Here is a 144,179-nt window from a genome sequence, read left to right as displayed (position 1 = left end):
ATCCAAGACATTTGTTAACTTTTAAGTTTCTTTACGTCTCTGTTATCTTGCACATTATCTGAAACTACTTTTCTTTACTGTTTCTTCATTTCGTGGGTTACGCTTTCAATTAAGCGTTTGTTCGGCCCTTCCAGATTAATATTTAGATATGCCTAAATATTAACTTGTGGGTTGGGACACTGTAAAATGAGCTTTACTGTATGATGCTGTGTGATGTCATGTATTTTCTATTGGTTGAATTTTGGTGCAGGGGCGTGCATTTTAAATGTACCTTTTTGTGTATAAATAGGGATGTCTCGCCTTAGTAAAATTGAGCAGTTTCTTGAGTTGTACACCGTGTTGTATTACTGGGATTTCTGCTACTGGCTGCAGCTAATAAATTTGATCTCTGACGCCACCTAGAAGTATTCAGTGTCTCTGTATACCAAGGCAAGGGAACCCAGAGGACTTTGGGCGTGTCCTTGGCGCCGCTGGGTACTTGAAATCCCAGTTCTTCATGGGGAGTCCTGAGAGCGAAAGTCAGAGTAAACCTATCCAGGTTCAATTATACGCCCCTCTCTTCCTGGTTTGCGGCCTCAAAACTGGAGATGGGGGGACTGGGAATTCAAGTTCTCCCTCCAGGATATAAGACCTAAAAGAAAGGAGGTCACTGTATAGTTTAGGAAATTCCTGGAAGCAGAAGATAATAACTTAAAATCATCACATATGGTGTGGGTAGATACCTTCCAAGGGGAGGACTTACCATCAATCTGGTGCGACCCTTTGAAATTGCTATATTCAGACGTTAAGCCGGCAAATCTAAAGAGTAATCATTTTTTTACAATAAATAGATTGTACTGGACACCTCTAATAATTGCCAAGTTCATCCCATCACCAACCCCAATGTGTAGAAGGTGTTTTTTTAAAAAAAAGCTAATGATGAACTTATTTCCTTTTCATGTCCCAGGATAAAAGTGTTCTGGGGAGTCTATCCTAAAAGACATTTTTGGGGCAACAATAACCATGAACTCAGTGTTAGTTGTTCTTGGGAGTAGATAACGTCTCACGCAGTGTATTGCGCAGGCACAAGTGTAATCTCTTGTTTTATCTGATACTCATAGCATGAAGGGAAATCTGTAAACGGTGGGTCGATCCATCTCCCATGAAGTTTGCAGAATGGATCAAAGCAGCCGCCTGGGTTTGGCGCGTGGACTTTGAATGTAAAACAAGAAGTATATCCGAGATATGGGCAGACTTTTCCAGATAGAGTGGAACTTAGAGCAACATCCTAGATAAAACAATGAGTACCTATGATTACACAGAGGCACCATCCTAGGTAAAGGCCCTGCTCGGGAGGTTGAGAGCAGCGGAGCCAAGAGCAAATGACACGGACCACGAAGCACACAGATAGATCGGTTGGAGGTTTGCAAACGCTACGGTGATAAGAGGACAAAAAAAACAACAGTCATCATTCCTACAGGAAACCTATACACCTAAAAGATTATGTGTAACAGGCTAACACCAAGTTATTGTTAGACCTTCTTGCATTCTTAAGTTCTTTTGAGATTGTATATAGTGATTTAGTCTAGGGAGCGTGCAAAGTATTGTGCATTACAGGATTCGAAAAGTTGTGATTCACTATGTTTACTCATCATTGGGTTTTATCTTACCATTGTTGCTATAGTTCATTCAGGTTTTTTCTGTATGTAATAATTTGTTCATTTATTTGCTTTCTTTCCCATTGTTTTAATACAGTTTTGTGTTAATTTTGTGTGCAGTTATTATTCCTGTGAATTCTGTTAGAAAGGGAGATGTGTTGTGACTTACTACAGTGTAGTGCCATGGCACTCAAGGGTTACATGTGATGTCATGAGTCTACTGTGGTAACAATAGAACTTTATTCAGAGTTGTGAGCGGATGGTTGAATGGGGAAGAGCTGAGCCAGGCTGTGCTTTACGTTGGTGGAATAAAAAAAGCTTCAAGTTGTCTGCTGTCTCCAGAGTGCTTCCTAGCACACTCCATGACACACAATTCCACTCCACATAATTCCAGTGCACTCACTACCAAATAATTACTATCCACATAATTCCAATGCACCCCATGCCACATAATTCCAATACACAAATCCACTCGACACCACACAATTCTACAGCACACAATTCCACAACTTACAATTCCGATCCATACCACATAATTCCACTCCACACCACATACACCCACTCTACTCCAATCCATTACACCTAGATAAAAGACATTGTCATTTACAGCGCCAGTAGCTCTAACTTTTGCAAAAGTGAAACCTATTGGCTTTGCCAAAGCTTTTTGGTTTTGTTGTTTGTACAGTCGTCCTTTCGCCCCGCTTTGAACACAACATTGTAAACAGAACCCAGTTAAAACATCAGTTTGACGCCTCTTAGTGCCACCTAGTGGTCACTAGAGAAAACGCAGCAGAAATGTGGAAGACACAATATCGACAGCTACTAAGGACATCCGTTTAAACAACCACTGTCCATGCCATTCGGTCGTGCTTGTACGTAAAAAGTAAGAACGATTGTCTTAGGCAAATTCCTCAGTCAATCAAGGGTCTGAAAATTAAATCAAAGCTAATAGAAGAGTGTTAAAAATGAACCAATGGTATATAGGCTGCTTTTACAGTTTGATGCTACCAGAAATGTTTCTGCTAAGTTATTTTATAGTACATAGAGGAACAGGTAATAATAGGTAATAGGTAATAATAGGCTTTTTTTTATCTCTTTTTTTATCGAGCTTGAAGCACTAGAGAAACTCCCCTTACCTAAGAACATCTCGGCTCGTAATTGGAATCGGGTGGATCTCAACTCTCTTGGTGCTTCTCTCGCTTTCTCCCCCCCTGATCTCCCTAACCTTTCCCTTGATCTTCAAGTTGACGCCGTGAATCACTGGCTGTCCTCTTCCTGCGACCTGGTTGCCCCTTAGGAAAGTCAAGGCTTGCCGCCCCCATGATGCCCAAAAGTGGTTTACGGACGAGTTGAAAACTCTTAAACTGGATCTTAGGCGCTCCGAACACCACTGGAGGCGCAACTACTGCCCTCTCTTGCGAGCCAAATACAAGTCTCTTCTAGCTAATTACAAGAAGGCTATCCTCTTAGATAAAACTACTTATTTTTCTGAGAAAATCACCTCATCCGCCAATAAGCCCAAAGAGATTTTCTCCATAGTTCGCAACTTAGTTGCTTCTGACAGGGCCAACCCTAACCTCATCCCTTCCCACGCTTTTTGTTTGTCCCTGAATTATTTTTTTTTAGAGAAGATTGCGAAGATCAAATCTAACATCCCTTTAGCTTCTTCGCCACCCCTTCCCTTGTTCTCCCTCCGCCTTCTTTTTCCCTTGATCAGTTCCCCCCTATTTCCTTGGATTCCTTCTTTGCTTTACTCCAGAAAGTGAAGTCAGGCTCCCCGGCTGACTGCGTTCCAGCCCACATTCTGAGAGAACTTTTCACTCACTGTCCTGATCCTCCCCTTTCCCTCCTTAATGCCTCTATCTCCTCTGGCTTGGTCCCGAAATCCTTTAAATCGGCCATAGTTTTCCCCATTTTAAAAAACCCGGCTTAGACCCCTCCCTTCCCTCCAATTTTAGACCCATTTCCCTTCTCCCATACCTTGGGAAGATCTTAGAGAGCTATATTACATCTTGCCTCTCCACTTTTATTGAGGACAACCATCTGCTGGCCTCCCACCAAGCGGGATTCCGCCCGGCCCACTCGACTGAGTCAGTGGTCCTATCCGTTCTAGACGAGTTAAAGACCAAGGCTGACTCCAACCTTCCCCAAGCCTTAGTGCTCCTTGATTCGTCCGCTGCGTTCGACACGGTCGACCACTCCATCCTCCTCGACCATGTCCGCGCAGCGGGCGTTCGGGCACTGCCCTCTCTTGGCTCGCCTCATTTCTTAAAGAACGGACTCAGGCGGTCCATTTCTCTGGTTTTGCTGCCCCCACCCGCTTGGTTCCTTGTGGGGTCCCCCAAGGTTCCTCCCTGTCCCCTCTTCTTTCTAACCTTTACATCCACCCCCTCATTCTCTCTCTTCTTGACATGGGGGTCTCCGTGTATAATTACGCGGATGACCTTCAGTTAGTGTTTGATCTTTCCTCTCCTTTGGACTCCTTACCCAAATTCCACTCTACCTTAGCTTTCATTTCTGAGATTGATCTTTCCTCTCCTTTGGACTCCTTACCCAAATTCCACTCTACCCTAGCTTTCATTTATGAGTGGGCCTCTGCAAAGACCTTGGGCATTAAAGTCAGCCGGGACCTCTCCATGCATGCCCAGATTAGCTCAGTTGTCTTCTCTTGCTTCCTTTCCCTCCGGATTATTCGGAAAGTGTCCAGTTTTTTCTCTTCTGACGCTCTTAAACTTATTATTTTGGCTATGATTCTTTCTCGTCTTGACTACGGGAATAGCCTCTACGTGGGCATTCCGGCCTTCGAACTACGCCGTCTACAGGCTATTCAAAATCAGGCCGCCCGTCTCATCCTTCACCTTCCTTAGTCCTTTCACATCACTCCTGTTCTGAAGTCCCTTCACTGGCTTCCCATTCGCCAGAGATCCCTTTTCAAGATGGGCTGCTTAGCCTTCATGGCTTGTGCTCGCACTGCCCCGGCTTTCATTAATTCCCTCATTTGTCCCTATACCCCCAACCGTGCCCTCCAATCAAGCGCTTCTCAATGTTCCGTGCTTTCGCAGATCCAAAACTGGAAGCACCAGATTCTCTGTATTAGCTCCTCGCTTCTGGAACAGCCTCCCACTGTCCATTAGATCTATTCCAGCTTACCTTCAATTCCGCAAGGCCCTGAAGACTTTCCTGTTCTCCCAAGCTTACTCCTGCTGATCTTCTTTCAGTAGAATCTCATCCATCTCAGCTTTCATCCAGCTTATCCCTCTACTATAGCGCCAGGAAGCCGCTTGGTCACAGTGCGCTTTATCAAGAATTTTTAACTTCAACTTCTTTCCTTCTAATCAAGCAAATTTCTGGTGCAGCGGAAGTTCCACTTTTCAATATTTAAGTAGGACTAGTTTGCCCATTAGCCTACCAACAGCAGCGGTCAACAGCTTTATTTATATTATTTGTTATTTCATTTTTATTTCTTGTGTTTTGTGATATTTATAAGCAGAAACACGTATTGGTGATGGGTGGGTGAGAAAAGCTGTAGTTAACAGGAGGATACATGAACAAGTAAAATCTATTGACGCAAACACAGAATTTGGGAACTGACCCTCAGGGAATGTGAAACTTGAAACTCCTAGGGCCATATTTATGGCCAAGTCACACAGTGCAGTGCAGCAAGTCACCTTGCTGCACTGTGTGAGAGGGAAAGGGCAGTAATGTACCATATTTAAGTCATTGCTGGGCATTCCTGCCTTTTTCCCCATGCTGGTGCCCTTTTGGTTGCCTAGCGCCGATGCAGGCACCCTTGCACCGTGATGCAAGGGTGCCTGCGTTGTAAGGATTGTTTTATGCAAGATGGGGCACCTTCCTAAAAAATCCCCTGAGATTTCTCCTCTTTCTCTGTGTGCTGCAGGATGCAGCGCATACATAGAAAGAGGAAAAACTAGGAGAAATAAACAAATGTCTCCTTGTTGCGCCTCAGCTGGGGAAGCGCAGGTTTTTGGCACATTCCCAGGTCTACCACTTCTGGTGAATCTGGGAATGCATCAAAATCCATGGATTTTGCATGGGAACACCCATGCAACCCCCATGGTAAGCCCACCCTTCCACAGAGAAATTCAACACAGCGATTTGCGCTGCATTGCATTATTTCAGATTTATGAAAGCACTCAGGGCCAAGCAAGGTGGTATCATAAATCTCGTTTTTACTTTGCGTCACTCTTGCACCACATTGCACGGTTCAAGAGCGATGCAAAGGGTCTTGTAAATATCCCCTCTAGGTTTACACTTTTGGACTAGTCAGCAGATGGTGAGAATGGTCAATGCTTAGAGGGTTCAGAAAAAAAATCAAACAGTTTCATTCCAAGAAGGCAAGAACGAATAATGTGACTGTGCAGCAGTGATTAATTTGTGATGGTGTTTTCCCGTGATCGGCACTGACACTTATTTTTAAGTACCAGCACTTATTTATGAGAGTATACCACATGGTGGTGTTCTCAACCATTTTTTTTTACACAGCATGAGTGTTTAGCAATTCAATGTATTCCAAAATAATAAAACTCATACTTGCAGGCCATTCCTACAGCCTGAGGTGCCCTGCAATAGCAAAACTGACACATTTGTTTAACTGTAATAGTAGGTAATGCTAGCACTGCCATTATGTAGCAGTGGTAGCAGCTGTGGGTGGTGCTGGTTTTAGTGGAATACCTTGGACATTGGCACTTATATTTTTACAAATAAATCATTGCTGTGCAGATAACTCTCTTATCACACTCTCCAAAAACAGTTGTATTTCTTAGGGGTTATTGTAACATAAATAAGCTTGTAAATAATAGATCTGTGACACAAAGAAAGGTATTCGAAAAAAAGCATGTCCTTGGAGCCCTATAAACAAAATTGGAGCTCGTTGACACATATAACAATCTAGTTATGTTTACGGCTAATTCTCACTGTCAGAGAGAAAACATATGGCCACCACAGCAGGAGTTACAGTTCTTAGTAGTAATGTGGTAGATATTCCATGAAGGAGAAAGCATATTTACAAAGAGCACACAACTGGTTAGTTCATAAGAAGCCACTATAAGGGTTGGTAAGATAGGTGAAGTGCTACTTTAAGGATATTTGTGTGTTAGAGCGGGATGCAGCTAGCACTTGGTTTCCTTGGTGTATGTTTCAGAGGTAAGTATTCTGTAATTTATATTTAAGTTGAAAGTAAACCCCCACACCCCCCTTTTCCTTCTTTGGCTAAACTGTGCATTGAGGAAAGGGATGATACTCAGTACAGTTTGCTAAAGGCAGATAGCTTTCAAAGTAAAACATAAAAACAAAAATGATGTCAAGGATGGGTTCAGAGTAAGATGGGAAGCTTGACCTGAAATGCACAGCTCTATAATTTTTTTACAATTTTTAAAACCGATAGGGGTGTTGATTGTCTGAGTGAACTAGTCAAACACAAGGTTGTTGTATAATTTAGTTGAGATGTGGAAACGTGTAATATTTTACTTAGCATAAGCTACAGCTAGTTTGACTGTGGTGTCCATTTCGTTTCCTTCGTAATTCTTTCGTACTCTGCTGTTTGCCTTTTCACACTGCTTGTGTCATCTATTTTAGTTGACCTCCTGACATGGCTAAGCAATGTAAGTGCTGGGGGTTTGTAGCTGCCGGTACACCTGGTCTTAGATGTTATCTGTTGACTGTTTACTGCTGACATAAGCATTACTGCTCCCCCGCCCTATTTGCTGACCAGGTGGTTATCCATCTGCCCTTGTTTGCTGATAGCTATTTGTAAACGTGTTCCTTCCATTTCTCTCCACATGCTTACATTGCAGAAAAAGAGTATATAAAGACGATGGTCTCTGAGTTCAGGGTACTACCTCCTGCAGCACTTGAAAGTGTTGTGTGGATGTGGTCCCACTCATGAGTGATTAATAAACTTGATTTATTTTATTTCAGCTCCAGTGCCGATCTTTATTTTGTTGGTCTTTGGACCCATGAACGAGAGGGTGACCTTGCACCAGTGTGCTCACTTTTGGGTACATTTACACAGTTGGCGCCTGACAAGTGGGGCCCCATATGAGACGTGGTCGTCCGAAGGAGTGGTCTCTATGGAGGTTCGAAATCTTACTGAGGATACGCACTGCATGAGGAGACCCTTGTCTTTGCAGGCCTATGTGACTTTTCGGGTTTTCCTGATTTGACCCTCCAGGTGATAGTCAGTCTCGACGGGGCTTTCTTTGGCGTATTTAGCTGTGACCATTAGGTCGACCAGAGATCGGCAGGTAGCAGTTGGAGATTTCTGTTTGGTAAGGACGCTGAAGCGGCACTCTTGATTTGTTTGGTTTGGTTTTTTGGTTTGGAATTCATTCTTTCCAAAGACGGAAAGCAGGTAATGTGGAGATTTTTCTCCTTTTGGAATATTTGTTTAGAGTAGTAACATTTTGCATATACTTGTAAAAACATGCCTGTTCTCAGCACACTCTGTAAGTGGTGTTGCTGCTCTTGTGGTACCAAAAATGTTTTAGAGCAAAGTCAGCCAGCTCCTCGGCAAGGAACCGCAAATAGAGAGATGTATATCAAATACGGCATTTCTCCCATAATGTATGGTTCATTGTGGAACAAATACACAAAAAAAGAGTCTGATTTACATTGGCCATTGAATGGGTCAAGGTTCAATATGTAGAGCAGTGTTTATTAAAAAGAAAAAGCAGACGGGATATGTTTGATTGTATATGTATGTGGGATAAAGAAGTGGGGGGAGAGCGAAGAGAGAGGAAACTATAGCAGCGAAAGAGCAGCGAAAAACAAAATATCAAAAAGCGGTGGAAATAAAAGACAAAGAAATGAAGGAAAGAATAGAAAAGGAAGATAAAGAACATCGATTAGAGGTAAATGGCCAGTACCCTAGTAGAAGCCCTATTTATCCGATACTTAAAAAGCCTCATGATGAATCTATTTTATTAGATTGACCCCCACCCCGTATACATTTCCCTCTCCAAGTGCCCCTGAGGATGAGGCTTCTGACGAGGAGCATTCTTCTTCAGAGGATAAAGACAAGCAAGGTGGGAGACCGGACTCGCTCTACTTTGACTAAAGCAGAAAAAGAAATATTAAAAACTGCTGCTAAAGAGGAAGTCCGTCGGACTACTCAGCGATGATGCTCATAAATATGGTTCAACTTTGGAAAGATATAGACCAGTTATATTTTTAGAAAAATTCTTTTGGGAGATAATATATGGTTGGCAGCATATTTCTGACGAAACAGAACCAGCTGATCTGAACGTTGATTATAAGCAGTTAGTAGATGGGACTTACCTTTTTTCAGATAAACCTGATACGATTAGACGAATAATTAAATTACGAGTTAAAACATTGCGTTTACGAAAGGACCAAGAATTAGCTAGAAAGGGTAAAATTGTAGAAACTGAAAAGTCTCAGACAGAGAAAGCAGATGTTTTGGTGGATGCGAACAAACCCAGTAGTAATGAAATTACTATGAAACCAATGTGTGAAGCTGCACCCCTGTATGTTCCTCCAAAAGGTGCAGGAACAAGTGATGATAAAACTTTGGTTGATGCAAAAGGATATTTTATATAGAATTGGGCTTACACTCCTTGGAGTAGAGCAGATGTTATGGCTCTTGAAGCTGGTTTGCCCAATCCCCGGAACAATCCCACCACCTTCTATGAGGAGGTGGAAGGAGCCATCAGCTCCTGCACTATGACCATGCCAGATATTGATATGTTCTTTGGGCTTATTCTACCCCCTGATATGTGGAGAATAATATGTAAAATAGATGACAATGTGTCATTTGGTGATACCTGGGAACATCTAGAAGATATAGATGCGGAAAGGGAGCCTGCGCAGAAACCTCAGAAGGAGATATTAGATCTTCCTAAAACTATTGTGACAAAGTTGAAGACTCTCATACCCCCTAAGAAAATAGACTGGACTACGTTAGCGTTCTGTAAACAGAAAAAGGATAAGTTAGTTTCTGATTTCTTTCCAAGATTTGAGGAGACATTCCATGATTTTAGCGGCCAGTCATTGACCGATGATATGGGTAAGCATTTGTTTGTCAACAAATTTGTCACTAATATGGAAAGCTAGTCGCTTAAAGGCTAGTGAGAGTTCTTGGATCACATCTTCCCCAGTTTCCCTTTTGTCCATGGCCCAATATTATGAGCGACAGGAAGCAAAAGGCAGGGAGGATAAGAAGGTTAAAGAATTAAAGACAAAAGTTATGTTGGCCCAAGTATATGGTCCACCATTTAGGGGAGGTGGAAGAGGTGGACATGTACTGTATACATCTCGAGTGCCCCCTCTTCCTCGGACAAATGTGTCCCCTGATCAGTGTGCTTATTGTAAAGAGACTGGGCATTGGCGTTCTGACTGCCCCCTTTTGCGATGTCAGCAGTACCAGCAGGGAAAGGGTAGTATGAGAGGATGCACAGGGAATTCAGGAAACAGGGGAGGTACAGGAGCTCGTCCCAGGTTTAAGGCATTTGAACAAGGACCAAAATACTCCAATACATTTGATAGACAAAATCAATATCAAGTGTCTGATTATTCTGCTGATGCACTTGCAGATTCTGATTACGTATACGGATGCCTAGGATGGGGTAAGGGACTGGTTGGGGTGCCAGTAGATCAAATGGGTCCTTATGTTGATACAAATGTCTTGGGATCTACTGATCGGTTTCTGGTTGACACAGGGGCTACTCGTAGTTCTCTGTCTAAAAGATTGGTTCCTACGGCTCCCCTATCCGGCACAATGATAACATCGATAGGATTCGATGGAACACCTACACCTAGCCCGCTATCACAGCCACTTGAATTCTGACTTGACAAATTCACTGCAGCACGCGGGACAACATTGTGGGTATCGATATGCTTAAATATTTTTGTGCTACAATACGTTGTTCTCCGGAAGGTGTGTGTGTTATTTCGAATGACAACTATCCATGGTTGAGAGGTCCTGTCTTATTAATGATGTTGCCGCTCTGGCGTCCCTACCTTGTACTCTGTGGGCCACATCAGATACTGACGTGGGTCAAATGGTTATTCCAGCTCTGCATATTCAAGTAAGGGAAGGTGTCACACTGCCTCATTTGCCACAACACAAAATATCCAGAGAAGGTGAAGAAGCATTAGCACACATTGTTCAGGGTCTGATCACAGTGGGGGTAGTGGAAGAAGTCCCTTATAATATTTGCAATAGCCCTATCCTTCCAAAAAAAGACACTGATACTAACATTTACAGATTCATTATTGATTTGCGAGAGGTTAATAAAATTGTAGTGCCCCAATATCCGGTAGTTTCTGATATCACAGCCCTTCTCACTTTGGTCACTCCCTCTGCCACTACATTTTCATTGATCGACTTAAAGAACACATTTTCCTCAATACCCATTCACCCAGACAGCTGTTATCTTTTCAGATTTACGTTGAAAAATAGATCATTTTGGTTCTGTAGAGCTCCACACGGCTATACAGAGAGTCCTAGAATTTACAGTCAAGCATTAAAAAGACTACTTGATTCCTTTCCTGTACCAAAACGGGTGGTCCTTATCCAATATGTTGATGACATCTTGTTAGCTGCAGATACCCCTGAGCAGTGTGAAGATGTCAGGATTTAGGCATTCCGGTAAGCGCTGACTACAATAGCGCAATACCCGGAAGTCTGTACTGCAAACAACTACCTTTCCCAGCATGCTCGGGGACGCACGTTGTACGTGCGCCGGGAGACACGCAGAGGGAAACAAAAGTCAATCTGGAAATGGCAGCGGTGCCGATAATTCCTTTGGAGAACTCTGGTCGGTACTCAGCAGCATCGGAGGTGGCGGTAAGAGTATGGTGTTCTACTTCGTTCGCCGCAGCCAGGGCGACTGACGCTGGAATCTGGGGACCACGGTTCGATCCCCGGCTCCGGCGGCAGGGTAGCCCAGCACCATGTGACTCTGGGCAATAGCTCGCTTAATCTTCCCGACGGGCCCCAGCGCCTAGAGACCCTTACGGGTGATTGTGCGCTTTACAAATGTGGACTTGACTTTACTTAGTTTCCGCATTCTGGTTCATGGGGGGATACGCAGTATTCCCATAGTCGTCAGGTGTACTTTCTGCCGTTCTGCGGGATGTACACCTTTTTGTGATCTTGTTGCAGGGACAAGCTGTTCCATTTCTGAGAACTCTCTCGGCTGAGCGAGTTCACTCTTTCCATTGGAGGAGACTGGCAAGCTGCCGTCTCATTGCGGGGGAGTCTATAGTGGAGCACTTGAGTTCCCCGTTGGATGAGACATTGGATCCTAGTCTCTTGCGGGGAACTTCTTACTTTGTATTGTACTTCACGGTGAATTCTGGGCTCGGATCTTTTCACTGTATTACCACTGAGTACCGATCATCTTGGCCATCCTGGTTGTTGAGGCCAAGAACAGTACTTACTCTGGGGACATAATGGAATCCTGTGACATTGTCCAGATGCAGGCTCTGTTAAGAAACATTAACCTAGTCTGCTGCTGATTTATGATTTTCTCTCGATTACCCTCTATATATATCCTACCACAGGAGAGAGGTGGAATTAGGGTGCCATGTCAGTGGGGAACGACAAACTACAGATAGCACACAGATTTTCTGGGTACATAGAAGAGCAAAAGTAAATGCATAAATGTTATGTTCAAATTTGTTTTATATAGCGCTCAGCTACTCCGAGGAGTGTCCCGGCGCTAGAAAAAAACCCAAAGCGGTACAGAGCAGAGGAGCCAGACAGAGAAGAAACTACTGGACAAATAGCCAAGATTTGAGGTTCTTCCTAAATGCCAGAAGGTCGAGATTAGTCCTCAAAGACAGAGGCAGGGCATTCCACAGCAGTGGCGCCAAGCGTTGGAAAGAACGGCCGCCACACCGGGCCCGCCTAATAGTTGGAACAGTGGCCAGGGCGAGAGAGGCTGACCTGAGTGCCCTCGAAGGCTGATAGAACTCCAAGCGTTTACTGATGTACTGGGCGCCAGTACCGTGAAGTGCCTTGAAAGCCAGAGTAAGCGCTTTAAAGATGATGTGCTTTCTGATAGGCAGCCAGTGCAAAGTTTTTAAAAGATCACTCGCACTCGATCTCCTATGGAGGCCAAAGATGGCCCGCGCTGCCGAGTTTTGAACAATTTGGAGACGCGTTAGGAGGAAGTCCGGGAGGCCAAACTAAAGCACGTTGGCATAATCCAACCGGGACCCAATCAGTGCCTGCACTGTGATTCTTCTGTGATCCAGAGACAGAAGGGGCAGGAATTTCCTGAGCATTTTCAGGAGGCCAAAGCATTTACCCACTAGGCCGAGCACCTGTGGTTTCAATGACAGATACGCATCAACCTGCACTCCCAGATTCTTGACTACTACTGAGGCTGCAGAAGGGGAAAAATGGCCTCCTGCCACCAGGACTTCCAATTCGGGTCCGAAGGACACCCAAAGAAAAGCACCTCCGACTTATCGGAGTTGCACTAAAGGCTGTTCCGCTGAAACCATTGGAATACATCCTCGAGACACCCGCGGATGCAATCCCCATCGAAGTCCGAGTTTCTGTCACATGCGAAGAGAAGCTGTGTGTCGTCAGCATATGACACGACCCGGCCTCCACGTGACTCCGCCAGTGCCGCCAGAGGGGCCATATAGATGTTAAAAAGAGTCGGGCTCAAAATCGAGCCCTGGGGAACTCCGACCTCCAGTGACGGCACCGCGGCAGAGAAAGGTGGAACCTAAATGTGCTAGGGATAGAATCTGCATTTCATGTGTGTTTCTTTGTTCCCCATTACAGTTTGTAATTCGAAGACAAAAGTATTTTCCTTTACAGGTAGGAAGTAGAGTAGTTAGAACTCCATTCAGGGGGAAACTTGGGGAACAGGACAGTGGTATATACAACGGATACTTATAGTGTGTTCCTTTGTGTCTTTTGTTGTCTCCCACAGATCTCCCTCCCTGCTGTTCCCATCCTTTTTTTCTCTCGCTTGACTATCCCAACAGTCTGTGTATCCATACTTTCAGACTTTGGGGCTGTTGAGAGGTGGACCCCTTATAGCATCAGCACAATCCCGAAGATTCTGGAAGGAGGAGCCTGACAGAAGAAGGAACACTGTCATTGTTATCATTTCTTGCATAACATAATCACAAAGTCTCTATAAAGAAATTGCAATATTGTAGACAGCAGGTTACCTATTTAGGTCACCTCCTGTCTACGGAGGGACATGCACTCACACCAGATCGCATCATATTACATTGAAAAGATGTTTGACATTAAACCCTGCTACACTACTACCATTACCAGCTACTCAGCCTCAGTCACAAGAATTACATGATTGTATATGTTAAAAAGGGCGCAAAGGTCAGCTCGATTTACCCCTTTTCAAGGTTTGCCTGGCGATAGCCGCCTCTCATACCATCAATATTACCAAACAAAGAGGCAGGCGCTGAAGACTGGAAGGCAAGAAACAGGAGTTTATTCCGATGGAGCAGAACACGTCAAATCAGACAACAGGGTATCTTCTCGAGGTGCTCTAAGCGCATCTCTGAGGCCTGGCCTCTTATACACAGGTTTATGGCTTTATTACATACATTGCATCCATAATGTTTCTTTGAAGGCCAGAAAAGACATCCTCGGAATCCCCGGTCCAGGCCCGTTCCCACACACATCTACAGTAGAGTTCCCACCTCGATCTCAGCATGTGGTGGTTATCGCGCAGCTGGACATTCCGCTGGGAACAGGAAAGTGGGCGATCGGTCGGATCTGGAGGTGTGAGGGTATTGATTAACCCCCGCTCCTTTGATGTGGGGTGAGTTCCTACTGTAGGGGCAATAAACTGCAGCTGCAAGGCTAGGTGGTGGCCTGGAAACGGTTCGGACAATGGACGAGGAGGGAGAGGTTATCAAAAGGCCCGCTCGCGTGAGAGAGATGAAAGGAGTGTGAGGGTACCGCACGGGATATGGCTCTGAGGCAGGGTCGCGCTGGAGGTGCGTTTATGGCCCAGGCAGGAGAGATCGGGGGCTATCAGAGCGCGGGGGGGTGCTTGCGAGGCCGGAGAGGGAGGGGGAGAGACGCGCTGGCTATCAGCAGTGGGCAAGGAAGCCATGGCATTCAGAATGGCTGCTGCTTACGCGCACGTATAGATCTGAAAAGGACAAGATGGCGCCGATAATGTTTATGCCACGCTCTAGATTTTAACAGTCCTCCCTTTTCAACATATCTAGCCAGCTTGTCAATTTATGTCTATCCCCATTATGTTACGTATTTCGATATCATACAAAGCTTTCATGCGCTCAGCTTCGAAGTTCGGAGTCTTAGAGCAAATACAGTTAGCAAATAGTGAACACAGAGGTGGCAAGCATTGAATACCCAGACAGAGTCCACATATTACGACGATTGGTATCAGTATGATCATGAACAACCTCCATCCCCAGTCCTTTACAGCACTCCAGAACCAACTCCCAAGCGACCATCCTTCTTGTTCCTGATGAACTTCTGAGGAGAGTCTGTGGAGGTGTTCAATGGCCTTGTAGACTGAGGGTGAATTGTCTGGTATGTAGGTACAACAGCTGGACCCGATGATACGACATGCTCCTCCACGGTCCGCCAGAACCACATCCAGAACAAGGCGGTTTTGAAGAGCCACCAGACGGACCGCCTGAAGCTCGGCTGTATTGTTTGTGAGGATACCAGCTGTAATGTTCATCGTTGTCTCGACTGCCTGGGATAAATGTCAAATGGCACGACTGTTCGCCATCGGACCCCAAAGTGGAACAAGTCCTTTCATTGCATCCAAGAATTGTGCTCCAGTGGAGTCGGCCTGCTCAATGTCCTTTGCTCGTCTCTGTCGGTGATGGTTTGCCGGAGCCACATAGGTTGGAGGAAGGATGAAGGCAATGTAGCAGGTACCTCCCCAACCCTTTGGGAGCCAGGTGTAGGCTTTTGTACCACAGACGAAGTACATGTTTGGAGAGGTGACAAAAGAGGGTGGGTCGGTTGAGTCCAAAGTTCTGGTGATGCGGCAAGTGCTGTGGCCCACCATTTGTGTCCCATGGCCTGTGATGCATACAAGGCCCGAGACATTGACGACAGATAGGGCCACAGTCAGGGTGGCAGCTGTTCGTTTCCGGAGGTAGGAGAAGGTGGGTCTGGCTGGATTGTTGAATATTTGCATCTCCACCATTTCTTTGGCGGGGATGTCCATGTGAACAGAAGCATTGGAGGATAGAGGGCAAAAGGGAGCAGCAGTTCTTCCGGTTTTGTTCAACCAGACTCCATGATAAAAGTGTGACATAGTTTCGCTGGAAGTGGCATTGTCTCTGTAGCTCTCTTGCAAGAGGATCAGCCAAGCAAGGCAGGAGCCATGAACAGAGAAAGGTGAAGGGATGAAGGGGATGGAATGTCCGGTGGCATGTGGTATCAACCCACAGATCCAGCAATTCGTGGCATTGGCAGCAAGGCTGTGTTGGTGCAGCAACTGTACGAAGGAGTTGTTCCAGAACTCCTTACGCCTTTCTTGAATTTGAGGTGAAAGAGAGACCAGGTAGTGTTCTTTCATGGTGGTAGGCCGTGCAGTCGTTAGAAATGTCTTATGAGCCGGTGCGTTCTCTTCCACGATCCAGAAGGTAGTCATGAGGAGGAGGCAAAAGAGAAGAGCGATAAGAAGAGCAATAGTCTTTGAGCTGTGCAACCTGTCAGTTTTCAGGTTTCTGTAGTGGGTCTTCGGATGTCCCGTTGCTTCCATCATCTTCGTATCGGGCGCTTCCATCATCTTCAAGGTGCTCGGTAGTGGGCAGAACCACAAACTTCGTTGGGCTTCTCTCCTGGCAGCCTTAGTAGTGTTAGGCCACCGGTCTGAGAATTGTAACTTAGTCAGTGGTCTGCTTAGCCGAAGCTCCCTTCTTTCGTCGCAGGTTATACCCTTCTCTGGATGGCACAGTGGGATCAGGGAATTTCGCCAATTTGAGTGTCTCTGTTTCAGGGTAGCAGCTCAGGGATGGTCGGTCTTTGTTCAGGAGCTCTTCTTGGGTGGTCACGTCTTCGGTCGACGTCAGGGTCGGAGAGATTTTCTTGCAATGATGTGCATGCAGCCAATTTCGCTTCCCCTCCACTCGAAGAGCTGTTCGGGTGGTGATCAAGACTTGCCAGGGGCCCGTCCAGCGGGGTTCCAGACTCTTCTCCCGCTGGAAGTTCCGAATTAGGACGAAATCTCCAGGCTGGATGGTATGTCCGGGGCCCCTGGAAGCATCGGGGATGGCCTGCAGCACCTGATGATGAATAACAGACAGTGTTTTAGTTAGGTTATACAGATAGTCAGACATTAGGACGTCCGGGACGTCGTGAATAGATGTCGGTTTGGGTGCAGACCAGATACTCATGGGCCGGCCGAAAACGACCTCGTAAGGGGTCAAGTGGTGTTTGGTGGGGGTGGAACGCATTGACAGCAATGCCAGGGGAAGAGCGTCTGGCCATTTTAGTCCTGTGGTGGCCACTATTTTTGCCAGTTTTAGTTTCAATGTGGCATTGTGCCGCTCGACCAGACCAGCAGATTGGGGGTGAAAAACTGCGTGGAATTTCTGTCGTACCCCCAGTCCTTTCAGGATAAGCTGGATAACCTCGGCTATGAAATGGGGGCCATTGTCACTCCATAAAATACGGCAAAGGCCGTAGCGAGGGAAGAACTCTTTCAGTAGTACTTTTGCAGTGGCAATGGCAGTGTTGTCACGCGTCGGGTAGGCTTCCACCCATTTGCTAAAAGCGCATACAACAACAAGTACATACTTCAGTCCTTGACATCTCTCTAACTGAATATAGTCCATCTGTAGGACTTCAAATGGATGGTTGGGGACCCCAAACCCTCCCCGGGGTACGACAGTTCCTTTCCCAGGGTTGTGTTGCAGGCAGACTAGACATTGCTGGACTAATCGTTTGGCTGAGTCTGCAATTCTATCGTTATGCCAAACTCGGGAGACAAGTTCGGTCATAGGGGCAGATCCTATGTGTGCAGGGGAATGAGCCATAGTCAGTATGGGGATCAGATACGAGTTGGGTAGCAACCATTTGTTCGTGTCTTTTGTCCGCCAGCAGCCTTCATCGTCTTTTAATCCCACCCGTGCCCATTCAGTCAATTCGTGTGGTGAGCTGGCCATTTGGATGTCCCTAATAAGTTCCCTAGCGTCCGTCCATTTTTCTGCCTGTGACCTAGTCACGGTCATGTGAGTCGTCGTCCTATTCTCAGCTGTGGTTCGGCAGTGATGTCGGCCAGTGCATTTCCCTGTCCAATGATGTCTGTCACCTTTTTGTGTGCTTGGCATTTGATTATGGCAAGTCGTTTGGGGAGGAGAACCGCTTCAGTCAGAGCGGAGACTAGATCTCCGTGCAGGATGGGTGTGCCATGAGATGTCAGAAATCCTCTCTCCTTCCATAAGAGCCCAAAATGATGAACCACCCCGAAGGCATACTGGCTGTCCGTGTAAATGTTTGCGGTCGTCCCCTTTGCTAGGATACATGCTCGTGTGAGGGCAATCAGTTCTGCTGCCTGTGCAGATTTCTGTGTGATGCGGGCGGTCTCAACTACGGTTCGGGCTGTGGTAACTGCATACGCAGCTGAGGTGGTGCCATCGGTGAGTTTGATGCAAGAGCCATCCACCCATAGCTCTCCGTCAGGATCTGGGAAAGCTGTGTCTCGAAGGTCCACTCTACTCCTAGTCTGTTCGTCCGTGAGGGTCACACAGTCATGTATAGGGGGCACATCGGGATCATTCTCAGGCAGAGGCAACAAGGTGGCTGGGTTCAGTGTGGTGCATCGTTTCAACGTGATGTGAGGTGCGAGCAGTGTCAGTTCGTACCTAGTCAGTCGTGCGCTGGTCAGGTGTTGTGTCTTTGTCTGGTTTAGGAGGGTGTCAACAGCATGAGGCACTAGTACCGTGAGGGAATTCGAGAGTACGATCCCCTCACTTTGTCGGATAGAGACAGCAGCAGCAGCTACTGCTCGAAGGCAGGCAGGCAAAGCTCTTGCTACAGGGTCAAGAGTGGCGGAGAAATAGGCACATGGTCGTTGTTTGGGGCCGATGGTTTGAGTCAGGACAGACAAAGCGCATCCCTCCCTTTCGTGAGTGTAGAGAGAGAAGGGTTTTGTATAATCAGGGGTTCCTAGGACTGGTGCTGAACAAAGGGCGTCTCGTAGTTCCTTGAAGGCGGATTGGCATTCAGGGGTCCAAGGGAGCGGGAAGGGGACATCTTTAGCCAGTAGGGAAAGTAGTGGTTTCACAATGAGGCTGAAATTTGGCAACCATTGTCGACAGAAGGAGGTGAGGCCTACCAAAGAGCGGACTTGCTTCGGGGTTTTAGGGATAGGGGTCTCTAGAATAGCCTGAATTCGATCGGGTATGAGTTTTCTCCCATCTTTGGACAAGAGGTGGCCTAGGTAAGTGACTTGAGGTTGGCAGAATTGCAACTTCTTCTTGGAGACCTTGTGGCCATTTTCCGCGAGGAAGTGCAGGAGTTGGATGGTGGCTGTGACTGCAAGTGGAGTGGTGTCGGCCGCCAAAAGGATATCATCGACGTACTGTATCAACACCACTCCATCCGGTAACTGGACTGCATCCAGCTGTCTCTTGAGGGCCTGGCTGTAGATGCTTGGACTTTCAGTGTAGCCCTGGGGTTCGCTGCAAAATCTATATGAGCGGGATTTTAAAGTGAAGTCGAAAAGGTAGCGGCTGTCTGAGTGGATGGAGAAGAATGCGTTCTTGAGATCGATTACCGTGAAGGTGGTGACAGTGGAAGGAATCAGGGTCAGAATGGTGGTGATGTCCGAGACTACAGGGTACTGAGGTACAACTACTTTGTTGACTTCTCGTAGGTCGATGATGAAGCGGTACGCTTTCTCATCTCCCTCACCCTGCTTCTTCACAATGGGTAGGATAGGGCTGTTGCAAACATTGCTAACTACTTCTTCTACCACTCCTGCGTCTACCAGGGACTGGATGATTTTTACCAATACCTTCTCGCCTTCGGCCGATATCCGATACTGTGGGAGTTTTGGGAGCACTGCGTCCTGTCGAACAGTTATGTGTACAGGGTCTATCATCATGCGTCCTACGTCCGAGTCAGTCTTTGCCCATAGGTACAGAGGTAGGGTGTCTAGTAAGGACAAGTCAGCGTCAGTGATGGAAAACATGCGTTGTGTGCGACAAGATCTGAGCAGCGTTGGGTTGTCGTACAGAATGACTCGAACTCCGTCTTGTGAACACCTAATAGTGGCTCGAAAATGTTTCAACAAGTCAAGTCCCATAATGGCGTCGGGGGTGTTGGAGGAGAGCAAAAACGTCATGTCAGTGGTGTTATTGTCCAAGTTAAAAGAGATCGGTGTGGACAAGGGATTAGTGGAGGGCGTTCCATCAAAACCTATTGATGTCACATGTGAACCAGACAAGGGTGACCTGGGAATCAATCGTTTAGACAACGCACTACGTGTTGCACCAGTATCTACCAGAAATGGAGACTTCGTACCTAGGACCTTTACCGGTGACATAAGGACCTTGCTGGTCAACATAGAGCTCGACTGGATCCCTTCCTTGCCCTTGGCAGTCCTATGCAAAGTCGTGGGCATTGTCGCAGTCAGACTGTTGGCACTGATTCTGTTGGGGACGGTCAAACGTGTTCGGTCTGCTAGGTCTGTCGTTGTTGGTGTCGTTTGTGTGCCCTCGTCCCTGTCCTCTATTTCTCGGCCCGCCCGCTACGTCTCTCGTGTCTTTATTTCTGAGTGCTTCTTGCAGAACTGGACATTGAGACTTCCAGTGGCCAAATCCTTTGCAAAATGCACACTGGTTCTCATCGAGGTCTGTTCGTGGAACGCCGGGTGCGGGTGTGCGGTCTCTAGGGGGTGGATTTCTAGGAGCATTCGACTGGTAGTTTCCTCTATACTGTTCCCTTCCTATAGTCACCCCTTGCAACTGAGCAATCATCACCCTCTCTTTCAAGTCCTTTTTCTTTTTCTCAGTCGATCGATCGTTCTCGTTCTTTTGTCGCTCATAGTATTGAGCCATCTGAAGGATAGCTGCGGGCTTGGAGGCCGCCCAACTTCTCTCGCTAGTCTGTAGTTTCTGCGAGACTTCTGGTGTCAGGCCTTTCACATAGTTCTGGACAAACAAGTGATGTCCGGTTGCAGTGGTCATGTCCTGGCCGCTGTAATCGGAGAACACCGTTTCAAACCGGGAGAAGTATTCTGATACGTCTTCCTGGGGTTTCTGGCGACAGGCCGTTACTATCGACCAGTCCACCTTCCTTTCTGGGACTAGGGTTTTTAATTTCTGCACAATCTTATCTGGTAGGTCTAGAATGGCTTTCAAAGGTTTCTGTCCCGGCTCTCGCTGTTTGTCTACATCACCGAGTTGTATCCAGGTTTGTCCGAACAGCTCAAGGTGGTCGACTTTCCGGATTTGCTTCCACACATCAGCTGGCAGACATAGCTCGAAAAACAAATCGATATCCGCTAGGGTCATAATCGTTGAACCTAAAGCGGTGGCTAATTCTGTATAGAAGGCCGTGGGGTTCGATCAGGCAAGGACTTTCGGAAAGTCAGGATGTCTTGCCGATCCCATGGTTGGTAAACCCAGTTGTAAACTACCCTCCCTCTCGCATCTTGGTGGTTAATATCGTCGCGTGTTCCCTGTCCTCGTGGGGGAACCCAATAGGGAGCGGCCTCCTTTATGGGCATCATCGTGTCAATTTTTTCTACTCAGGCTTCAGTCGCTGCAGGAGTCGTGGTGTTAGTCTCTGGTTTCTGTTCCGTGAGGTGGCGGAAAACTTCAAGCGTACGCGTGAAGAGGTTCGTCACATCACACTCGCCTCCATCTCCGACATCAACTTTCCTATACAGAGTCGTTAGGTTTTCAGGGCCTTTTCCTTGGTATCGGTCTTCATAGGCATTAAGGGTATGGTAACAAAGGCGTACGACAAAGTGTCGTTTGTGGCTATTGGCATATGTATTGTACATATCCGTTACATAATCCTCACTTTCCTTTCGCACCACCAGTGTCTTTACAATCTTATCGATCCCAGCTCGTTCATCCTTACTTAATCTATTCGACCTAGCAGGGTCTTTCCTCCCAGCTTCGGGATCATCTGAAGTCGCTGCTCGCGCTGCGCTGAGTACGAGGGGTTCGGTCGGCGCAGAGGCCATGAGGACCGAGGCTCCGGCACTACTCTCGCCTGTCGTCGGGGGTTGCGGGTGCTGCGCTAAGGGTTGGGAAGGGGCATATGGAGGGGGCATGTAGATGATCGGGGGACCTAGTAGTAAATCATCGTTCGTTCGCTGTTTCAAAGGTAGCTCGGGGTAAAGTGTAGAGGGTGTCCTGACGGGACACTGGCCCGATGATTCGGAATCTTGTTTTAGCTTGGTTTCCTCTCTTTCTTTTATTTCTTCCTTCAATTTGTTAGCGGCTAGGTGCGCTGCTTTGCGTAATTCCTTTTCTAACCTGACCTCATTTCTCTTTTTCTGCTGTTCTGTTTCTTTGCGCCACATGCCGAAGCTATCGAGCATAGTGGGTGTTGTCTTATTGTTATAAAGGGCTGTTCCCAGCGCGTTTATTTTATCGTTATCAAAGGATCCTATCAGTGGCCACTGACTTTCCCGATCCTTTCTCGTGTATTTATGCCACAGCTTACTATAAGCCACGGTGACTAGTCCATATTTAGTAAACATGTCCTTATTAGGGGTGCCCTCCAGTGGAGCCGGATGGTTCACCTCTAATAAGCGGTCCGGGCTGAACCAACTACCAACAAACGGGGCAAAGATAGGCATGACGGGTTACAATGGGGACAAAAGTCTGCACTACCTATCCTTCACTATTCACAAAGACTAAACAGAGTATTGTGACTCTGTGCTTATTTGTAAATAGAGAATAACCCAAAGAGAACCAATTCTGAACGATCAATGTTCGGATAAACAATCAATCAAATGAGGGATAAAAATAGGCACGACGGATTACAACGGGGGCAAAAGCCTGCGCTACCTATCCTTCACTATCTGCAAAGATTAAACAGAGTATTGCGACTCTGTGCTTGTTTGCAAATAGAGAATGATCCAAAGAGAACCAATTCCAAAGCAGTAAATACTTGGATAACAATCAATCAAATGGAGAGGGAAGCAGGCACGACGGATTACAACGGGGGTAAAGGCCTGCGTTACCTACCCTTCACTATCTGCAAAGAGAGAATACTCCTATTCTTCCCTGTTTGCAGACAGAGAATCTCTCAGAAACAATCAAATGAGTAATACTAGTATTTTCAAACAATCAAACAATCAATTCGCAATTCGTCGTGTTACACGACCTTACCCGGACCGCATGGACGGTTTCTCGTCTTCCGCTTCCAGCGCCTGATCGTCCTCTATTCTCCGTAATTGCTGTGGCACTCCTGATGGTTCCCAGTCAGGACCGTAGATCACTCGAGAGAGGTCTGCTCGGAACCGGTGAAGTTCGGATGATCGGCTGCCAGACGAGGGTCTATCGGGCAGGAGCTCTTCCCGATCGTTGCAGTCGTTCACACTGTCGTCGGGACCTCTCCCACTGGATCCACGTGTCGCTGATGGGCCCCACGTTTGGGACGCCAATTGTTAAAAAGGGCGCAAAGGTCAGCTCGATTTACCCCTTTCTTTTCAAGGTTTGCCCGGCGATAGCCGCCTCTCATACCATCAATATTACCAAACAAAGAGGCAGGCGCTGGAGACTGGAAGGCAAGAAACAGGAGTTTATTCCGACGGAGCAGAACACGTCAAATCAGACAACAGGGTATCTTCTCGAGGTGCTCTAACCGCATCTCTGAGGCCTGGCCTCTTATACACAGGTTTATGGCTTTATTACATTCATTGCATCCATTATGTTTCTTTGAAGGCCAGAAAAGACATCCTCGGAATCCCCGGTCCAGGCCCGTTCCCACACACATCTACAGTAGAGTTTCCACCTCGATCTCAGCATGTGGTGGTTATCGCGCAGCTGGACATTCCGCTGGGAACGGGAAAGTGGGCGATTGGTCGGATCTGGAGGTGTGAGGGTATTGATTAACCCCCGCTCCTTTGATGTGGGGTGAGTTCCTACTGTAGGGGCAATAAACTGCAGCTGCAAGGCTAGGTGGTGGCGTGGGAACGGTTCGGACAAGGAGGGAGAGGTTATCAAAAGGCCCGCTCGCGTGAGAGATGAAAGGAGTGTGAGGGTACCACACGGGATATGGCTCTGAGGCAGGGTCGCGCTGGAGGTGCGTTTATGGCCCAGGCAGGAGAGATCGGGGGCTATCAGAGCGCGGGGGGGGTGCTTGCGAGGCCGGAGAGGGAGGGGGAGAGACACGCTGGCTATCAGCAGTGGGCAAGGAAAGCCATGGCATTCAGAATGGCTGCTGCTTACGCACACGTATAGATCTGAAAAGGACAAGATGGCGCCGATAATGTTTATGCCACGCTCTAGATTTTAACATATATTCCTCCGAAAGAGCAAATAAAGGGTTGTGTTGACCTACAAGATACACCTCTCTCTAATGTTGATGGGTAGTTAGGGTTTGATGGCTCATGTCTGAAACTACCTGATGGCACTAAATCTGCTGCCTATGCTATTACGAAACTTCAGACAGTAGTTGAGACAGCTCACATCCCACAGAAGTCGGCCCAAGCGGCCGAGCTGATTGACTGACGAGAGCACGTGAGCTTAGTTTAGACTTACTTGTCAATATTCTTACTGACAGCCAGTACGCATTCGGGGTGGCACACAACTTTGGTAGTTTGTGGAAAGAAAGGGGCTTCTTCACCTCGCATGGGACACAGATAGTGCATGGATAATTAGTGCATAATCTTTTTACTGCCCTAATCTATCCTAAGAAAGTGGCAATTGTTAAGTGTAGTGCACACAAGAAAGTGACTGATAAAATAGGAGCAGGTAACGCCTTTGCGGATCACACAGCCCGTGAGACCGCAATGCAGTGAAGTACCACATCTATGTATGTGGTGAAGTCACAAGCTGAACGTTGGCATGATGCAAGGCAGGAAGTGTTGGACTTGCAACATTCTGCCTCTGCTAATGAACTAGATCAATGGCCTAAGGAGGGAACGCTGGGTGATGAGGGCTGTTGGAGGAATAAAGATATAACCAAATGGAAGTTACCCACAACATACATATACCCCTTGATTCACATGGCACATGGGCCAGCACATGATGGTGTATCCTCAATGGCAAAACAAGTTATGCAAGTTTGGGTCATTCTGATATTGCAGGCACTGCAAAAGATAGTCCAGTCTTGTCTGGTCTTTCTCCAGTATAATCCTGGAAAGGGAACGCAAACTCCAACAGGAGGTGTGTGACACCAACTGCACCTTTTGAGGTCCTGCAAATGAATTACATTCAGATTGAGCGCTGTAATAATCTAAAATATGTCCTAGTAGTGGTCTGTGCTTTCAGTAAATGGGTGGAGGTGTATGCAACAAAGGATAATACAGCTCTCATGACAGCAAAAGTTCTCCTACAGGAGTTCTTTCCTCGATTTGGCATTTGTCGGGTTCTATGGAGCGACAACGGACCTCATTGCATTGGGCAAGTTGTAGAATATGTCATGAAAGGGTTGGGGATTAAGCAGAAATTTCATGCTGCTTTTCGCCCACAGTCAACAGGCCTAGTAGAGCGTTATAACTCCACCCTGAAATTGAAATTGGCTAAAATACAGGCCCCTAGCCTTGCTTTCTATTAGATCGATAGCACATACACGATCTGGCCTTATGCCACATGAGATCGTCTGAGGGAGACCCATGAATATTTGGGGTAGTAGTAGGCTTTCTGCCCCCCTGGGGGCAGATGGGGGCATTAGCCCCCAATCTGCACCCGGGGGGGGGGGGGCAAAACACCCACTAGTCGCCAGGGATTTTTTGGGGGCAAATTTAAATTAGGGTGAGAGCTGCCCAAAACAGGCATGCCCGTGCCCCCACCCCACAAAAATTTCAGCCTTCCTGCCCCCCTGGGGGCAGATGGGGCAGTAGCCCCCAATCAACCTACCCCAGGGCAAAAAGCCCACTAGAAGCCAGGGATTTTTTGAGGCAAATGTTAATTAGGGTGGGGGCATTGGCATGCCCGTATTGGGCAGCCCCACCCTAATTAAAATTTGCCCAAACAACTCCCTAGTGCCTTGTGGACTTTATGCCCCCCCCCCCCCCATCCCCGGGGGCAGCTGGGTGCATCAGCCCTCAATCTGCTCCACCGGGTGGGCAAAAAGCCCACTAGTCGCCAGGGATTATTTTTGGGCAAATTTTAATTTGGGTGGGGGCTGCCTAAAACGGGCATGCCCATGTCCCCACCCCCTCCCTGCAAAAATTACAGCCTTCCTGCCCCCCCTGGGGGGAAGATGGAGCAGTAGACCATAATCTGCCCCCCTGGGGGGGCAAATAGCCCACTAGACGCCAGGGATTTTTTGGGGAAAATTTTAATTAGGGTGGTGGCTGTCCAAAACATGCATGTCAATGCCCCCACCCGCAACAATTACAGGCTTTCTGCCCCCCCCCTGGGGGGAAGATGGGGGCCGTCGCTCCTAATCTGCCCCCCCAGGATGCCAACAATTAAGCTGGCTTTTTTAATGCTTGACGGTGGGGGCTGCCCAGAATGGGCATACCAATGCCCACCCTCCAAAAACTAGCCACAGTGTTTGGGCCTATCGGGGCAACCCCCCCCCCACCCCAGCCCCCCCTCCCCGATATCCCCCCTAGGGCAGCAGAAAGCAGACTAGGCACAAAGTTGTTTTTAGCAATATCCCTACCTGCGGATTTTGGCCTCTAGCGCACCTGGCACATAGGGAAACCTAGCATTTTTTTTAAACTAGACACCCAGGGGAATCCAGGATGGGGAGACTTGACTGGCTCCCACCAGGTTCTTTTACCCACAATCCCTTGCAAACCTAAAGATTTGTTTAAAAAACAATAACCTTTCATTTCTGAGGTGGAAAGTCCTGGAATCTGCATGGATACACAAAATTCCACCCACCCCGCGTTCTCCAAAGTCTTCCGAGAAAAATGGTACCTCCCTTGCGTGGGTAGGCCTAGTGCCCGCGACAGGAACTGGCCCAACGACACACCACCTTTTCACAGTGAAAACTGACCCTTTTCTTGCAAAGTGCCTAGCTGTAGACTTTGAACTCTAGCTCTGCCGGCACCTAGGGAAACCTAGCAAACCTATACATTTTTTAAAACTAGACTCCCAGGGGAATCCAGGAAGGGATAATTTGACTGGCTCTCACGAGGTTCTGTTATCCAGAATCCCTTGCAAAACTAAAAATGTGTCAAAAAACAAATGTTCCTCCCATTTCTGTGGTGGAAAGTTCTGGAATCTGTGTGGAGCCACAAAATTCCACCCACCCCGCTTTCCCCAAAGTCTTCCAAGAAAAATGGTACCTCACTTGCTTAGCCTAGTGCCCGCAACAGGCAAGGGCCCAAAACCTATTGAGGCTACATCAAAATTACCTATCACAAAACGACCTGGTTTTGCAAGGGGGGGTCCCATGAGTTTTTGGCCCTGGGTTCGGCGGCCATCTAGGGAAACCTACCAAACCCACACATTTCTGAAACCTATACACCCAGGGGAGTCCAGTGAGGTATGGTTTGCGTGGATCCCCTAACGTTTACCTACCCACATTCCCATGCAAACCTCAAATTTAGCTGAAAAATGTACTTTGTTCTCAAAATTCTGTGTGAGAAAGTTCTAGAATCTATGTGAATCCAAAAATTTCCTCACACCCACCGTTCCCCCAGGTCTCCCGATAAAAATGATACCTCACCCGCGTGGGTGGGTTAAGTACCCACGACAGGCAAGGGCCCAAAACCCATTGAGGCAACATCAAAATTACCTATCACAAAACAACCTGGTTTTGCAAGGGGGGTCCCATGAGTTTTTGACCCCGGGCTCGGCGGCCATCTAGGGAACCCTACCAAAACCGCACATTTCTGAAAACTAGAAACCTGGGGGAGTCCAGCAAGGTATGGCTTGCGTGGGTCCCCTAATGTTTTCCTACCCAGAATGCCCTGCAAACCTCAAATTTAGCTGAAAAATTACTTTTCTCTCAAATTTCTCTGTAGGAAAGTTCTGGAATCTACGTCAATCCACAAATTTCCTCCCACCCAGCATTCCCCAAGGTCTTTGCAAGGGGGTCACATTGATATTTCGCATTTTTCCCCCAAAAATCTAAAATTTGCTGTATTTTGGCTAATTTCTGGGTTCCCTCCAGCAGAACCCACAAAGCCTGGGTACTTTTAGAATCCACATGATGTTGAAAAAAAGGACGCAAATTTGGCATGGATACCTTATGTGGTCAAAATGTTAATGGGGCCTAAGCGCGAACTACCCCAAATAGCCAAAAAAAGGCTTAGCACGGGGGGGGGGGGGTTACTTAAGACATCTATAACTGGTGAATATCTGTGGTTTTTAGATTTTAAAATATGTTGTTACTAAACATTCCACCTTAAGTAACTATAACTCGTGCCCGAAGGAAACTATAACTCACACCCTCACCATGCACTAACAATTACCCCATATATTACATCACTCATGACATCTATAATCATTTGTCGTTATAACTTCAAAATTTGTAATTAAAAATTGTTGGAGGGAAACAGTGCACTCGGTGAGTGGAGGCCAGATATCTTCAGTACAAATACTGCTTGGGGTCAGGACTACATGGAGTCCAATGCACAGCCTCAGGAATCACCAAAAAGCATATGCACTTGCAAATGTACGGGGTGCACAGGTGTTCGGGTTGCATTGCCCCCCCGAGGGTTACTGGTCTCAGAATCACAGAGGTCAGATCTACCTCATGGACCTTCAGGAACCCACCTCCTGTGTTGCTGGAATCTTCGGAGTCTGCAGGAGCTCTGGAGAAGCAAACCGATCAGATGCGCTTAGGTGCCTACTGCTGCAGGAGAGTAACTCCTTTACTCCAAGGAAGAATCTTCAGTCATGCAATCGTAGTGCAGGCAGTTAAAGAACTTGGTTTCTTCTTAGCAGAATCTTGTCCAGGTAAAATCTAAAGTCCTGTAGCCAGGTAACACACTTTATACCCATGGGAAGCGGTTGGACGGATTCTGTGGACCCTCCTAGGGGAGGGGCAGGACAGAGAGTTGGCTACACCCATGTCCTTTATCCAGTTTTGCACCAGAGCAGGAGCCAATGACTCCCAGAACCGGTTTGAGCTGGACTTTGCACAGGGAGACCAAATGTGCCCCCTGTGCAGACATTCTGGCACTCTTAGTGTGCACCCACCCAGCCCCAGTACACTAAATCCTGTCTGGGAGGTGGTCACACCTCACTGTGACAGGATGCCTATTGTCATGCCTTCCTCTGATCGAGCTTGGCTCAGCAGCAGGAGAGCAGAATCGGGTCTGTGGCTGGCAGCATCTATTTTGTGCTGCCCAGGTTGGGAAAGCTGGTACCGGGTAGACCAGTGACCCACAGTAGTTGTTCTAGAAGGGTGGAATCATATCTCCCTTACCAGTTACTGCTGTGAAGGTATAATTCCAAGGGGGTTGACACCAAACAAGACCGGTTTCTAAGCAGCCTTTTGAAAGTTAACATTTACCGCGAGGTTATAATGCACTTAAACATATATGTCTGGCTGCATCACAGACAACCCCGGAGAATGGTCTCCAAAGGCTGCAGAGGGGCTCTTCTCATGCAGGGGCACCCTCTCATGTAAAACCCAGCACCCTGCCTTCAGGATTGATCAGGCCTGCCATAGGGGTGACTGTTTTTTAAGTGTAGTGATTTAGATAGATATAGTGAACCTATATCTTAAATAAGTGTTGCAAGCACCAGCTTACACAGTCAGCTGTAGCAGGCCTGTCGTGTCATTTTGAATGGCCTCTCAGAGGTGGCATAATACATGCTGCAGCCCTTGGGAGGCCTCTGGAGTACCTTTGCCCTGGGTACATGGTGTACCATATACTAAGGACTGATCAGGGTACCCCAATATCCAATCTGAAGTGTACCTATAGTACATATACAACAATTTAAGGGAGAAAACAGATAGACTGGGGTCTTGGATAGCAGGATCCCAGTCAGACTAGGTCATAAACAGTAATACATCAGCAAAACAAAGAAGCAGGGGTAACCATAAGAAGCAGATCCTACTTTCCTACACCGGATGTTGCTCCTATGTTCAGTAATGAGTCTTTATTGTTCTGGTGGATATGCCAATTTAGAGGCCACATGGGCAAGTGACCATGTATATGCAATTGGCAGTGTTGCAGTTGATGTGTTCTCTTAACTGCCATTTAAATGTTTCAGAGAATAGTATTACCTTGGTTGGCTCAGTGAGGGGACAGATAATGCAAGATCCACAGGGGTAGTGTACTGTAACAGGAGGTAGCTCCCTAAGGGGTCTCTGAAGCTTTACGTTCTGGGCCCTCGGCCTAGTATGTATCAGCATGTCCTTGAGGTTGCTGGTACATTTAAATGCAAACCTCGGAGTAGGCAAGGTAAGTATTCTAGTACTCCGGATACCCCAATCTTTTCTGATAATGCTCCTAATCCTGTTGGGAGTCTAGGGTGTATGTAGTAACGCAAGTGAGAGCCTCAACTGGATCTTTATGTTTTGTTTCTAGTAAGGCCTCACAATTGTGGTTTCTGGCCCTCTTCATTAAAAGTGCAATGTTACGTTTCGGTATTCTCTTATCCTGAGATTGTCTGTGAGAATGGCTGCCTCCGATTTATAGTCCTCCACGGAACTGCAGTGTCTAATGATTCGGAGAAATTGCCCGAAAGGTAGATTTTCTTTAAGGGCTCTCGGCTGAGGACTACTGAACCAGAGAAGTATGTTACTATTGATAGGTTTTCTATACAAAGTTCTTAATAGTGGTGACACAATTTGTTTGTTTACTCCATGGTTACAAGCTTTGCATTTCTGGTACATCCAGAATCCCGGGTTACCTTTCAGCCAAATGTCTACTTCTTGCACGTCTGAACTGTTTACTACCAATTCTGGGCACATCGACTTAGCCTGTCTGAATGCAAGTAGAGGTTTATTTGTAGCCTTACATCCAATTACTGAGTCGCTCCTGATTAGAAGCCAATGTTTGGTTAAAATGTGTCTCAATTTCTGATAGGTGTTATATCGGTTATCATTCGAGGCTTGTTACTGAGCCCCATTGTTTTCTTCTCCTTTGTTTCACTTTCAGCAAATAATAGAGACTCTCTAGGCACTTTCTCTGCTTTATCTTGTGCTTGCTGAAAATTTGTTGGTTATAGCCTCTTCCTATGAACTTATTTTGTAATTCTATCTTTTTGCGCTTCACATCAAGTGCTCTCCTAACTACAATCTCTCTTCTTCCAGAGATGTTTCGCATATGGAATGCTCTGCTTTAATTTTGCTGGATGGAAACGTTTTGAGTGCAAAATGTTATTCCCTGCTGTGTTTTTTTTTTTTATACATCTTGGTGTAAACCTTGTTATCTTTTACGAACACCACCAAGTCTAGGAAGCAAATTTCTGTTTGACTAATGTTTGAAGTAAAGTTTAGGTTTAGGAAATTATCTTTTAACTTCATGGCAAAAGTCTGAGCAGATTCTGGGGTACCTTTCCACAGAACAAACAAATCATCAATAAACCATGGCCATAGACCCGATTTTCACTCCATTCTTTTGAGAAATTCTTTCTGTGCACCTGCTCTTCTCACTATGTCATATGTAGATTGGCATAACTTGGGACAAATCAGGTGCCCCTGATTAGTTTGTACATGTCCTTCCCATACAAAGAAAAGTTATTATCAAGGCACCATTTTACGAATTCTAGAAGCATGATTGTATGTTGATGTAGCTTAATCGGTCTAGATCCTAAAAAATATGACATGGCTTTAAGGCCATCCTCATGTGCAATGCTTGTGTAGAGGGATGTCGCATCTATATATATATTCTCTTGTTTACTCAGAGTGAGCTGTTCCACCAATCAAGTTTAATTGATTACATTCCAGACAATACTGGCAAAATATAACGCATTTAGTTGAAAATGCCTTCATCCAATCAGTGTGCCCCACCACCTCACAAACCTACATACCATCCGAACATCATAGAGAAGTAAAACACATACTCAGCGCAGTAGGACCATTACTTCCACCAAAATACATTAAATGCCTAGCACACAAATTTAAATAGAAACATGCAGAACGGGCAATTTACAAGCCATAATTGATCAAAAATCACTCTATATTAAACAAAGAAAAAAATCCAACATGCCAATGTAGGTGTCAGAATATATATTATTTCAGTTAATTTTGTAGATAGTTTACCCACTAAGGCTTTGGGTTTTCCCTAGAAAACCGGAATGCAAAACATTAAGTATTAGAGCTCATGCGGTTATTGATTTCTGAAATGTGAAAATACACAGATGGGATAATTTTTGCAGATTGTTATAGGTGGTCTAGTTGCTTATTTGCATTAAACTGTGAGCAATTCAGTCAATTGATGAACAGCTGTTACATGGTTATAATTTTCTTTGTAATTTTTCATTGGATAATAGCGTTTATGTACACTTGGGCTTTAATCCATGTGAGAACACTATTGTGCATGATATTTACAGGAATACAAAACAACTCAGTCCTTTTTGTGGAATCAGGATTATGATTGTGATATATGCAAAGCGTGTGCCTTATAATTTTGCAGGTTACGTCGGACGTTGCCTCATTGACTGTATTTAAAATGAGAATTTGTCAGAACACAACGACTTGTCAAACACGGCGATAGTGTGAATTTTAATAACTCATACACATTATATGAAGGACATTGAAGTAGCAATAGAAATATATAAGAAATGGCAGGATCCCAAACGGATCCAAACTGGTGGCATTATCTCTTTACTTTAGTAATTGTGCATATCCATGAGACTGCATGAAGCACTATCACATGTAATGGCCGGATAACAATAGACTGATGTGGGAATTCTAGAAATATGTACCACTAACTGGGACAATTTTTCGTTCTTTGCAGGTTATATGTTAATGTATTTGTAGCAATCTGATGTGCATTGATTTGCTAAAGCCATTTCTGTAAGACGGACACCTATGTCAAGTTGACAATATTACTATTACACCATTTCTTTTGATTTCGTTGTACATTGGTCCTTCCTCTATGTTTTTTTAAATGTACATACATGTATCTTTATTGCACTGCCTCATTGTGATCAAGACCGTTGTATGGTGGTCGTGGAGTAGTTTTCTCAGTAAACTCACCGGCAAAGCAGCCTGTAAGCGCATGTCCCCTCTGGAAGGTAGGCGAGTGGGAGAGTGTGTATGTACACTGTATGCACCTCCCATAATGATCTTTTGCTACTCTATAGGCATTGATATTTTAGAACCACAATATTTTTTCATCAAGTTTTTTGACATCCAATCACTTTCAAACCTAACCCCAAAGGAAACCATCAGGGGCGGCTCCTTCGCTATGGTGGCGGAGAATCACCACCCTGCTGAAATGCAGCAGACGGAAGAAAAATAAAAGGACAATAAAACTATTTTATTGTCCTTTTATTTTTACTTCCAGTCCGCTGAGTCGATGGCGGGCCAGGCCACAGCATCACACAGCAGGAGGAGGCGTGATGGGCCCTAAAATGGCTCATGTCGGGTTGGCGGACTGGCCAAAGCGACAAGTGCATTTGGATATCTCCAGGCTGTTCCTTGGAGATATCCTAGGGCTCAGGGGCACAGGTTCCCAGGACCTGTTAGAGCACACAACTGACTCACTCCGCCCAATCCCAGTTCTTCTCGAATGCTGGGAGAAGCATTGGGATTGAGTGGGGTCTGCATGCCTGTGCCCATGAAAATTGTAGTGCCGGACAGGAGCAGAGGAGCAGCGCAGCATGGGAGCAGAAGATCTGTTTCTTTTTCCCCCCACCTCAGATTGGCAGCAACCTCTGCTGGAAACAATACACTCGGGTCCCAGTAATCCTTTGCTGGGGAAGTTAGTAAATAAATATTTCATCAGGGTACATATAGGTGAAGTACATTTAGTTGACCTAAATTTACCTATATATATTATCTTATTATTTTGGCTACAATATTGGTCCCACATTATCGTTTCTCACTATTCTTGTGGAAAGCAATTGGGAGAATGAGGTTTGATGTTCTACAATCTCTGGTTATCCACTATTGGATGCTGGGCTTTCTGGGCTGAGAAACTGAGCGAGCCTATGGCTACAGACTGCCAAAACGCCAGTGCACTGATCCCACTCTTATATGTTAATGCAGTGTAGGGCAGTAGATGCAATTCCCCAAGTCTCAACCCAGAGGCTGACATTGGCCATGCAACTATATTCTCCAATATAGTGTATTGTAATTAGTTGGTATTGTAAACTGTTTGGAATCCCATACCACATGATACTAGGCAACTCTATTTCAATTGCATCATTCCTCAATAATACTGCTCTGAGGATAATTCTTGAAAATACCTAATCTATTTATAAGTACAGTTCTGACGGACATGCGGTCTTAGTATATGTTGCTAATACGGCAAGCTGTGACTAATGGCCAAAACAAACACAACACTAACAGATTAATCCAAATTGGGCCCCCTTGTCTACACCTCCGAGAGTGGAGAAAAGCAAGAGTAGTTTTAATAAGCAGTGTGATACCAACGAGCCTCCTGGGGTCCAAAGAAATGAAGCAATATTTCTCGTAAACCTTTTCCAGGCCCCTGCGTTTGGTTCCTTAACGGGTTTGTTTTGCTATCTTGGTTATTCTTTGGTGTTCCTTTTTGCTGTTCCATTTTTACATGTCCAATGTACAGTCTATTTTTGCTGGATATCACTGTAGTGATTTTTAGGATCCGTCATAGCATTCATTAAACGTATCTCTATGATATGTCCGAGATACATTTGGTATAACTTTCTTCAATTAATTTTCAGGCACATGCATCAAAGGATTTTGCGATCGCAAACGGTGCAAATCGCAAAAACCGGCCATTTGCGATCGCAAAATCCTCTTTTGGAATGCATGAAGGTGCAAGGCCTGCGCAATTTAAGATTTCGCAAATATTTGCGAATTCTCAAATTGCGATTGCATTTAAGGAATCGCATTTTGCGATTCCTTAAATGCAATGCATGAAACATTTAAAAATTGCGAATTCGCAATTAAGGGGAGCAAATTACCACGAGGTTGAACCTCATGGTAATTTGCGAAAACTTTGAAAAATGCACTTTTGTGCATTTTTCAAAGTTCCATGTTTTGCCCACACATGCCCTAAGGGCATGTGTGTGCACAACATATGTGCACAGATTGATTTCAGGGGTGTAACAGGGTGTCCTTTGGACACCCCTGCACCCTTGAAATTGCATTTTCAATTTGCGATTCGCTAATTGCTGATCGCAAATTGAGAATTTCTTCCCATTCATTCCTATGGGCCTAGAGGCCCATAGGAATGAATGGGGAGGTATTCCTTAATTGCGACTCGCAAATTGCGAGCCGCAATTAAGGAATAAGAAATCGCAAAATTTATTGCAATTCCTTAATTGCGATTCCTTATTTTTCGCAATTAAGGAATCGCAAAATGCAACGATGATGCATGTGCCTGTTAGTGACTAACGATATTGTCAATAAATTTCAACATTTGATTCATCCATTCAAGCTTTTTTCGTATCTAGGACTGTTCGGATAATGGCTTTCAAACATATCTAAATGGCCTACTACCTCAGCAAGAAGACATCACTTGCACTCACAGAGTTTCTTTGCTATGTTGATTATTATTGCAAAATACCAGTGACTGAAGTTGTAAGCATAGTTGCTTAAGATTATGTGTGTCAGGAAAAATGTTTGGATTGTTGCACACAGTCAGATCCACTGGGGTTCCATTGTCGTGAAAGCTCCTGTATGAATGTTACTTTACATTCAGAAGCCTTATAGTCATCCAGTATGTCACGCCCTATTCACAGCCCTTTTTAAAGCGGACTGTCTGCAGTGCATGAGGAGGATTCAAGATCTAGTGACTTGACTGCTCGCCATCGCTACCTAAGGGTCAAGTGAAGAGAGAGTACACTTGGCCCAGTTGCACAGCCATAGTAGGTTACCAGTGGCATACGACCTCAATTACCATGGTTGTGGCTCAGTAGCACCCGTACGCTGCATGTCCTGGAAGGGGGAAAGAAAGGCACAATAGACTCAGTTACTGGCAGTGGGTAGACAAATACTTAGAAAACGTCCAAGTGGTTCAAAGGCTTTATTCTCAATTTATATGCCTTCTTCTTGCTGAATGACAGACTAGATGTTCCGCCAGTTGAGGAATCAATATAATCTTCACTTTTCCCATTATTGTTTGCTGCTCCCTCATTCTGCGGATTGCTTGTGGTTGATTATGCATGGGGTATCTGCCCGACTGTTGACGTTCACTGATGTTCATTGTTAACTTGTTGCTAAATTCTCACTTTAAATGTTGAACTACAAAGAATTTGTAATTCCTCGTTTTACATTCATTCACTATCCTTTCACCCCATACTGTCAATGTATAGATGACATGTCCAACATATCAGAACCCTTTGTGCCATCTCATCCTGTCTTTAATAAAATCTTGTTTTTCCTGGAGCAGTTTAGGAAATATTGGTTACTGGTATCTCCCCTAGGCTGGTGGCTACAGGAAATTTGAACTCTGGGTGAAAACATTTTGCAGCAAAAGTTCAGTTTCATGAAAGTAGGATGACCATTACAGCGGTCAGGGAAAAGAAGCCTAACTAGATACCTCATAGGTCTATGTATTATACCCATTAGAATAAGTTATTTGGTATCCGTTTACATCGCAGAAATGACAGCGCCAAAACGGATTGACCTAAACGTAAAAATACTGTTTTCTAAATTACTTTTTTAGCATGCACCCAACAGTAACTAGTTGCTTGTTTTTTTTATTTCATGCTGTGGCAAAGTCGCAATATTCTATCGACATTAATGCTTTATTAGAGCTTGCACTGTTGTCTTCAAATTCACTCAGTTTTCTGATATTTGTATTCAGCTTTTGGTTGTATATTATTTTGCCCTTCGGATTTGGGTAATCAATTCCAGTACAATCCTCATAATTCTAGAAGGTGTAGGAAGTAGTACTGTCCCTTTAACATTTTCTAATGGGTTTAAACTGACTACAGATTGTCCTGTTGAATGCTTAGTGGGGTAAAACATGTTAATATGCTGATCATTTTTAATTGAGTGTGATGTACTCTTCTATGTGCACTAAAGCTTTGAACAGAAGGTGATGTCTATATGAAATACTTCCCTGTGGCCATCAATTAGCACAAATATGTATTGCCCAAAAAAATGATTGGGATGATCCCAAGCCATCCTACCCATACACGGATTTAAACATAAGTAATGAAATCAGCAATATAAATAGCAATAAAGCAAGACCTTTTCTGCCTATTCCTACCTTATGTATATTAATTAAGATAATTGGAATGCATATTCTGGAGAATGTTCCAAGCCAAACGAAATTGCTTGAGTGTGGCCTATAATACCCTATGTCTGATGCAAACACTATAGGAGAAAACAAGGTAGTACAAGACATACCTTGGGAAATATGGTCTCTGTAAGTCTCTAATGTTTTGATGATTTTGAATAAACACTTGCGTAATTATAGGGCAAAGTTTCAATCAGGCCTTTAAATTGGTAAACCCAAGTGTTACCAATACCGATACTAGGTTACATAACAGGAAGTCACCTATATTATTGGAACCAGTACCCTTGTCTTCAAGTAACAATAATGTGTTCCTGCAAGTATTATTTTTCCTTGTCCCTAAATCCTCTTTTATTAAAGAGAGTTAAGTTACAATACTGAAGTGATATAATGGGTCTTTAGGGTGTACCGGCAAACTTCAGAAACGTAAGGTAACAGATAGGTCTCAAGATGCCCACATACAAAATCAGAATTGAATGAATCAACAAGTAATCTTTAAATGTTTAGTTTGGATATTCCCCTCCCAAAGAATTCTAATGAGGCCACTTTCGCTGTACACATCTAACTTCCACCCTTTCAAATAAATACCGAAAAAACTGAGAATGAACAGATACATTTTGCAAAATCGCATTTCAGATCAAAATAAGTTGTCTGCATGTTGTATTGCAGGTTAATATTGTACATGTATCTGTTCTTAGACGTTAAACTTGCTAAACATTTCAAAAACACTATATTTTTCAACATGTATCTCAAACTTGGTTTTATTACACTTGTCAAAATGAAATTGGATGCATTGACCATTTGTGTTATGAAAGTTATGAGATGACAGTACTTATATGAAAATGAGTAGCGGAGTAATGTTCAGTGTACAGCATCATACATAAAAGAGAGTATTTTAGGATCGGTTTGGTTCTTACAAACGTAATCTGCTGAGCACCATCAACGACTGTTACATGGAACGGAATGGAGGTGTTCAAAACTAGCGCCATCAGGATTAAAGTGAAAATATGCAACATCCAATGGAAGAACATGGATAAATGTAAGTGGCATCATCAGAGCACTGCTCTCTCTAAAGACCATAGTCAAACACATCAGGAGTCTCATCAGAAGCATACAGTGTAAAGAAACCTTTCAGGGTTTCTGGATCCAAGGAGGTCGCCTTCACAGCTGGATCCTGCTTCATTAGTTCAATCCAGGAATTGATCTTTGGGGTACTCTCCAGACCACTGTGAAGACATGCAAAAAGAAAAGAGTGTAAAAGAGGCAGACAGTGTATGCTAAATCAATGGTTACAAACAAGCTCTTATAACTGTACATTTAGTTTTTTTGGGGTGTTTGATTCGTTCGCAAACATTTTGGGGAAATAATGTGGAAATATGTCCAATTAGGAAATATACAATTCCATCATTAAGCATTATATCTTAAAGCAAATGTCTGCGTGTCAATGTTCACAGAAGGATGCATTTTATGTTACAAAAATTGCATGAAAAACACAATTACATGATGTAGAGTAATATCTTGAATTTCACGCAACAAGCATAATGTCAAATTCCCAAAGTTATGCAAATAATGCTGGCGAAATTTAAATTTCGACTAGACCTAAATGTAGTGAGAAGCACTGCTTACTGTGTCATAGGTTTCATCAACAACCCCATTTTTCACATTCCAATTATTGTAGATACCTCATCACTGTACACATTCATCATGTCTGCATCTTCCAAAAGGGCTACAGAACCCTGTAGGTTTCTAATTTCCTTGCTTCCGATAAAGATTTTTAGCTCCTGCCCAACAAGAAATGGTGGATCCCATCCAGTCCAGTGCAGTTACATGCCCTTCAAAGTGTCTAAGGCACATGTGTCTGCGATTTAAAAATCTTTATGCAGCCACAAGCAGATCTGGTGTGTTGTACACACACGTCAACACACTCAACTCAAGCAAACTAACAATTTTTTCGATCCCAATGCTGGCAGACATTTTCTTTCAAACAGGACAGCCTGGCACTCCTTAATAAAGGCCTGGAGTACAAACAAACAAAAAATTCAACCACCAAGCAAGATTCACAAAATCACAGGATTCGTGACTGTAGAAAAGTATATATTGCGGTCTACATAAGTTACTTTGTGAGTCGGAAAAATATTTTCGATTTAAAAAGTAAACTTATGGCCAATGCACATTGTGAATAGGAGGGATGTGAGAGGAACATTCCCTCCTGTTTGCGAGTTGTAATGCAATGTATGAATAGTTTGAGATCTCCAGTGACTTTGGGGTTGTAAATAATTTGCCAAGGGAATGCTATCCCCTGGGAACAGCTTCACCTTTGGCAATTATGGCAAGCAACCCTGGGGAAACAAACAGTGGTCCTGAGGATTATTGCATGTTTTCTCCATTTTCATTCCTTCGAAGTGAACATTTGTTTTTATGTTTAAAGTATGTTTATTGTGCTGCACACACGGATGAAGAACAATATAATGCGTTATCCACTGGGCGTCGTCAACATTCGGCCTACCAGTGTTGATACAGCTTTTCTATTATCAAAAACAATTGCGATCATGAGGGATAGCCGTAACCTAGCATATATGTACCGGGGATCTTGGCCAAGTGCAATAGTTGGGCAACCCAGGCCCACAGAGCTCAACCCGGAATTAGGAAAATGGGACCCATAGGATCAACGCAGTCCACGGGCAGAGCCAGCCCCCTCCCTCCAGTGCTGGAACATTTCTTTTTAAAGTAGCCATGTACTTCTAAGGGACTGGGCTGCTTTAAAATGCGTACTTGGAAGGAACATAAGTGCAATGATCGAGTTTTACTGCTGTCTCTTTCATGTCTCCATCTCTGTATTCACCGGCTTTCACATGGGGCCGCAAAATGACCCCAGCCTCATTATTATTCATCAGGCAGGAGGCTTTGCAACTTAGTGCAAATGTACATTTTGTGATGTGACTGATTAGTCGATCCGTTGCATCACAAAATGAAGCCCTGATCTGAAATTATTAGGAGTACAATTATCAAACAGGAAGTCCCATATCCTAAACGTGCAAGTGTCCCAAATTATTTCAGAGCTTTTAAATATATAGCTCTCTGTGAGCAACTGTAAGCGACTCTTGTAAAACCTATGTGTTTGAAAGATTGGCATCAAGGAAAAAAACGAATATAAGCAATCTTACCCATGGACACCAAAGAACTCAACTCGTTCAAACCACGGCCACATCATGTAGTCGATCATGGACACCAACTCTCCACCAAAATAAGGAGTCTTTTTGTTTGCAAGAATCTGACCAATAAAAAAAAAAAACACAAAATAATGTGTTGTAAAATAGCATAATTAAAACAAAAGAAAAAACTGTTTGCAACATACACCTCATAAGGTGCGAACTTCAAGAATAAGATCAACTGAGACATGTTCAAACACAAATCACAGAAAGAGCAGAAAATGAATAATTTCGGTCCTTAATTATTCGTGTACTCACAAAGCCTCAGTATAAAAGTCAAAAACAGAGGATCACTATTGATTCAATTGTTAAAAACAAATATAAGTATTGGACCTAATTTCTTAAGATAATGTATAAGAAAGAATGAAAGACTAACTTGAAAGCACAATATTACAAAAAATAAAACAAAAATAAGTGCGTTTACAGGATAGCAAAACAAGGGCTTGATGGCCCACAGTTATTAGCCTGGGACTCCCCTCTACTTATAATCCTTCCAACTTAACCGATCAGGTTGTGTTGTGAACTTCAGTTTGGTGTGAGGACACACCCAGTTTGATCTTCTTAGACCCAGGAGGTGTTGCTTGTCACAGCCTCCTCGTAGAGATAAGGGGCAGACAGCTCTGCCAGAAAAAAACCCTTACCTGGAGGGGAGTATTTGTTCATGCATGAAACTCCACGTTGGCCAATAAAGCAGTAGATAAAACACTGTTTTTAGTGTTTTATAAAATGAGGCAACTGGTTTTATACAATCTACACAAATATGTTTCAGAATGACGGAAAGTATTAAGGTAATAATAACAGTAATTATACAAAAAAACTACTTTTTAGAAAAAACGAATGCAATTTACATCATGCATCCCTAATACCTGATATAAATGAGTTATTCATAAATGTTGCTTATTGATGTATGTCATCAGTCTCATGGTAATTGTATTGGCTGAATAGTTCGTAATCTCCCTAACCTTTCTATGTCAAACCATGTAACCAACCCTGCGTACTTCAGAAAGCTGTGGGGCCAGCAGTCGCATATTGGCACTCCTGCATTGCTCGCAAGCAATGAATCTTTGTGCCTGCCCTTCTCAATTTCCTGGCTCTCTATGTCCCTTACTCCATTAAGTATCAATGGCACCCACTCAAATTTGCACTTTAACGACCAAACAATGGACCTGCCAGAGCTATGTTTGAAAACAAAGCAATTTTATGCAAGGTTGTGTCCTTGCAGGATTGTTCCATGTGAAGCCGGATGGCCTTGACGTAATAAACACTCTGCAGACAGCAAAATGGAAGAATCTTCTCCATAGCTTTCTGTTAGTGAAGCCGTCAGCCTGCTACTAAGATTTATGACAATCTTGCCCTCTCGCTTTCAGTTAGCATCACCAGTCAGAATATTAGTTTACTAGGCACTGAACCTACATATATATGCGTTAGTGCGTCTCATGTTTAGCATACAATTAGCCCCGATTTGTATGCAACATGTATGCATTACCAGGTAAGTCCTGCAACAGACGTCCATACTCCCTTTTGTAAGGATAGTCATGAAGGATCTCACCTCCCTTAAGGAATCAAACACACATAAAATATGTCTTGAAGAGAGACAGACTCTTCTTAGCTCAAAGAGAACAAAGACATCACTATTAAGCCAATGGATAATGGTGGTGGGATGGTGATCCAGGACACTACATCCAACAACAACATAACATCGAAAACGAAGGGCCGTATTACGATACAGATCATCCAACTGGCATCGGAGCAGAAGTGTGACCGCCATAAAAAATTATTTGGCGGTTCCCCTACCATTATATTGATGAAATCCGCCTGCCCATTGTGACTTGTTCTGTGAGCCACAGCACAAGTCGCACTAGGAAAATATACACTTTGGAAACATCCATGCACCCTGTGGCAGACACCATTCGGTACCTGCCACACAATCCATGGATGTTTAGGGCTCATAGCGGAGGGCCACCGAGGCCAGGGGCCCTGCTAGGGCCCCAAAAGACTTTCTGCCAGCCTTTTAATTGATGAAAAACCAACATGAAAAGGCTAGCGGAAAGGTGGATCATAATCCCCCACAGCGGTGTCCGAGCAGGCACTCCTCCACTTTGGGGAATACGATTCGACTGATGGCCCAACGGAGTCCTTGATTCCATTGGAAGCTGTTGGTTAGTCCCTCCATCAATGTGGTCCGACCGACCGAAACATAATGTGGCGGACGGACCCAGATTATAATGGGACCGCAACCGATAGCCTGTCAGTGGCAGTCCATCCAACATCATAATAAGGCCCTAAGTAACCAACAGCATTATCAGAAGTTAGTGAGAAATCCCCTACAAGAAATTTAGGTTTGGATTTTGGAGCGGACCTCTAAAGCAAAAGAAGTAGGTTCTTTAAGTCAAGTGAATTATTTTCCCTTAAATACAGGATCGCTAGAATGCCTGTTCTCCAAGTAAGGTACACAAAAACATCTTCAATCATCCACACAAACCAGTTCGGTTTGGTGTAGGGTCTGTTCTTGAACAACTGAGTTGCTATGTCGACTCGTTTATTAAAGTCTTTGTACCCCAGACAAAGACATGTTAGGGATCGTTCTCCTGTGATTGGTATCATTGAGGACTTGCATTTGGAGGTCAACTCTGAGCTGTTGGTGACACAAGCATATCACAGGCTGCAGACTTAATATGTAAAATCTTGAACACCAGACCAGCAGCCTTCCAGGTGACAACCAAATTCATAATTTCACTTTGGAAATTGCCCTACAAAAAGACTTTATTACCTTCAACGTAAGTGGACTTTTTAGGAGAGCAATTTTTGCTCTTTTTGTAGATTATTTTGAATCTAAATAAGTATTTTTCTGTAACAATCCCTTCAAGGATAACATTGGTTCTGGGTAGGAGGTAAGGTCCAATTAGCGAACTGTACTTTGTACACAATTAGTAGTAATACAGTAGTAAAACTAACATACTGCAAAACACTATTCATTAACCTCCATGCAGAGAATTTCGCCTCTATCTTTTCTATGCATACAACTCTATCCAGATTGCAGAGATGTCCAGATTGCAGAGATGTCCACACATGCTGAGGTTCTTTAATTTTGACTCCATCTTACATTTGTCATCAATTTGTGTTGCCTTTACACAGACTGCTCTATTCATGAAATGTTTCTGCCCTTTGGACTGCAATGTGTAGAAAACCCCCCTCTGTCCTTGCTTTGAAAGCAATCTCAGACACTAGCTGGCCTAACTGCATACAGAAATGTTCTGCCATTACTGATTGACTTATAAGTGCTGTAATTGATTGACTTATGGACCGGGCAGAAACACGACGTAAGGGGGACATTCTGGTTACATGATGTATTTCTATTGGCTAGTATTTTGCAGATCTTGTATGTCCATATTAGGTATTTTGTATGCTTGCAGAAGCTAGGACTGCCCCTTTCTTTTATGCTGAGTTTGTAAATCCTAAGCATATAAAAGACCTCTGTGTTCTGTATTTTTTAGACTACCTCATTCACTTGCTACGGCTTCTGTGTGACGTGGCCTCACTTATTAAATTTAATAAAGATGTCTTTTAATATTTCAGCTTCTGTGCCAAGTTCTTTTGTATTAGTGAGACCCCTGAGAATGAAGATTTCAGTTCTTCAGATGGCGTGGCCAACGCGGGCTTCATCAGAGAAGTGACTTTCTGTGGGAGTGATCTTGTCAGGAGACAGAAAGCTACTGAGGAGGACAAGACAGGATTCTACTAGGAAGGTACTCTGTGCACAGTGATTCTGGGGATTCTTCGTTTCTGCAGCCCAGTGTATTTCTGCTCTTCCTGATTTTGATCCTCCACATGTCACTCCTGACTGAGAACCTTTTTGGCGTGAGTATTCTAAAAAGACTGTTAGGTCATGTAGAACTTGACAGTTAGAAATTGGATAACCTTTTGATTAGTAAATGTAAGAGTTAAGTACAAGTGGGTCGCTCCCACGACTTTGTTCGGTTTCTTGGTTTTGATTTGGTTATTGCAATTACCAAAGCCGAGGGGTTTGGTTTCTTGGTTTTTGATTTGGTTATTGCAAATTACCAAAGCCGAGGGGCTCGTATATTTGCGAGTGTATTGGTAGAGATAACCCCTTGAAGCTAGATTAGTGAGCTATAAGATGCCTAATCTTAGCAAATTTGGGACTGTAGCTTTGGAACTTTGGAATTTGTGTTGGCCAACTTTTGGATTTGTATAGGTTTGTATATGCAAATTGCAATTTGTGTAGACAGGTAATGAGGAGAATTTTCTCTATTTTGGTTTAGTTGAACGGTGCACGTACGAAAAGTACATTAAGCACTATTTTGATTATAATATTGTATATTTTGCAATATTTTGGGCATGCCTGTTCGAAAGCTCACATGAGAATGTGTTGCTTTATATTTGGAAGGCACCATGTTGTGATGTGAAGTAAATTAGCCGGCTTCCCCTAAAGGGAATATCTAAATATGTTTAGATTTACAAACATATTTCTTCCTTGGTGATTTTGTATCCCCAGGGAATTAAAATATGGACATAATACATACGAGGATCCTTTGTTCTGTGCAATTTTATGAATGAAGATATGCAGAGCGATTTTTGGTGTTCTGCTAGTCAAAGCTAGTGAATTGAGTGTATTTTCGCTTCTTGGACATACAGTCTGTTGGGCTGTTTTTGCAGTCTTTTGGAACACAATTGAGAAGAGTTTCTTGTAAATATGACTTACAACTAGTATTTACAAATGGTTTGGTTTAAGTACAGTCTGTGGGCTGTCCTTTATTTCTGTCCTGAGTATTGGTTTGTGGGTTAAATGCGTGTTTAAATGTCTATGTGGTTTTCCCATTAGTGCAATTTCTCCAAATACATAGCGTTGGCGCTATTCACGAAATGCATGGCTAAAAGCGCGCCGTATTGTGTGTCCTGAGTGTTTGACCCCTTTGTCTGAAATGAGCTCAATGTGTGTTTGTGGTTTTTTTCTTGTTTTTTTTAGTCTGTTATGCAAAATGTTAGTTAATTAATATTAATCGGAAATGAAATAAAAATCCAGAAATGAACCATGTGATATGCTAAAATAGCTATATGTTGCTATTTAATTTATAGAGTAAGCAACTATGCACATGTACAATGCTTTAAAGATAAAATTAAAATTCACATTCTCTAGGAATATAAAGCCCCCAAAAACGAAATTGGGTGTTTTGCAAAAAAATAAATAAACTTACAGCATTTTCCTTAGATACATTGTGTTAGGTATTAACAGGCAAACAGATCAGCTGAAGTAAATTCCTGCTGAACTCAAAATAATATAGAACACGCATTGATATGTTTTAGTTTGAAAAAGATTGCTAGCTGCTCATGTTATAAATACTTGGAGACAAGCTAAATAAACAGGAATATTTATTCAGTCAGGATTTTCCCCTTAGTTGCATAGGTGACACTTTGCATTTCAGAATGTTTTTTTAAAAAGGTTACAAAAATAAGGTTAATTATTTTGTGTTATAGAAAGACATTTTAATTAGGGGTTTTCCTCTTTAAGCATTTCTGTAAGTATATTCTTGGCTCAGTTGCTAAATAATAATTAACCCATGTAATGAAGAAACAGTTAAAAAGAAAGAAACCGTAACAGATGCTGAAACAAGATAAGGCAAGTCCAAGGAAACTAAAAAGTTAACAATGTGTTGAACATTGATTGGCAATCTCAGATAAAGATCAATCAGGGAAATTGGCTTTGCAGGTCAGTTTCGGGTGACGAAAGTTAGTTTCTTACAGTTCAAACTGGTTAATGTGTAAATGACCTGGGGAGGTCAGACCACTTTGTTCTTTGCAGGCCTACATGGCAAAAATGAAGTCAGATTCGAGGAATTACAGAGCCTTAATATGTATGGTATCAAAAATGATTGGGTTATAAAAATAAGTGCTACAAAATTCATTTTTTTCTATTCATGAAGCTTAATACTTATACTGCGACCTCCTAGCATTATAATTTAATTTAAGTTATGGTATACTGCATAATGAGGAAATTAGCATATAGAATTTCACTTGACGCAGGCATGAAAAACCATTTTTCTCAGGATTTGCAAGAGATATGTTTAATGTTCAATCTCTGCAATATGTAAATAACATTCTGAGGATGATTAATATGTAACATTATTATAGGATATTTATTTTTAAGTGCCCCAAGTCGAATTTGGGTAACATTTGGGCATTTTTGACATTTACAATAGCTTTAAAAGTGCTTTAGGCTTCAGTAAATGCATACATTTAGGTATAATACAAATTTGCAGGTTGTTCCCATTTGGGTTTCCTTTTAAATAGGTCAGTGAGCCAATGTGCCTGGTGCAGAGGTTTGAGTTTAATATCAGGGTGGAAGGTTTTTACCTTTTGCTGGACCTAACTGAAACCTTCATCAATTGAAGGTTGATGAAATGAGTACCATTGCAAACAAGCATTTGTTCTAAAAACTGGTATGTGTGTTATGTTCTGCGAATTATTCACAGTAGCTGTTTTAATAATCTAAGTATAGAAATAAATTGTAGCCCCTAACAGGAGTAATATCTAGATCATGTGTTTTTAAATAGGGTTGGTTATTGCAGGTTAGAAAGAGTTGGGAAGGTTTTTTTCTGTCTTTTTCAGCCTTAGAGTGGAGAAGAGATAGAGGGCTGAGGAGCCCGCAAGGCAGATTTTGACTTTAAGGTCAGTGAGGTAGGATAGGAGTAAGTGTAAAGAGATGGAGAAATTATTGCTTGGAAAAGCAGGGCCTCAAAGGGTGTTGGCGCACGGGACACGCAGAGTGTCTGTGAAAACGTTTTTGGAAAGTTAAAAAAGGTTTGCATGTTTTCAAAAGATGGTTGTTACAGTTGATATTTTGTGTGTTATGTGCAGAAATGATCGTGCGTTTTACATATTTTTGCATTTTATCCTTTTATGAATTGTTCCTGCTGGTCCTGTGTGTCAGAAGCAGCCTGACAAATTAAGCAGGCCTGAATATTCTGTTTTGGGCTGCAGGTTCACAGTGCATAAAAGTGCATGCAATAGTGTTGTGTGTTACCGCTTATTTACATATGCTATTGTTTTGTCTATGCTTTTTTGTGCTTGATATACAGTGCGTATATCTGATGGCTTGGCATATGTGTGTTTTTTTGTTTTTTTTGCGCCGATACTAAATTTCACAGATATGATTTTTCATGCTGTGAACAAAACAAGACAACACTTCACCAGTGTATGTCAAATTTGGCTTTAATGGTATTTGAAGGAAAATAAAAAAAGAGATATACAGAATCAAAGTGTGTCATCTGCAATTAGTCACGATACTGCCTCATCCTTTAAGGAAAAGGCAGCCCTAAAATTATGTATCCGGATTGGATGCAAGGATAAATTATAGATTTGTGACTTGTACATGGTGACCTAATTTCTATATTACATTAGTCAGTTTTGTTCTGCTTCCTAAGTAGTGTATGGCTTTGTACCATTAGCAGTGACCTAGTCCCATTTCCAAATTCCTTTCACCAGTTGGTGTATTGCTCAGGTTCACACTTCCAGACTGCAGTACCAGAGACCCCATGTTATGTATAATTCCCTTTTGTATGACCAGTCTGGTTTTCAAAAATGTTCTTTAGGCCTACTCTGATGTTTTTTTAGTCTGACCGTTAGGGTAGTGATGGACTGGTTAACTGACTCACTACTATAGTAAGACAAGTTTTCCACCTCAATAGGAGACACCTTAAGTTTTTTGAATATGACAAATTCAATGCCTATTTTAATACAGTTTTTAGTTCCTTTTTTCTGCTGCTTTAATTTTTGATGGACCAGATGTATTTTAAATAATGGAAATACCAGGACTCTCTAGTTCTTGTCTTTTGTTTCCACATTTTGATTATTAGCTTTTGTATTGCATAGTCTTCCTGATGCACAATTATTAAAGGGAGGTATCTACATGTCCCTGATAATATGTATGATGTGATCTCTCTTTTGAGGTGTTCTAGATAAGAAATTTAGGAACACCTATATGTAATCATTGAGGAAAAAAATGGGTTTGCCCCATTAGACAATGCCACTATGTGTGAGACCATCCATTCAGATAGAATTCCCATGTCGCTCTCTACCCTTAGATGGTAGAGGATATGCTCTCATATGGAAAGCCAATCAGAGGCACTGTTTTGCTTATTGCCTTTATCTTTGTATTGCCTTTGAGAATGACAGTGTGTTCTAGACCAGAAATGTCCCATGACGTATGGCCACTCCTTTAAAGATTGCAGGCCACTTGCTTGCAGTCCCTTGTTATAGAATGAACTGTTTTTGTACTTAATTGAAGGAAACAACTGTGTCACATTTCCTACGTCACTAGGTTCTGCGGGATTAAGTCAAAATAACCTGCAGAACTCACCCACAATCCCATCAGTGACAGTTAACAGATGAAAAGTCCCAGCACCCAGACAGCGATCGCCAGCGTGCCATCAGTGATATCTCCAACTATTGTACTTGCTTCATCAGAAGGCGTTGAACATCAGAAAAGGAGGATCTGGTTTTGCCACAGAACCAGAATTTCAGTGCAAAAGAGCGAAAGAGAAGGATGCTTGTTGTTTGAGGCTTCAGTTTTCCACCCACCTGTCATGTGCTGGTTAACCTCAGACAGTGTGCAGTCCCTTGAGCCCCTTGGCCTGAGTTTTGGCCACACACACCCTTTTCCTTTGCTCCAACGGAAGTGCAGTGCACCGGAGGATTTGAGATTGGCAAAAGGCACTACATTATGGTGCCCATGAAAGAGCAGCCTGAGCATCCTCTGACACTGAATAGAGAGAGTTGGAGCCTGAAAGTGTTGCTGAGAGTGAGTCTGTTGCTCTTCCCCGATTAATAGTACTTGGGTCTGCATGAGATGATCTGTGCCCTTGATCAATGAAGATTCAGAAAAGGGGGTGGTGATGAACAGAGTGTCTGAATTAAGCGGACCACTCTTACCCAGTCCAAAGATCAGGGCTTGATCCATCACCGTTATTTAGCTCACTGCCCCATCCCAGCTCAGAACCTGGCTATATGCAAATTAGTCTGTCCCTGGCCCAGTGCATCATGGGAACAGGGCAGACCAAACTACCAAGCCAATTCTTCACCAGAAAGGAGACAAGCTACCGGGGACCGGTTTCTGGCATTTCAGCCTCGTCGGCCCGGCTTGCTTGAATCCTGATGGAGCAGTGAGCAAGGGACTCATGTCTGAGTATACCCTTCCACGCTTATGGTGGACAAAATGATTCAGAAAAGGGGGTGGTGATGAACAGAGTGCCTGAATTAAGCAGACCACTCTTACCAATTCATTTGGGAAAATATATACATGGAAAAGTCAGTATGAAAGACACCCATGTATTTCTGAAATTGGAACAAATGAGTTTAGAAACAGTAGATATTTGCACATTTTCGAAATTGCGAGTACCCATACTAGCATGAGACTTGTAGGTAATTTTTCAAAATGACATTTTTTACACATGGTCTTTCATTTGGAAAGCAGAAATGCTTCGAAAGTCAATAGGTGATTACAGTTGCTCTACAATTCTGTGTTAACCTAAGTTTCCCGATAAAAATGGTACCTCAAATGTGTGGTTAGGCCTAGTTCCTGCGACATGACAGTCCAAAACGCAACGTGGACAAACTTTATTTTTACAGTGAAAACTGACCCTTTTTTTGCAAAGTGCCTAGCTGTAGGTTTTGAAACCTAGCTCTACCGACACCAAGGGAAACTTAGCAAACCTATACATTTTTGAAAAGTAGACACCCAGGGTAATTCAGGATGGGGTGACTTGTGTGGCTCTCACCAGGTTCTGTTACCCAGATTCACTTCCAAACCTCAAAATGTGTTAAAAAAACATTCCTCACATTTCTGTGGTGGAAGGTTCTGGAATCTGCGTGGATCCACAAAATTCCACCCACCCAGCATTCCCCAAGCTCTTCCGAGAAAAACGGTACCTCACTTGTGTGGGTAAGCCTAGTGCCCGCGAAAGGTAACGACCCAAAACGCAACATGGACACACCACATTTTCACAGTGAAAACTGACCCTTTTTTTGCAAAGTGCCTAGCTGTAGATTTTGAACCCTAGCTTTGCCGGCACCTAGGTAAACCTAGACATTATTGAAAACTAGACACACGGGGGATTCCAGGGAGGTATGGCTTGCGTGGACCCTCCAAAGTTCTTACCCCGAATCCCCTGCAAACAAATTTAGCTGGAAAAAAAAAAAAAAACACTTTTCCCATACATTTGTGTGGGAAAGTTGTGGCATCTCTGGGCTGACACAAATGTCCTACCACCCAGATATCCACCAGGTCTCCAGATAAAAATGCTCCCTCACTCGTGTGGGAGGCCCAAGTACCCGCGACAAGCAAGGGCCCAAAAAGTATTGAGGTGACATCAAAATTGCCTATCAGAAAACGACTGGGTTTTGCAAGGGGGTGGGGGGGGTCACTTGGGTTTTTGGACCAGTGCTTGGCGGCCACCTAGGGAAACCTACCAAACCCACACATTCTGAAAACTAGACATCCAGGGGATTCCAGGGAGGTATGGCTTGCGTGCATCCCCCAACGTTTTCTTACCCAGAATCCCCTGCAACCCTCAAATTTAGCTGAAAGAAAATCACTTTTTCCACATATTTTGTGTGTGGGAAAGTTGTAGATCACCGGGCGGACACAAATTTCCTACCACCCAGCATTCCCCCAGGTCTCCCGATAAAAATGGTGCCTCACTCGTGTGGGAGGCCCAGGTACCAGTGACAGGCAAGGGTCCAAAACATATTGAAGCGACATCGAAATTGCAGATCACAAAACGACCTGGTTTTGCAAAGGGGCTAACCTGGGTTTTTGGCCCCGTGCTCGGCGGCCAGCTAGGGGAAACCTACCAAACCCACACATTTCTGAAAGCTAGACACCCAGTGGATTCCAGTGAGGTATTGCTTGCATGGATCCCCCAACATCTTCTTACCCAGAAACCCCTGCAAACCTCAAATTTAGCTGAAAGAAAATCACTTTTTCCACACGTTTTTGTGTGGGAAAGTTGTGGCATAAATGGGCTGACACAAATTTCCTACCACCTAGCGTTCCCCCGGGTCTCACGATAAAAATGGTGCCTCACTCGTGTGGGAGGCCCAAGTACCCGCAAACAAAAAAGAGCATTAGACAGTAGGGATTTTTTTTGCCAATTTGAATCAGGGGTGGGGGCTGCCCAAAACAAACATGCCAAAGCCCCCACCCCGCCCGCAAAAACTACAGTGTGTGCTGAACGTCATTTCACAGAAACAGGGTGGGGTGCCTCGGGAGCTGGGGAAGCTCTTCCCTAGCTCCCGGGGCTTTGGGGGTGTGAAAGAAATCCCTCTGGCACCTGCACCAGAGGGATTTCTTCTGTAATGGCGTCGGATGCACGGGAGCCGTCCGACGCACCCGAGAACTTATGCGCTGGACGGCTCCCGCGAGGCAGACGCATGGAAAGGGTTAAGTAATTACTCCATTTTGTGTGACACCAATATATATATATATATATATATATTCACTGAAAAAACCATAGGTTATAGACCATATATAGTTAGGAATTTGCATTTACAAAACCTTGAAAATTCACTGAAAAAACCATAGGTTAGAGACCATATATAGTTAGCTGGACATTTTATTGACATAATACCAATGAAATTCCATATATAGTTAGTTGCACTAACTATATATCGCGCACCCGCAATCCACTGCTGATGATGTCACATATTACATCATTCATGACATGGTCAGTGACATCACTGATGACATCACTAATGACATCTCTGATGACATCACTGATGACATCACTGATGACATCACTGATGACATCACTGATGACATCACTGATGACATCACTGATGACATCACTGATGACATCATCTAGTGTGTGTTTTTGTAAAGTTTAAATATGTTTTACATATTGAAGAATGAGTGGATGTATGGAAGACTGAGTGTGTGTGTGTGGCTGGCTGGGAGGTGTGTGACTGTGCATATCAATGTGTACTTGTATCAGTGATTGTATAAGAGAGTAAGTATGTGTTAGTATATGTGTGAAAAGTATGGTGTTCTGTGTTTAACTGTATAGATGAGGAAATCGAAGTGTGATTGATTCTTCACAGGACTGACTAGGTGTATGAGTGCATATGATAGTGTTGTAATAATGAGTAACTGTATGTATGGGTGAATGAGTGAATGTGTGTGTAGACGTAGGAATCAGTGAGTGCGTATGTAGTAACTGGTATTGGTGTGTCATGATGTCATCAGTGATGTCATTTGAGATGTCATCAGTGATGTCATTTGAGATGTCATCAGTGATGTCATCAGTGATGTCACTGAAGTATGGTGTTCTGTGTTTAACTGTATAGATGAGGAAATGGAAGTGTGATTGATTCTTTACAGGACTGACTAGGTGTGTGAGTAACTCCATGGATGAGTGGCAGTGTGTGAGTGTCTGCATAGGTGTATGAGTGCATATGATAGTGTTGTAATAATGAGTGACTGTATGTATGAGTGATTGTATGGGTGAATGAGTGAATGTGTGTGTGTAGACGTAGGAATCAGTGAGTGCGTATGTAGTAACTGGTATTGGTGTGTCATGATGTCATCAGTGATGTCATTTGAGATGTCATCAGTGATGTCATCAGTGGTGTCACTGACCATGTCATGAATGATGTAATATGTGACATCATCAGCAGTGGATTGCGGGTGCGCGATATATAGTTAGTGCAACTAACTATATATGGAATTTCATTGGTTTTATGTCAATAAAATGTCCAGCTAACTATATATGGTCTCTAACCTATGGTTTTTTCAGTGAATTTTCAAGGTTTTGTAAATGCAAATTCCTAACTATATATGGTCTATAACCTATGGTTTTTTCAGTGAATTTCATTGGTTTTTTAAAAGCTAATATCTATAGCTGTAAAATATATTCTTTATTACGTGACGTATCACGTAGCCACGTGAGACGCCTCATGACGCGTCGCATAACCGTGACGTATCGGCTCTGCAGCGCAAACAAAACCCGTAACGTAAGCGTGCCGGAGCACGCTTACAGATATATATTTTTTTAACCTTAATTAGACAAAATCCACACGTGCACATATCTTGAGGCCTTGCAAAGGCACATCAAACAAACAGTCCCTACAATTTTGCCAAGTTTGCTGGAAATCTATTCCCTTACTTTTTTTTTTACTGTTTCTCTTGGTTTTCCCCTTGTTACGCTTACCGGGACGCTACCCGGTACGCGAACCGGACGCTCCAAAAACACAAGATGGCGGACTCCCGTTACGCTGCTGGTTAGCTGCCCGGTTCGCGTACCGGGAAGCGCCTCTACCGCGAAAAATCGCGGGGGACTTTAATATCCCCCTCATCAATGCTAGGTGGTCAGGAGGGGTTTACCTTGCCCCCTTTCCTTCATTTCCCCCTTCTTTTTTCACCACATCTTGTCTCTCGAACCTACCGAGAGACAAGATGGCGGCCGCTCCGGACTGTTTACAATGTTGACAGCTACGCTGCCGGTTAGCTGCCCGGTTAGCTGCCCGGTGAGCTGCCCGGTGAGGTGCCCGGTTCACGTACCGGGACGCGCCTCTACGGCGTAAAATCTACCGAGAGACAAGATGGCGGCCGCTCCGGACTGTTTAGAATGTTGACAGACACCGGAGAGCCAATCAGCTTCGCTTCGCGAAGTTCCGTTACGCGTCAGGTACGCGAACCGGGGCGCTAACCGGAGCGCTGTCACAAATATATATATTTTTTTAAACGTTAATTTCTCAAAATCCACTGGAGCACATATATTGAGACATAGCAAAGGCACATCGGGCAAACCATATCTACAATTTTGCCAAGTTTCATGTAAATCTATTCAGCCGTTCGAGCTAAAAGTGAGTCCAACCGCCCTATGGAAAAATGAATGGGAAAAACGCGTTTTGGGACCCCCCTTTTTTCTCGGCCCCCCCTTGGCGAAACCCCCCCAAATTTTCAGGGGCTGCTCAGAAACGAAATGTGCCATTTTCCTGAAAATTGCAGCCAATTCCGTTCACAAACGCCAAAGTTATTAGACATAGAATTTTCAGAAACCCCATAGAGAAAAAATCCTAACTATATATACCCACTGGCTATCGCCAGTAGGTAATATACATATATAAACATATATAATCTGCATATCTATATAAATATAAATGCATGCATACATATACATATATGCATACATATGCATGTTATTTACATGAAAGTTTTAAAAACACTAATAAAAGCAAAGCTAAAAAGCCACCTCATTACAAACAGAATGGCTTTAACTTAAACGAGGGCGAGATCTATTGCATTTTCAATGCTGGTTTACTTTGGTTCTATCAAGAAGGCATTCAGATGTGTCACACATTTGCCATAAATTCTGAATGTTAGCACTCTAGTTGCTCATTAGATCACTGTAGTAAAGCTAGTGCCCACCAGGGAAGTCTGCTGCTAATCATGGTTTGCAGCCATTTTCCCGCATTTTTTATCCCGCAGACTTTCAGTCCGCAAACCATTATCCCGCAAGGTCATTGACCTCGCATACCATTATCCCGCATTTTTTCAAAACGCATGTGCATTTATCGCGCATGCCTTTACAAAGAATTACGTTTTAAAGGCATGTATGGTAAATGCATTTGTGTTGTGAAAACCACGATGACGAGAGAGGTAAGTGGGTTTGTGTTCATTTTTTCGTGGGTTAGTGATTGTGTAGTGTAGTGTTGTGTAGTGTAGTGTTGTGTTAGTGTAGTGTAGAGTTGTGGTGTTTGCGTAGTGTAGGGTCATGCTGGAGGTAGTGTTTTAGGGTTGTGTTGTAGTGTTTGCGTAGTGTAGGGTCATGCTGGGGATAGTGTTTTAGGGTTTAGGGTAGTGTTGTAGTGTTTGCGTAGTGTAGGGTAGGGTCATGCTGGGCGTAGTGTTTTAGGGTTTAGGATAGTGTAGTGTTTGCGTAGTGTAGGGTCATGCTGGGGGTAGTGTTTTAGGGTTTTGGGTAGTGTTGTAGTGTTTGCGTAGTGTAGGGTCATGCTGGGGTGTAGTATTTTAGGGTAGTGTTGTAGTGTTTGCGTAGTGTAGGGTCATGCTGGGGGTAGTGTTTTAGGGTTTTGGGTAGTGTTGTAGTGTTTGCGTAGTGTAGGGTCATGCTGGGGTGTAGTGTTTTAGGGTTTTGGGTAGTGTTGTAGTGTTTGCGTAGTGTAGGGTCATGCTGGGGGTAGTGTTTTAGGGTTTTGGGTAGTGTTGTAGTGTTTGCGTAGTGTAGGGTCATGCTGGGGGTAGTGTTTTAGGGTTTAGGGTTGTGTTGTAGTGTTTGTGTAGTGTAGGGTCATGCTGGGGGTAGTATTTTAAGGTTTAGGGTAGTTTAGTTGTTTAGTGTATGCTAAAGGCATATTCGTTCTAAAAGTTTTCGTTATTTTAATTTGCGGCCTAATAGTACATGCGGGATTTTTTTTGCGGACTGATGGTATGCGGGATTTCGTCATATATTCGCTAATCATACTTTCTATGGCAAAATGAACCCCCTCATTTTGTTCCTTTTTAAATTAAATGTTTTAAGAGTTACCACTTTATTCCAATCAAGATGGCTTCAGGTGTGCCATACCTTTGTAATAAGTAGGACTGTTAGCACTCTAGTTGTTCTTTAGAACACTCTGGGACATTCTGTCATTGGGCTATAGTTGGGCTACATCTGGCTGATATTTGGGCTACATTTGTTTTTTTTGTCTCTGGTGGCCATCTTTGGGCTACATTGGGCTACATTGGGCTACATTTGGGCTCCAACATATATATAGCCCAATGTAGCCCAATATATATTTTTCAAAGTTAATTTTCGTAAAAACCACTGGAGCCTATATCTTGAGACATAGCAAAGGCACATCGGGCTACCAGTCCCTACAATTTTGCCAAGTTTGGTGTAAATCCATTCAGCCGTTCAGGCTAAAAGTGAGGCCAACCGCCCTATGGAAAATTGCATGGGAAAAACAAGTTTTGGGACCCCCCTTTTTTCTCGGCCCCCCCTTGACGAAACCCCCCCAAATTTTCAGGGGCTGCTCAGAAACAAAATGTTCAATTTTCCTGAACATTTCAGCCAATTCTGTCCTCAAACGCCAAAGTTATTCGACATAGAATTTTCAAAAATCCCATAGGAAAAAAATCCTAACTATATATACCTACTGGCTATCGCCAGTAGGTAATATATTTCACAACAGATAGAGCCCCACTCCGGCTTCTGTGCAAACAAAAGACTTTATTAGTCTGAGGCAGCATTTAAAACTCACATCCTGACCGGTTTCGGCGTCACCACGCCTTGCTCACAGGTGAGTTCAATGATTCCCATGTGGTCACGAGGTCATAGGGTTAACTACAAGCCCCAGCATGCATCATCATTGCTAATAATCCCATTGTTGGGACATTGTTTTTCAAAAAAACGCTATTGGGCAAACATATGAAATGAAGCTATGCCTCGTGATTATTAGCAATGATGATGCATGCTGGGGCTTGTAGTTAACCCTATGACCTCGTGACCACATGGGAATCATTGAACTCACCTGTGAGCAAGGCGTGGTGACGCCGAAACCGGTCAGGATGTGAGTTTTAAATGCTGCCTCAGACTAATAAAGTCTTTTGTTTGCACAGAAGCCGGAGTGGGGCTCTATCTGTTGTGAAGTTTGAACCTGCAGGCTTCTCCGCTCCTGCTACCTTTGAGCCCGCCCTGCAGAGTCGGTGGCCCACGGAAAACGGAGGATGTTGTGTTATAGATATATATATATATATATATATATATATATATATCTATATATATATGACTCCGCAGCTGAGCAGCCGAAATTCCTCCTCGCCACATCCACAGCAAGTACGGACACGGACCAGCAGGTAAGTGCAGAATTCTTTATTTTTTCCTGTAGGTCGCCATAACGTTTCGGCTCGTCCGAGCCTTGTTCACATGACAATGCGATGTTGGCAGACCTTGACTTTTAACCCCTTGCGTGCTGATGACGTCCCCCGTCCGTCATGCAGCACAGTGGGCGTGTGCTGATGACAGCTGGGGGCCGTCATGAACCCGCCCACTTCGAAAAACGCCACACAGGCGCAGAATCGCAGCCACACGCAAGGGGTTAAAGTGACAGTGAATAATTCAAATCAAACCATGTGACAGTGTTCGCAATAGATATGGTAGAGATACTACGGCAATACAAAATGAAACAATGTTGAAAATGATAAAACCTCTGCTCATTGAGTTATTAAACATTTGATTATTGGTAAATTTGCCCTGTATATAGTTAAATAATGTGCAAAACGGCATTTGTGCAAAATACGCTGTTCACATTTCATTTGTTAATAAAAACAAACATTGGTAGCTGAATTTGCCCTTATCAAGAGGCTACATATTACTCAGATATACAATGCTAAATATTATATTGATCATGGGTTAAATCGAGAAATGTGTAAACACAGCCTATAGGATGCATGTAAATCGTACTTGTGCAAAATACGCTGTTATAAACACGTCTGGTTAATATGATGTACAATGCGTGTCACAATATCAAAAAATAGGGAATATTCCAGTTCCATAAATATATTGTGCAAATTCGCTTATAATGTGCAAAGAGGCATTCGTGCGAAATAAATATACATATACAAATCAAATCAAATAAAGCTTTATTCGATTTTCAGGAAATCATAAAAGCGTGCAAATACAATTTATACAGACAATTTAAGAGGAATGTTCACATGAACAATGTTACAAAAATAGATAAAAAACAGTTCTCCGAGGGTTAAAAACTACAGCGGTAATGTAAGCAGATGGCCTCATTTTACCCTGATCGGTCAATGCTGACACCTGTTAGTTAACTCATTGTATTTCTAAATTTCATCACTGCCATTAAAAAGCGAGAGACAACAAGGATAACGTCCACATCTTCCAAAAGCAATAATTTTGAATATGCAGGTTTACATGTTCTTATCCCCCAGCGTTTAAGTAAGGGTAAAAGGAATAATTTCCTCGGGGTGGTATACAGTTTACAAAAGAACATGATGTGTATGTTACTTTGTATTGAGTGGTCATCACATGGACATATTAATTTCAATGAGGCCCAATCGTTCTGTTTCGGCAAGGTGACCAAGCGGAAAAAGATCCCTAGGCGCAGCCTAGTTAAAAGCATGCGGGCATAGGGTGCTTTTTCAATCCCAAGGTAAAGTTGTAGGCCTTCAGTGGGAGTAATTTGCTGATAGTTCAGGGTAGTACCTCTGAGTTTCTCAGTATCCCATCTTGCGCTCTCTAAGTGTATAGATAGTAGTTTTTTAAGGGCAGGTCTGGTCAAAGTTTGTAGGGTCTCTGGATCATCGTAGAATTCAGGGTGTCCAATATTAGAAAACATCATTTGCACGTATCGCAACCACTTGATTTTTGCTGCCCCGTCCAGAGCCATGCAGTCTTTAATGAGGTTTCTATTAAGTTTGCACTCTTCTGTGGTCCAAATCTTATGCCAAAGCAAGCAGGGTGATATTTTTACGATGTCACTAAGGTATTTAACGCCGGTCTCAATATGAGTCATAAATGTCGACGTGGTTTTGGACACACCTAATAAGTAACAAATAAAAATGTTCTCGCAAGTTTGTAATGAGGACACATTCTCGAAACCCCAGATACCTGCACCATATGCGGCCGTAGCTATACACTTTGCCTGGTAGATCTGAAGCATTTCTCGAGTGGGTTTGCCCCCAATTTTGGCTGCAAAGGTTCTTAAAGCACCTATGGCACGGGTAAAAGCGAGTTTCCTAGCTGACACTGCGTGTTTCCACCTTCCCCACCTGTCAAACACGATGCCCAAATAGCAAAAAGAGTCTGTGATGGCAATCTTTTGCTGATCTAAATATATTGAGCATGGTGGTCTGTTATTCTTTTGGGAGCAGGGCATGGAGAAAGTTTTGGATATGTTCACCTTTAAACTTCTTTCACCCATGTAGGATGAAAATTCATTTACTGCTCTCTGCAAACCTACTTTGGTCCTGGACATGATAGCCGCGTCATCGGCGTATAAAAGGATGGGTACAGGCCTACCATTAACAGCCGGGAAATCGCTTGACAGGGTTATTAAGCTCTCAGCGATAGAGTTTATGTAAAATGTGAAAAGCAAGGGCGCAAGTATGCAGCCTTGCCTCACCCCTCTGTTTATGGCGAATTTTTGTGAGCATTGCCCCTGGGTCCCAAATCTTACTCTAGCCCCTGCATCTCTATATAGTTCTTTGATGAATGTAAGGATAGTTGAGTCCACCCCAATGTCTTCCAGTGTCGACCAAAGCAGCGCGTGGTCCACACAATCAAATGCGGAGCTGAGGTCGACAAAGGTAACAAAAAGGTCCCCTTTTTTGGCCTGCGTATATTTGGAGACTAATAGGGACAAGTTTAGACATTGCTCCAGTGTCCCTAGTCCCTTTCGGAACCCATATTGGAACTCCGAGATAACCTTCTTCTCTTCTTCCCAGTGTTGTATCCTCTTAAGGACAATCCTTCCAGCTACTTTCATGAGTCCGTCCAATAAAGATATTGGACGGTAACAAGCCGGGTCGTCCCTATTCCCTTTTTTAAATATGGGAACTACGATCGCATCCGACCAGGTGGTAATGAAGCCACATTTATTTCCCATATTTAATACGTTAGTTAACAATGGAACCCAGAAGTCCGGTTCTGATTTGTAGACATCCACTGGGGTATGATCAGGGCCCGGGGCTTTACCTAAAGAGCTTTCTCTAAGGGCATCTTCCACTTCTAATGTGGTAAATACTAGTTCAATCGGATAAGGAGATGCTGGAAAGACGGTGAGCTGGTTATCCTGATTTATACTGTCTGTGGGTGAGGTCGCCTTCCAAGGGTTCAGGGCATTACCCTGTGTATTGTTAGAATAAAGATTACCATAATGTTCTACCCAGAGCTCAGCCGTTATAGCCACCTCTACAGAGTTCTCTGTCTTTTGAGTTATAAACAGATCTTATGACTTTCCAGAAGGCATTGCTATCCTTAGTCCTGGCGGCTTCCCCCAGAGCTTCCCAGGCCTCCTGCTTCAAATTTGCCCTCCGCTGTTTAATTGCCAGCTTATAATCGTGTCTCGCTTGGCGAATTTGAACCCTATCTTTTGGATCGGCGGACAAAGCTTTCTTTAAGTTTTTCAGCGTGGAAGTGCATCTAGGATCAAACCACCCCCGAGTATGCCTCCCATTAACTTTGCAGTTCCTGGTCAGTACATTTTTTATATGGCGCTGAATGTTAGAAAAGGCAGCCATGATGCTCTCTGGGTCAGTATTTTCCTCTAAGCAAGCAAGTATGTCCGTGGAACAAGAGCATATAAAGTTTTGAAAGAAGGATGTTGGGTTCATTTTCTCCCATTTAATTACATACCCATTGGTCTTAGTTAGGGTAACCTCGAATGGATATACAGCCCCCCTAGGTTCCTTTACCTTGCCTTCCATGAGATTTACCCCGAAAGTGATGGGATAATGATCGCTCATAGGGTCATCCCCAGTTTCCCAAAAGGTTATGAAGTCAGGGTAAGTGGATGATATAAGGGCAAAGTAGATTGTAGATTTACAGCCTCTTCCATTATACGTTGGGGCAAAGGGAACCGGGGGGGAACATGCCTGGTTGATAAAAGTGAGGTCAAAGGTGAATATAACGTTGTTAAGAAGAGACCCCAAGTTGGAGTGGGAGAAGTGCAAGGGACCGTCCTCCCCTAGATCTGAGAGGCCGCACAAACCTAACTCAGAGGACGGACAGACAGTACAATTTAAGTCACCCACCCACAACATTATGTGATCCCCCGAACCTTGATCTCTCAGTTTATGGATGTGATGGATCATAATATTCAAGTTAGATTCCACTTCACTAGTTGGCAAATTGTTATAAAAATTCACAAGAATCACCTTTTGCGAGGTGCCCCATTTAAATAGTATGATTTGGAAGTACTGGTTAGTTTTAAAATTGCAAACTTTTACATCCCCTGTGTTCGAGATGTATGTGCACAAACCCCCCTTATTGCGCCCCTGGGCTGCTGGCACCGCTGGAGAATAGAAGGTTCGGTAGCCCAGCATGTGGGCTTCCTCTATAAGCCAGGTTTCTTGTAGACATATGATGCCATACTTCTGCACAATCTCCAGCCAAGGTTTGTGGGTGATCTTGCTGCCGAGGCCTGCTACATTCCAGGAAAGGAGAGAGTGCATTGGGTTTCCAGTTTCCTGTGGATGTGAATAATGCCCTCCATTCCCCGTTGTACCTTTCAGTTTTTGCGAGTGTGTAAGGTCTGCCTGTCGTCTGGCCTGTACAGGGAGAGCGTGCTGTTCAGGTGGATTTAAATCTATCCCCATATAGCTTGGAACTTGGGATATGGACTTTAGTTTTTTGCTCGGAACAGTCTCTGTTGGGGGGTTTTGGGCATTGGTGAGGGTTGGAGCGGCACTAATTCCCAGTCAATCCACCTGATCCAGACACTCAAACCTGTTCCTAGTGGACGCTCCTTCCCACCAGTTATTAGTGGGTTGCCAACCGTCCCCATGTCCTTTCCATCTACTATTATGGACTATTGACCAGGCCCCAGGTGGCTCAACGGACTGTTTTGGAGGATAGAAGAAAGTAAGGGGTCTGGTGACAATAGAATGGTCAGTATCCTGTGATTCCCATCTAGTGATATATTGGGCTGTGTGGGGGTCTGCAAATGAAACTACTATGCAGTCTCCAGGGATGGATTTATGGGTACGACCCACCCATGGCACTCTCCTGACCGTTAAAACCCCGGTCCTACCAGGATTGGGAATCTGTCTATTGATGTTGAGCCAGTGAATCACCTTATTCTTTAGGGACCAGTGGGTCTCCATAGAATGCGGGTCGAGTGGTGGTACACTAGCCAATATGGCGACATAAGGCCCGGCGTCAGGAGGGAGATCAATGTAGCCCCCACGAAAGTTCTGGCGACCATGGTACTGGTTGGTTAAGCGCTCAGTAGGGGGGATGTTAGTCTTAGTGGGCTTATGGACAGCCTTAATAATAGGTTTGGATAAGGTCTGATGCTGATTCTCGGGGCCTTTTACCACTGGTATTGGGAGTTTTGGTATTAGGGGAAATGGAACGTTTGACTTAGACCGGGGTTTAGGTATTGGGGTCGGTTTTGGTGGGGGTAGAGGTAGGGACAGGACCGGGGGCAGTGTTTGAGGGGCAAGGGAACTAACATTTGATTCTGGAGCCGGGTGTATACCATCGTCATCTTCCTGAGTAGTACCTTCAGCGATATGAGGATAACTTGTTTCCAGTTGTTTTAGGCTAAGGGTGGCCAGGGAGACTAGGGTCTTATCCATCTCGAGTAGATTGTTCTCGATGCGTGAAAGTTTGAGTTCCAGAGGTGATAGTAATTGTTTTAGTGTGGCCCAGACTATCTTAAGAAAATCTTCATCGTCATCCCCCTTGTCACTGCCCTTCCCTATCTCACTTTGTCCTCCCTCTATGGGTTTCTCAACATAAGTAGGGGAAGGCCCTTGAATAAGATCAAGGACCACGTTGAGGCTACTATGTTCCCTGTCCCCCCCTTTTGGGTGGTTATCCAAGTTTGGCGCTTGTATGGTCTCCCCCGTAGTGGGTAATGTTCGTCTATTGTTAAAGAACTGCTGCCTTGCAATTTTTGCTTTTTTGCGGGCATAAGCAGATCTTTTGCAGGCATAAGCAGATCTTTTGCAGGCATAAGCAGATCTTGCATTGTTGTTCTGTTTTAAAATTGGACCATCTTTGTTTTTATTTTTATTTTTTACTACAGGGGCAGAAAGGTCGACGGGATAAGGAATGGCTGGCAGAATAGTAGCCGTTCCAGGTCCAGTGGGTGCTATTCCCTCAAAGGTTTTAGGGGACACAGTGGTTAAGGTGGATACAGGCTCTAATGGAAGGGAAAGAGGTGGGGGAACAGAGTGAACATCGGCATGAATTATCAGTGGGTGAGGGCAAGAAGCATGTTGTGGAGATGCAGCAGACGCAATTTTCCCTAGGGAGGATTTTTTGGAATTGGCAAAGGTCTGAGAAAGCCTACGTGCTGCGTCAAGCTCAAGCGACACCCTGTTCTGCAATTTGGTAATTTCAGCATCAATTGCTAGATTAGTCTTTACAAGGAAATCATCCAATGTCCCGCTAGGCTTACTCAGCCCCATTGCAGTTTTACTGCGACTGCCCCGTGTACTCATGATATATTTGGATTGCAGTACCAACAAAGTACTTACTGCTGGAAAAAGGGGACAAGTCAGAAAACACGGACCAAGGGGGGTGGGCCAGGCCAGTCCTCTATGTCCTCGAACGGCCTCAAACGGCCCGCTCTTTGCCCGGTCTTCGCCCGGTCTTCGCCCTGGCCTTAGCCCCGCGCGCGTCCCGCGTGCGCGTGACTGTCAAAGATTATCAAGGTAAGGGACAGGTGGAGGGGGCGGGAAGAGGACCAGCTGCGGCCGATCAGCGCCGCTCAGCAGGCTGGTCCTCGCAGTCCCGCCTCTGGTCTTGGGGTGGAAACGAAGATTGCAATGAGGGCGTTGGTGCTCCTATGCACTCAGAGGGTCCAAGGGAAACAAGGGAAACAAGCCAGCCAAAGTCTTCAGCCTGCGAGCGGCACCCGCGGAGCGGTGGCCGCGAGGCGTGGCTTAAAGGCAGGAAAAGACGCCGACAACCGGGACAGCACTCCCAAGCAGAACCAGTGGAGGAACCCAGTGAGCTAACGCTCCACGATCCTTTTGACTGGTGGAGGGGGCGGGAAGAGGACCAGCTGCGGCCGCTCAGCGCCGCTCAGCAGGCTGGTCCTCGCAGTCCCGCCTCTGGTCTTGGGGTGGAAACGAAGATTGCAATGAGGGCGTTGGTGCTCCTATGCACTCAGAGGGTCCAAGGGAAACAAGCCAGCCAAAGTCTTCAGCCTGCGAGCGGCACCCGCGGAGCGGGGGCCCGAGGCGTGGCTTAAAGGCAGGAAAAGACGCCGACAACCGGGACAGCACTCCCAAGCAGAACACAGATTGCCCAAAGTTGATAATCTATAGGGTCCGTCACATTCTTGCAACCACATATATAAACCAACTAAAATTCCATTCCTGGATCTAGAGGGTATCTTTTTCCAGTGGTATATCCGGAGTCCCTTTGTGTAGACCTCACAGAGTACATTTTGATTGTGGCCACTCACTCTATACGGGTGAGGGACAAAGTTTTGTCCTGTTTCTCTGTTAGTAATTAGAATCATAATTTGAGAGGAAATGAGCTTGAACTAGAGTTCCAGATTAGAAATGACGCCCCCCCCCCTTCTCTGTTCTCTCAGATGCCCCTAACCTTTTTCTGTCTGCGTGAGTTATTTCTAACATTAGCATGGGAGGTGGAGATAAGATAGCGTGTTTTAATTAACCTCCCTTTAAGCGAGATCCTCCGTTACCCCTCTCACTATTCATCAATGATTTTAAAGAGGCCTAATAATCTGGGTGTAAATTTTGTTTAGGACCCCAAAACAAGAGAAATGTAGACGTTAACCTTATTTTATGCCCCCTGAAGTAAGTAAGAGGAGCCAGACAGTTTTTTTTCTGCCTTTACTTGTACTAATTTTTTTTTTAATGTATGTGATGTATATGTGTGAGACTGAAGATACCTCAGCAGGGAGATACGGGAGGTTAACATATGCAAATAAATAGATTCCATGCATGCAATAAAAGGGGAATGTCCCTAATGAGCAGTGTAAGAAGATGTTATAAGCGAATTCTGCAAGTGATACCATCTTAACCAGTCTGACTGGTGATTGATCAGGAAACGCCTCAAACATTATTCTTTAGACGGAGTCAATCTGTAGGTCTGTCCGTCAGTCTATTTAATGGTAACTGGTGAATTGAAATTGGCCTGCTAACACCTTGTTCATAAATTCAGTCCAAACAGAGTGAGCCGTAAACTGAGAGCCCTCCATCAGTCACAACATTGCGGAAGGAAATGGAGTAAATAAATGTGATCCAAGGTGGGAAAAAAACCTGATAAGTGGGAAGTACAAGGGGTACCAGAAGGATAACTTGCCTAAAGCCCCATGGGTATGTGAATTCTAGAAGGCTGGAATCCCAGGCCCCCTTCTACTATTGCTATATAATTGGTTTGCAATCTTCGGTGTCAAACTCTCTCCAAACAAATCATTTGTAGGCATATTTTACCGTTACACTTTCAGTACTTTTTACTAAGTCTACAACAGGGAGCTTTTCTAAATTATAGATTCCAAGTCCTATTTTCAACAATATAATTTTTCAGTTCCACTATGTATACTTTAAACTCCCTGGGGAGTATTTCAATATATCTTTACACCTTTTTTCTCACGTATCCCTATGGGGTCTAAGCAATGAAAAACCCACCACAAAATGAACATGAAAAGAAATTCAGCATCTGAGACATGGCATCATTAAGACTGTTCTTCACGTTTGGTCAGACAAACCTTACCTCATCAAACTCAAGGATCTTAGTGTTGAACTCTGCCTTTAGTCCAGAAGCATCCTCTCCCTTTTTTGTTGCCATGGAAACCTTATACATGAGAGGGTATAACTGAAAGCAAAAAGAGCCATGTTATTTTGAAGCATGGCACAGAACACAGGCGATATGCTGTAAAAGACACTGCTAAATGATTAAAGCCATCAGTCATTTTCACTCCACAGTCCAGCAGATATAGAGAACATCGTATATATTTTTCATTTGTATGTGTGGCAACATGATTAACATTATTAAAACAATACAGTTGTTGACAAACCCTTTTCCGTCAACCCACAAAGAAAATGCACAAAATTATTAACAATAAAGATAATTATCGCTGTCACATTACAAATGCTTACAAATTAAATCTATGCTTGTAAAACATAAAGACTAGTGCTCACATCTGCAGAAAGAACCTACTTGGTCTTTCTGTAGGTTATAATATTGTGTCCTAAATGCTCTTTGCAAAAACATTGTAACATTGGGTGTAGACAGTCTTCTATGAATTTTAATGGGGCAATCTGTTTGATTTTGATGGTAAGGACACATTTCTATCAGAAAATAATTTGATTGTGACATTTTGAAAGCTGGTACCCAAACCTAAGCCATAGGTATGGTTTTATATCCGCTTATTAACAATTTGCTCTTAAGCATACTGCAAGTTTTATGGTGCACTCAGATGTATACCATTCTTATTGTATAATCATGAAACCCAGTATGGGCTAAATCTGGAGACACCTTGAGATTCTTCAAGAAGTGAATAAGAAAGAGTTTATGAATTGTATTTGTACATGTGCATTTCCCGGGTTACTCAAATCTGTGAGTGAACTAAGCCTTGGTGTCATAAACTAGAAGTGCTGGAATATCTTGGAGGGAAAAACCCGATACTTGGCCCATATATGACAATTTTGCTGCTGTAAGTGTTCCTTATTCAAAATCAGAAAGGTATAAAGGAAAGTGTCACAGATAACACGATCTAAAGTGGAAATTTAACCTAATACCAACGGCATCCTGCATAGATAAAACCAGAAAAAAATATAGAACAAATACTCTCAAATAGAGACATGGTGTTAATGCTTTGTCATCAATCACACAGGAACAAAGTTTGCTTAATGTCCAGTTTATTCTTTATGTTTTGCATCCTACACACGGCAAAAATACAAATTTCCAATTCTTTTTTGGGCACTTGCATCTTCTAGATGTTACGTGTCCTAGGAAAGGTCTATACTACCCATATATTTTGGAAATACGCGATTGAGGAAATATTCATAGTATACTTAAAAACTCATCTTTATAAATCTATTAATTTAGCAAATATGTATAATTCAAACAGATCAACCATTTTTCAAAATACTGTTAAATTGGACCACAGCACACTGCCGAAATATTTGTTTTCCTATTTCATTGTTACGCTTTTATCTTTTATTACAGTTCTTTGTGATATTATAGGCAAAAGATTCCAAATCCAAATATTTTGCAAATTTTTGACTAAAGAGCAGAAACCAAAACAATATGGAGAAAGATAAATATTACAATTAAAGGATCCAAACTAGTTTCTTAAAGCCATGTAAAATACACATTTAAAATTATTTCAACCCGTTTGCCGCTGCCGCGATTTCACGGCAGTGCAGCAGTTCCAAAAAACGGGCGGGCCGCGTCGGCCATTGGCCGACGCCAGCACTGGGGAGGTAGTGCTGCCGTCGGCCAATGGCAGACGGCAGGGGTTAAAATCCACATTGGGTGGTATTTTCTTGCAACCAGTGCCAACGACGGATTTACTCCCGAAACAAAGTGTATTTGTAAAGGCTACTTCAATAACTCAGCAGAAAATGTTGACATTAAAACAAAACCAACAGCAATGTACACAGGAGCTTTGAAGTTAATTTCACTTTTTTTTTAATGAGGTTTGTTTACGACTTTTCACAAAGATTGGATCATCTAAAAATGGAATCTAAAATTGCTCTTATAGTTAATAAAAACTATTGCAGGTACAAGAAGGAACACACTAAAAGTTTGTTTTTAAGATTACGTGCTCAATACATCTTAAAATCCAAGTCGGGAGGTATTATCATGCGACGAAAAATGTACTCATGAAACTTAAGGTGCTTTTGAAAGATTTCTCAAAGATCTCATCAGGAAGTTTTAACATTAAGATAAGGCCGACCACAATGTACACGGGGGCATTAAAATTCATTTCGTTGGTTTTTGTGCAGTTTTTTTAGACCGGTCTTACAAATGTGATTGTCTGCAGATTTAGCCTTATATTGCTCCCATTAAAAAAAGGCTAAAACTGCTTGTTAACAGATCCGCACACCCAGTATACTAAAGGATTCTTAATGTGCTAAAAGCTTATAGGACTGGATGGTTATCTGAGTGAGCATGCTTTGAAAAGTTATTTTTATCCTTCAATAGTGAAAACAGACGTGATTTTTTTTTTAACATGTTTCCTTAAGACTCAAAATGAGATTGGCAGTTGTTTATTTGTAAAGACTCAATGCTGTCACTGTGTAGGCCCTTGTTTGTAGGCAATTCAATCAAGAGTATTTGGTCTAGTGAGTCTTCCTGTGCTGATCTCAGTTTGTGTCACAATTTTACAAAAGCTACTTGTCTTGCATATTTTTGCCTTACAAGTGCAAACTTCATTCTTATTTGTGCTGGGGAAGAATTCGGGTTAGTCGCAGGTGCGATCCATGCAGGCAAGAGAGGTGGGGAAAGGGGGAGTCGAAAGACGACGACGAGGTAAACCTAAATAAAAAATAAAGCACTTACCCTGCTTGAGAGCTAGTTAACCCCTTCCATGCTCATGACGAGCTCAGCTCGTCATGCAGTACACTGCTCCTGTGCTCATGACGAGCTGAGCTAGTCATGAACAATGGGAATCCAGGTCCTGCAGCACAGAAGAGGAATTGCCTTAGCACTAATGTGGTTAAGTGATTTTCTTTTAAGTTTACCTCATCTGTTGACTCCCCCCCCCCCCCCCCACACTGCACCACCATGCTTACCTGCATAGGCCGCGCCTGGTTAGTCGAAAGAGCTACCTGTAGGTGTCAAAGTTTAGCGACTCGAGCCCTTGAACGAACTACAGAGGGATGACTATCACCCCCAGGCAAAGTGTTTAACTGAGTCCTGAACAGAATGAAGGAACAAGTCAACAGTACAAGCTGGAGTCTAGCAAGATAGATACTGCACACACCCGACTGCAACACTGTGCATCATCATTTTGAATTTGATGGAATGGTACTCCCCCCGTATATCAACTTAATTTACTATGAGAAGGCATTTGACAATGTGGACAGAGACCTTTTGGAAACTCCTCTGCCAATACGGGGCACCATATAAACTTCTAAGAATCATCAGGAACTCTAATGAGGGAATGACCTGCAAGACAGTTCATGGAGAACAACTCACAGAAGCTTAGTGAGGACTGGAATTCACCAGGGTGGTTTGCTCTTGTCTTTTCTCTTCCTGTTGGCCACAGACCGGATCATGAACACACAGAAAGCAAAGAAAAGAAATGGGATCCTGTGGACACCTTGGAAGCAGCTTGACGACCTGGACTTTGCAGATGACCTGGCCCTACTGTCCTTTCTGTAGATGCAAGAGAACACCAACAAAGTGGCAGGCAATGAGCACAACGTGGCCTCGACATCCACAGAGGAAAAACAAGGATCCCGAAGGCTAACACAGCCAGCACTACCGCAGTCACTCTTGCAGGCGATGCACTGAAAGAGGCGGAAGCCTTCACCTACCTGGGCAGTGTCAAAGCCAAGTAGGGCAGCACAGACAGACGTCAAGGCAACAATCTGCAAAGCATGGGCTGCCTTCATTCAGCTAAAGAAGATCTGGAGCTCCAAGGGCCTATCGCTGCAAACCAAGATCAAGCTCTTGAACACCAATGCAAAACTGGCCCGACTGTATAGAGCAGAACATTTGAGGACAACAGTGACCACCACCACCAAAGTCCAGACCTTCACCAACTCCTGAGGAAAATCCTCTAGATCGAATAGCCAAACACCATCACCAATAATGACCTACGACAGCAGGCTTTCCAACTCCCAGCTCATGAAGAAAACATGAAAAGACGTTAGTGCTGGGTAGGTCAACCTTCCATAAGCCCGCATCAAACACCATATGCCAAGTCCTCACCTGGAACCCTCAAGAGAAATAAAAGAGGAAGGCCAAGAAACACCTGGCATCGATACCTCGAGGCTGACAGCAAGGAGATGGGTTAAACCTGGAGTCAGATTGAAAGAAAAGCCCAGGGCAGACATGGCTGGAGAGTCTTAGCGGATGGCCTATACACCAGGAGGGGGTAGTACGCACAAGTAATAATCGGGCCATTCTGATTCACAGCCACAAAGTGGTTTGCAACCATAATCTACGGTGGTTATTACCTTTGACTTGATAACCTCTGGCATGGGAAGGAGTGAATTACATCAATCCTTTTCTGAAGGGATAGAAAGGCAGTTGTCAGAAACTCAGCCATTGCTTTCATCTGTTCCTTATGTTTATGGATTGCAGAACGCTCAGTAGTGTACCTAATTTGTCTACAAGAGGAGAGCATGAGCAGTCCTTTGGATCGACATTGACCACCCTCATTGACAGAAATGAAGTGTGCAGTACAGGTTCTGCCTTCGCATCAATTCCAGTGACATACAATGCCAGCATGTTTAGTAGATCCACCTGAATTGCTACTGTTTTGAAGTGAAAGTTAATAGCCTCCACTGTGGCATGGACAATGGCTAAGATGGATAACCAAGAGTCCTCCTTTATATCCTGGTCAGCATTGGAATTATGAATACTGGTTAGCGTGCCATCTGACTTCTTTCTGCCTGGGTGCCTTTTTGCCCCTTATTACACAGCTCATCATCACAAACCTGGCTATGCTTTAACAAACCTCCTGCTTGCCCTGTGTTACAGGAGGATACATTGATTATGTCGATTTCCCCAAGCCCACACCATAGTGACCTTCCTGCTGGTTCTGCATTGTCTGGACCCCAGCTGTCCTTTTGTGGGCTGTGCTGATTCTGAACTTTTAGTCCCCAGCTGGTAAATAGTGTTGAGGTACTTTGTCATACTCCAGCTATTCCACTGATGTGGAGATGTTCCTCGGCCTTAGATTGTATGGATGAAAAATCATATTTCGTTCCCTTGGGTTCCTTCATTGCATTCAGCTTGGTTTTGGGGACTAAAAGTCAATTTTTGCTAAAGGATTAGGAAGTAATGGGTGGATAATATGTTCCAGGCTTTTCCTTGTAGTTGGTTTATAATTAATTTGCTGGGTCCGGTGTTTGAGGAGATGGAGGGGCCCGATGAAAGAATGCAGATAGGGGAAAGCACGGGTGACTTTGCATGCATTTCATGCTCAGAGGGAGGCTTGGAAGATGAGCACTCAGAGTCGATCAATGCTTGCAAGGCTAAGTCTCCAACTTTACCTGGAGGAGTGCGAAACTAGGACTCCTGGGATTCATCACTTAGTGAACACATTTGGGATGGCATGGACTTGAGCCCCCTTTTGGAGGTTTTTAACAAATACTGAAATTTACTTTGGTTTGCTCAGCACTTGCGTTTTCTTTTGGAAGCACCTTGAAACCATGCCTTAATTTCCTTGATTGCATTTGTAGCTTTAATTTATTTTTCATGCATTGCCCTTCGCTTCAAATATCCAATTGCACCTGCCCACTTTTGAAGCCTCCAATATTTTTGTACACCGAGAGGCATGTGTAAACTCCCTCGTGGATGATAAAAGTGCAGATGGTTCTTTTAACTCAATGTCTTGTGCGTTCATGCGTTTGAGCTTCTTGGCTTGACTGGGTCTCTCCACACCTACACACACTTGTCTGAAGTCCTGGTGGCTTTGGACTAGGGCAGTTTAACCGTGGGGGCAGAATCAACAGATGCAGCCTGGGTATCGATAGGCTGGGATCGAGAGGGATGAGGAGGCCTAGGGAAACTATCAGGTAGCCGAATGTTGAGGCTACAGGGCAAAGGGGGGGGGGTGAGTAGAGAGCCTACCAGACAGGAACGTAGATGGTTGAGCACTCCTGTGGCCTTCTGGAGTAGATCAGATGTCTGCAAAAGGAAATGGGGAGCCAGGTGCCCTTTTAACGTGCAAGAACTTTCCTTACTCGTTTTCTCCTCATTCTTCCCCATGAGCTCAAACTACAAACAGTGCAGTGTAGTAACTGCGTGGGAATGTCTTTCCCTCGTTGGTGACCTTGTTTTGAATTTCAGTGACAAGGAACTTCCAGCTCCACACCCTCCTCCCGTACTCTAGAGGACAAATACTGTGATTTGACCAGTCTGGGAGGGATACATATATGCACATAGGATCTGCATAAAACCAGTTCTAGAGATGGATCTTTGGAATCCATACGGTTTGGAAAACTAGGCTTCATACTGGGGAAAAATGCGGGCCAGGTTAGGTTGCCAGATTCCAATGCACCAGTGACAGAACTCATTCAGCAGTGTGCGTGGGAATTATTTTAGCATGAGAGCCAGGATTACCACAGCTGGCTTACTTACAGGAGGGTCAAACTGTCTGCTAGTTTGAAGGGGATTGCTAGCTGTCTGTATCCTTCAAGGAAGGTCCGGCCTTGTCAAGTCACTAGCCCAGCTACCAGGGGAATTAAAGGCTGTGCAAGGAATTTGGATCCACAGCTGGAGGATCTGCATCTGCCTTGTAAGAGGTCATCTCTCTGTGGAGAAGGGGGTTGGCAGTGGGCCCTGCAGCAGGCTCCATCTAGAAAAGGATACCAAAGCCGTGCAAGAAGGGCAAAGAACTGAAATGAACCACGTCTTGCATTCAGAAGGCTACAAGAAGGTGGAAGGTGTTGGTGGCTGGTGCCCACAGAAATAGGGGGGCACTTGTGCAGAGCTGCCTGCCAGAGTCTAAATTTTAAAAGGCCCTGGGGTGCCTGACCCTGGAAGAAGTATCAGAGTCCTAAGAACTGTTAGGTAACCAGGTAAACAAGACAGGGGTCGCAGTGGGTTCTTGGTACCCACTGTGAAAAAGCGGCTGCTGTTTGAATTTTGCTTAGATCTCCAGGTACAGCCCATTGTAAACAAGTATTCTCTCAGATATTGACAAAGATATTGCCTGTATCTCAGGTGATGGACTGATGACAAATATTTAAATACATTCAGTCTACTTGTAGGCTTTAATTAGCAGGGGTTGCTAGAAATCTTAAGAATCGGAAGGGTGCGGTGCGCCGCGCCGTAAAACTCACAGATCTGTTGCCTTTCTCCTCTCCCGACAACGATGAGCAGGAAAGGAAGGTGATTTGCTTGCTGCATGAAAATCCAGCCAATCCTGGAGCTGCTCTCAAGCTGTTAGCAGCTCCAAGATTGGTTGGATCATACTAACCCAGGGCTCATTTTGAGGCTGGGGGTCCGTGCCTGCAGCACTGGGATTGCAGGCTCTGAAGGGAGCATGACAGCTGGCCAATCTATAATGTGCACTGAGCACTTGAAGCAGTCATCCTGCAATATGCAGGAATCTGTCTGCCTTGCCCCAAACATCACGCTTGTGCTAGCATGGCCATCGGCACACAGAATAATAAAATGTTAATGAACATTTTTTTATAACTTGGTTTATCTGCTGCGCTCACAGCAGGCGGGGCAACGCTCCTCCGTCTTAACGGAGGAGCCACTGCTAGTCTCTTTGGACACAGGTCTTAAGTTAATATTTCAACAGGGTTAAACTATGTACAATTAATCTTTAATTTCATTTCTGAACATTAAGATCCCTTTGACTTTTATGTTTGTATTGTCTTCTCCCTTATGCTATATCCCAGGCGTTGGTCTGCGTAGGGTTGTTAGCAAGCCCAATGATGATGCATGGCACTGCTAGTGGTTGGGGGTATTTATAAAAAATGTTGCAGTTTTGTTTGAGCCGCACTCCCTCAAAGAGGCTTTTCCTTCTTCCTATTCCTTTTTGTGTGTGTACGGTTGCATGGTCAGGAGGTTGCTTTTGGATAGGTACCTCTTTCCCCTCTATTTTGTGCGTTACAAAGTCTGTAGAATAACTGTTGATCATGAAGTGTTCATTTTGATGAAATGAGCCTACTTAGGGATATTGTGCTTTTCAATTTTAAGGCCTGCGGGCGCACAATTTATACCCAGCAGATAATTTCAAGTGACTGGGTTCATGGTGCTAGTTCTTACCTGTGATAAATCTTTAGAGTATGTGATTTGTACCTTGATTAACTGCAAGACCCTCTTTAGGAAGTGTTTTAAATTGTTATTCCCAATGTTATAGTGTTTATCATTTTGCATTCTGCTTGCCAACTTTTTTTACCTTATTTATTTAGTCAAATTCAAAAGTAGCTTTATTCGATTTTATACAGCGAAAATCACAAAAGCACAAAAATACGTACATTTAAAAAAAATGTTTAAAAATAATATACGTCCACTTATGGCGCGTTAAAAAAGTACAATGTACAAAGGGCAGAAAAGCACAAGCAGCAACACGGTGACATCAATTCATTGAGTCTGTGTCTAATGGTATTTTTTTTAAGAACATGTACATCAAATGCATGGTCATTTCATCTTCCATCATTTTCAATTTTAAGAGGGCAGGTCTACACTGTTTCAGACACCATTTTCTCAATAGGAGTAATAAATATTTTTCCCTAGGGAGCCTATATAATTTACAAAACAACGTAAAATGGAGAGTAGATTGTTGAAATGTCATCGCATGGACACGCAATCAGGTTTGTTGACCATAAATTAATCTCTGGAAAGGTTAGCAGTCTGAAAAAGCTTCCCCCCCCTGAAGCGTGTTAATAACATGCGTGCATAACTGCTTTGTGTTAAAACGAAATATTTTTGCAGGCCCCGTCCTTGCAGGATTAGTTGTTTCTCCAGGACTGATGTTTTTTTACCTTCCTGCTTCCAACGTGTATTTTCTAAAATACGGAGACAGGATTCTTTCAAATTCTTCCCTTGACATTGATGCTATACTCATTGGGCAGTTAAAGAATTCCGGGTGGCCGATCTCTGTCAAAAAGTCCTTCACGTATTTCAGCCAGGATATTCCTAGTGCCCCCTGTAGTTTTAAGCAGTCTAAAATTATTTCCCTGTTAAGTCAAGTTTTCTCAGACACCCATACTTTGTGCCACAATAGAACAGGGCTGACCTTAATAAGGTCAGAGATGTAACCCAAACCCAGTTCCTAATGGCACACGTATGTAGAGGTGGACTTCGGCACTGCTAGGAGGTACCCAAGGAATGCGTTCTCGCATAGTTGGATGTCGCGGCTATCCGCAACCCCCCAAATTCCTGCGCCATATGTCGCCGTTGACAAACATTTTGATTTATAGATTTCCAGAAGGACCTGGACAGGGCGACCCCCAGCCTATTTGCAAAGCTTTTTACTGCTCCAACGGCACGAGAAAAAGCTAACTTCCGTGACTCTACTGCCGAACACCATGTCCCCTTTTTGTTAAAAACAATACCCAGATAAGAAAACATGCTCGTAGTCTCTATTTTTATATTTGATAGGAACATGTTACACTGGGATTTTTTCTTGGTCGTGCAACACATGCTAAAGGTTTTACTGGTATTAATTTTTAACCCTCTATCAACCATATAATTATTAAAAATAGTAAGTGTTCTCTGCAGACCCACCTGCGTCCTAGACATAATCACCGCATCATCTGCGTATAAAAGAATAGGCGCTGGGTGGTCTCCAATCTGTAATAAGCTGGGATGCCACACTATTAATATATAAATTTAAAAAAATGGGGCTTATATACACCCCTGCCGTACTCTTTTGCTAATGGGGAATTTGGTAGTAAATTCACCATTATTCCCATACCTTACCATAGCACCAGCCCCCCCCGATATAATTCTTTAATAAAATTTACCAGGGTTAAGTCCAGACCAAGTTTTAATAGTGTAAGCCTTAAAATGTCATGGTCCAGGCAGTCGAACGCCGAACTTAAATCAACGAATGTCAGGTAAACATTATCCTTTTTTGCACTCACATATTTACCTGTGAATATCGCTAAATTAAGTCCTTGTTCGACCGTGCCCAGTCCCTTTTTAAAACCATATTGACATTTTGAGAGTAGACCTCCCTCATCTGCCCATGTATGCAGTCTATTTAAAACAATCCTGCCTGCCACCTTCATCAAGGAGTCCAGCAGTGAAATCGGCTTATAGCATTTTGGGTCATTACGGTCACCCTTCTTAAATATCGGGACCCCAATGGCCTCTTGCCATGTATTGGGAAACCCGATTTCATTATAGACATTTAGAACATTTGTGAGAAGGGGCGCCCAGATGTTAGCATTATGCCTATATATGTCCACTGGGACCCCATCCGGACCCGCCGCTTTCCCAGCCGCACTCTCTGCTATTGCGAGTTCGACTTCTTGGAGTGCGAAGACAATTGCAATTGGAAACAAACCTTGGGAGCTATTCTCTATCATCCCCGGGGTTTCATTGTTCAAGCTTGCTGGTAGGGGATCTTTTTTATATAGTTCTGTAAAGTACGTAACCCAGGTTCCCTCATCTAGTGCCACTTCTATACAAAACACCAAGCAGGGGTATCAGGCCAAACGCTCTGCACAATTATCCTATCTAGTATGGTTTAGTGAATTTGTTGTGGGTGCTATTAACCTGAGTCATATACCCCTAGACTCCCAATAATTCAAAGCAGCACAATGGTACAGCACCCCACACAGTATATCATTTACAATAACATTGAATGCATTCTTCAAAGAGACAATTCAGTAGGACTGGAGGTTCTTTTTTTCTTTGCTTTTATTAACAATTTTCAAATTTTAAAATGAAGAAACGTAGCCAACGCGTTTCGTCCGTAGGACTTCTTCAGGGCAAAAAGTTTTTCTACGGATTTCAGTGTTGTCACACCAATCTTTTTATGAGGCATTTGCCATCACGATTTTAAATTTTATCAGTAATGATCTTTTCATATATGGCTGTTTTGAAAAAGAATATTCGTTGTTTCTTATTATTTTCTAGTTAGTTGAGCATCCAGGGTATACAAGGCATAAGTGGCCTCTCAAAAAAGGATGACAGTCAAATCCTTCCGTTTATATTGCGCTCTGGCCATGTGGAACGCATCTATTCACTGTCCACACCCCATCCTTTATAAATTGCGCGCTGTATCTGCCGTCTCACTCGATACCAGGATTGCCACTTCTATATTGTCAGTTTTTCTATCTATGAAAAAGGGGACATTGACTGTCTTCCAAAATCCTATATTGTCTTTTAACGGACAGGCTTGATGCAAGGACTCCCATGCCTCCTGTTTTAATTCTCTCTTGCGAATATTGATAGCTCTATAATACTTGTATCTTGCGTCCGACTTCTTGAGCTCTTTTTGGTTTGCACTTAAGTGTTTTCTTAAGATGCAAGTGTGTTTTGCTACACTCCGCATTAAACCAACCATGTTCCCTAGGGGAGTTATTCTTCCTCTTCCCTGTAAGGGTATTACAAATTTCCTCCGTAATGCTTAAGAAGGCTGTTACCTCCGTGGGCTCCTTATTATCTGTGAGGCATGTATTAAATTCTTTGTGTTTGGATTTTAACAAGACTTCGAAAAAGTTGGCTGGCTCTACCTTATTCCATTTTATGGAATAACCATTTTTCTTGTCCAAACTTATCCTGTAGCTATACAAATTATCAAATAATTCAGAATCGGTCCCTTTGCCTCCTGTAATGATAAATGAAAAACGAATGGGAAAATGATCGCTCATTGACATATCACTTATAGTAAAATTCAGGATATGGCGAGAGTGACTATTAGAAACTAGTGCAAAGTCTATCACGGAGTTACAACCTCTCTCGTTGAAGGTTGGAGCGAATGGAATCTGTGGAGAACAAAGTTTGTTTGCAAAACCCAAATCCAAATGACATAGCAGATTATTAAAAGAATTCCCAGTGGGTGTGCGCAAAAATGAGTAAAGGCGACCCCTCTTGTGTTCGCCATACCACAGGCCCCAGTATTACTATTAGGGCACAAAAAACAATTAAAGTCACCCATCCATAGCGTACATCTCCCCACAGGCCTGTTATCATCCACATTCATTAGGCCTTGCAACATTTCTTCGGAGACTTTCACCAGCGGTCTTTGGAATATTATTATAAAAGTTAATCAGATTAATGGATTGGTTTTGATTTTTCCCCACTTTCACTTCCAAGTGCTGGTAATAAACAGAGATGGCTCTAATTTTAACATCAGTCACTATTAGTTTATTAGAAATATAAATACAAAGGCCCCCTTTGTTTCTGCCCCTTGCAGACACTACTGCAGGGGTGTGGAATGAGCGAAAGCCATTTTATATATATCCCCTCTCGTTCCCAACATTCCTGCAGGCAAATAATAGCAAAGGTTTCTATAAATGGTTAGAAACCGGGGTCCTTAAACTTATTAAGTAGGCCCGTGACATTCCATGATAAAAACGTGATAATATCACGCTTGTTCGTGGTTTTACTTGTGACATTATCAATCTTGCCTACTTCAACGGGTTGGAGATGAGCGGGAAGCTTGCAAAGGTCACTTTTGTGTCGATGATTACCAGTGCCATTTTTATCCTTATTAACTTCCCTTAATGGTAGTGGTGAATTACAATGGGTATTTATGTTATCCCTAACACTACTTGCATAGCTTGATCTGTCGGCTGGTTGCTGTCCCGCTTTTAACTCTCTACGCTCTATGTCCAATGGCCTCACTTTCACAGTAATTGGGGTATGTCAATCGACCATATCAAGGACGCTAAAGCGATTATTATTGGTTGAAAAACCATATTCCATACCAAAAAGCCCACTGCCGAACTCTCCTCCTACTCCCATTGGCTGAACATTCTCTGCCCAATAATTTCTGTCTTTTGCAGGTCCTATCTTGAATTTTCCAGGGGGTAGAAATACATTAATCCTTCGGGGGTATATCTCGGTATCGGGAGAAACAGGCTAATCGGCACATATGTGACGTACCGCTCGTTTATCTTGGAAGTTTACAATCACGCAGTCTCCCTTGATGTTCTTTCTTAATTTCCCAATCCAATTAACTCTGCGTGCAAACAGTATTTTACTTTGAATGTAATGCGGTAATGGCCTGTGGGAGTTAAGCCAATGCATGGTTTTATTTTTTAATTCCATGAAGGACTCATGACTGTCTTTGCCTAACCCTGGAACTCCGGTCAATACAACTACGTAAGGAACCGATTTTGGGGGTAGGTCAATTGTTGGAAGAGACGGCACTTTGCCCCCGTTCGATTACCATCAGTGCCAATGCCATTCCCGTTTTTGAGCCTCCATCCCCTGTAACTTTTTGTACATCATTCCCCTTTATTTGGTTATTTTTACCTGAAGGGCTTTTGTCTTTTCCTACTGATAGTGCCCTCTCACTAGTTGTAGTTATACTCTGTGTGGCGGTTGACTCAACGCGGGACAGAGCATTCTGAGGATCAATGATACTATTTACAGCTTGCTGGGGTTTGATATTAGTTTCACAAAACCCAGGGATCCCATAGTTTGGCCCTAGGTGAATAAGTCCCTTAATGCTTGACGCTACATTATCCAACTTCCCAGAGTTGGCTATCACTATATTCTACAATTTCTCGAATTTCACATTTATTAATTTAATTCTCTCAAGGAGAGGTAACATCAGCGATTTCACCACTTTTTCTATCTGTCCCAAAAGCCCCTCATTGGGACATGTTACAACGCATTTATTAGTCAGCTGATTCGTTTGTATAGTATGGGGGGATGGTGTAGGGAGATGTTCAATAGAGGAGAGAGTGGGGTTTAATCTAGTATTTTTGGAGATTTTAGATATTTTAGCCGATCTTCCTTTTAGGGGATCTCCTGTTCTTTTCCTTTTGGTGGGAAAAGAATTCTCCTGAATGTCTATATTAACTAGGGGTTCACTATTGATTCTGCAGGTCCTTCGAGAAATTCAGAACCCGTTGAATCAATTTTTCCCGTAAATGTTTCACCTCCAATTTTTTTTTTTTTGTTGGTTAAAAACTTTTATTGAGCAATCAAATAAAAATTACAAAGATGCGCCTACAACCACACGGGCTGGCCGCTAATAGCAACGCACAACATAAGAAGCAAACGATCACTTCCGTGGCCAGGCACAAAGCAGATACCAAGTATTGCTCAAAACATAGGACAGGACATAGCAATTTTCTATATTAAACATAAAAACAACAACAAAACTCTAAACAAGGCGAATGCACATTAATCAAGGTCAGCCCAGAAGGCGGAGGGGAAAGCCACTAATCAGGAAAACGAAAGCACAATCAATAGGACTCGGCAAGGCTGGGGGGGGGGGGGGGGGGGGACAGCGGGGAGGACAGGAAAATCCTGGAACAGTATGAAAAATTTCAGGAACGCCAGCCTAGGGAGATAGGGTAACATCGGGAGTGTCAACCAAGGGAGGGGTACAAATGTCTCCACAATATTCGTTCCACTGACCCCAAATCTTCGTCCACGCCCTGGGTCTGCCCCTAGCTACATAGACGGTCTTCTCTCGGAACATGGACCAGTCCATGTTATCCTCCCACACTGAGACGTCGGGAGGTCTGGACGCGCCCCAGAGCTGCGCAACGTCCCGCTTCGCGACCATGTATCCCAAGGTCGCCCATCTGGTCTGGGCCACAGAATAGTCGGTGGGTTCCCACACATTCAACAGGCATCGTCGGGCCTCAGGCCGCAGGGTAATACCAGTCACAACAGTCATCACCTCAAGCACATCAATCCAGTAGGCTGCTACCACCGGGCACTCCCAAAGAATATGCAAAAATGTAGCACTCATCCTACAACCACGTTTGCATAAGCCATCCGGGGAAAAACCCATTACTACCAGACGCGGACCAGTTACATACACCCGGTGGAGGATCTTAAGTTGAACCAAACGAAGACGGGCGGGGATGGCGACCTCTTTCGGAGAAGAGTGCCGACTGCCAATCCTCGTCATCCAAATCCAACCCATCACCGACCCAAACCTCCCTAAGTCGGAGAAGTAAGTCAGCGCGATTATTAATCAGTTTCTTATAAATCAGGGAGATAGTGCTATCGGGCAGGTGTCCATCCAGTATGCGATCCTCAAGGGGGGAGGACTCGGGTAGGGTCACATCAGGAGTCAGAACTGAGGTCAGAGCATGCCGGACCTGCAGATATCGAAAAAACTCTATCACTCAAGTCATATTCGGCCTTAAGGGCCTGGAAAGACTTCACTCTACCCTTCACAGACATCACCCACTTTACATATCCCAATCATATCCCAGCGGTCAAAGCCCTTAGTAGACCAGAGACCTCCCAAACGTTCGGAAGCATAAAGCGGAGTCGCCATTGTCAGTCTGTTCTCCCATCCCAAACTCACATTCGCAGCGCGCCACACATTGACTGCGGTCCTGGACGGGCCCGTAAGATGGCGCCCAGCCGATCTGGAATAAAGCGCTCTATTAAAATCCCCTCCCGGCAGCTGGAGTCTATCCATCTCAAAGGCCGGATCTCGACCCGGGGAATACATTGCGTGGTTAATGGCAGACAGCTGGGTAGCCCAATAATATCTCTTGATATCGGGGAGCGCCATGCCCCCGTCGTACCAAGGGATAGTAAGTTTCGCAAGGGCGATACGTGGACGCCCGTCCCAGATCAGTTGCCTTTGAAGACTCTCGATCTCTCGAAAATAGGTAGCGGGAACGTCGTCAAAAGAATTTTGAAGTGCGTATAGGAATCGTGGCAAAGACATCATTTTAAAAAGGGCCGCCCTGCCCAGAGGAGACAGGGGCAGTTTACGCCAGCGGGCCACATCCAGTCGCAGTCTAAGAAGCGGGGGGAGGAGATTACGCTCGAACCGGAGTGAAGAGTCCAGCGTAATAAAGATCCCCAAATACTTGAAGCCAGACTGGACAACCTGGATAGGAAATCTGTCCGGTAATGGGGGCAAAACACCCGAGAGAACATACACACAGGACTTAGCCCAATTAATAACCAGACCTGAGTTAGCACCAAACGAAGTAAGAACGTCAAATAAGACATTTAAAGATTTACGCGGGGAAGTAAGATACAGAAGAATGTCATCCGCGTAAAGCGAGACGCGGTCTTCAAAATCCGGTGACCAACGGATCCCTTTGAGTGAAGGTTCCCATCGAAGCCACGCAGCTAACGGTTCCAGGGCAAGCGCAAAAAGCAACGGAGACAAGGGGCATCCCTGACGGGTCCCTCTACCAAGGCAGAAGGGGACAGAAACCCGACTGTTTACCACTACCTGTGCCAAGGGTTCGGCGTATAACAATTTCACCCAACCAATAAACTCAGGTCCGAAACCAAATTTCTCAAGAGCTGCCCAAAGATAGGGCCACTCTACCGTATCAAAGGCCATCGAAGCGTCTAGCGAAGCCAAAATGGCCGGCTCCGTCAGAAGCCCCGCCCTCGCAACAGCACCGTGGCGACGACGTAGGTTAAGAGCCGTGTTGCGATGCGGGATAAATCCGGATTGATCCGGATGAACCAAGCCACCGATGACCGTCAAGAGGCGGGTAGCCAGAAGCTTAGCCAGAACCTTGGGTTCAACATTCAACAGGGAAATGGGCCTATAGGACGAACAAAGGTCCCGGGGTTTACCTTCTTTGGGAATAACAACAATCGTAGCCAGACGCTGATCATATGGGAGCATACCCCGCTCCCGGGATTCCAAAAACATGGTGCGAAGATAGGGCGCCACCTTATCAGGACGTAGCTTGTACAATTCAATTGGCAATCCATTCTGGCCCAAAGCTTTGCCCGAACGGAGTGAGCGAATGGCCGTCGCTATCTCGTCCGTAGTGAAAGGGGACTCCAAAGAGACTCGGTCTAAATCGGAAACACTGGGCAGAGCTATATCACGCAACAAAAGGCGAGAGTCATCAACATCCCGTTCAGACACAGGGGAATAAACCACACGAAAATAGTCCGCAAAACATTCAACTATTCCAACCGGGTCGGTCACTCTCACACCACTCAAATTCTGAATCACAGGCACCACACGATTCGCCCTCTCCTTCTTATCCAACCATGCCAGCAACTTACCCGCTTTGTCCCCTACATCATACAAGCGACCCTGTTGCTCTCGGAACATCAGTTTAGCCGCATCTGTAACCAAAGACCTATAAGCAAATTGTTTCAGACCCAGGGCGTGGAGCTTACCAGGTGTAACATCCGACTCCAGGTCAGCCTCTATCTCAGCAATCTCCCTCTCAAGGTCCACCACCTCCCGATTCCTCGCCTTTTTAGATTCAGCAATATGGGAAAGGGCCTGCCCGCGAATCACTGTCTTAAAGGCCTCCCACAGGGATATCGCAGAGGAGACGGACCCCTCGTTGTCTAGAAAGTAGTTGTCCAAAGACTTAATCAAGAGACTGCGGGTCTCGGGGGAGGTGAGGTACCATGGGTTGATAGGAGCCACCCGACCCGCCGCCTCCACCCCCACCTCAAAACAAAGCCAGAGCGGTGAATGATCAGAGATGCCCCGGGGGAGGTGTCTAATCTCGCGAACCGCCGGCGACTGCGCCGCAGGCATCAGGAAATAATCCAGTCTAGACAAACTCCCATGGGCCCCAGAATGGAAAGTGTATTGAAGCTGAGTAGGATGCATAAGCCTCCAGCAATCCACCAAGCCAAACGTATCCAGAAACCCGCCCAGCCACTGTTGGGCCGAAGGAGTGTCCCTAGGGGGGTGACGATCGCGTAGACCGGAGAACACAGAATTAAAGTCCCCTGCTATGAAAAGAGCACTATCCGGGAGGTTCAACAGCACCCGGCCCAAATCGGAAAAGGTAGAGGTCTGTAGACCGGGGGGCACATAAACTGCAAACAGGGAAAGGGTCCGACCCTCATAGCATCCCAAGAGGACGGCATAACGCCCCCGATCATCAAGGATCACATCATCAATAGCCAGGGGGAGGGAAGCCCGAACAAGGATACCCACCCCCCTGGAACCCGTGGTAAACCCTGAGTGTGCTGCGAGGCGATAGCCCCACCTATTCAATGCACGACATGTATTGCCCACCAAGTGAGTCTCCTGTAGAAAAACAATATCCGGGGACAAACGTCGTAGACATCGCAACACCACACCCCGCTTAATACGATCCCCCAGACCATTGACATTCCACGAAATAAACCTCAACCCGCTACCCCCCACCCCACACAGCAACGCCGAAACCCCCCCCCCAATGAGCATGACTTCAACAACATCATTAGCAAGATAGAATCGCCTTGATAAAACAAAACACAAACATCAAACTTCCCATCCACCCACCCCCCAACAATCAAGGAAACACCCCCCACCCTGCACCAAGCTAAAAAGCCACCCCAACATGCAGTGTGCCTGTCGCCCAAGAACCCCCATTCTACAAAAAGACCCCGGAGGAGGAAAGGCCCTGGCCCACCCGCCACCCCGATCAAGACAAATAACGAGGAGAATACACAGACAGTAGAGGTACTTAGGCATAAAATCCCAGAAGAATTTACTCTACACGAAGACCCGGGCATAGACCAGTAGTTCAGCTCTCTACACCACCCTCAGCACCACCCGGGTGGTCAGCGGGCTCAGTCGCAGGAGGTCGGTCCGGCAGAGAGTCCAGCCAGTCATTCACTGAATCAGGCCGATCAAAGAAAAAGGTTCGGTCATTGTACTCAACTCTCAGCCTGGTCGGAAAAAGCATAGCATAGCGCAATCCCATGTCCCGGAGGCACTTCTTGACTCCACGGAAGCCCATACGCTGTTTCTGCACCTGTTGAGAAAAGTCCGGGTAAAAGTTCACCGTGGCATTCTCAAAGGCCACCGGGCCCTTCACGCGCGATGCCTGCAGGATAGCGTCCCGATCCCTATAGTGGAAGAGTTTCGCCACAATAGGCCTCGGCGGGGCGCCCGGCTTACCCTGGCCTCCCGGAACACGATGGGCACGTTCCACTGCAAAGAATTTACTCAACCCAGACGGAGAGAGGTAGTTCTGGATCAGGTCCTCGCCCAGGAGATCAACAGAGTGCGGGTCTGGATTCTCCGGAACGCCAACCACACGCACATTACAGCGACGTGCCCTGTTCTCAAAGTCCTCCAGGCGCCGGGTCATGAAATCGTTCACCCTACGGAGATTGCCAATCTCCGTCTGTATCTCCGAGACGTCTGCCGTGAGGCTGGATGACTTGAGATCCAATGACTTCACCTTCTCATTGGTTTTAGATAGGTCGGCCCGAATCAAGTTCACATCAATGGCCACGGTGTTCATTTTGTGGGCCAAAGCTTCATATTGTTGGCCTATCGTTTCCTTCATGCCAGAAATGGCGCCCATGATGTCCTGCAAGGACGGCTCCGTTGACGCGTCCACAATGTGGTCAACCACACTTGGGACAGGCAGGGCGGCTCCAGGGGACCCCTTCGAATGGGTGTAACGGTCCATAACATTGGACTGGACCGGGCCCCCACGCAGGGGCGTCTTGGTCTTCCGAGTCTCTCGGTCCCCTCTGCCCGCCATGTCAGAGACTGCGTCACCAGGAGACTCACTCAACCCGATGGAAATGGCCGCAGGAAAGTAGGGCGTCGGGACCAAAAAGCAGCGGCGAGGGTACCACTAGGAGTGAACTAGCCTGGAAGGAGAATAAGCTAGCCAAAGGCCCGACAGCCGTCTCGTGCGCCGGACCCAGCAAAGGCCAGACTCCCCTGCCAGTTGTCTCAGTCTGAGGCAGAATCGAAACCGAAACTTAAGAGGGGGACCCACAAGTCCAATCCCCCTGCCGCTGTTGTTCAACTCCAAGACGGCCACAGTGCCGCACCCAGTCCCGGGCGCACCTCAAGGGCGGACCCCAAAAGTTCGAGTCGTCGTATCTTCGGTCCCCGGGTCCAAATCAAATTCCAAAAATCCCAGGAAGATCAGCCCAGCGTCCTCTACACAAATCCTCGTGAAGAATCAGGATATGTTCAGGATATCATGCCGGGAGTGGCGGGGGTCCGGAGAGCGCTGTGCTCACGCGGCCATCACGGATGCCCGCCAAGCTCCTCCTCTCACCTCCAATTCTTAATCCTTTAGCTAAGCCATTTCAGGATTTTCCTGCAATTGAGCCTGTCGCCTCTTCTTCTACCCAGGAGAAAGAAAGTGTTGATAGCGTCTTCTGGGATTTTATTCCTCTTTTTGATACCAATCTTATTTTAAACAGATCGGCACTTCAAGTGTTTCGGAGACATCGAAAGTCTAAAATTAATTCAAACTTCCGATTTGGACTTAGTAACACTTCTGAATTCCACTATGGGGAAAACAGCTAGGGTTAAGTTTCATTCTAAATTGTTATTAAATCACATCCTACACTGGGCAGAGGAATTACAAATTAGAGGGATAGATGTTGCCCCTTTCTTCATGGAGGAACAGGGTAACAAACTGTCCACTAATTTGTTAACCATTCAAGGAGTCAAGTCGATCTCTACAGACTGGTCCTCAGCTAAGACCAAGGATTTAAAAATGTGTGTAGCAAATAACGAACGTCAAGTACTTTACAAAAATCCTCCTCCTTCCAAACCAGTTTTGATGAATGATTTATCTAAATGGAGTTGGTTGCCAGGTGTTCTCTCAAGCAAATCCACCTTTACCCTTAAACCTCATTTACTTTTTTAACATTGATTTGAAGATTATTTCTTGGAACATTGCGGGTTTGAAGAATAGTCCGGATAAAATGTTATTCCTACAAACCTTAGTAGCTGATATTATTTGCCTTCAGGAGACCTGGGTGGATGGTAAACTGATGATGGAAAAAGACTATTTCGTCTTAGATGGTAGTGCACTGCCCTCCAGGAGAGGCCACGCGAAGGGCGGAATGGCATGTTTACTCTCCAATAAGAGTAATTGGAATGTTTCCCATTTCCTAGACCTGAATAAATTGTTCCAGGCAATAACTTTGAAAAATCTGGTTAAAGACGGTTCAAATAAATCACTTGTTCTAATAAATACTTATATTCCCCCTGATACCTGCTTCAATGTTGGCCTAAAGTCGCTTTTTTCCTTTATTTCTAAACTCATGGACGACCCTTCCCCTCCATATATATTGTTATTAGGGGATTTTAACGGTAAAATTTCTAATTGTGGTCTTGATTTATTCAGGAACAAGTTTAAGGAAGAGTCTCCTAGAGAGAGAACAAAAGAACAACCCTGCCCTTGATATATTAAGGTCCCAAGAGGGATCCAACTAATACTGGAGGAGTGGTATATCTAGGAACCAGAACTGCACAACATATAAGGCAAGTCAATGTACATATACATCAGGAGAGTTTTGACTTTTTTTGTATGTATATTATTTATTAGATTATTTTGATTTTATGTATTGAAAAAATGTACAAAAAGTGATTTACATTTTTTTTTAATACACATAGTATATACATCAGATATACATGATAAAAGGGAAAAGATAAAATAGAGAAACAAAATTCTAAACCTGTAACAAGTCCTACCCAGCAAAGTGTTATACAACATTCATTCTTTCACATTCATTCATATCATTATGCTCATTCTCAAATTCTTACGCACAACTTTCATTCCCGAGTATAGTTCTATTATTTACAACATGGCGAGGTTCCTAGTATTTACAACATGGAGATGTTGGGTTTGTTCCAAGGGCATACAACAGTTATGGAGATCCTGGTGGATATAGGGAAATCCTGATGTATACAGATCTGTCGTTTTCCTGGATGCGCAAGTCACAAAAGCCGACGCGCGTTTCGGTGTCAGGCCAGATGGCCACACCTTCGTCAGGGCTGAGGGATTTTTTTGCTGGGAGGGGGACAGGTATAGGATCAATGGTACTGTTTCCAATAATCTTCTAAAGAAGGTGATGGCGTACTGGGTTTCAATACTTGGTATTTCGCGATAATAGTTTAGGTATCGGGAGAGGGTCGCGTTCCCTTCCAAAGATACTGTAGGTTAGATATGGTAGCTTCCAAGCATAATTTTTAAGATGGTCGGAAAAGGAAACCCAGGCATAGGGTCCAATTGCTTATCGACGGAGGAGGGCAGTGTAGACGAGCCTCGGTCGCATAGAGAAAAGATTGTACAGGACCCTGAGGATGTCCAGGATTCGTCCTCCTTTGGGGTTCCGTCGGCGCCGATCCGCCGACCAACTGCAGCCGGAAACCACTGTCTCTCCATATCCCACAAGCGCATTTCCCGGCGAATATTAAGTCCAACAAAAGAGGGAAACTACTTTTGGAAGGTCTTTCTAAGGTGGATTGTATAGTAATAAACGGTAGGCTTCCATCTGACATCCCTGCTGCTTTTACTCATAAATCAAAAAATGGAGAATCAATTATTGATTATGTGGTGGCTGATACCTCCTTTTTTCCTTTTATGAAGGATGTACTGGTTGTTAATTCTGTATTAAGTGACCACAAGATATTGTCTCTTACAGTCGATCTCAAACCTCCCCTGTCGGACTCTTGGCACATTGATTCTAATTTGGTGAATTTTGGAGCTAAGACAGGGAAATGCTATTGGAATTCTGGGGTCATTAAGAATCTGCTGAGTCTTTTGGTATTTACTGTGGAGAATTTCTCCCAATGGGACAGGAGGGAACTTCTAGGTTTTTCAGATTTCTTGGATTCAGTAACCTTAACTGCTAAGAAAGTTCCTCCTATTAAAAAACCTACAGTATTACCCAAACCACTTCGGCAACTAAATATTGAAATAAATAAATTGATAAGGGGGCAATATCTATTATTTAACAAGGAACGGCATCATAAATTAGTCCTGTTAAAAAGAAGGAGATCAAGGTTGAAGGATAGATTAAAAAGAGACAAGGATGATTCTTTATGGATCAAACTCCGGGAATCCTCACATAAGGGTCAAGCTAGGACATTCTGGTCTTTAATTGCTGAAGGTTGTGGCTTATTAGATCCAGTCCCACGCCAATCTCTATTGAAGAGCAGATTTGGGTTAAATAGATTACGCAATTGTATAGCAGTAATGGCTTACAACAGGATAATGATTCTTTCTATGAGGACCATCTCCCCTATGATCCACCGTCCGAAAAGGATATTGAATTAGCTATCAAGGGCATGCGCTCTTCTGGCGCGATGGGTCCGGATGAGGTCCCGATTTCTGCTCTAAAACAACATAGCGAACTATAGAGTAAAATCCTCTATCCAGTGTTCAAATTTTGTTTTATTAGCGGTACGGTTCCTCCATCTTGGAAAGGGAGCATACTAGTTCCTCTCTTCAAAAATGGGGCTAGAGATCTCCCTCAAAACTATCGCCAAATTGCACTATTAGACGCAATTGGTAAGGTTTTTGCAAAATGTCTTCTTAATTCAATTAACGATTGGGTGTCTCTGGCTGAAATCTTACCCTATGAACAAACCGGCTTTAGGAAGAGGCATGGTACCCTTGATAATTTGACTGCACTCCAGGTTTTAACGGAGAAATATGTTAAGGTCCGTGGAGGGCGAGTTTATGGCGCCTTTTTCGATTTCTCCACAGCTTTCGATAAAGTGGATAGATCAGTTCTGTGGGGAAAGTTATTCGATTTGGGGATGCCATCCTCTCTCATTAGATTGGTTCGTGCTTTGCATTCGGATACCTGGTGCAGAGTGTTGTTGGGGGGGAAGAGGTCTGTCTAGAATTATTTCTACATCCAATGGGTTAAAGCAAGGTTGCCTGTTGGCTCCTTTGCTGTTCTCCCTATATGTAGCCGATTTACCCCAGGTTCTCTCTGCAAGTACAGGTAATGCTCCGAATTTAGGGGGTTCTCCAATTATATGTCTTATGTATGCTGATGACATTTTGATTCTTGATTTAACGCCTAAAGGGTTGAATAATCGACTGCATGCATTACACAAATACGCAGGAAAGCATCATTTGACAATATCGCAAAAAGCAAAGTGATGTGTCTATCGGGCAGGAAAAATCCTAAATATGTGAACTTTCATTGGACTGTGGGGGGCCAAAAATTGGAAACAGTAAAATCTTATACTTTCCTTGGCAAAATTGTTATGAGCAACTTAAGTGAAAAAGCCCACATAGCTAATAACATCCGGAAAGCTATTGTCCAAGGAAAGAGTTTGGTATCCCTATATAAAGCCACAGGCAGAAGACATTTTTCGATATTGTTGGAGGTATTTAGAGCAAAAATACCTGCCTCCTTACTTTATGGAATGGAATTAATGGATATAAAATGTTGGAGTTTTTTTAAACTCCTCTGAAGGTAAAATCCTACGTAGCCTTTTAACTATCAATACAGCTAGTTCAACAGCTGCTCTTAGACAGGAACTCTGTTTACGTAGCAGCTGGGTTCAAGGTTTAGCGGGGAGTGTTCGCCGGGCTTTTAGCCTGGCTAAGGGTGAACCTGGCACGTTAAGATATCTCATTAAAACTGAGCTGCTGGGGAATCTTAATGATTACTCCTCGATCCTAATTTTTTTTTAGATATGCTGTGAACCATTTACAATTAGATGAAGGTGCTTTATTCTCTTTATCGGCATATCAGTTGAAATCCCTTCTGAAGTCAGCATCTTGGGAATTAGGGTTTAGATTAGATAGAGAGTTTCGCATTCTGAATAAGGGCACCACTCCAGTTATTGATTCTTGTATGATTAGGAAAGCGCAACCTTATGTTCACGGGAATATTCCTCATGGAGTTAGGCGTCTGGTGCTACTACTAAGGCAGGATTTACTTCCTTTGAAATCTCTTATCAAGATGGTATGGTTCATCAGCCCTATGTGATCTTTGCAATATGAAAAATCAGGATTTGCTTCTTGTTATCTTTGTCTGCCCAGCTTTAATGTCGTACAGGCGAAAGTGGCTAAGACCGATCTGTTTCCAATTGAATATTTTATCTGCTACTACTTTCATTGTGGCCATGAATAATCCCCCCCAATGAAATGTTTTGTTTCAAATTGTACAATTTTTTAAAATGTTTCTTGAATCTGTATTAGGCGAAGGTTTTGATGTCCAGTTTTATTATATACATTTTTATATTTTCATTTTTTCGATGTATACATAATGATCCTTAATGAAGACTTTTTGGAATGTAATATTTTGTCTTTTATGTGGATCTCATGCGAGTTCCGTAATCATATAATAAATAAACTTGAACTTGAAACTTGAACTAGGGGTTCAGCGATTGAACCTGAACTGGGTAGGTTCAGAGAAGGGGGCGAATTTTGCTCTAGTCTGGTAGTACCTCTAATGGGAGAAACAGTAGAATAGCTACTGTTGGTGATGTCAAGTGAGGAGTGTACCATGGTACCATCTAATCCTACCCTCATTAAGCTAGACCCCAGGCTCAGGTCTACATGGTCTCCAGTTATTCGTGATTGTACCGGACTGACCGCAGACCCTATTACTCCCAATGATGAGCGTTTCCCAGATAGGAGATCTAGAGACAATCTCTTTTTCCAAAACTACTGTGGCACTTTTGATAAGTGCCCGTAGCGGTCCCCCCCCGCAGTCGAGAGCATCACCTTTCTTCCCTTGCCGGAGCGGAGCGCCATGGATAACAATACACTCAAAACGCTTAACAGTGTGCAAACAATCAATGTGTACAGGCTATAAACATGAGATAGGTAGAAGAGACTCTGTACAATATCAAGGAAAGCAAGTAGATTAGCCTCACTATACAAACGTTAGTTGGGGGGCCCAGCCCGGCCTTGTTCGTCCTTGGACAGCCGTAGACGGCCCGCCCTTTGCCCAGGCTTAGCCCGGCGTGCACCGCGCGCGCTTCTGCGACACGGGGAGCAAGCCCAATTTAAAGCGCCCCCGGGCGCTGGAAATGACGTGTGCGGCGTTGGCCGCTAGGCACACTGGGGAGTGTAGTCCTCCTCTGGGCGGCCGCTGTAGTTCTTAGTGCGGCGGCAGGAGGACAGCAAAGCAGGCGAGATGACCAGTGTCTAGGTAGTGGGGCCAGGAGATAGCCAGTAGATGAAATACAGAACAAAATGCCCCAGTGAATGTCAGGATTCAATATGAAGAATTCTGCATCATGTATATTAATGTACTTTTCTTTCTAAAACGTAAAAACACTGGTTGGTCAATGGTGTCCTGTGTTAATATGTGCATTACCCAGTTCCCAGTTTCTACTTTCCAACTCCTATCATCTCCCTGATGGAGCCTCGGGATGCTCTCCTGTCACTATTTTGTCAGCTACTGTGGCCACGGTTGGCAGCTAATATCTCATAAATGGGTGTCCAACGTAGGTTCAAAATGATTTGGTCCATGCCAGGTTTTAAGCGTTACGAATAGCAATGCAAATTAATTACATTTTAATATATTTTATGTCAATAGCCAGAGAAACCAGTTGTGTATAGCCAGACTTACCTTGGAAAAATGTTCCAGAAGCATCTTCTGCTGTGCTTTCTGTAATGGATCTGAAGGGGTCAGCTTCTTGCCTGGATATGCCTCATCTAGATAGTCACTTGTGATTGGAGACTCATAAATGATGTCACCCTTACATGTCTCCAATACTGGCACAAGGCCATAGGGGGCTTTCTTTAAGAACCATTCTGGTTTGCTTCTTAGATTGATATTGATGGTTTCAAACCTAAGGAAGGGGGAGAACATAATTAAATTACTATTAATAATAACATTTCACTGGCCACAGGAAATGTTTTTATTTTCTTATGATCATAGGTGGTTGCCTTTCATCTCACAAAACACTGTCAATAAATCAAGCTAATTTCAATTTTGGGACACGCAGAATGGATCTCATATGTACTGAGGGGAAAAAACTTTGTTAGGAAGTCCAGCTCTCCCCTACATACACAAGGCGATCACAATGTCCTTAGAAGGGGTAGAGCTGCCCAAAGCACCTTTAGGCAGGGGCAAGGAGAGCCAAATTAGCCCAGGCTACAGAAACGGTCGAGCATGTTTGGAGCATACTGCACGGGCAGCCTTCCAGCTCACATCATTGTAGAGCTTTTGCCCAACAAAAAGCCTCAGTATAGGACCACAGTAGGCCCGGGCTCCCCAGGACCCATTGTATCTACACGAGGAAGATGTGCATCAATCGGCCTTCATCCACTCTGCTGTATAATTCGGAACCCACACTTACCCCACTACATTTTCAGAGCTAAAAAGAAAAGGGGCAATTTAAAGCATCTAGAAGAGCATAATCTGAAACTTTTTAAATTTCGTCCTTTTCTTGTGACGTTTGAGAGCTGTTCACATTTCCACATATTTATTTTCATGTTTCTTGTGCATTTGCACATCAGCGTTTGATTGTTTGAACTACATTTGTTTTAACTGATTTCACTTTACTCGCTTTATTCGATTCGGTTTCCATTTTCCTAGAGTATTCTTCTGCAGAAGACAGTTTCTGGTCTTTGTTTTAATGCTCCAAAAGATACATAAAGAATGGACTTTAGCTCGGTCCCAGTATAATTTTACCCTATCACCTTAAGCTATTGTTTGAATGCATCACTCCCTCTTCCATTGGCATGCATAATAAAATATTTTACATCTACAAAGGTCACTCAATCGCTAAACATTTACAATTCATTAAATACGTTGTAAATCTAAAGCGATCTTTTTTGTTCATAAGCATGACTTAATATTAAATCAGACAAATGGGCTTTACCATTGCTTGGTATGCTATCATTCTTATGCACCTCACTTCAGTGGCAGAGCTGCGGACTCCCTCTGGAGGCTGGCCAGGCCTTGTGTCACATTTAGTGCTGCAACACAGATGCAATTATTCAGCCATTCGAGTTTAACCGCATGCGTGCTGCGGCGATTTTCGCGCTACGCGGCTTTTTTCAAAAAGCCGCGTTAGATGATGAGCTCAGCTCGTCATCAGCGTGCGAGCAGCGCAACTGATGACGAGCTGAGCTCGTCATCAGCGCCGAAGGGGTTAACGATTCAGCCCTCCCTCAATGTACTGTTCTCTGGTTTTTTCTATAGATAGACAGGACAAGACAGGACAGACTCTTAGCTTTGTTAAAGCCTTAGCCAACTTACTCCTCCAGCTGCATCGACCTCCAACATCATCATTCAACATCTGGATTGACTGCCTGTACCACACTAAGGTTCAGTTGTTATTAGACTATTTACCGCTTATAGATCGTAATGTGTGCCTGAACCCTTCAAACACACAAAAGCTGTGGGACCCATGTTGGATCTTATTTTCTCCACACTTCCCCATCTCATTTCAATTCTGAATGTTCTTCCCCTACCTTGAAGCTTATCCTTTTTTAGGTCATGCATAACACAGCGCCCATGTGCTGCTCTGCGCGACTTTATGTAAGGGGCTTCAGAAAACTAACCACATCCTTGTGGTCAGCTTTCCTTACAGGTTATTAGGCTCTGCGTGCTTCTTTCTAAGAAAGATAGCCCGAAATTGGGCAAAGGCAGGTGCATGGCCCGCCTTTGCTCCGCCCATTGCCTATTGCTTGTGGTTAACCGCACAGGCCACATCGGTTTTCAATTATCGTGCCCAGACACGGGCGCGATAATTGAAAACAGATCGCTCGCTGTGGCGCGTACACCCCTCGCGTGCTCGTTTTGCCTTCACATCAATATCAGAAAAAAGAAAAACATCCCAGGGAACAGACCCATCAATGTAAAGAAATGACTAAAAACAAAATAATCTTCAATGTTTTTGCTAACCGGTGTCACACCTGTACCGGGAGCTGTTTCTCATGCCCGCAGACTCATAAATCACCTTGAAGCAGGGGTTCTTGCAGCCCACTACGAGCACACATTTATCAGAAAAGCATTATATAAATAAGTCAAATTTGTTTAATGCACAGATTCTTCCCCTTGGCTCGTCGCGGACATCGAGGCAAACAGGAGAGCGGTCACTCAGCCGTGAGAAGCAAACCCCACTGAGTTTCATCTCGCACGCTAGATAGAATTATGTTTTTAGAACTACAAACAGCAGGTAGTAGCGCTAAACCTGTGGAGAGACTCCACTCCACTGAGCTTTACGGAAACAAAATGGCCTCTTGGTGATGATTTCACAGCTCACTTCTCTGAAAAAACTAGGAAAACAGAGTTTGAGCTACTACCGGTCACCCCAACTTTGTTACCTTAGAAACTTCCAGCAGGATCAACAGAGTTGGCAGAATCCGACAATATCATTGCTTTTGGGCTGCTCTCAAAAGCAATGCCTCTTGGAACTCTTTCTCCTCCCAGATGTCACAGAGCTCCTTCACAACATTTCATCCCTCAAACCCTCCAACCATTTTGGTGATCCTTTCCCTGCTAAGCTTTATAAAGATTTAAACTCGGCCATTCTCCCTCTTTGGTCCAGGATCATTCATGAATTCCTTTTACAGGGAAAGATTCCAGACTGCCTAAAGGTAGGTCAAGTTACTCCCATTCCCAAGAAGTCCAATGCGGACACAAACAACTTCCGACCTTTAACCAGCAGTAGGACTCTATCTAAATTGCTTGAAAAATACAGCCATTCGCAGCTCTGCAACCACATTGAGAAATATCCACTCCTTGACCCCCATCAGTCAGGTTTCAGATCGGGGCGCAGTACTGAAACTGCACTAACGCACATTGTTGATGACTCCTTGAGAGCCCTTGACCAAAATGCCCCTCGTCTCCTGATACTTCGGGACCTGTCCTCAGCCTTTGATACCATCAAACATGAAAACCTGATTGAGCTTCTTCAACACAGGATGGGTCTCTCAGGCCCGTACTAAATTGGATTGGTCTCCTTCCTGCATAACGGCACTCAAAGGAACAAAGTTAAACATTCCCATGCATCCAGCACCCCGGTCAAGATTTGAGTCCCGCAAGGATCAGCGCTCTTGCCAACTCTCTTCAATCTTTTTATAAAGCCACATTCTGTAATTCTGAACCCAGCGAACATTCAGTACCACATGTATGCAGATGACACGCAACTATCTCTGAAGATCCCCTCTCAAGAGGACATAAAAACATTAAATGCTGCACTTGCACAAACACAAAAATGGTTAGCTCAGAACCATCTCCTACTAAATACTCTCAAAAAGGAATTTCTTTTGATCTCCACCCAATCACTCAGCTCCTACCCTTGACTGGATTAAACATCTCACTGCTCTGATCTGCACCCCTCATGTTGTAGACTTGACCAAATCTTTAGGAATCACCTTCGATAAACACTTAAATATGCAAGTGCACCTCAGTGCTACTACTAGGGGAGCCAATTTCCAAGTTATCACACTTAAGAAAGTCAAACCTTTCCTCCCCCCAGAAGACCTCAGGCCGGCAGTTCAATCCCTGATCATCTCTAGTTTAGAATATGGGCTGGTGACCCTTGCTGCACTTCCTAAAGCTAGCCTGGCTCCACTCAGAGCTACCCTGAACGCATCGGCTAGACTCATAACGAGCTCGAGAAAGTAGGACCACATCTCCCTCCGACCTTCTGCAACTAAACTGGCTATCTTTTGAAGCCAGAATCCATCTCAAGATAGCTTGTCTGACTCAAAGCCATACATTACAACACCCCATACTACCTGGCAAATAAGCTTGAACTATCGGGCTCCAGCCGGAACTTTAGAAGTACGTCCACCCTTCTCTTGAAACCTCCAAGATTCAAAAAGAAAAGATCTTCCAACAGTGCTTTCACTGGTCTTGCTCCAAGAATCTGGAACTCACTGCCATTCGAGATCAGATCCAATCCTTCCCCTACATCCTTTAAAAAACTGGTTAAACGACTACTCCTGAACGAACGTTAACACCATCATCCTGTGATCATTTACTACACAAATGCGTTTTATTGTATGCTTTTACGCTATTTGTATCTAGTCCTCTATGGTACCTTAATTGCATTAACTGGTGATCTCGTTCTTGTTAAAATTCCGATTCGTATTGGGGGGCGTGGCTACGGCAGCTGTCATGGCTGACGCAGCTTAGTAGAGCTCCGTCCCGCCGTATCATTTCTTTGCAAATTATCCTGCCTTCCCCCACGCCTGTTCCCATCCCGCGGCAGTGAGGGGCAGCGGAAGGTGTCCGACCGGTGTGGCGTGATTCTTGGCCACGTCGGAGGTGCAGATCGGGCGCAGCGGGCCCCGGAGGCAGAGCGACCTACACCGGCAGCTGAAGCCGGGACCTAAATTTTGGCGACGCCCGAGGAGTGGGCGGACAGACGGCAAGGGGTAACGGCGCAGCAGCCCGGCCCCATTCGGGACACTGACGAGGGGCCGCTGGCGGAGTCCATTGTCGGGCCTGGCGCTGCCCCCTGGGGGACCGGACGGCTGCCGAGAGGCTGCGGCGCTGATCGACTGGCTGCTGGTAGAGGCGGAGACCCCGAGTGAGGCCTGGACCCGGAGACGCGCCCATGGTGGTGAGTGTGCACTGGGGGCACGCAGCGGCGGGTGTGAGGAGCGGAGGAGAGAACGTGGTGCTTCCGGCGGTCGGGTCGGACCGGAGCTGACCTGATCCCTGAGGTGAGAGTACGCCATCCTTGAACTGGGGTGCATTGGTAGGCGCCCGATTTGCTACCATAGTGGCCCACGACTCAGCGGCTGGATCGGGCCGCGGCGTGCCCCCCATGGGGAGCCCCCTCGCCACAGAGCAGTGATTTGGGACATTGGGTGCGCGGTGCGGCGCGCCACCCACGTTATTGGCCTTCCCTGACCACGCAGGGCTGCCCGGGGCGGCGCAGGACCTGGTGATTGCGCTACCGCATCCCGATCGCGGGCTGGTGGAGCTGCGTGGAGGCTCGGGGTGAGCCGTGGAGATCTTTAGGGCCCGCATTACGCAGCGGAGGATGGCTGCCTGACCCGGCGTACCGTGCTGTGGATTACCTGACCGCTTATGCCCGGAACCCCACGGAGGATCTAACAGGTGGGCCTGCCGGCGGGCAGCTGACGGAGGGTCACTCAGGCCGCGACGGAGAAACCTAGTGGATTGCGAGAGGGACTCTCCTACCAGACAGATCCTACCGGCTGTGGACCATGACTAGAGGTGGAGGAGGCAGCGGATCCTCGAAACAAGGCACCCGACAAATTTACAGGTGCGGGTGGAGCGGCCGGGGCCTCCGGGGGCCCTCCGCCCCAGGGGCCTGACAATGCTGCGCTACTAGCGGCAATCACTCAGTCTAGAGACACCCTGGACGCCAAGATAGGGGCAGTTGGTGCTGATGTCACGCTGCTGCGCCAGGACTTATGAAACGCGGTGGCTTGCATTACCGAGGCTGAAACAAGGATCACCGGGGTGGAGGACGACGTGGCAATATTGAAGAAAAAAAGTCACCGCCATGGAAGGGATCCAGAAAGGCCTGGCGCTTCGGGCGGAGGATGCCGAAGGACGGGCCCGGCGCAACAACCTACGGTTCGTCGGTTTTCCGGAGGATTGTGAAAAAGGAAACATGGAGGCCTTTCTTGCTCAATGGCTGGAGGGGTGGTTGCCGCCGGAGTGCCTCTCTCGCTGCTTTGTCATTGAGCAGGCACACAGGGCGCTTGCTCCGAAGCCGCCGGTTGGAGTGCGCCCACAGCCTGTAATAGCCAAACTGCTTAACTATCACGATAGGGACACTATCCTAAAGCAAGCTCGGTTGAAGGAACCCCTTATGTGCGACAATCATCGGATTATGATATTCCCGGACTACACTAAGCTAGTACAGCGACAACGGCAATCCTTCACAGAGGCCAAGGCTCGCCTGCGGGGACTCAAAATCCAGTACGCCCTCCTTTACCCAGCCCGCCTGCGAGTGATTTATCAATCCCGGACCCTGTTCTTCAATTCTCCGGAGGAAGTGTTTACATGGACTGACGAGACGGTTTGGGTTCGGCCGCACACGCCACCGGCTCGGGACTCTGATTCATCCTCCTCAACGGCGCCGCGGCAGACCCACCGACGCTCTCGTAGTAGGAGCAACTGGCGGTCCCGCTCCACTAAGAGGTCCCCCACCAAGAAGTGCGCTGCGGAGGAGACTGCTCCTCCGGACTCTCAGGAGGCAGATTCTTGAAAGGAGAAGGGACATGTGTTACATAACTGTTGGGTTGCGGAGTGGACTCTGCAGGCGACTGAGGATGGCCCAGCCTCGGATGTCTGACGATGGCCGAAACACCGCTGACCTGCGTTACGGACTGAACTAACAGTTATGGGATGCGGGGTGGGAGAGGGTGGGGGGGGGGGGGGAAATGGTGAGGCGGACTATTGCCCCAGGGTAGCGGCAGTCCAGTCGTCCGCAGGCGTTACTTGCCCCCTAGTGGGGCTAGTTGGGGGTTGAGGGTGTGGTTAATGGGGATCCATTGGAGTGGGTGGCCGCTGACCTCCCGTTGGGGGTCAGGGCACTCCTGCACCGCGACAGATACTTCAATGTTGTTGAGGTATAGGGGAGGCCAGTTTTCCGGGAGTTGGGTTGGGGCTGGGGGGACGTGTAATGTTTGGGTCCACAGGGGTAGCTTGTTCACGCACGATGGTCCACCAGGTTCGGTTCATGTCCTATGGACAGTTGCACTCACCTACACCCAGGTGATTGCAGATCTTTCCAGTTGATGGCGGATAGAGGTTCTGCTTCGGAGCTCCCCAGGGCTGCGCTGCGAATAGTGAGCTGGAATGTGAGGGGCATGCTAGATAAAATTAAAAGAGGCGCTGTGCTGCAACAGGGGAAAAAGGAGAAGGCGGATGTCCTCCTGCTGCAAGAGACTCATCTCCTAGGTACTAAGACTCTTAGTTTACAGCGCTATGGGTATCATCAAGTGTTCCATGCTGGTTTTGTCCGGGGATCCCAGGGTGTGGTGGTCTTGGTTCACCGCAGGGTGTCTTATGTTCACTCTGCACATTGGATAGACGCCCAGGGCAGATATGTTTTTGTTAAAGGAATGATTGGTGGGGAACCAGTGGTCTTTGGTAGTGTGTATGCCCCCCCCACCCCTTGCAATGGTCTTTGGTGGAGAGGCTGTTCACTGTCTGGGCTGAGATTCCGGACGCGCTGCCGGTGAGAGGAGGCAATTGGAATGACGTTATGGATGGAACCGTGGATCGCTACAGGCCGAATGGCGGACAGCTGGTGGCTGCCCCTACGAGACTGAATGACATGGTGAGAGGCATGGGATGGACGGAAGCATGGCGCTATCAACACACCCACAGTCGGGAATATACATATGTTTCGGCGGTCCATCAGTCCTTCTCACGGTTAGACTACTTGTTCGTCCCATGCGCCAAGATAGGAAGAGTGACATCGACGGCTATACTGCCGCGTGGGCTTTCTGACCACTCCCCCATTGCGATTGATATCCTCCTTGACAGGAGGCGGCAGCCTTTTCGGTGGCGCCTCTCTACCTGGCACCTGCAACAGGACGACTATCAGTCCCATATGCGGGAGGCCATCGCTCACTACTGGGATGACAACGAGAGGTCGGGATCGGACGTGGTGACCCTCTGGGAGGCCATGAAGCCTTCACTCAGGGGAGTGGATATAGCCTGGTGTGCGAGGACCCGTAGGGCGTGGGGAGAAGATCTGGAGAGGGCGGCGGATCCCGTCCGCACTCTAGAGGCACGATCCACGGAGACCGGGGCGGAGGAGGACGTACGACGGCTACTGCAGGCGCAGAGTGATGCGGCTTCCCTACACCTTGAATAGTCACACCAAGTACGGCTTGCAACGCAGAGTAGAATATACCAATGGGGGGACAAATCCAGCTCAATGTTGTATAGGCTGTGCCAGGGAACGTTCCAAGCTCAGACGCTGGCGGCGCTGAGAGATGAGGCCGGGAATTCTTTATCCGATCCAAGGGTCATTGCCGACAGTTTTGCGTGCCATTATGAAGCACAATACACCCCTAGAGATTCTCTCCCAGCGGAGGCTGTAGACATATTTCTAGCGGACCTCCCGCCACGGGGGATCTCCGATGAGGAGCGTGACCGTCTCGAGATTCCACTGTCCGCGGAGGAGTTGGGCAAGGCACTTGGTGAACTGAACGCCGGGAAGGTCCCAGGGCCGAACGGTTTCCCGTGCGAGTTTTTTTCGGAAATACCATCTCCAGTTATGGCCCCATTTCAAGAAGGCATTAGATGCTGCTAGAGAGTTGGGTCATCTGCCGCCGGATTGGAGGCATGCCGAGATCGTGGTGTTCTGCAAACCGGGAAGACCACCGGATCGCCATGAATCGTATCGCCCTCATTTCTGAACATTGAGGCGAAGATACTGGCGAAAGCGCTCGCCAACCGCCTCCTCCCATTGATTACCACTCTGGTCCACCTGGACCAGGCTGGCTTTATGCCACACAGGGCCACCAGACACAATATTCGGCGGGCCCAGGTGGCCTTGGAAATGATGCGAGCCACCGGCTCCCAGGCGGCGCTTTTGTTGACTGATATAGATAGAGCCTTCGACTCACTGAGCTGGGCTTACTTGCAAGCACTTCTACCCCGTCTAAATCTCGGTCCTCATTTTCTCTCGTATATACGGCTGCTATATACCGATTTGACAGCGTCTGTGCGAGTGGCCGGTGTGATTTCAGAAGTCTTCCCCATCGGGCGGGGTACCCGGCAGGGATGCCCACTCTCGCCGTACCTATTCGCTCTCGCGATGGAACCTCTCGCGGCATGGGTACGTATAGACGCACAGATGAAGGGATTCGAATGGGAGGCTGGGCCGTCAGACAGAATCGCGCTTTACGTGGACGACGTGCTGTTCTTTCTTACAGATATCAATAGGTCGGGCCCAAGAGTTCTTGACATCATGAGGGTGTTTGGAGAGGTTTCGGGGCTTAACCTAAACGTAAAGAAATCAGTTTTGTGGACCCTGGGCAGCGGTGTGGCTCTTGGTAATTGGGCGTCCGCCCTACAGAAGGCGGCAGGAGGTATCAAGTATCTTGGGGTGTTCCTGACAGACATCCCTGGAGTCTCGTGGGAGCGTAATATTGTTCCGGTCTGGGACAAGGTCCGGTCGGATATGAAAACATGGTCCCGTATGCCCTTGAACTTGAATGGCCGATCGGCCATTTTTAAGATGGTGGCTCTCCCCCGTCTGCTATATCAACTGCAGAATCATCCCTATCCTATCTCGCCACAATGGTTTCGCCAAGTTAACTCGGCGCTGGGCCGCTTTCTCTGGGCTGGAGGTGCTTTTCGTGTGGCCCTTCGCACCCGTTTCATCTCTGCGTACTGCGGTGGCCTGGCGTCATCGGACATTCTCTCCTACTATCAAGCGTCCCATCTATTGATACTCAACGAATGGTGGGTATGGGGATCGGGGCAATCCGGCGTATGCTCTGGAGAGGTATTTAATGGAACCAGATACTTTGCACACATTACTGTACTCGGCGGGGAAGAGGCTCCCGGTGGTTACGCAGGTTGTCTTCCAGGTTTGGCGTCGAGCACTTAGTCGTATGGGATGGTGGAATAGGCTGACTGGGGAGACCCCACTGTGGCAGAACGGCCGCTTGCCGGCCTTGTCGACTTTGCAGGGGTTTCGCGGCTGGGACTCGATAGGGATCTCGGCGCTGGGACATGTCATGAGGTGCACACCCCTTAAATCCTTTCAGGAGCTGAGGGATGAGTACGACATGCCGCGTACCCAGTTCTTCAAATACCTGCAGTTCCGCCACGCTAACGCCCCCGCCTTGGAGGGGTTAGACTCCCTACCGGAATTTAGTCCGCTAGAAGCCAAATTTATATATGGGAGAATTGACAGAAAAGAAAATATCCCGCATCTATCAATCACTGGTTATCCATGGTTCCTCCTCCCTGGACGGCCTGCGGTCTAAAGGAGAGAGGGATGTCGGAGAAATTGACGAGGAGGGGTGGAGGGAGGCCCTGCGGTCTAAAGGAGAGAGGGATGTCGGAGAAATTGACGAGGAGGGGTGGAGGGAGGCCCTTGCGGCCCCAAGAGAAGCGGCCATAGCCGTACGACTGCGCTTTATCCAATTTAAATACCTACATAGGGCTTACTACACGAGAGAGAGGCTGTGGCGAGCCGGATTGATTGCCTCCCCAGATTGTCTGAGGTGTGGCAGAGAGGTGGGCACGTTCCTTCAAACCGTGTGGTCCTGTGGGGCACTGGAGAGGTATTGGGGGCGTATATGGGACTGTTTGGATGAGGTTCTGGGTTGGCAGCTTCCACGTACATCACAACTGGGCCTCCTACATGTCTTGGAGCAGGTGGGTGGCAACATATATAAACGGCACTTGTTACTCCTGGGTCTTACAGTGGCCAAGAGGGATGTGGCCCGCGCCTGGAAGGACCCTAGGGCTCCCCCGATTGAGGCATGGAAACGGGGCTTAGACTATTATATGGAACTGGAACGTCCAGTGTTTGAGGCCCGTGGCTGCCCCAGAAAGCACTATAAAATTTGGAAGAGGTGGGCGGAATACAGGGGGCTGTGGCTGGAACAGCCGCCGCGGCAGGATGTAACTGAAGACCAATTGTCCTGAGAACCGGGGTGAGAGTGTATTACCACTATTGTGTAGATTGATTAGCTTAGATCCAGGTGACCATCGTGAACAGGGCTAGGGTGGTTTTACGGGGTGGGGGGTGCGGGTAGTTTAATGTTAATATCTTATCCTGCTTACTGTACTGATTGCTATGCTATGCTTCTTGATTATATGCTCACAGCTCCTCCGGTGTTCGGAGTGCTGTGGGTGTCTTGCAATCATATCTGAAATGTCAATAAAATTTGGTTCTGGAAAAAAAAATCCGATTCGTATTGCACTTCTCTGGTGAGCTTTATTTTATGATGTTTTGCTCTTTGTGTTCTAGGGTACCTTTGATACCCCCAACTCTTCACCTGAACGATTTCAAATATGTTGTAACTTCACCTATTTGCACATTGTGTTTCTACCCTTCTTGCATAAACTCTGTACAGCGCTCGGATACCCTTATGGGTCATGTTCGCGCTTTATAAAACTATTTAAATAAAATAAAAAATTAGTCAAGCACTCATTCCAAGAAGTGATTCATGTGCTGTAGGCTTAAATATGATAGGCAACACCTGAAATGCTACACCAAATATCCACTGAGCCACAATATTTCAACTGATCAATATTTGCTGACGGGACGTTTCACCTTTCCTGGTACCAGTGTATGGCATGCCCCACGGCTGAATAGGAATCACTGCTTATTACCAGGAGGTATCTACTTTAGATAGCACATTTGAAGACATTGAGTTTTGAGGCAGGAAGTGCCACCTGTGATGACTAAAGTGACATTGTGTTCCTCCCCCGCGACTCCTATCACAACATAGTTGCTTTGCTTTCTATATTTTGGCAGTGGAGGGGCGGCGTCATCCTCAAAAAGCAAGGGAATTGAGACAATGTTTGACCCAGAGCAGACATTCAGCATACCTGGAACATCAACTAATTTTCCTGAACTTGGACAAAACTGGGAGTATGGAGGGCTGTGCCAAGCAACACAACAGTTCCATTAAGATAGGGCTGTGTGGCACCCAAGAAGATACTGGCCATTGTACAAACCTCGGAACAACGGCCACTGCAGAATCTCTTGGAAGTACCAAATTTACACCCATGCTAGCTGAGAACTTCTCCTATGACAATGTTTCCAAAATTGTGGGTCACGCCCCACTGTTGGGTCGTAAGACAATTTTTGGTTTGGCCCACAAATGTTCAAGCAATAAATAAAGATGCCTTAAATTCTGTATTCATCTGGTCACAATTGCTGCGCTTCACAGGTCAGGCTATTTCTTCTGATAAATCGTTGCCTATTTTTTAAAATGGAGATTGGTGTTTACAAACTTCCTTTCACTTTGCAGTCAGAGAATAAAAAGTAATGTGAATTAGGTGACAATTGTGCTGGGGTAAAAATAGTGCAAAAGGAAAGGCGCTAGGTTGTCATTTGCCACTGCAAAACGTAAATAGTTGTAAATAAACTGTACACATTCAGCAGTTTGGAAAGCAAAAATTAGGCACATTGTTGCAATAACACTTCAAAATTATAACAAAGACTTTAATAGGATTTACACAAAACAGACTAGAGACAATATCCATTGGACATTTTAAAAGTGCTGGACATCTGTATGTTGTAGTTCTGCTGCTTATCCCGAAAACCTGAGAGTGGAACATGGTGAAAAGAAATGTATTTTACCCAGGCTGAGACTACCAAGTTTTTCTTGTCTGCTACTCAAGACAAGACAGTGTGACACATGTCCCATACAGAGAGCTGAAGCCTGCTAGTTTTCTCTCTAAGACTCCTGGCCTTATGGGCATTGTCTTCTGGAAAGGATGAGGGGATGAGTGAGAATCAGGTCCACCTAGAGATACACTACATGTTTATTCCATGCTTCTTTGCTCCTCCTCCTATTCCTTTATATGTCAGTGCCTGGCACGCAAAGTTTATTTTCGGTTCTTTTTCTTCTATAACAGCACAAAAGGTTTGATTTACGGGTTTTGTCATTCATGTTTAGATTTAAGCTTGAGTAAGGTTAGTAGTTTAGATGGAATGTTTTGGCTAATGAATGTGTAATTTCTCTAAAAAAGTTGTTTTTATCAACTCAAGCATGTGCATACATGCAGCTCATTTATTATTATTTGCTGCAATTTAAGCATTACACACATTTACATATTGAAAGGTTTCGATATTTTATTTAGAGAAAATATATATATATATATATATATATATATATATATATATATATATATATATATATTCGACAGACGAAGACATTTAAGTATACTTTAAAATTCCAAAGCAAAAAGTAAAAAATATTAAAATATTTACAAAACGTTGTTTAGTTCACATTATTTCTAGAATTTGGAACTATTAAATTCTTACTTGATTCCTTTGGCTGCCAAGACAAGCAGTGTCCTTTCGGCAAATGGGCAGAACCTCATACTGTAGATGCGGATCAGTCCTTCTGGGACTGGACCAGGAGCAGAGCTCCCTAGAATAAAGATAGGGTTCGAGAGAACATTATTAAAGAAAATAAAGAACATTGTAATACAGCAGACTTCTCTATTTTTTCCCCTAGATGTCAGACGGATAGAAATCTTTTGAGAAGCCGTTTAAGAGCCACTTTAAAAAGTATACCACATGCCAATCATTTTAAAAGACCAACAAAGAACTCTAAATAGGGCTAACTTTTGGCACACAGTGAATTGAACCTTGAACTGCCCAAGCATTACACATTGCCAGCGTAGACACATACAGCTGTAATGCAGCTCCATGCCATTTGCAAAAGGTTCATCCAAACCCGGTATTTTAGCCAATAAAGTTGTATTTTGGGATTTGTAGTCGTTATTCATAATGTAAATAGGAGTTTAAATATAATTTTGAGCAAAGTAATCTGAGCAAAAGAATAATAATATAATGTTGCGCAAAGTAATCTGAGCAAAAGAATAATAACTAACAGAACAACACAAGTGAACTCAGCTGCATATAGTGACAGGTCTGTTATAGATCAATGAGAGGACCCATTCACAAAGAATGTATCAGTGAGGAATGACACAGGGTATTGAGATTCCGCTACTGCCAGACACATCTTTCCTGGGACATGACATTGCAATCTAGCTGGTAGCTTCCTTGTTCAGAGCCCATTCAGTGGTGCATGTGAATCAATCAATATTTGTTTATTTAAGACAATGTCGCTTTAACGGAAGATAATTAAGAACCCAAAGAGCAATCACATATAATAAAGCAATGTCACGTAGTTGAACAGCAGATCATTTTATACAATACTTATACTAAAATCCACTAATAGCCCAAATTAGTCAAAATGGTATATAATTCACCTGCAGATTGTTAAATATAACTTATAATACAGTATCATCTATTGACATTAAAATTCTAGCCAGGGCACGTTACATTCATGATTTGCATTCTCAATCAAAAAACAAAATTCCACCAATCTAAATCTAATAGTACAGTTTAGGAAAATAAACTTCAAAATGTACTGTTGCAGTTAAAAAGTAACATAAAACTAAAAGGTGTGTTTCCCTTCATCCTTATCATCCGCAGCCCGCATCCACATAATCCTTCATTGTTCCTACAAAAGCACAACCCAGAAGGGTGTGCATGGAGTGGGTGTATCCCTATTCTAAATTTAGAAGGACTGTGTAGCATCACATTTCAGAATGTGGTAAGCTATACAAAGAAGGATAAGAAGTGGTATCTTCCCAACTTTCACATAGTTGTACAACGGAGGACTTGGTTCTTAAGTACTGTAGATCTCTCTTTCGATTCCAACTCACCCATCATTAATAATTCTTTCTTAGAATGTTAGTGGGAGCGCCACATTAGAATTTGTAATCCTCAGTACATTTGCCACCACCTTTAGCTGCTTAAAATAATTTCATCCCTACACAAGGTGACTATCTTAGGTTGTTCGGATGGTAACAATTCGCGCCAAAACTTAATGTTTGTATAACTGTGTTTATAGACCAGGATTGAAGCTCATCCTTCACTTTAATTGCCAATGCCATTGTACATTTGGAGAAGCACAGCAGATTTCTCAGACAAAAACCTTCTACTTTATGCCAATTTAATATCATGCCTAGGCCCAGCACTTCTACTCCATATAGGACTTTACAAATGATAACTGTTTCATAAGCTTTCATTACCATTTGGAGGGAAAGCCCACTATAATTAAGTTTACATTTAAGTAAACTACAGATGGTCGATATTGCTTTTGACCTTAGTGACTCGATATGGGAAGACTAGGTCAATCACTTATTATAAAGTATACCAAAATATCTATATTCTGAGGTTTCCTCAAATTTGGACTTCTCAATAAACTAAAAACGTTATGCACCATCTTCCCAACGGTCATCATTTTGGTTTTGTCAAAGTTGATTGTTTACTTGCTTTAAAAGCAGTACTATCCGAACTCCACCAATTTTCTTTATAGGCCAACTGGGGTTCTTTCCATAATCTCAAGGTCGTTTACATAATGCAGACACAATATATGCTAGTCTCCCATTTTGGGGAGAAAATGAGTATATCTGCAAGATATTTTGGGTGGTCAGCTAGAAACAGGGTAGAGTTGGACCCAACATTGACCCTTGGCACAACCAATTTTTGATGCTGATCTTCCGCAAAAAAGACTACCATTGGCATTCAACTCCATTTCAGCTCAGTTCCCAATATAGATTTCCATGCTTTCCAACATGGCCCACAGAATATCTTGTTCCACCAAATCAAATGTGGCCTGGAAATCTACAAAGCAGGCATTAAAATAACCCATAAAATACAAGGGCTATATAGCCCAAAAGCTAAAGCAGTGGCCAGCTGGGGAATGCTCAGGCTTAAGGCTACTTTGGTCTAGTGGAATCAGATTCATCTCTTCACATCAGCCTGAGGTAATATCTTTCCATAATTTTTTTGCTCCCATACTTAAACTAACTAATCAGTAGTTTATGGGTCTGCCGGAATACTCTTTTAATAAATAGGTTTTATTGTTGCATCTTTCCAGTTCTCTGGAAGGTTTGAGCAGATGTAAACTGCTTAAACAGATCTGCATAGAATTAAATTTTATAAGGAGCACTGGCAGATCTAGTTAACTTTGTCCATGTAATGATATCTTTAATTGCAGCTCCTGAATATAAATATTAGCAATTCTGTAGCAATGGGGTAGATAGTCTTAGCTACAACAGTGTATATCCCTTTATACAATGCTGTTAAGTGAGAAACCCAATCCTCTTCCGACACCATACTTCCTGTACCTATATCTCTGAAATGAACCCGTAGTAGCACCAGTGGTGGCTGGCACGGATCAAGGGAGGTGAAAGAAGAAAACAAAATTACCTCCTCGCCGCATCTCTCCTCTGTCGTCCCTCCGGAAGCACACCCTGTCTACCCTGAGCCAATAACAATGCGGTGATTAGTCTGAGCTCCGTGGTTCGGCGCTCAGACAGGCAGTGTGACCCTGGGCATGTTCTTCACTCAGACTGCAATACAGCCTGGGTGGAAAACATGCAAAGTGTGCATGAACGGCCAGCCCAAGACAGCTAGTCAAACTACCTCCGTCATCGGAGCATTCCCACCCCACACTGCAAATCTGCCGCAGCACAACAAAATTAAATGATAACAGCAAGTTATCATTTCTATACTTCACTGCTGCAAAGCATTGGGGTGATGCTCAACTGCCTTAGCGGAGGGGCAGACACTGAGGTGCACCAATTTCCAAAACATCAAGAAATCATTGGTAGAAATTACCGCCACCATTTCATCACAATTCTGTTTAGTTTTTCTTCGCTTCCTGGCATTGGGCATTAGACCAGGAGGCCTTTTTTTTCCCCAATTGTCGAAACAAAACAGAGGTCTTAGGGAGCAAAACATTTCCATTACCTTTCAAGCATTTGATCAAGCTGTTTACTGTTGGGCCAGGATTATTAATTGACTTGTTACTTGCCCTGAGCAAACTATCTAGGTCAATATGATTATGCACAACAATTATGATTTGGATACACTTAGCAAAATGTTCACTGTAAGGCATCTAGGATATTGTTTAAAGGGGGAGACCTCTATCTTTAGACAGCATTTCCAATTTTAGTTGGGCCCTCGGGGGAAGATGATCACTGCCTTTCAATGCAAGTAGTTGAAAGTCTCAAACTGGTAGAAATGCCAAGCCTGTACTAAGATGTAGTCAACTGGACCTTTCAACTTCCCAAGTTTATAAGTCTAATTAGCTAGAGTCCATTTGAAATCGACCATTCAGAAAAAATGTCACTTCTCTAAAAGTTTTTGCATTGACAAAGCAATCATACTTGAACTTGTACGCTCAGGGAAGAATGCCAACGTAATTAAATAAGACTATTAGTTCACCTAAATCAATATCCTCATGGCAAGGGACCAGGGGCATATTGAAGTCGCCCAGGATTATCATCATGGCTTTGGTGAAGCGGGAACAGACATAGTCCAAGTCTCCCAAAAGTAGACACCTTCTCTGAGGTTTACATACACACTTATAACGATAATGTTAGTTACTGCTGCGTCTTTTAGAAATAAGGTCACCCTACAAGCATGCAGCCAGTCGCTTTTTGTGAATTGCTGAATAACCACTTTTGCAATCTGGATTGAGACGAAAGTAATGAGCCCACATGAGTTGAGCCTATAATTAATTATGCAGAGCTATGTCTGAAAATATTTGAATACAATGAGGCACTTTTATTTTATCCCCCAGTGCCAAGTTTACTGAAAACAGAAAACATTATTCTCCTCCAACAATTTTCAAACACTTCCAGATGTAACAGATGTTTTAACCCATGAATGTTCCAAATCACGAAGAAAAGATTCTCAGGGAGGGACTTATCCTAATCAAGATAGCAGACCATTACGTTCTAACCATACAGCACCAGGGGCGGCTGGTGACATTTGACAGTGGTGGGGGCGTAAACTAATTTGCATATGCGTGTGCGAAGTGCCCAGCCAGTAACTGTGTGGTGTCATTCCTCTAGGAGTATTGTATAGGAATATATCCTATACAACAAATGGTTAGGTAAACGAATGTAATTTAACTATGGAGAATGTGAGGGAGTCACAGATTCTTTGCTTGCGCATCAATATAAAAAAAAAAAAAAAAAAAAAAAAAAAAAACACAGTTCAAAGAATGCCCCAAACACAAAACATTAAAACAAATAGTCTAGATTACAGTGGTGAAATTATGCACTGACATTTGGACCAAACAATTGATACAAAATGGGGTTTTTGCACTGGTCCCCGCTATGCCGTTTTCTTTTATTTACTTTAAACCATATTGCACAGCGCGAGTGCTGTTTTACATGTCTAAAAACATTGCATTGCATTGCATAGGCAAAACGTCTTGGCTTTGCCAGTGCTTGTTTCCCATTTCCAGCTCTGGTTAAAAGAGAGACCTAGAAATAGTCAAATGCATTTTGTTGTTGGCCAAACAGCAAGACAAGTGTCATATGACTTATCGCCACCTGCTCGTGCCCCCATGCAAATAAGGGGAGCGTGAGCTGCTTCTGCTGCACCTGTGAAGTGCCTTAATGAAGGTCTGAAAACATTTTAAATATAGAAACACCAGCATGTTTCCATCCATCCGTTTATCACTCATGCTTTTTTAATTCCCCACAATCTCTTCATTTCCCGCTTTTATTTTTGCATTATTCCCTTCCTTTTTTCCCCTTCACTGCCATTGTTCCCTCCCTCTTTTCATTCCCTTTCCCTCTTATCTATGTCTTTTCTCTTCCTTTACACACTTCTTTTAACACTCGATATTTCCGTTGATTTTTTTTTCGTTTATATGGCTATCAGTGCAAGTAGTCATAGCTGACCGCAAGATACCTGACCCCTTTCTGTTCTTTACAGGGACCCTGGCTGCAGTATTGACCAGCCAATCCTGGCACTGTATGCAGCGCCAGGATTGGCTGGGGGGGCACCATGACTGCTCGCCCAGTCGCCCTGTGCAACCCCGGGGGCTGCGGCCCGCCCACTGGTCCGCTCTCTAAGGGGAACTGCACAGGGGAAACAATCTGCACATGCGCGGGCTTGCTTCTGCCCAAAAATCCACTTGCGCAGCTGCAGCAGGTCCAGCCTCCCCCCCCCCCCCTGCGCACTCCGGAAAAGTCGGGTGTCTCCCGGATACCCGGCCGGCGGGCAGCGCGATTATTTTAATATTTTTATTTGTATTTTAGTGACGACGCGGTGGGTCCATGGGGCTTAGTGGGGCTAGGCCCCTACGCCCCAATGGACGCACGCGCCTGTACAGCACCCTCCTTATTCAGAAGGGGGAAAACGACTTTGGTTGAGCTTCTAATTTGAAACTCGTAGTAATCGTTTCACCCCTACTAGAGCTTCAAGGGTTTGTTGTTGGTATTTGATGTATTGAACTTTTTGCCTTTCTTTCGGTTTGCTCTCCTAGATAAAGGACTTTTTTTGTTAAATACATAATCCCCCTCCCCCCCTTTTGTTTTTTACTAACATGAGGATTTTAGAAATAGAAATATCAGAGGCTGGTTCAATGGTTCCAACCCATTGGCCTAGGGAATGGCACAAGATCTTACTCTGTCACTGACCATCAAAATCTCAACAGGGCCAAATAAGGAGCAGTCCTGTATGTTATTTTAGACTCGTCATTCTTTAACACCACTGATTCAAAATCCCTTGAAGAATTTTCAGGGAGAGTAAAAACACATTTAACATAGAGGTCCCAGGCGCCGCTAAAGTCTTGATATTTGAAAACAAAGATTGGTTTGCTGTAACATTGTCTTCTAGGTAAACTTTGTCCACAGAGGAACCTTGATTGTCTGCAATAGCTAGGGATCTAAGGATCCTACTGGCTCCACAGTGGAGAAAAAAAAATCTAGGAGTGCTACTGGTGTGTCGTAAGGCCACACTCTGGTAGAAGAGGAAAGTCGAGGTGCCAGAGGTCTCCATGCTCTCCCTCTGAAGAAAAGACAGAAGTACCACCATCAGGGCCCCTGGTTTTACTTTGCTCCACATTCTCAAACTTACTTTTCATTGTTGGAGAAGAGTTAGCTATTGGTATGGGTCAAGTGAGACAAGATACTGGTGTATGGGAGAGTCCTGAAAGACCACAAAGATATTATGTTGACAATCAAATTGGGAGGAATTCAAGGGCACATGGGCCACAGTTTCCCCTTCAACAGAGGTTTCCAGGGTATTACATTTCTCAGGTAGCTAGGGTTTTCCTTTATGTAGCTATTCTCTTTGGCCATTTCCTCCTAGGATCAAGCATATTCTCTCCTCTCAGCATATACTTAGTTATTAACGTTATGACTTTTCGAATTTGCGATACTGATGAGGATACTCAACTCACCACTTCCTATATAGCAACCGGTGCCATCCTATCAATGCTAATTCTTCTACTGTCCACAGGCATTTGATACATTAATCCACAGAGAGACAAAGAAGAAGCAAACGTGTACCAACTACTGAATAACTTCTAAGAGATCCTTTAAAGTCTTAAACAATCCCTTGGTTACCACCCAAAAATGGATCCAGGGCACCCTGTGGTGCAGCACAAACCACTCTTCCCAGTTGACCTAGCCCATAAATGTGGAGCCAGGAATCCAATAGGACTTTACTTCTTTTGCAGTTATACTCTCTGTGGTTCAGTCAGTGAGGTAAGAGGCGAGAGGAGCTGCTTGGGTTCTATGTCAAACTGTGGGCTTGTATACACCTGTTACAGTCAACACCCACACCCAAACTCCCTCGGACTACAGGGGAACAGAGCGTAGCACTGGTCCTGCTGATTAGCTTGGGTGTGCCAAAAGGATTTAAAGGGCCCCCCCCCTCCAAAATAGAACCTAGGAGCTGGATCCATAAAACAGAACTCTAAACAAATGTAAGCAGCACTAGCTCATATAAGTCAATAGTGCAGTACTCAATTGGAGTTTCCTATGAAGACAGGCCTACCAGCCAGCGCCGCTTCCACAAGTCACGCTGGTCAATAATATGACATAGTATACAGCACACTTAAGGCTTTACAGGCTTCTTCCTCCAAAACATCAGGCCAGATTGCAAGTCCAATTACCGGAATAATCTTGGTCTGAAGTGCCTATAGCACTGTCCGGCTAGCGATGCTGACCACAGCACGAGAAAATCACTGCAAAAAATACAGATTGTGGCATGCAGGGTGTTGCAGGGAGCAGCATCCTGGGGAATGAGGAGAGGTGCAGGAGAAATAGGAAGAGAGACACAGGCACAAACACACTGAAGGTAGGCAGTTACATCACCAGCAGGTCGAGCTGAGACTCTGTCTGCATGTTGCAAAACCAGTCCACAATCAACTGAGTGAGGTCTGTAAACATGCTTGAGCCATCTAATTAGACACCAGGAGTACAGGCAAAAGAGGGGGGGGGGAAGAGAAATCTGTAACCTATATTGGAAGTGATATAATAAGGTCTGCGATATCACGAGGAAAGATAAATCAAGAAGTGTACAAAAGAGGTAGAGGACTGTACAGGCTGTGGCATGCTGCCCAGACTTTGCAGGAGGGGTGAAAAAAATCCGTGTTCTGCTGTATAAGAGTATAGAAATAGCATATACATACAATTGTGGTAGAAGAGAAGTAGCACGGTGACAAAAGCTGTTTTCTTACCAATAACCAGTCTTGGACTTGGGAACTCAAGTGCCTATAATGCAACAGTGAGGTGAGGCCCATGTGCCAGAGTCAGTATCAAAGGATTAGGGTCTAAGTTGGTGCACTGTTGTTGCAGTGATATGGCACTGCAAGGATAATTGCAGATATCAGGATGAGAACTGGGGCCAGTCAGCTTGTGTTTGATTGCATGTGTGTTCAAGCTAACCTGCTTGCCACTCTAAAATCTCCCAATGAGACAGCACCACACTGCTCTTCTGTCTGGGATTCGAGATGGCAGCATTGAGAAGAGACATACAGCAGGTGATTCCCTTCCTCATGTGTTTGTGTGAATAAATGAAATAACTAAGTCTGGACGGTGAACTCCGCTCACGGAGTTTTCCAAACTCCGCGTTATGCGGAGCTTGCGAAGTTCTGACAAACTCAGAGTTCCAAGTTTTTTTCCTAGCTCTTGCTCGTCAACGACAAGTTGGCGAGCAAGTGAGAGGAAAATCCAATTCACCGCGAAATTTTTCCTTGTTTGTGATCAACAACGTTAAGTTGGAAAAGCAACCTCCCGGCGAGATTTCTCACGCGAGCGGTTGGGTTTCTCATTTCAAGTAGCAGCGTATGCTACCATTGAGAAACCGTCCACTCTCATTGAGAAAGCTGCCACTCGAGTAAAAAATCTACCAGAGTGGCAGAAAGTAAGCAGTGCCCGCTTGCTCAGTGCATGGTGATTACAAAGTGTGGACAAACACCCGGCACTGAAAAACAGCATTTATCTAACTGACTCCACAGCTTGTGGAGCTTTGCGTAGCGCAGTGGACTTATTTTGCACTTTGTGGAGCAGAACTCCTAGAACTCCGCCCAGGCTTAGAAATATTTGGCATCACCACAGTGCCCTCAGTAAACTGCATACCAAAAGAGTAACCAGGCCTGCCAAGTACCACACAACAGGCGTTAGACTAACGCATTTCAGTGTCATGGTGTCATACGCAGATGACACCCAACTTATCCTCTCCCTATCCAACGAACCCAACACCGCCAGACACAATTTTCGAGAATGCATGGAAGCCGTTGCAAAATGGATGAAAAACAGCTGCCTTCAACTAAACACCAACAAAACAGAAGTACTCATCATGGGCCCACACCCTGATGCCTGAAACGACACCTGGTGGCCCCCCGCCCTCTGAAGTTTGCCCACCCTCACGGGCCACACACGCAACCTTGGAATCATACCAGACTCCGAACTTAAAATGGACCACCAGATCAACGCCGTCTCGTCCTCCTGATTCCACACCCTCCGCCTCCTACACAAGACCATCAAATGGATCCCCCTCGAACACAGAAAGACAGTCACTCACGCCCTGGTCACCAGCAGACTCGACTACGGCAACGCACTCCATGCCGGAATAAACAAAAACTTCGCACGCAAGCTACAGAACATCCAGAACGCCGTTGCAAGACTGGTCCCCAAGCTGCAAAGACACTGCCACATCTCCCAACACCTGCGCACACTCCACTGACTCCCCGTCGAAGCTAGAGTCAACTTCAAGATGCTCACCCAAGCTCACAAGGCCCTCCACGACACCAGGCCAGCATACCTCAACAGCCGACTCAAATTCCATGCACCCCAAAAGGACCCTACGATCAGCCCAGCTCTCCTACGCTGTGGTCCCCTGCACCAGAAATACCAGATCAGGTGGCCGCTCCTCCTTCCTCGCGGCTAGAGCCTAGAACGCCCTTCCTCTCCACCTCAGACAGCCATCTCTCCCCATCTTCACAAGAAACCTCAAAACCTGGCTCTTCGACAGACCCCCCCCTCCTTGATGGACCGGAACCTGCGAAATCCCTCCTACCCCAGCGCCTTGAGACCCTCACTGGTGAGTAGTAGCGCCTAACAAACGCATGATTGGATTGATTGATTGAATGGTCCGCATCACTGCACTGAAATGCATGGTAAAGCATTTATAGCGCCTCCCCAGCAAGTGCTGGAGCGCTGGTAATTTACATCACAATATAAGCAAAGCTCCTAGTTGACAATGCGCGTCTGTGCTGCTTTATAGCCATTAAGCTAAGTTTGGGGGCTGGCTGAGCTCGCTCTGGGCATGGCTGGCTTAGGCTACAGTGTTTCACCCATCACCCGTCATGCGCAAGAGTCACTTAATATATGATCAGTTGCCCAATGACGATCCTTGTTACTTGTCGGGCCTGCAGCCTATCGCAACAGCCAAAAGTGATGCAAATGGGTGGGCGCGGTACATTTAAGTATAGAGCGAGCCAGGCCTGCTTGAGCTAGCACAGTTTCACTGGGGTGTTACGGGTGACTAGGCCGGGCCGGCATAAGGATTCGGAGACGGTCTGGACCGTCCTCCAACTGCCATTGACCCTACAAAGTAGGTTCACTACACCTAGAAAATAGATCTCCCCCTCTCTCTGTGACACACAAGCTGCCACCTGTCGAAAGGTTAGCATATCTGCCATTCAGAGGGAGGAGGAAGAACATGGTGTCCGCGTGCACTAGGACTTCACTCTCCTGCTGGTGCGCACCGCTATCTTTAGTCAATGGGGCCCGCGGCCACCGAGGAGCGGTGCAATGCATCTCAGCAGCCTAGCTGTCCTGTCACTTTAGTCCAGTGCAGCAAAGTAAGATTGTAGCCGTGTAAGTCACTTGAGTCCTCTTCTCTTGGGCCAAGCTACTGCTGCACGTCACAGCTGAGCCCATCCTCCATGCTTCTTAACCATCAATCGGTGCTCGCTATCAACAGAGAGCACTGACCAGGTGTGCAACGCCAATAGGGTTCAAAGGGCTTCAGCCCCCACTACGTTGTGTGTGTCAGCCCGGCTGAGACAGCTTCCCAGGCACACACACACAGCTGCACCAGAGTACTTCACAGGTCTTTAAAAGACCATTTACTTGCTAAAGAGGCTTTGTTGTGTTTTCACCCCTTCTTAGAGCCCCTGCTGCATCTCCATTCTGCATATTGCTGGAAGAATCAGACTCCCCGAAATGTTTAGTAGCCCCCCCTCACCCATACTCTCCCTCCCCTCCACCCCCGAAATGTGACTAGTTGCGCCTCTGACTGACACAGCGCAGCCCTTGCCATTACCACTACCAGCGTGGTTGACATTTTTGGAGGAGAGCTGAGGGGCGTCTCACCCAGCAGAAGCAGACCCCCGAGCCAGCCGTGTGCTGCCACCATGAGTGAAACTAACGTGCGACGAGGAGCTGGGCAGTGACATGGACTATGCGTTGTTGGGGTAAAAGTACGTGAGCACAAGTAACATTACACAAGATCACATTACATTCATTTTAAGCTTTATGCCCAGTTTTCAGTCTACGGGGGTCATTAGGATCGCCACCCTAACTGAGAACGGGACCGCCCGCCATAAGGGCGGGGGACCCATAGGGGGAATTAGGTTGTGCCCGCCACAGTGGCGGGCACATCCTACATGTTTATCATTGTGGCGGGCGACATTTGTGAACGCATTTGCATATGCAAAGCGGCAGGCACCGCGCGGTGCCTGCCGCTTTGCATATGCAAATGTGGGGGGGTACCATAGGTACCCCCCGTCCTCCCCCAACACTGGCATCAACAGGGTGTCCCGCAGGGGGCCCCCACAGCAATCACCGCCTGCCTTTCCGTGGCGGGAAAGGCCCATCCATGCAGACATCGTAATATGGCTGGCGGTGTCCATTGGACACCGCCACCATATTTTTCTATTACCGCCGCGATCGCATTTCCGTCCGCCGCCTACCCCCCCCCGCCATCCTAATCTGGCGGGGGAGAATCCTTGCAGCGATGTCGGGCGGATTGCCTCCGCCAGGCCACCGCGACATCATAATGGGCCCCTAAGTGTCTCTAAGTTTCAGTTGCTGTCTTTCTGCCCCGTGTATGTAATGGTCAGTGCCAATTCACCCATAACTTTATGCCCCATTTACGTGTCCCTATGTTTTGGTGCGAGTTCCCTGTGCCTTTTAACCATGTGTCTGCAATAAGTTGTAGTAGAGTTTTTCAGTCAGCAAATTGTTGTATTTGTGCTATTTATGTATTTCCCTTTTCTTTATTGCTTCATGTTGCTCGCGAGAAAGTGTCACTCATACTCCTTGAAATGTCACTCATAATAACTCTGAAATTATACAAATGTCACATATGTCAATGTGAAATCTTGGCAGCTATGAGTAACTGTGATCCTGTTTATACTGCAACGTGTTTCCCGGTACTTCTTAGCTTGCCTTCTGCGCAGGCGCACAGTCGCGGGCTGAGCTAGTAGGAATCGCCACTTTCAGTGCAAGAACAGCCTCGCCTCGCATAGCCGGGGCCCCAGTGCGGAACTCCAGCAAGAACGGACACCAATTAAGCACTGGAGCCAGTTCTGGTAATTGCCTCATTATGTCAAAAAAATTCACTGCCCAGTAATGGAAGTCAAAGGCTTACAAGGGCCGGGACTGTTGCGTTTTAGCTGAATGTGGGCATAGATTCCCTGTGCATGGAACGTTGTCATTTGGATTCTGTTTTCCAAACAATGTAAAAATGTTGCCGCTCGGACAGCTCACTTTAAACTGACACTTTCCTACAGTATGCTTGGTTCAAAATGCCGTTTCTCCCCTGAGAATAAACACTTTTCTGAACACTAAATTTCACAATTTGCTTGTGCTTTTCTATGTTGCGTTCCACCAAACTAGTTCTGGTTGGGTGGAACTTTCATTTACAAATCACAGGCACAGGGACAGGCACAGTCGTTGCATTTTTTAAAAAGTTATTTCTGTCACATTTTTCTAGCTGAAAGTTAAGACGGCAGCCGCATCCTTTCCTTTCTTGCTATTCGCTGAAACGTGTTATTTTTTTGGAGGGTGATAGGGGGAAGCACAAGATACTTTGTTACGTTAAGAGGATGCTATAGGCAGGAGGGCACCACATAAAGTAACAAACTATTTTATTATCCAGCCTAGGCTGCTCTGGGATTACTGCTTCCCCGAACCCCACCTCCCATTAGCGAAGTGAAGTGTATATTTTCAGTGCCTTGCGCGGGGCTCTCTTTTCCACCGAGCTGTGGGAGGTGACAACCAGATTATGCCACCCCCCTCTGCCTCAGCAACAATACATAGGTGCCTGCAGTAAGAGTGGCTATGGAGGTAAACTGCAAATGTGTGAGAAAACAGGTAATTAATTATGACCTCACTGCTTAATTTGAGCCGGTGTGGCCCACCTACACTAATCTTTGGTATGGCACTTATTTTATCTCATCACTGCAGTGGCGGCTTGTGCAGGTAAGTGGGGTGAGGCAGGCGTGGGGTGGAGATGAAAGTGACAAACAACGCGATAGGTAATGGGAAAGTAAAATAAATAATTAAATAAAACCACTTACCTTGCACTCGGCGAGTGCGAGGTAAGTGGTTTTATTTATCTAACATTCCCTATCCCATCGTTCGTCACTTTCACAACCCCCACCCCACTACACCTACCCGCATGAGCCACCCAGGCTCAGACTGACAAGAACAAGAGAATGAAAAACACAAAAGTGAGAAAGGAGGAGCAAGAGAGAGGCGGAAGAGCAATGACAAAGAAAGAAAGCAGGGATGAAAAAGAACCAGCAAGGGTGTGATGAAAGGGCATGGAGTATCTGGTGGTAGATAAGGTCAAAAGACTATGTAGCTTTGGTATTCGGCACACCGACATTGGATATCACTGGCCATGGATTCAGAGCAAAACTTCGGAAGTGTTCAGTTCAGTTGTCAGTGCGCGTATTTGTTTATTTGCGTTAGAAAGATGGTGATGTCAGAAGAACTTGAAGCTTTGGGGCAGATCGGATTTATTCAGAATTCAATAAGTCAATGTAGCGCAGCAAGGCAAGTTGCAATACTGTGTTGCAAGAAAGAGAGCAGAAATTTGCCATATCAACTAAGATATTGCGCACTTCGGCTCTCTCCCAGCGTTGGTGCTCCGCGAGCTGCCTAGCACCTCTGCAGGCACCCTTACACCATTGTGAAAGGGTACCTGCATTAGTCAGGATGTTTTTTGTGCAAAAAGGGGCACCTCCCTGCACAAAAATATTCCTATGGGGCATAATCCTCTTTCCATGTGTGCTGTAGAATGCATTCTGCAGCACACATAGCACAAGGAAATAAGAAGGAGAAATAAAGATATTTCTCTTGGTTAAGCATCGGTCGGGCAGGCTCACCATTTTGGCGCAAACCCAAGTTTCCAATTCTTTATAAATCAGGGTTTGCTTCAAAATACATTGGTGAATTCATGAGAATGCACAAGTTCCACCCAAATAATGCCTGCTACGTGGTGAATTGCATTACTCTGTATTCACTAAACCGCACAAAGCCACACAAAGTAGCTTTGTGTGGCTTAGTAAATGCAAGAATGATTTTGCGTCTGTGCTGAACCACTAAAGTGATGCAGCCCGACTCAAAATCATACTAAATCTGGTCTTAAATGTTTTTGAGATACGCATCCCTTGTTCTGTTCACTTTGATGCATCCTTTCCTCAGCCCAAACATTCCGGCAGGTGGGATGTTTTATCTCAAAAGGTATATTACAGGAAAGTTTAATTCGGAGGTGTAATGGTTAGTGGCCAAGTGAAGGCATATTGAAAATGCTTCATGTTAGAATCCTGGCCATATGAACAGAGCCTTCCTTCGGCCAACTCTCATCCTGCAGTGGCCCAACATTAGCCCCGTGCGGGGGAGAAGGGGCGAGCCCCAGGGGGCACTCTCAGTACAGTACACTGAGTCTAGGACCAGTTAGTTACATTTATACACTCGGCACTGACTGTGCACGGGCAGTGGGCCATTATTTAAAAGCCCCTTGGAGGCTCAGCTTGAGTCCAGTGTTGCAACACAAAAGGACAGGGTCCACCACTCCCCAGAAGAATGTGATGAGGGTTTGAAGGGGCCTGGTGGGTTTGCCCCCGCATTCCCACTTTGCACTGCAGGGACCTAGTTACGGCACTGGCTGATGGTGCACACTGCACAGTGAGAATGAAAGAGTGCTAGAGAGATGCCTGGCAGGCGAACTTGTTGCTAAAGGGCAGGAATACATTTGACCTTTTGGTCCCTGACAAAACAGTTGGAGTTCAAATAAAGTCTGAATCCGCCTTAGTCTTAACTTTTTGCCATTCTCAAATCAGTGTACTTGAAACTGTGCAGCACCTCGGTCAGGTGGGAAAATGCAAGTGAGAACAAAACGATGGGGCGGCAGCACTGCTTTACCACCAGCAAATGTGCTACTGGTGTCCTGCACCATTTCATCTGTCTTTATGAGGGTGAAAACCAGTGCTTAAACCGGTACTTAACTGTCAACACTGGTGCTTATGAAAGCCTAAATGGCTAATTTAGAGATGACCACAACAACAGGTAATTATTAATTTAAAATACAAATAAAAATGACTATCAACTGCCCCCAAGCCATTCTTATAGCTTTGAGGGCCTGAAATAGTCTAAATTGTAGGAATGTGATGGTTAGTAGTGGTGTTGTTACTATTGGTGGCAGCATGGCAAAGGCAATGTGTGGGGGAAGTTCCAGTGGCCTCCTGACTAGTACTCCGGCACGTATTTATTTATATATTTTTTTACAAATTAAGCACTGGAAACAAAATGTTTAATTCTACCAACTAAATTATTCAGCTATTCATCAGAATATTTCACAGCAGAATGCAGAGAGTAAACCACTCTGAGGTTGTCTGCAGGGGGCTAAGAATAGAAAATCTTGTTTCAGGTTAGACCACAGCACTACAACTGACTCCTTGTTTCCATGTATCACAGCAACTGTGTAGAGCAATTGCTACAGTGGCAACCGGTTGTGTCGAAGGTTTGCATTCAAGGGTTGGCATCATTCTAAAATTTGAGGCTCGACACTGCCTATATGTGGGTTCCTTTTTCAGTTTTATTTCGTTTATCCCATTTCAACATCCTGAAAAGCGGACATGGCTATGATAGTTTCGGGAAAACGTTGGGAGTGTCCGCACGTTCACATTTGGTGCAAGCATGCTGCTGGGCAGGACCTGGGCCACTGGGTGATCTTCAGAGTGGGGTAGGGCGAGTCACGATGGGTCACAGTGTGTTGTGTGGTCATGCACAGTGTAAACTACAGGTGTGACTGCGCCAGCAGTCTGCAACTGCTTTCGAAGCTGCAAGGTTAAGAGAGTACTACACCCTGTCGAAAAGGTGCAAAATACTTCACAGAGTGGATTAAAATGAAAGAGTCACACTCCTTTCTTGTTGGAGGAAAGCTGGATAAAGTTTGCAGCAAAGGTTTCCCAGGGCTACAGATGCTAACTACTTTTCTAAATGGGAAACAATTGAATAATGCTTTTTGGTTGCTATCTGGTTGGGATTCAAGGAAAGGTGGTCAACCTAACTTTTAAAATGCTTGCTTAGTCACCCAGTTGGGAGAGAAAAGTAAACCACTCAAGTGAGGGAATCTTAATAGTTGGACTTGCTAGTGTACATTCTGATTCCTCCCTTCTCTGATCCCACCATCTGGTCGTCATTCTTCTCATCATTTTCTTTACTGCTGGTCTGCCACATGTCTCCCTATTTCTTTCTCTGCTCTTTCTTTCTCTTTCTCTGCTCTCCCGACCTGCATATTAATTGGCAAGCACCGCTGCTCGAGCGGGTCCGGTTCTGGGGTGGTCCGGGGTTTACCGAGTTGGTTGCACGGCCGCCATTTTGGGAAGGGCATTGACGCTCTTTGAGCGCCATCTTGAGTGTCCTGGTGGTGTGCTTTGCCCCTCACCTGGAGACACTATTTAAGGCGGTCCCTTAGTGTCTGACCTTGATAGATTTCCGCTTTTAGGCGCTGGCAGCTCATTATTGCTCACTGCGCTGCGTGGTGAGGCTGTTTGCTTTTTAAAATCCCGTTTTGTATTTCTGTTCGTTTTTTAGTTCTCTTGACCCTGCTTTTATTAGAGGCATTTCCTGGGCTCCCCACTTACCTGCATATTAATTGGCAAGCACCGCTGCTCGAGCGGGTCCGGTTCTGGGGTGGTCGGGGGTTTACCGAGTTGGTTGCACGGCCGCCATTTTGGGAAGGGCATTGACGCTCTTTGAGCGCCATCTTGAGTGTCCTGGTGGTGTGCTTTGCCCCTCACCTGGAGACACTATTTAAACCAGTCCCTGAGCGTAGCGGGTCGGCCTTCGCTGTGCCTGAGTCGTGCCGGAGTCCTGCCCGTCTGCGCCCCGGAGGCGTCGGGGCGGCGGGGGACGCCGGTCCGGCAACATTCTGGCGGTGATGATTTGTTACTCCTCTGCGATGCTGCGGGATATGCGGGGCCACTCTAGCTCCTGCCGCTCCGTTTTTCCGGGGCGATTTAAGGGTAAACGACGTTGCCCGGGTTGTGGCTGGACGCTTTCCTGGACCCGTGCCAATGTTCCCCGTCCAGCAACAGCTGGCGTACAGCATCTCTGCTTGTTGCTGAATACGAGGTCGGTAGGTTGCCATGCCCTGCATATTTATGACCTTCTTGTTAGGGAAAATCCCCTATGTCTGCTACTGACCGAAACCTGGTTGGGAGAGGCCTTCAACCCGGATGTCTTCTCAGCCATTCCTCCGGCGTACAATATCTTCCGGCAGGATAGAGGGAAGGGAAGAGGTGGGGGAGTGGCGGTAGTGGTGAAAAAGAGCGTTTCCTGCTCAGTGCTTCCCCTGAACCCCATTGGGAGCACTGAGTCGCTCGCCTTCACGCTCAGACTGTCCCCGGGCCAGGCTCTGAAGGTGCTGCTGGTTTATAGACCACCAGGCCCTGTGGGTTCCTTCCTGGAAGATCTGCAGACAGCTGTCTCTGAGTTGGTGCTGACCTCACAGCATTGCGTCGTGGCTGGTGATTTCAACTTCCACCTCGACGCAGCGGATGACCCGGATGCGGCCAAATTGTTGGATATCACATCTCCGCTGGGTCTTACACCGTTCGTATCAGGACCAACACATGAGAAGGGGCACACCCTGGATCAGGTGTTTTCGTCTGTCCCTCTTATGGAGGTTGACACCCTGCCGGTGCTCTGGACTGATCACAGGTTGATCAGATTTTCGGTGCTGGAGAGTGCGCGGCTGGATAACAGCACATCTGTCCTGTCTAGACCAGCCTCGAGAGCGCTGTACAGAGTGACACCTGATATGCTGGAACAGGCGCTTCTGGATCACCCTTGCCATCTTTCGGGCGATCTGGAACGCGACACGGAGGCTTTGCAGCTATGGCTCATTGATAGGCTGGATGATCTGGCCCCCAAGGCAGCCCCCCGGTCCACGGCAGCACGGCAATCTGCACCGTGGTTTACAGAGGCGCTTCGTGTGGCTCGCAGCCAATGCAAGGCGGCCGAGAGGGCCTGGCGCCTTCTGTATGATGGGGAGGCTAAACTCGCCTATAAGGCGGTGGTGAAGGCCTACCATCGGGACATCTTGGGGGCTAAGAGGGACTATTTGGCTAGTAGGATCGAGGCCTCGGCGAACTCCTGTAAGGAGATCTTCACTATTGTGAAGGAGTTCACGACCCCTAGCTTCCAATCGCCCCCTCTAGTCTCTTCGGATGCGTGGGCATGTGATCTTGCCGGTTTCTTTACTAATAAGATCAAGGCGATTCAGGCCTCCTTTGTGGAAGGACCGGAGGATGGAAGCGGCGTCACCGGGGCGGGCTGCGGACTTCCGCATACACTTGCGGCGGTGCTGTCTGATTTCCCTGCTGTATCCAGCGATGCGTCCAGGCAGCTGTTGGCCAATCTGAAATCTGGCTCGCCACTTGACCCCTGCCCCGCCAAATTCTTGGCTGGGATAGCGGCGGTGGTGAACCCGCTGGTCAATCCCATCCTCAATGCCTCCCTGAGGGAGGGGAGGGTCCCTAGCTCTTGGAAAAGAGCGATGGTGATCCCCCTCCTAAAGAAACCTGGTCTCGACGCCGAGGTTCTGGCCAATTATAGGCCAATTTCACTTCTTCCGGCCCTCGTGAAGATCACGGAAAAACACATCCACGGTGCCCTGTCGAGCTTTCTGGAAGCTAACAATCTGCTCCACCCATCTCAATCCGGTTTCCGTCCTAATTTTAGTACGGAAACGGCCTTGCTAGAAGTTACTGAGGTCATCAGGGAGACTCTGGATGTCGGCGGGAGGGCCATGTTGGTCATGTTAGATCTATCGGCGGCCTTCGACACCGTCCCCCATAGGGCGCTCCTAGCGAGGCTTTATGACATCGGCCTTAGGGGGACGGCGCTCAGGTGGTTTACATCTTTCCTTGAAGACCGCCGCCAGACGGTCTGGGTTTCCCAGAGCTCTGCCGAGATGCCACCACTGGGAGTTGGGGTTCCACAGGGTTCTGTGTTGAGCCCCACGTTGTTTAACATCTTTATGTCCCCTTTGGCGGCCTTGGTGGAAGCATATGGGGCCCAGATCGTCTCCTACGCCGACGACACGCAACTCCTCTTCACATGCGGGAAAGACCAGGAGTTTGACGGAGGGAGAATTCGGGACTGACTTGCTCTGGTCTTTGACTGGTTCCAACGGAACAGTCTAAGGGCCAATTCAAGCAAGTCCGAGGTTCTATTCTTTGGTTGCGTAGCCGATCCGGAGTGGCAGCATTGGTGGCCGTCTGATATGAGCCCTCCTGCACAGTCTTCCTTGGTAGCAAAAAATCTGGGTGTCAAGCTAGACAACCAGCTGTCGCTGAGAACTCACATTCTGGGTCTGGCTGGCACCTGCTATGGAATTTTGAAAATGCTTCGCAAATTCCTGCCCCTGTTGTCTGAGGAGCACAGGCGGATTACTGTGCAGGCTCTCCTTGGCTCAAGGCTAGACTACGCCAATGCCCTTTTCCTTGGCCTCCCTGATTACCTAGTCCAGCGCCTACAGGTGGTACAGAATTCGGCCGCCCGGGCCATTTTTGGCCTGCACAGACGAGACCGAGCCTCCGGGCTGCTACAGGCGTTACACTGGCTGCCCATCTGGAAGCGGATCCAGTTCAAATCCCTGACCCTGATGCCCAAAGACCTGCATGGATCAGGGGCCGGATACCTGCGGCGGAGACTCGCCTTCTATCGACCAGTCCGCTCATTGCGTTCAGAATCCCTTTATAAAGCGGTGGTCCCGCGGGTGAGGAAGGCTCGCGCGGGAGGGCGCTCTTTCAGCTGCAAAGCTCCCCAGCTGTGGAATTCGCTCCCTCTCACGCTTCGCAGCACTGCCAATTTGTTCCAGTTCAGGAAGAGCCTGAAGACCTGGCTTTTTAATATTTAGGCTGTTCTCACCGTTTTCTGTTTAGATCTTTTCTTGTATTTGCTGTGTTGTGTTATTTTTATCCTGAGCTGCTGGTGGAAAGCTCCGGGACACTCTTCGAGTAGCCGTGCGCTATACAAAAACGTTATAACATAACATTTATAACATAACATTACACCCCATGTACCGTATACCCCTGCTGCATACTTACAGCCAGGAAGTTGAAAGGACTGCACTACCTTTCACATGGTACATACGTGTATTCGAAAAAGGTCAAGTGCAGTCTGTTTTCATGGCTTATATAGCCGTACCCTGCTTGTTTCCCACCTATAGGCACTTGGAACCCTGAGAGTTACTGTGCACAGCAGTGCATACAAGTCAGCAGTGTATGTCTTCTTGTGTGCAGGGTCGGACTGGCCTATAGGGAAACCTCGCAGTTGTCAGAATAACACATCGGACAGGTCAGGTTTTGGGTGGTTTTTGACTGTTTACGGCCCAGTTTTTACTATCGATTTCCCTGATATCACCACAAACATTGCCTACAGTAAGCACAAATGAATGTATTCCCACATATCTTGTATAACACCCATACAGTGTCTATACAGTTCAAAACAGCCCTGATTTGCAAATGCGAGCCACTTTTTAAACTATCCAATTCGCCATCGGTATTCCCAGGCCTAATTTCTGTGTTCGATCGGCTGTTATTTTGTATATCCCAGCGGACCCCGCTACTCCCCTGGGGGTAATCTGTGCTTCTGATATTGGTTGGAGTAAGAGTGTGGGAATCCCTTCTTTTGCACCATTACGTGCATGGTTAAGAAATTCTGCATCTCTCTGAAACACTTTAAATTTCTCATAATCCATCAGAATCCTCCGTGTTCTGCACTGCCTGTGAGACGTGACGTGAGCGGGAAAATATGGAACTAATCGGAAACATCTTAAGTTTATATTTTAATAGCTTGACAAATACCAAGTGTTGGACCTGGCCCATTCTTATAGGGTTATCCCCAAATTGTTTGCCTTTCTCTGCATTTTTTTCGGACCTTCTTTTTGTTGACTTTAGGACTCTGGACACTTTACCAATGCTAATCAGTGCTAAAGTGTACATGCTTTCTCCTTTATACATGGTAGGATTGGTTTACACCTGTTTGGGATATTTAATTTAATATAAGTTTCTTGTACAGTGGTATGCCATACACCCAGGGCCTGTAAATTAAATGGAACTAGTGGGCCTGCAGCACTACATGTGCCACTCACTGAAGTAGCCTTTCAAAACGGTCCCAGGTCTGCCACCGCCTGGGCCTGTGTGCATAGTTTACTGCCACTTCGACTTGTCATTTAAAACTACTTGTCAAGCCTTAAACTCTCCTTTTACTACACATATGTCACCCCTAAGGTAGGCCCTAGGTAGCCCTATGGGCAGGGTGATGTGCAAGTAAAAGGTAGGACATGTGGCATGTCCTGGTAGTGACAAAAAGCCTATTTCATTTTTCACTACTTTGAGGCCTACTCCTCTCGTAGGCTAGCATTGGGAATTCCCTTCTAAATGTTTATGTGGTAATTTCTGGTCAGAAAGGAGAGGCATTGCCATGTTTGGTATGTTTAGAACAGTGGTGATAAAGGCTGCTTACTGGTGTAGTTGGATTTTACTTTACTATTTTAGAAATGACACTTTTAGAAAGTGGGCATTTCTCTGCTTATGGCGCTTTGTGATGATTTGCAGACTGACTCCAATACATGTCTTGTGCTGGGTGACAGCTACACTTGGTACATACTTTCCAGACAGCCTCAACACAGAAAGGGCTGGGTGTGACAGGGGTTACATCTGCATACTGATGGTCTTCCTGTGCTGGGTGAGGTCGCTTACACTTTACATTTGTATAGGTTGTGTCCTGCCCTCAAAAGGACTGATTTACCCCCTACTGAGCGCCTGGAGCCAGGGCTGGGTTGAAAGATTCTTGCTCACTTCTAAGGGTTCCTTTGAAGTCACCCCTTCATCAAAGACAATTTGGAGTAGAAGTATATAGACTCTGATCCCATGTTTTAAGACACTGCGTGGACATGTAACCAAATGCTGCTGGCTCTACATGCTGTACATTGCCAGAGGACTGCTGTGCTGCCAGGAGGAATCGCCATTGGGACGGTTTGCTTTGCTGTGTCGGTCTGCTGACTGCTAGGCTGCAGGAAGGACTGCCACTTTGCATCCTGTCCTGTGTGCTGGCCTGGCCCCTGCCTACTTGCTCTGTGTGTCCCAGTGCTTTCCAGGGACTGGTTGGCTTGCCCCCCCACCCCCGTTCTTGTGGATCTGGAAGAATTACATTAAACCACAGACACTGGACGTGGGACTCATGAGTCCAGTCATAAGATTTTTTTCCAATCACCATGTGGCTGATCACCTTGTGTTTTGAAGCAGCACGCTGTGAGCGCTGCTCCCGACATGTAGGAAGCGCATGTTGAGTGCTTTCTTTTCAGCACAAGAATCAGCATGTGCATCCTCTCATCCGGGACCAGTGTAGATCTCCTGTGAACCCTTCCTTTCCTGGTGCTACCCTCTCCAGCGAGGGAGAGCTGCCACAGCAGCAAGGGAAACACCAGGGAGGGGTATATGTAGCATGGAGGAGCTTCGCTGGCAAAACGCGCTGGGTGGGGCCTGATCCCCAGAGAAGACATGCCAGCATGGTTTCACCGGAGCCTCAGAAGAGGAGACGCCCCAGGCCATCACCTGGAGACAACGACACCCTGCTTTCCCCGCTGGGGAGGCCCTCATGGCATGGTTCCAGGAGCGCGATGCCTGCTCCTTGATCGCAGACGCCCTGAAGGATTCTCCTTGCGAGGCCCTTCCCGGCAGGACACATTTGAGAAAACCATGACAGCACCGCTCTCCCCAGCCTGCAGCTCACCATCGAGCCTGCCCGTACCTGCCCATAGGGGTTCCCTGTTGAGGGGCGCTCCCCCTGTAAGGCCATCACATGAGTCAGAGGAAACCACAGCGGCACCTAAAACAGCAGGTCCTGCCCTTTGGCAGCTTCGCTGTAGGCAGCTGCATTTAATCCACTGAATGTGGAGGACTGAAAGGTCTCCAGGCATAGTTGTATGACTTTGTGCCTCCCCCTTTCTCCTGTGATGACTGCACTGTGGGGGAATTGGTTTTACCTGTGCATGAATGTCCAATTTTGGGGGACAATTGAGAATGATACAGAAATCTCCGTATAATGATTAATAGGCAAACAGGTGCACTGTGCCGTATGGTTTCTTGCCTTTTTTTTTTTATTTAAAAACTTTAATTGGCATATAAAAAAAAACAGACCATACAAAAAAAATTATATATATATATATATATATATATATATATATATATATATATAGCGTACAATAGCGGTTTTTTCTATAACAGTCCATTTGTGGATGCGCGCTCTTATCGTTAGTTTCCCCTCAAATTACAAGAAGGGAAGAAAGAGAAAAAGAGAGAAGGGGGGGGGGGGGGTTTACTGGGGTTTCCTCAGGTGGTCATTGAGTGGGCGCCACATGTGTAGTTTGGCGTTGTGTTCTTTTGAGAAGTTGCCTGTGATGTTGTCTGCTCCTCTCAGGAAAGTGACCCAATTAATCCATGTTTTAAAGTTCGCTTTGGCTGTGTTCTTCCAGTTCGTTAGGATTATTTTAAGGGCTGCTGTGAGGAGTAGGTCTAGGAGTTCTCTCTCTTCTCTACTTTTTAGGTTCGCGGTTAGGTGTTCTGTCGCCAGGCTTACGAAGCTGATTGTTAGGTCGGTTTTGAGCATATCGTTCAAGAAGGTGTTGATCTGTGTCCAGAACCTCTTGACTTTCACGCAGGTGAAAATGAGGTGTTCAAGGGTGCCTTCTTCTTTCTGGCAGTTCCAGCATGTGCTTGATTCTGCGATGCCGACCTTGTGGAGCTTGGATGGCGTCCAGTAGGCCCTGTGGAGTAGCCAATACTTTGTTTGCGCTAGTTGTGGGGTGACTTTGTTTGTTGTCGCTGAGCTCCACATTTTTTCCCGTTCTATTTCATTCAGTTGCCTGCCCAGGAGCGTCTCCCATGCGTTAGTGGCTTTCTTGTTCTGTGCCAGCGTGGAGGGGCTTAGGAGCTTGTATATCTTTGCAGTTTGGTGACCTGCTGAGTTGAGGAGTTGCAGGTACTTGATGATGCCTGGCTCCCCTCTACGTAGGTTCGCTTTCGTTATTGCTGTCTTGATCTTTAGGAAGTTGTAGAGCTCTTGGTTTGGAAGGTCGTGTAGCTGCTGTAGGTTCTGGAACGTCAGCGGCCCTTGCTTGATTTCTGTCTGGTTGGGGAGGCTAATGCCTTTCTCGATCCATATGTCATTGTGCAATGTCGCTCCATGATAGGTTACTTTTGTATTGAACCAGATAGATTCCCATGCTGTGTTTTTCAGCTTCTGCGCCATGCGTCTGTCTACTTTCATCAGTGCCTCCTTCGTGTGTTTCAGTATGGCGTTGCACTTTAGTGGGTGCCTGTTTGCTGTTAGAAGGGCTATTGGCTTGAGCCCTCCCAGGATATCTTGTTCGACCTCTAGCCATACTGGTTTGTATGTTTGTGTGTCGTCTATCCAGGCAATACCTTGTCTCGCCAGGCATGCCGTTTGGTATGTTTTGAAGTTCGCCAGGTTGAGGCCTCCAAGGTCTCTTGTCAGTCTTAGTTTTTGTAGGCTTATCCTTGGTTTTTTGTTTTTCCATAGGAAGATGTTTATGAGTTGGTCTAGTTTTTTGTGGAATGTCTGTCATTGGGAGTGGCAGCATTGTTAGCGTGTAGTTTATCGCCGGGGTTATCATCATTTTGATGGTTTCAATTCAACCCCACCAGCTTATGTATTTTGGCGACCATAACTCCAGCCTTTCTCTTATTTTTTTCAGTGTAAGGTCCTCGTTATGTTGTAGCGTTGATGTGAGGTCTCTTCCAAAGTGGAGTCCTAGATATTTTAGTGGTTTCGTCTGCCATGCCAGTCCGAATTCGCCTAGGACCTCTCTTGTGGTGTGGACATTCATTGGCTTGCACTCCGATTTCTCCTTGTTGAGTTTGTAGCCTGAAGCTGCCGCGTATTCTCCTATTGTGGCCATGAGCGCTTTTATTGATGTGGAGGGGTTTGCTGTTGTGATTAGGATGTCGTCTGCGTACGCCGCTAGTTTGACAGTCTTTCTCTTGATCTTGACGCCTGTTATACCTGTGTTGTCCCTTATTCTGGCTAGCAAGGGTTCTAGAGCGAGCAAGAAGAGGCCGGGGGAGAGGGGGCATCCTTGTCTGGTGCCTCTTCCCAGCGTGAGCGTTTCGGATGCACTCCCGTTTACCACTATTTTTGCTCTCGGTTTGTTGTAGAGGGCCATGACCATTGCCGTGTATTTTTCCCCCAGTCCGAAACTTCCCATGCAGTTTCTCAAGAAGGGCCACGAGACTCTGTCAAAGGCCTTCTCCGCATCCAGCGCTATCATGACTGCTTGTTCGTTACTACTTGCTGTGTGGTTGATTAGGTGGCACAGTAGCCTTGTGTTGTCCTGCGATAGTCTGTTTTTAATGTATCCCACTTGAGGTGTGGATGATGTCTGGCAGGATTCTGTTTAGTCTATTGGCTAAGACCTTCGCGTAGATTTTGCAGTCGACATTTATTAGCGAGATTGGTCTGTAGTTCTGGGGATATTGTGGGTCTTTCCCCTCCTTGGGTATTATGGTGATATTGGCCTCGCACATGGACTCCGTCATCTTCCCGTTGTGGATGCATGTCGAGTAAGTTTGTGCCATTAGTGTTTTAATGTGTTCGCTGAAAGTTTTGTAGAATGCTGCGGAGTATCCGTCTGGTCCTGGCGCTTTGTTCTGTTTCAGTTGGCTTATAGCTGTTCCAATCTCTTCTTCTGTTATGTCAGCTTCGAGCGATTCCCTCTCCTCCTCCTTGAGTTTGGGCAGATTGGTGTTATTGAGCAGATCTAGCCCTGCATCTTTGCTCAGGGTCTGATCCTCAGTGTACAGCTCTTGGTAGAATTGTCTGAAGACTTCTAGTATTCCTTTGTTCGTTGTTTGGGACTTGTTCGTTCGATCTGTTATCGCTGCTATCGTGTGCTGCCTCTGCTTTGCCTTTAGGTACGATGCCAGCTGTTTCCCTGCTTTGTTTGCTGCGCATAGGTTGACTGATTTGAACTTCGTTAGCCAGGACCCTGCCCTCTCGCTTAAGATCTTGTTCAGTTCGTATTTCTTTTTTGTGAGCAGGGTGAGCGTGTTCTTGTCTGTTACGTTTGCGCAGTGACCTCTCTCCAGTGCTGTTATCTCCTCCTCAAGCTCGAAGATTTTCTTGTTTCTGTTTCTGTTCATCCTGGATTTGATGTTTATTAGTTTCCCCCTTAGTGTCGCATTGAGGGCGTCCCATATGATGTCCTTCCCTACTTCGCCATTGTCGTTGTGCTGGGGGCCAGCTCAACAACAGAGACTTAGCAAGGACTTGGGGGCGGGGGGGGGAGTGTGAGGACCCTTGCTGTCGCACACCCGGTTTACTACTGACGGGGGGAGGAGTGAAGCTGGCGGACACGACAGTACATGGTATAGCCACCATTTGTGTAATGAACAAAATACCTCTACTCTTACCTTTCTCTTCATACATCCTATACTTTTTCCCTCTTTCTATTCCCATCCAATCCCCTGGGGGGGGCTACAAAACGCAAAGCACCAGCGACAACACCAGACCACCATGACAGACCCAACAAAAGCTGGCCTGTCCACTGACCTCAAGATAGTGTCCATGAACGTTAAAGGACTGAATCACCCGGTCAAACGGAGGAAAATATTAGAGCACCTGGCCAAACTAAAGGGAGACGTATACATGCTGCAAGAGACCAAGCTCTCAGAAGAAGAAGCAAAGCAACTCAAAGCAAGATGGATAGGGGAAGTACTCTGCTCGCCAGCAAAGGGAAAAAAAAAGAGGAGTTATAACGATCCTGAGCAAGAGGGGCAACCTAACAACACAAACAACGGACGCAGACGAGGACGGCCGCATGCTAATAACGAGTGTCCAGAGAGGGAGCGACAGAATTCACATGGTCAACATATACGGCCCCAACTCTGAAGACAAACAATTTTGGCAGGGAGTGGACAGCAAACTATCCGACCTGCCCCAAGAAGACCTCCTGATCACAGCTGGGGACATGAACAAGACAATGGACCAGGCAACAGACAGGCACCCAAACAGACCGAGCCATAACTCCAACAACAACAGCACCCTGAAAGACCTGTGCATCAAACTGCATCTAGCAGACCCATGGAGGCTTCAACACCCGGCAGCGCGCGAGTATACCTTCTACTCACACCCACACAACTCCTACAGCAGGATTGACTACATACTGATGTCCAACACGCACACGCACCTCATAGAAGAAACGGAGATAGCTCCAATTACCATCTCGGATCACGCTCACATAACACTCACTCTAAGTGGCAAACACAACGAAAACCCAACGAGCAGATGGAGGCTGAACGACGACATCCTCCAGAACAGAGAGAACGTTAAAGAAATTGAAGCCACAATTAAAGAATACCTCGAGCACAACGACAGCGATTCTTGCCTTTTAAGCAAAGTTACAGTACTTGCAAACGTGGCGATATATGTGCTTTTTCATAATCTGCTGCATTTCATGCCCTAAGTATTCACTGATATATGTAGCTTTTGGCTTGCATTGTTCACAATAACGAGTACTATATAAGTGACAGCATAATATGCACAGCATTTATGATTCAAGTCATTTGGTCGCACTTTATGTACAATATAAAATATATATTTTTATATAATCCTGTGTAGAGTCTTTTCTGTGATGGATCCATCGTGTTTCAGTGCGAGTGTTGCACAAATGCTTTACAGATTGCCTCTGATGATAAGCCTGACTGCTCTTGCTCAAAGCTATCAGAGAGTGAGCACAGGTTATCTTTGGTGTGTAACTTACTTGCCCCGACTAGTGTGGTGGGTTTTGTCTGGCTCAGTTAGGTGCATACCCTAGCTAACTAGACACCCCATTTCTAACATCAAGGAACCAGCATTTTTAGCAGGAATTGTCTTCGGAATGATCATAAAATATGCATTTAATTTTGGGGCATTTGAGTAACAGTTCTGTGAGGATTGAAACCCACCATCAAATGAAAACTATGTGGGTTGTCATTTCTGAAAAAACACATAATTCACATCCATAGAAGGACAGCATGTCAAAGACCGTTTCAGTAGTTAGTAATGCGAGACTCTGGACTAAATTACAGGTGTTGCTGCCCCTCTGCGGAATTTATCTGAACTACACTGGCTACACTCTTGAACCGTTTGGATGTACAATTAGGTACGTAGTAAGAATGGAAAACATATTTCAAATATTTATTACTTAAACCCACATTACAAGTGTACATTTTCACACGGACTAATAACTTTAGGTGTAATTATGCCACTTACAATTATAAACTGACAATTCTGGGCTCAGTGACAATGCACCTGTAATTACTGCTGCTGGTGGAGGGCCTTCAGCACAGCACCCCCTCGCCCTGCCTGAAACCTTCAGGACAGAAGCCTACTCAGACTACTATGCCACATAATCAATCACTCATCCCGAAGCAACAACGCAGCTGTCATGATTGCCCTGGACGCAGAGAAGGCTTTCGACAGGGTCTCATGGCCCTTTCTAGACCAGTGCATGGAGAAATTCGGGTTAGGGCCAAACTACAGAGGGATGGTGATGGCTTTATACAACAACCCCAAAGCGCGGGTGGTGGTAAACGGCGGCACATCAGACACACTACACCTAGGTAGGGGAACAAGACAAGGCTGCCCTCTCTCACCAGCACTCTTCCTATTAGCGATAGAACCTCTCCTCACAATGATAAGAACAAACAAAGACATAGCGGGGATACCAATAGGAGGAGAAACATTCAAGCTAGCAGCATACGCCGATGACGTACTGATAGTCACGGAAGACCCAGAAAGATCAATACGGGCACTGACTGACACTATCGAAAAATACGTGCAGGTTTCGGGGTACAAACTCAACACAGACAAATCTGAGTGCAAACCTTTAAACGTCCACACGACAAGAACAGTACTAGGTACGTCTGGACTAGCCTGGCAACAGAAGCCCATAAAATACCTAGGCATCCTCTTTGAGAGAGACCCAAAAACGACACTGGAACATAATGAGCAAGCAACAATCCAGAAAATCAAAGATAAAGTAGATGGGTGGTCCCCAAGATTCACAACATGGTGGGGAAGGGTAGAAGCAATAAAAATGATGCTCACACCGATGGTCAATTACATGCTAACCATGCTCCCGCTCACCAACACAGAAGACTTCCACAAGAGACTAGACAAAATACTGAATAACTTCTTGTGGAGGGGGAAAAAACCCCAGAATAAGCCTGCACAAGCTTAGACTCTCAAAAGACCAGGGTGGGCTGAACATAACTAACTTCAAACGATTCCAGACAGCCTGCATAGCCAGACAAGGGCTACACTGGCTAGACCAAAGACAGGACTACACCCCAGCATGGCTCACACTCGAGCGTGAACTACTAAAAGGCATGAACCCCATAGCCCTACTCACAGCCACCCGACACCCAGCTGCCAAGGATAACCCAGTCCTAAAGAACACGAAGTTAGCGCTCCTAAGTGTGGACAAACTCCTAACAACAAGCATTAAGGGGGGCCAATCGGAATCCATCTGGTACAACCCTAAGCTAAGATACACGGGTAGGGTTCTAGACATGCCCGAATGGTATAAACATGGCGTTTCCACTGCCCAAGACCTGCAAAAGCAAGGCAAGTACACAACATTTGACTCCCTCAAGGAAACCCACAACCTACAAGCCAAAGAGTTCTACAACTTCCTGAAAATCAAAGTAGCAGTCAGGAAGGCGAACCTTCACAGCCGTACACCGTCAATAACACAACTGGCAGCCACTCTCAACGCACTAGGACACCAAGCAGCACACCTCTACAAAACACTCCGCCCCCAAAAGACGAAACTCAATGACAAGCTTACAGACTTCTGGGGTGGCGTAGCAGGAAAGGAACTTAGCGGGACCGAGAAATCGGAACTATGGAGATCAACTTCCAGGAAGAAAATAACTGCTACGCTAAACCAGACCAAATACTGGCTAATACATAAGGCATACTGGACACCTGCCCGTCTGGCTGCCTTGGGGATCCGAGAGAGTGACACATGCTGGAACTGCGACAAAGAGAAGGGAGACCTAGAACACCTGCTAGTCAACTGCCCCAAGATCAGGGGGTTCTGGGATAGAATTGGGGTACTTATCAAGGAGATCACTGGAGTAGCTATGCACATAGATTTCCCAAGCCTAGCCATGGGTTTCACATCCCCGACCATTACAACAAAAGAGGAACGTGACCTCATTGACCTACTGCTGACGGCTGCAGTCAAAATAGTCCTAAGCAACTGGAAGGACACCTCAAAGGCTGCACCCAAGGCATGGCTAAACTGGGTCACGTTCCTAAGGGGGGCAGACAACATCACAGCGAAACACACGCCGAAAACTCATAGGCAGGCGAACTTTTGGGAACCCCTTGACCTCTACCTATCCTCGCAGAAACCCCCATAGGCAAGACTAATGACCACCGCAGAAGGTCGCACCCTGCAGATCCATGCGCCAACGAAAAGAAACTAATACGCAAGTCTGCTCCACCCTCTCTTTCTCAACTTCTATCCACTATCCCCCCTTTCGTCCGGGGCGTGGGCCAAGGACACCAATTGGGCCTCGCTGAAGGGGTAACAGGAGAAGACTACCAGATGGACATGGAAACTGAACTTTGAACCTGACACTTGAACGAGCCACGGAACAACGTGGTCAACACCCTCCTCCCCCCTTTTTTTTTTTTCTCCCACCTCCCCCCCCCCCCCCCGCGGGCACCCTTCTCTTTTTTTCTTCCTTTTGCCCTTTTCTCCTCTCTTCCCTCCACTCATGTATACTCCGTGCTCCATGTAAATATATATTTTTTTACAATAAAAAATTACAGAAATCAAAAAAAAAAAAGAAGCCTACTCAGAGCAGGTAAAAATATCATCCATTTTCTTCCTGAGATAGGTTAACAAAAATGCATGGTAGTAGACCCGGTGTTTCTAGGTCTGTGTTGGTATTTGCAATTTTAGGGGAAAGCTTTAAGTAATCAGAATTTGGTGACAGAAATTCGAGTCCGCCATTCTCATGATATCCCCGCACCAAATTTTAGCCAACTCATAATGATGGTCTTTATACGCATTTACTACATTTTACTTGCCCATTACCACGACACGCTCATTGACATACAGGTACGCATCTGCTTCATCGCCTTTACGGTTATATTTATATGATATCCATGCTTCTTGAGCACTTTTCACTTTCATAAATGCCTTCTCTGCACAAAATATTTGGAGAACCGGATTGTGAAAATCTGCATTTGGTATTTGTCTACATGCAAGTTAGACCTACACAGTGCTTAATTTAAACCTGTGGGTGCAGATGGGGTCAAATTTCACCATTTTCTTATGGGGGACAGGCACTTCATTTTAATAATCCGACTTTGAACCAGAACAACAGAGAAAGGTGGAAATGTGGAAAATGCCGGACAGGAAAGATAGGAAATCCGTGTCCAAGAAATAAAGCAGAGAATAAAAATAAGCCACGAGAGAAATAAAATGTCAATTAGAGGAGGATGAAAGAGGCATAAGGTGGAACCAAAACTAGACAACCTTGGTGTTCATTAACCTCAACATTCGTCTATTATTTTGTACTTATTAAGCACTGCACTGCATTAAAGGCTTTAAGAATCCGAATGCGGAAATCTAGACTAAAGGTGAAGCTCGAATTAGTACAAAGGCGCAGCGGCATAACTACACCCAATTGTTTGTAACTGTGTTTTACAAACTTGTCGAGGGGCCAAGACCTGCACCCGGCCCCAGGGCCTTTGCTACTCCAAAGACTGAAGCCCTGGTTACAAGTTTGACGAAACGGGGTAGTTAGCACATGGAAGTAAATACCATTTACGAATCCTTGAAAATGGAGCATAACAGGCAAAATCGATTTTAGCACCCCAAATTCTGCATGTTTTGCCCCCCCCCCCTCTCCCCGCGATACATTTCAGCAGGTTTCATGTTGGAACCTGTCAGGAGGTTTTTTGAGGTTTTCAAACGGTTTTAGCTTGACATTATTAAAAGTAAGATATCTTTACCTTGACACAACGCTTTTGCAGACGCTGCCATCCCTCTCAAATGTTGCAGTTGTGCCTGGCTTAACCTTTGTACTGCGTGTCCTAAAGATGAGCACGTTAATAAAGTAAACGGGTTACACCACGCATCGACTTGCTTTCTTTCATTCACAGCGCGAACCCGGAAGGGCAATGCGAGGCTGCAGTCTTGGAAACCGCGCCGTCGTCTTCACAAGCCTGTTCTCCGTAATTACTAACTCGCTCCTGATGCACCGGATCTTCAAACAGACACAGACACGCCCCCTTACTTGATTCGTCCACGAGTTGACCGGTCTTGAAGAATCTGCTGTGTCACTGGCGAGTTCAGAAAAGTTAATTGAAGTCAGTCAGGCGTCCTTTTAGGCGTGACTTAATAAATGCTGCAATTAATGGCAAAGGTGAAGAGTGGCTCTCGACATTTTTTTAACAGTTGGTGGCAGCATATTTGGCCTCTTGCAGACTCTATCCATGCTGAAACAGTTCGGGGACCGGGGGAAATTGACATTTTAAGTATGGTGCCGGCGAAATTTGAAAATGGGGGGCGTAAGATTTGGTCACTATGTATTGCATAGGAGAAAGCAAGCTCAACTATCTTTAAGAAATCCCCATCCATTTCGGAGATGTTTTTAAAAAAATGGGGTACAATGATACATTTTCCAGCACAATTTATTCGGGAACTGACTGAAAAGCCATTGTTTTTACTGACACTGTGTAAATAACTATTTCAAAGAATTCCTTGCTTGTCAAGAAAAGCTGACCCTGCCCTGACAATACTGTGAGAGTCAATATTGTGGACAAATTATGGCAGGGCAATATTTTGCCTTTTAATTGTGTGACAAACAACTGTCTAGACACCATGCAAGAGCACTTGGGTTTGGGTTCTCCCCACTTAAACTTTTGAAAAGTGGTTGCATGCCTGGAGAATCAAGGACGCCCACTAAAAATGGCAGATGCTCTTAATTCTCAAAGTGCCGGCATGTCAAGCTGATAGGCTGGTACAAGGAGTGATAGACAGATAAGTTGTAGCTTATTCAATATGTTACCAGTGTTGCGTAAATAGTCCAGAGATGCCAATTGTGCCATTGGTGTTTGCTTTTCTGTTGGGCCTAAAGGTTCTGGGCATGGTTCACCTACAAACAATAGATATTTTCAGTAGTAGGGAATGTTTTGACAACAACAATGGGGGCGTCACTCACTCACAGAATAGGGACAGACCAGTATTGCGGGCTGACTGACACGTCCCCGCAGGGGACCCACATAAGAAGGCAACCCCTTTAGTTCCACAAGATGACACACTCGACAGCCTAGTGTTCGGGGACCCCTTCAGGGTCCTGTGCGTCATTTCCGGCTGTGGTGGGGGGAGGTATATATGCCTCCCCCGCCCACCTGGCGGTCTCTTTGTCCTCACCCTGACACCATTTGTGGACTTGTCCCATGGGAGCTGCTGCATCCATTGCTCGGTGAGTGCATTCTTGACCCAAGCCCCCCCTCTCTATTCGCCTGCGCGTCCATCAGGGTGCATCATGGGCAGGGCAGCCCAGCCAGGGCTGGAGACCGCCTGGTGGGGGGGAAGAGCAGCACCCATCGAGCATGCACGGTGCCCCACGTGGGGGCTCCTGACTTGGGGTTACAGGGAACACGACTGGCCTTGCGGCCCACATGTCCTGCACGTTAGTCACTGTGTCAGGGACTAGGGGGCTCCTCCTCTCCGGTCAGTGGTGGGGGCAGACAGGACACGTGGCGCTGGGTCCTGTCCGCAAGGGCAGTGCACACTGGGCCTAGATATTGCACAGGGTTTATAGGTTCATCGGGGCCTCATTGTGGGGGAGACAACTAGTGCCCCCGTATCCCCTGTCGGTCGTTCAGCGTCCTCTGTGCCTCGTATTTGGGGGTAGCAACGTTGTACAGGCCTTTCCCCTGGTGCCCAGAGTATCGGCGGTTGGAGGGGGGGGCTCCTGGGTTGCCGGTTATGTGACAAGGCTGACCCCTTCCCACACCCCACTCCCCCTTCACCCAAGATGGCGGCATATGGGAGTTTAGACTAGACCACCAGCGCAATTAAGAGGCGGGTGGTACCACAGGGTGACCGCGCATTGCATCCTGCGGCAACAGGCACTGGTAGGGAGAAGGGAGGTTTTGGGCAACGTGAAACATCCTACTCCAACAAGTTTAGCGAGCGGCCGCAGGGAATGTGGCTTGTAGGCCGTGCCCGTTCCTGGCACAAGCTTTTCGGGCTGTAGGCATGGCACCAGAGGGAGGAAGTCTTACATCCGTGTTCCGGGTGTGGCGGAAGGAATTCCCCTGCATCGTGGGCTCTGGGGACCTAGGCCCGATCAGGCCAGTCCTCACCCAGCAGGTCTTCCCCAGCAGGGCTCCCCCCGCCCCCACCGCCCCCCTACGGACTCTCTGCATTAGCCTGGGCAGGGAGCCGTAAAATCGCTCTAGCCAGGCTCCCCGCAGATGCTACCGGATTGGTGACCTGAGGGCCAAAGATGATGAGGCCTGGGGGACGAGGTGGGGAAGATGGCGTGCTTCTGGCACCATCCCTGCCTCCGCGCGTTTTGTGTGGGGGGGGCGCATGTGGGACATGGGGAGCAGGGCAGGGGGAAACAAGCCTGCCTAGGGTGCTGCCACCCAAGTCGGGGCAGCGTTGCTTAAAGGGGTCGGAGATCTCTATCGGGGCAATTTATTATTGAGCAGCCCGATGGGGGCGGATGGCGGTGCGTCCGCTGGCACGCGCACCCGCTGAGTGGCCAGCAGGGTGCCAGCACCGGCCACTGCCTTCGCCCACACGGGGACCAGGGTTTATTGCCCAGAGGCGCTGCATCCGACAGTGGCCCTCGGGGGCCAATCTATATCTGTGACGGCTTCCCCCGCTTCTGACCCCGGCATGGGGGGGGGTCATCGCTATGCCGGCTTATCCCGCTCCGGTCCCCGGCCCGCGGGGGCCATGCGGTAGGCCAGCCTCTCCGGCATTTGTCCAAGCTGCGGGAGGTATCTTCTTTGCGGGCCGGCCCCTCCCACATCTCCCTCGCTACCGGGGGAACACTGGAACCGGGTCCAGGCTCCATCGCGAATGTACGCAGCCTGCAACCATACTACTCTGTGTTTGGCAACGAGGCCAGCAGCTCCTCCCGGGTGAGGCAAACCGCTGAACATGTGGGGGGCTGGTCTTCCAGGCCGACACTGGGGTTTCCTTGGGGGCATGGTGATCTCGGGCCCACCAAGGGATTTTAAAAGGTTCTTCTCCCTGCCAAGCATATCTTAGTGCCGGCCCGGCCCTCAGAGGCCAATTTAAATCAGCGGCCTTTGTTTTCCCAATTATGTTGTGGGTTTTCAGGAACTGTGTTGGTAATTTTCCTGTATGATAGGAAGTCCGGTGATGATGCCAGATGTTACTAGTTACAGTAATTGTGCCAGTTTACATAACAAGGCTACTGCTATCCAGTGTCCATAAAGCTAGATATCCGCTGAGAAAGCGGGAAGAGTGCATTGCTATGACGGGGACACATATTCCAGGAATATGTGTCCCAGAATATGTGCCGGGTTTAATACTTTACTGAAATCACTTTATGCGGCAATCACAATAGCTGCAGCTTTTCTAATTATGCACGGAAATACCCCATGTGGCAGCCAACACAAATAGCTTCACTAGATTATATATTTTATAAAGCTTGTTAAATACTGTCCCTTATTCCTGAGCCTCTACTGACATCTGCTGGTCGGTGTATAGAATTTCATTCTGGTCATCTTGATTAAAAGATAATAGGGAAATACTTATTATACATGTGCATGGCTAACATTTGTTTGCTTCCTGGGGCTGTGTCTTGCAAGCTCGTTCCACACCCTAAAGGATTTGGCAACGCACGTGCACGTAGCAGCTTGTGGAACCATGGGCCGCCGACAGCAACGCTGCAGTGTTTAATGGGTCAGGAACAAAGGGGGTCGGCCTGGAGCGCATTAAACTTTCCTTTCTATTTGCAGGATGAAGAGTCAATCGCTATTGAGGCAAGGACACAGGAGGTCCTGCAAATAAAGGGATGAACAGCAGGGATTAGGAGCAGGTATGGGTCAAGGGTCGGCAGGCAGGGGGGAGTAAGGAAGATAGCATCTGGCCCACAGGTGGGGTACCAGGAGCAAAATGAGGGCATGCACTGATGGTTCACGAACCTCACGCCACGATTACAGCTAATATATGCTTTTTTCATTCTAGCCCCCCTCCATCCTCGCACGCAGAGGACAAACCGCACTGACTTTGCGCACGTTGCGCCCCAGTGCAGAACCGGGTTTTCAAGTACCCAGCGGCGTCAGGGACACACCCGAAGTCCTCTAGGTTCCCTTGCCTTGGTATACAGAGACACGGAATACTTCTAGGTGGCGTCAGAGATCAAATTTATTAGCTGCAGCTAGTCGCAGAAATCCCAGTAATACAGCACGGTGTACAACTCAAGGAACTGCTCAATTTTACTAAGGTGAGACATCCCTTATTATACACAAAAAGGTACATTTAAAATGCACGCCCCTGCATCAAAATTCAACCAATAGAAAATACATGACATCATACGGCATCATACAGTAAAGCTCATTTTACAGTGTCCCAACCCACAAGTTAATATTTAGGCATATCTAAATAATAATCTGGAAGGCCCGCACAAACCCTTAATTGAAAGCGTAACCCATGAAATGAAGGAACAATAAAGAAAAGTAGTTTCAGATAATGTGCTAGATAACAGATACGTAAAGAAACTTAAAAGTTAACAAATGTCTTGGATGATGATTGGAAAAGTAAATAACGATCTTGCAGGGAAATTGGCTTGGCAGGGTCAATTCCTAGGTGAAAGGCCAACTTCTGAAATTAACTCCAATGCACGAAGGAATCCTTGGTTAATGTATATATATATATGATTCACAATAGGTCAGACTGCTTTGCTCACAGACTAACTTCTGAGGCCTACATAAAAAGTAACACCAGATGGCAGTCACGACACATGGCAAAAACCCATGTTTCAGAAAAGAAAGTTTTAAGGAAAGAAACCATTTAGATATTGTTTAAGATAAGATATGCGCAAGGAAATTAAAGGTTAACGAGGTCCTGAACAGTGATTGAAAAACTCAGACAACAATCAGCTAGTGAAACTGGTTTTGCAAAAGGTCAGTTTCAGGTGAAAAGGGTTACTCTCTCTGCAGTTCATTCAGAGTCAGAGAAACCCAAATTAATATATGCACGAACTCAGAAGGCAAGGCCACTTGTTCGTTGGGCCTACTTCACTGCCCTACGTGAGGGCAAAACTAAAATGCAGTCAGGTTTGAGAATTACAGAACCACAGACCCTCCTTTTGCCATTACGTAGGCAATAACCTAAACTCATGTCAATCTGAATCTAGGTCTACATCTATTCTCATCAGGTCATCAAGGTGTTGCTGTAACATCATCTTATTATCCTTCACTTCTCTCGGGACTGGTCTTCTCACACAGATCATAGTACAAAGACTACAAATGGCGGGACCACACTGGATGCATAAACAACACGACAAAAGGATAGCTAACGCCATACCAAGAAACGTCAGAATCTTCCATCCCCATTTGGACAACGACTCCCATAACCATCCCATCAACGACCAGTCTCCTTCATCCACATGAATAGACTCAGAGATCTTATGTAGTCTAGAGATGGCTTGGTACACTGTTGGGGCATTATCTGGTATGAAAACGCAGCAACTAGATCTAATCAATTTGCATTCCCCACCTCTATCTGCAAGTATAATATCTAAAACAAAACGGTTCTGTAATGTCATAAAGCGATCCGCTTGAAGCTCAGCTGTAATATTGCTAAGGGCACCTGCAGTCTCATTTATAGTGTCCTCAACCACTCTCGCAAGCTGACGAATATTCCTACTATTAGCCATAGGACCCCAAAAGGGTAGGAAACCCTTAAAGAAGTCTCCAGCTTCTTGTGCGACAGTATCTTTCGCATCGATTACACCTCTACCATATCTTGTCTTATGGTAGTCGAAAACAGCAGTGTATGTAGGGGGAAGCAAAAATGCCACATAACGTGCCAGAAAAATCAGATGGCAACCATGTGTATGCTCTATCGTGACAAACGAAATACGT

The 144,179-nt window shown here is 45.5% G+C and overlaps 1 protein-coding gene across 1 annotated transcript; it reads right to left on the bottom strand.

Annotated features, from left to right (window-relative positions):
- Window positions 1-37,787: 37,787 nt before the first annotated feature.
- LOC144755157 (glutathione S-transferase omega-1-like) lies at window positions 37,788-138,371 on the bottom strand. The gene is made up of 6 exons (XM_078643738.1): window positions 138,051-138,371; window positions 105,412-105,520; window positions 92,061-92,283; window positions 65,724-65,825; window positions 40,219-40,325; window positions 37,788-38,280 (listed from the first exon to the last, which is right to left on the bottom strand). Exons 1-6 carry the CDS (start codon window positions 138,079-138,081, stop codon window positions 38,124-38,126), a joined length of 729 nt encoding a protein of 242 aa, XP_078499864.1. The 5' UTR covers window positions 138,082-138,371; the 3' UTR covers window positions 37,788-38,123.
- Window positions 138,372-144,179: the final 5,808 nt, after the last annotated feature.

Source organism: Lissotriton helveticus, chromosome 5_1 (assembly GCF_964261635.1).
Source record: "Lissotriton helveticus chromosome 5_1, aLisHel1.1, whole genome shotgun sequence".
In the NCBI taxonomy this organism is placed as follows: Eukaryota; Metazoa; Chordata; class Amphibia; order Caudata; family Salamandridae; genus Lissotriton; species Lissotriton helveticus.
The sequence above is the reverse complement of the archived record's forward strand: the minus strand, read 5'-3'. Positions and strand labels throughout refer to the sequence as shown.

Bases quoted from the DNA above. Each gene is read 5' to 3' on its own strand.
- LOC144755157 (XM_078643738.1), bottom strand. From the start codon at position 138,081: ATGGCAGCGTCTGCAAAAGCGTTGTGTCAAG. The intron at 92,284-105,411 runs GTAAGAATTTAA...CCCCTTCCTTAG, and splicing joins TTGGCAGCCAAAGGAATCAA to GTTTGAAACCATCAATATCA. The intron at 40,326-65,723 runs GTAAGGTTTGTC...TTTATTGGTCAG, and splicing joins AGATCCTTGAGTTTGATGAG to ATTCTTGCAAACAAAAAGAC.